Source organism: Myotis daubentonii, chromosome 5, assembly GCF_963259705.1.
Source record: "Myotis daubentonii chromosome 5, mMyoDau2.1, whole genome shotgun sequence".
Lineage (NCBI taxonomy): Eukaryota > Metazoa > Chordata > Mammalia > Chiroptera > Vespertilionidae > Myotis > Myotis daubentonii.
Window position 1 is genome coordinate 51234679 of NC_081844.1, and position 144179 is coordinate 51378857.

Here is a 144179-nt window from a genome sequence, read left to right on the forward strand (position 1 = left end):
CCAAGTCTCAGGACCCTGAAGCCTGGACCTGGTGATAATGGGTCCTTATCTCTCTGGGAAACTTTTCTTCCTTTGCTCTCCACCTCGCAGCTCATTTCACTCTCTGAAGGCCTCTTGCCCTCTGGCATCCACACTCCCCCTGCCCGCCCACACCACCTGTGGCTGATCTGCTCTCCCCTGCATTGCCCAGGGTGCCTAGTGTTCCCCGGAAACACGACCCTAGTCTACTTCTCTGCTATTGGGTGGCGAAAGCTCCGTGTACCCAGGACCTCTGCACTCTTCCAGATGTGTCCTTCCTTGGGTATTCTCCCCTCAGCCCTAGGTGCCTGATGGAGTTCCTTCATATCCTATAGTCACTTTTTTATTAGAGTTAAGATTCTTATATTAAACTCCTCTGTTTAACCTACTATGTGTTTTCTCTTTCAATGAGACCCAGACTACCACAGACTCTTCAATGTGGTTTGGAAGACCAAACGCCACTCCTAATATCACATTCTTGAAGGCAATGCGTAACTGGCTCACTACTTGGAAACACCCACTTTATGAATGCTGAAAAATGGGTTGATAGAATGACTTACACAAAACAACAGGGGCTGCAATAGATCCAAAACCAGCTCTCAAAATTCTAAAAAAATTCCCTTTGTTCCACTTCTGAGTGCACAGTAAAAAATGAGTTGGATTTCAGCGGGGAGGGGGGTGGGGGAAGGGCAGAGATCAACCAAAGAATCTGTATGCATATATGCATAGTCCATAGACACAGACAATAGTGTGGTGAATGCCTCGGGTGGGGCAGGGGCTGGGTGGAAGGGGACAGGAGGGGTGAGGGGGGGAATAAGGGACAGCTGTAATACTGTCAACAATAAAAAAAAAATGAGTTACAGATACATAGCAAACCATGTTCTGTGAAAGGCAAAACACAGGGATGAAACGACATATCCAAAACTGTAATTGAGCTTTGAGTCCAAGTCACTATATCCCTTTCACTATATCCAAAATCTCAATGACACACCTTCACGCTGTGTAAGCATGTTTATTAATATGTCATACAATCCTAGGGAGCACTCGGGGCCTGGTTCTTTTCTAGGCATCCTGTCACCATTATTTCAGAGATTTGATGTTTCACTCTGAAAAGTTAATAGCTGTAGGTTAAAACAACCTTTCTCACCCACACCACACACACACACACACACACACACACACACACACACACACACACACACAAAACTTTTGGTGCATCTGAGTTCTGAGTTGCATTTATTCCTACATCCTATGATTTCTCTTTTTTCTTCTCTTATTTGCAAGTGCTACTATTGCTTTTGAAATTCAGGTTATAATTTACTGAATTCAAAATGTCTTAATTATTGGTCCTACAACCTCCTTAATCTATATCTCTTGAGCAATTACCTGTGCGGTTTTTTTTCCCCATATTTGTCATGCCACATGCCTTACAAGTCATTTGCATATTTTTAATATCATTCGCGGGCCATACAAAATTATCAACTTAAAAATTAGCCTGCTATATTTGGTCAAACATTTAATTAACTCACCCCTAATGCCTTGGCAGGGCCAGACCAAATAATTTCTCGGGGCTTATTCAGCCCACTGGCCAGACATTCCCCACCCCTGGATTAAAATTTACAACCCCAAGCCCATAAATCCCAAGCTTAGAGGAGAGAACCTAAGGTTAAATTAGCTTTTGATCAATGAAATAACATTCTGTTGCAAATACCTTTAAATCAAACTTGTCATGCTCGAGAGGGCTCATTTTTTTCAAAAGTGCAAAGTTCAAAAGGCCAAGAAATGGACATTGAATGTGTGATCTTGAGTGTGAAATATCTAACTGTGCACTTCCTGCATTAAACATTTGTACATTCAAAGCAAATGAAATTTCCCTAATAATCCACTGATGGTCACAAACTAATAGATATCTTAGTAATCTCTTAACAGGAATGGGATCAAATATAAATTTGAATCATGCTAGTCCAATTATTGTCTGATTTTCTTATATGTTAAAGAACACACCAGAAAACAAATTTTCAGTAGAGGAGGAAAAATAAGAGAGGTCATTAGAAAACACAGGTTGAGTCAAGTCCTGGAAGATACTATCAATTGAAAAACATTTGAATGCATTTTCAGTGAGACTTGTGATGTTACAAAGTGAAATCAAGTAGCCTGAAAGGCACCAGATGTAGAAATTGAAAAACCAATGCTACGAATGTCAAAAACTGAAAAATAATATTAAACAAAGTGGAGCATGTTGCTTGTTAATATATTCACCATCAATCACTGGTTTCATATCAGCTGCAAGTCTCCTGTTCTTTCAAAGTTCTCTACAATTCTGATTGTTTTTTCAACTTTCTGAAACTTTACTGTTGTAGAGGTTTCCACATAGCCTGTGGGTACTGTTTTCAGGAAGTTTCTACCAATTCACTATAGTCTCTTTGGTATACTCATGTCATCTTTCTCCCCCAAGGCCTGTTTCCTTACAACATTTTGAAGCAATGGCTTGGCATTCTTTCCAACTATCTTCTAAACTGCTCTTAGACCAGCCCCTGCCTCCTTTGCTATTCCCATGATCCTAATACAGGTTCTCTTCATCTTTCACCTGAACGACTCCAGGAGATTCCAAACTTGTCTTACTGCTTCCCTTCTCATCTATTTTTCAACATGACCCCTACAGGTACCTTTAGAAAACACATCTGATGGTGTCAACTCCCTGTCAAAATGTGTAAACTCAATATATGAAAATGAACGTGTTAATATTTCCATATACCAACAACAAATAATTTATATGCCGAAGCAGAGCTTCACAGGCTCATTCTAAGATTTTCATGGGAATGGGAAAGACCAGGAATAACTAAAACGTTTTTCTGGGGATGAACAAGTTATTAAGACTTGCTCTACCAGTTATTGTGACTTATTATAAAGCCATGGTAATTCCGAGAATGTGGCATTAATGCACAGATAGACAAGGAAACCAGTGAAACAGAATGAGGAGGCAATGCCATGCCATCTTAATTACAAGTGAGAGTATGCTCACTTCAGTTAATGTTCTGGAATAAGTACATATTCATATGGAAAATGATGAAAGTGCCCCTTTACCATCTACAAATAAAAGAATCAATATGCTCTGAAATTAATTAAATATATATATATATTAGAGGCCTGGTGCCCGTGATTTGTGCACTGGTGGAGGGGCATGACCTGCGGGGATCGGCCCGCTGTGGGAGTGCCACTCATCCCGGTCAGCCGAGCAGCACTCCCACTGTGGGAGCACACTGACCACCAGGGGGCAGCTCCTGCATTGAGCATCTGTCCCCTGGTGGTCAGTGTGCATCATAGTGACTGGTCAACTGGTCGTTCTGGTCATTCAGTCACTGGGCTTTTATTATATGGGATATATATAATCAATACGTTTAATGTGGAAAACAAAGCTGTAAACATTTGAGGGGATGATATAGGAGAGTATCTTTCTGGCTTCAGGAGAGGAAAAGTTTTCTTAAATAAGACATAAAAATCAACCAGAAAAGGAGAAATTATATATATATATATATATATATCAGTGCATTAAAATTAAGAACTTATAATTCTCAAAAGACACATTAATAAAGTAAAAAAAAAAAAACCCAGGCCCTAGCCGGTTTGGCTCAGGGGATAGAGCATTGGCCTGCAGACTGAAGGGTCCCTGGTTCAATTCCAGTCAAGGGCACATGCTTCGGTTGCAGGCTCAATCCCCAGTAGGGGGCATGTGGGGGGCAGCCAATCAATGATTCTCTCTCATCATTGATGTTTCTATCTCTCTCTCCCTCTCCCTTCCTCTCTGAAATCAATAAAAAATATATTTTTTAAAAAAACAACAATAGTAGGGAAAGCTATGGCAACATGTAAAACCAGACAAACATCTATATCCAAAACATGTTTACAAAAAAAACAAACTAAAAAGAATTTAAAAGCAATTCTACTACACACCCACCAGATTGGCAAAAATTAGAAGTCTGACAATATCAAGTGCTGACAAGGATATGGCGCATTGGGAACACTCACACCGCTTGTAGCAGTTAAAATGGTCATGCTGCTTTAGAAAATAGTCTGGCCTCTTCTATTCAATTTGAAGATATGGTTCCCTTATGACCCAGAAAGGACACTCTCTTAAGAAACTTGTGTGCATACGCATGAGAAGACAGTGCAAGTACAGTCACAGCAACATGGCTTGTATGACCTAAAAAGTGGAAACTACAGATGTGTCTATCAACAGAAAGTTGTCTAGGGCAGTGGTAGGCAAACTCATTAGTCAACAGAGCCAAATATCAACAGTGCTTCTTCAAAATAGACTCACCCAGGCCTAAAACCGACTTCTGCGCATGGGCCACGAAGTTTCAATCGCACTGTATGTGCGCCCGCATGTGGTATTTTGTGGAAGAGCCAGACTCAAGGGGCCAAAGAGCCGCATGTGGCTCGCGAGCTGCAGTTTGCTGACCACGGGTGTAGGGTATTCAGACAATGGAAAACTACCTGTCAAAGAAAATGAACACCTACATAAAGCAGGTAATGGCATTAAGCAAAAGAATATATATAGAGACTGACTTAATGTATATAAAATTCAAAGCAAGTAAAACTAAATTGCAGTGTTTAGGGATTTAGGTGGTTAAGCTCTGCGAGATGGTAAAATTATAAAGGTAAGCAAGGTCTGGATTGTGGTTGACATTAGAGGGGAAGGTGTAACTAGGAAGGATTTCTGGTGTGCCCGCAAGGCATCACCTGTGACCTGGGTGGTGGCTGTTACATGAGTGTTTGCTTTATAATTTTTCAGTAAACAGTATGTTTAGGCTTTGTGCACTTTCCTCTATATGGGATATATTTCACAATATAACCAGATTGAAAACAATATTTTTACTAGACAAATGTACATCAAAATACACAGACGTATTCCTTATAGACCCAGTTCGGTCAATTATTGTTTTTGGGTGAGGAAATATTTGCCCCATTTTGAATAATTATTTATTGATCTTGCAAACCTTTCATTGTCACAGACTAGAAATCTTTTTCCATCTCTCTAAACTTGGCTTTCAAATTTTTTTCATTATGTACTCTGACTACTCCCATGGGAATGATATGCAGGTAGAATCCAGATATATTGAGTGTGTGTGTATATATAACTGGGAAAAGTTTACTTGCAAAGGGAAAGCAAGCAATTGGCAATATCCCTGTGACCATCGTGTGAAGACCCCTGGAAAGTGCAGGCTGCTCTCTGCCTGGGACCAGAGCTTCAGACAGAGCATAGGGCTGTCACCCCAGCCACCGCTAGCCCTGGGGTCTCAGACTGCCGTTCCTGTTTCGTCTTGTTCTTTTCAATTCTCTCCACACAGCTTATATCACAGCTTTTTTAATTAAACAAGAAAATGAAATGTCTTACTTGGCAGGTTTTTAATATCTGACTAGTCTATTGCTGCTGCTGTTGCTACCTTATAATTGTATAGTTTATTACCTGCTCATTTGTTCTGTGAACAATGCTGCTTCTGATCAGACACAGGAACTGTGCTGGACACTGCTCTTCAGAAGCCCTGCCCGCCACAAGCGCAGTCACTTCCTTAGCTCAGGTACCCTTTCCAACAATGCTAGGGCGGTAGGCTGTGGATATGTTGTAATTTATTGCTTTTTTCAATTGGATTTTGTATTGGTTATATTTTGCTAAGAACAACAGACCCTAAAACTTAGTGGCTTAAAGAAACAACCATTTACTTAGCTCCAATTCTGTGAATTAGTTAGGCATGTTTCGACCCGCCCACCTACTTTCAGCTGGACTCACTGGTGAGTCAGCTAGGAGCCTCACTCATACATCTGGCCACAATGACAGGAGACTGGGCCACCCATATCTCATCATCCTGTAGGGTACCCAGGGTTCTCTACAAGGCAGGCACAGAGTTCAGAAGCAGCGTGAGGGCAAGCCCAATGAGCAGGCAGGTGGCAAGTCTGCATACGTCACATTGGCTAATTAATGTCCATCAGTTCAAAGAAAATCACATGGTCAGTCAAACCCAGAAGCAGCGTGGGAAGGTATGACAATACTGCGTGAATGCAAACGAGGCCACACAGCGAGGATGTAGCATGGCAGCCACAGCTCCTGGCTCCTCACGTCCAGTTCAGTCAGTATTCTCTGTCCCAGGGCAAATAACCAGGGAAGAGAAGCTCAGGGAGGCGGCCAGTAGGGAGGGTGTTCGGGAGAAGCTGATTAGGGAGTCACGCAGGACTCAAAGTGGTTATCGAGGCGAAATTAACTGAAAAATTGCCATATGTTTGCTTTGTTTTATGCGGTGCTAATCAATCTATACTAATAAAAGGGTAATATGCTAATTAGACCAGAAGACCTTCCGGACGTCCTTCCAGACAAAGCCATGGTGGTGGGGCCGAGGCAGAGGTGGTTAGGGGTGATCAGACCAGGAGGGGGCCAGTTGGGGGCGAGCAGGCCAGCAGTGGGGGGAAGTTGGGGCCGATCAGGTTGGCGGGGGGGGGGGGCAGTTGGGGGCAATCAGGTCGGCAAGGAGGGGCAGTTGGGGGCGAGAAGGCCAGCGGGGGGTGGGGGGCAGTTGGGGGCGAGCAGGCCAGCAGGTGAGTGGTTAGGAGCCAGTGGTTCTGGATTGTGCAAAAGATGTCTGACTACCGGCAGTCGGACATCCCCCAAGGGGTCCCAGATTGGAGGGGGTGCAGGCTGGGCTGAGGGACACCCCGCCCCCGCATGCACAAATTTCGTGCACTGGGCCACTAGTTTAGAATATAAGAATCATCCACAACAAAAATGTGAAGATGAACATTGATTCATTCCTCCCGTCCTTTCATGTCCTTCCACCTTCCCTCCATCTCCCCAGGGTCACCATCTCAATCCAGCTTTCTAAGAGGAGTCCTTCATCTCCCTTGCAAGTACTCACAACATTAAACTGGGTTTCACAGAGTGAAGTCCACTAAATTTGTTTGCATAAATTGAAAGGAGTTTTAGGAGTAAAATAGGCAGGTGTAGGAAGTTCTAGGAATAAAAGAGGGTCCATGGGGGGGGGGGACTGCAAGGGTGGCAGCTTGGAGCTGCCAAAGGGCATACATTCACAGAAAGAAGAAAAAAAAAGAGGTGCCACAGGATAAGGGGAGAGGAAGACATCCATTCACAGAAGATAGGGAAGAGCCGCAGGGTATGGGGAGGAAGAGGAAACAAACTTTCACAGGGGATAGAGAAATGCTGACAAATGGGAGAAAGAGGAAAACAGATTTTCATAGGATTCTGCCACTGAAGGGGGAGAACAAAGGGGGCACCATGTGGGTTTTGAGCTTTGAAGCTGATATTCTACTAAATGGAAGGCAGCATCAAGAGTCAAAGAACTGCAGCCTTTATAAACCTTCGGAAAAAGGAGTTTAGTGGGCTACCCCCTTTGGCACCCCCTCCCTATGTGGGAGTCGGTACTTGTTTCCAATAAATGTCCAACCTTTTCATCTACCACCATTGGTCCGTGTCTCCCTTCTTCAAATCCACCTGGACAAGAACCCGGGAAAGAAATCACCCTTGCATCCTGCTCAGGAAAAACTTCTACATTTTTTATTAAAGAAGCCTTTTTGTCAGCGAGTTTATTCTTCAAACTTCGTGAGGACAAGAACCCACGGAAAGAAGAGTCTGCACCCCAAACCTCACGTTTCAGTAGCATAAAAAAAAAAAAAGCTACATTAAAATATCAAACTATTTCCCCTGGGAATATTTATTTTCTTAGCAGCACTGTTAATGCTGCAGCGAGTGCTCGGTCTTGGCATGCCAGGGAGGGCTCCTCCGTGAGAAGCTCAGTTTTCCCTGCCTCCCATTTCGTATTCGGAACATTGCAGCTCAGCCCCCACGTCTGGGAAAGCCAATGGACATAAACCCTGGAGGGGACCATGGCGCCAGACCTGCCTGTTTTGGCTCAGACTCCAGCGCTGACTGCCTCTTCCTCCGTGAGCAGGCTGTTAGCACTGAGACTCAGCATCCTCTTCTGTGAAATGAGGATCACAGAGCCCATCTCAAAGGACATGCCAGGGACTGAATCGGACCAGTGTGTACAGAGCATGCTGAGCACCGAGCGTGGCTCACTGTGGATACTCTTTAACTGGCCATCTCTACTATGGTTGATAATATTATCATTAAAAGCCAAATAAGGAATGATTAGTTCACAAGCGGAGGTTACAGGGGAAACTAGACCTATCTCTAGGTAATTCCCAGGCTCTCTCTCTTTTTGTTTGTTTCCTTAAGTCCATTAAATCTCATTCACAGCAAACCAGATAAGCCACTTCCTGATGTCCTCTTGAGTCGCGTGGCTTTTCCTGAGCAGGATGCAAGGGTGATTTCTTTCCCGGGTTCTTGTCCAGATGGATTTGAAGAAGGAAGCCACGGACAAAAGGTGGTAGGTGAGAAGGGTGGACACTCATTGGAAACAAGTGCAGACTCCCACGTACGGAGGGGGTCCCAAAGGGAGTAGCCCACTAAGCCCCTTTTTCTAAGTTTTATAAAGGCTGCGGTTTTTTTGTTTCTTGATAGTCCCTTCTGATTGGTCACTATAGCAGCTTCAAAACTCAAACCCCACACAGGCCCTCCCACTTTCTCTCCCCCTTCAGTGGGAGAATTCCCCATCTCCTGTGCAAATGTGTTTTCCTCTTTCTCCCATTGGTCAGCCTTTCTCTGTCCTCTGTGAAAGTTTGTTTCCTCTTCCTCCCCATACCCTGCGGCTCTTCCCTATCTTCTGTGAATGGATGTCTTCCTCTCCTCTTATCCTGTGGCCCCTTTGTTCTCTGTGAATGTATGCCTTTGGCAGCTCCAAGCCTTCCTCCCCCATGGACCCTCTCAAACTCCCTAAACCTGCCTTTTTACCCCGCCTGCCAGGCCCGTGTCCACATTACCTGCAGCTCCCTTTCCCTATTCAGAGGACAGATGTTATTGACCTTCCATCGCTCCATCAGGAAACTGCACTGTCTTCTTCGAGCAGTGGTTCTCAACCTTCTGGCCCTTTAAATACAGTTCCTCATGTTGTGACCCAACCATAAAATTATTCTCGTTGCTACTTCATAACTGTACTGTTGCTACTGTTATGAATCGTAATGTAAATATCTGATATGCAGGATGGTCTTAGGCAACCCCTGTGAAAGTGTCGTTTGATCGCTAAAGGGGTCGCGATCCATAGGTTGAGAACCGCTGTCTGAGAGTCACTGGCCAGTCTTTCTGCATGCGGTGAAAAGCCCCGCAGGGATGAAAACATCAGGCTGATAACGATGCAGCCTAGTTCTTTTTATTTTTATTTTTTTTTAAGTCATGTTTCTGAATAAAGATTCGAGATTTCAGTGCTAATATCCTTCTTATTTTTATGCTGATATAAAGAAGAGAAGGCAAACTCTTTGTAAGGGACAGGTTTTGGGCCCCCATTGTTTCATAAACAAGGGCATGCCTGTGCCAGGGGGATAATATCATGTTGAAACAATAAATGGCCCCTAAAGACCTCCAAGTGCTTTGAGGAAATTGCTATTCGTTTTCCCAATCACCCTTTAGCAATAAAAACCTCAAATTCACAGAATTGAAGGGAGTTCTCTAGAGTCAGGTGGCAATTGTATAGTTAAGAGATCCCAGTGGTCTACTTTCTAAAAATATTTGGTTTTTTTCATCAAGCGTTATTTTGAAAAATGAATATCAACAGTTCTAAAACTTTATTCATTATTCTGAAGAAAAGTTGTCAAAGAGTCTAGGCAACTCTGAATTTCCTTCCCAGGTTATTTGAAAAATTGACTGGAATGGATCATATGGAGGAAGGAAATGTGGGGAAAAAAAGGGAAGGGAAGGGAAGGGAAGGGAAGGGAAGGGAAGGGAAGGGAAGGGAAGGGAAGGGAAGGGAAGGGAAGGGAAGGGAAGGGAAGGGAAGAGAAAAGGTCTGGCCCTAGCCAGTTTGACCCAGTGAATAGAGCATCAGCCCCCGGACTGAAGGGTCCCGGGTTCGATTCTGGTCAAGGGCACATAACTTGGTTGCAGGTTCCCCAGCCCTGGTTGGGGTGCATGCATGAGGCAACCAATCCATGTGTCTCTCTCACATCAATGTTTTTCTCTGCCTCTCCCTCTCCCTTTCACTATCTCTAAAAATCAATGGAAAAATATCCTCAGGCAAGGATTAACCAAAAAAAAAAAAGAAAAAGAAAAGGTCTGGTGGAGCTTTCTGTGTCCTCTTAACACATCAGCAATAGGTAATAGGTATGACTTCATTTACTGATATGGATTCAAAGGACCTTCTATGTAAAATTGTTCTAGGTACACCAAAACGTCTATTTAAGCATTAAAATTATTGGCCCAACAATTTCTACTTTGATTCTCCTTCATTTAGATTAATTCACCAACTCCTCTGGGAAGAGTAACACAATAAGCCACTGTTAGTGCAAATATATTAGTGTAAATTAATTCATCCAAAGAAAACTGAACAGACTAGATTTTGTGTGTGTCAAAGGGTGAGGATGCAGGGATTTAGGGCATATCTGATGGGATGTCACAATGGTGAGTCATGAGCAAGCAAGCGGCAGTCAGAGGACATGGACACAGTCGAGGTTAAACGACAGAAAACAGTTTGTAGTTAAGTAACCTTCTCTAAGTCTCAACTTTCTCCTTGTAAAATAGAAATAATTCTGTCTTACTATCTCACAGAGTCACTATGAAAATTAAATTCAACAATATCCTTGAAACCACCTAAGGTTTCATTCAAATATAAAAAATTAGGAAACAGGTCTTTGAGATAAGTAACAGAGGGTCACAAGGATCAAAAAAAAAATGTGCATTAAGATGGAATAGGAGTGATGCTATCAATAAACGAATACACAGATAGATTATACAACAAGTGTCAGCTACTAAGTTTTGCTTGAAATTACTCCTGGAAAACAGTGTAGATATTTTATTCAAGGACATAAAATAAGAATAAAAATAAGACAAGCTGTTGCATTAAACAAAGATTTTCTAACTTATTTCTAAAGAACCCTGGAGACACGAAAAGCAGTCTCATATATAAGAAGTGTCAGTTACTTAAGTTTTGCTTGAAATTACTCCTAGAAAAACAGTATAGATATTTTATTCAAGGACATAAAGCAAGAATAAAAATAAGACAAGCTGCCACATTAAACAAAGATTTTCTAACTTATTTCTTGAGGACCCTGGAGACATGAAAGAAGTCAGTCCCTTTCCTTGATCTCTCCTTAAAGAAGAGGCAATTGCTACAGAGAGTGTGCTAGATTTTCAAGTGCTGACATGCACAGATGCCCATGAGAGAGGAAATGAAAAAAAAAACAAAAAACAAAGCAAGCTGCTGCACCGTATTCCTAGATAGATTCCATTATTTATATGCATGTTTGTAAATGCAGATAAAATGTTCTGGAAAACACACTAAACTATTAATAGTGTTACCTCAAGGGGGAACAGTGAGGCTGGGGAAAGTTGGGAAGCAGGACTTTCTTCACATGTTTATAATATTTGAGAAACTTCCAATTGTGCGTTTTATGATTTCACACATTTACCATAAAAAATAGCATGATACCTATTATGATGGACATTTTCACAGTTTCTCACCGTGGGGGATGGGGTCAGCGGAGCCCTGAAGACTCAGCAGCCGTCAGTCAGATGGAATAACAGAGGAAAGGCATTAACGGCAGACAGTCTGTGCAAAGGCCCAGGGGCCCAGAAGCAGGGAAGGTATCTAATACATGCAGTGGTTTGGACAAAGCAAATCTTGGGTAGATATGGGAGAAGAGTGGAAGGTGATGGTAGAAAGCTGATCCATGTCTCAATATTTCCCAATCTAATCATCGAAATGGCATTCCCCCATGATGCTGTGATTAGCAGGAGGCAGGGATCACTGGCAGTCATTGTAGAGACTCCCTAAACCCTAGGAGTCCTACTCACCCAAAAACAGTGGGGCCTTGACTTACGAGTGTCCCGACTAACGAGTTTTTGGAGATATGAGCCAGCTCTAGGCTGATTTTTTGCTTTGAGTTGCGAGCTAAAATTCGGGTTACAAGCCAGCTTCAGATACCCCACCCCTAGTTGGCGCAGCGAACGTCACAGTGAATGCCACAACATCAGCCCAGCATCACGTGTCTCACTCGTTCACTTTATGATTTGACATACGAGTAATTTGAGTTACGAGCTCCGTCATGGAACGAATTAAACTCATAAGTTAAGGCCCCACTGTAATCACATTCAGATCTAGACCGACACTAACACTATGTTCAAGCTTTTCATTTACAGATAAGGAAGCTGAGACACAGGGTGGTTCTGTGACTCACTCAGGTCTAGCCTAGAGTGAGAATCGCGGTCTCGGAGCCCCATTTTAATATTTTTTACCCCACCCTGCAGCTGCTTCTATACCCAGCCCAAGTCCCACCTCCCAGCAGCTCCAGTCCCTCAGACGGTTCACCAGGAACACAAGCCTCTAGGTTGCTTACCTGCTATTGAACCAAACAGTGCCTGCATGATGGCTGCGTGTTCTAGAGTGACTGCCTTACCTCCCCCCGAACCTCATCTAAGCAAGAACCATGTCTCAGACATTGTTCTTTCCCTCCTAAAGAAAATCCCAGAGCTTCCTGCACACGGAAGGAACTTAGTGAACAGTTTGCTGACTAATGAAACTTAAAAACTGCAAGGAAGCATAAATGTCAGAGGAGGAAAAGTGATATCCTTTGCTTCTGAGAGTCATATAACAGCCTCAGATTGTCAAGTGAACATTTCCTTAAGTCATTTTTTATGGGATTACGTGGGGTCTGTGAGTTATAGGAGCAAGCGTCAGCACCGTCCATCCGGGAAAGTTCAACGTGAGGAAACACGGAGACGGAAGCGAATTCCCACCTCTCCGCCTCTGGCCTGGGCTGGTTAGCATTATCCTCCTCCGGTTCTGCAGCTGCACGAGGAAAGTCTAGGCTACGTTACAAGAGTGTATAAGATGCATAAAGGACAGAGAAATACTTGAAATATGCAAGCCAACTACAGTAAACTTTCAACATTTGAGAGGAGGAAACTCCGTTTTTTTCATTCCTATTCCAGTGCCCTCATCCACTCGCCTGTCCCCTAATGAAATGATGCAGATTCCCACATAAATTGGAGGTTAAAACCAGTCCTTGCAAACTCTTCAGTGAAAGCCAATAGCTGTATACTTTGTCCAAGGCAATATGAATTGTTTCATACTATAAACTTGCCTCTAAGAGGAAACAAGAAGCTATGTTTTAGGGAGAAGACTTGTTTCGTTTTGAGATATTCTGGATAAAATAAAATAAAATAAAATCATTTATAGCTTCCTCAAAATTCAAAGACGAAGGAAATATTCTCACGGGTGTAGGAGATGAGTTTTCCTAAGCACTGGTATAGCAGGCAATACAAAAACAATTGCTTCGTCCTGCAAGACGGGAGTTTAACATGTGGGCAAGTGAACCGAGGGGATGGCAGAGTAGCGGTCTATGAGCACTGGTGATGCTGCTGACAAAAAGAAAAAAACGTTTTACAATGTTTCTATAGCTCACTTTCATTTGTCACTTGTCTCCACAATAATGGGGATTTTATTTTTCTCAAAGGGGTGGACTACTTCTCCCATGCCCTGTAAGATATGAACAGATAAAGCTCTTATTCTGACATAAGTACATTCTTTTTTTATTATTTTTTTAATCTTCACCTGAGGATATTTTTCCTTTTTTTTTTTTTTAAGAGAGAGTGAGCGGAAGAGAGAGGGAAAGACAGAGAGAAATATCGATGTGAGAGAAACACATCGATACACAAGCCCCTACCAGAGGAGAAGCCTGCAACCGAGGTACGTGCCCTTTAGCAAAATCGAACCCAGGACCCTACCCTTTGGTCTGCAGGCCGATGCTCTATCGATTGAGTCAAACCAGCTAGGGCAGTACGTTCTTGATATGCTAGTCTTTGATTAGCTACTGACGGGACGGGGGTCAGACACACCCTTCCTCACCTTGGATGGACACCATGCTTCTAAACATCCCTTAAACATTGAATTATTTATTTCAGGAAGGGCTTCAGCCAGAAGACTAGGAAAATACCATCAAGGCCAAGGCCCTTTCTTTTCCCCTAGAAGGTTTGTCTCTTCCCATCTTAATGGAGTGAAGAAGATTCCTGCTTCCCTTACCAACATCTTTTTAGGTGCCTGAAGCAGGGTGGATGAAAAGTGGAAAAGAGATTGCAAACTCTGAGAATTTCTTCACAGGAAGGAAATAAACATTCTATCAAGATTTCGATACCCCTGCCTCAAGAAACACAGACAATCAAGCAAAATGTAGCTTTACAAAAATTCAAATCGATGCCTTGGGGAGAAGTAGCTCACACTAACAGATGCTCAGTCATTTTAGTGATCTTCCAGAACATTGGGATTTAACAGCAGTGTATTACCTTCACAACAACAAAAATGACGGGACCACAGGTTTAGGCATTAAAACAAAATTATTCCTACTGCCTTAACCATAATATGACAGTTGTGAAGAACTCAGCAAGACTAAATAAGAAATGTGTTCTAATGAGTGTAGCTGTTGTGTTTAATAAGATTGACACGGGCCTTGCATTGTAGAAATGTTGAATGAAGCAGCAGGTAATGAAAAGTGATTATCCTCAATAAGAGGAAAGAAAAACAAAAATACACACAATGGTCCCCTGAGATGCCCTAATGGAGAGTATCAGACTTCCTCCTTTGTGAAGTCTCTGCTACCCTCCAGAAAGAGTAAGAGCTTTCCTTAATTCCCTCTTTAATGTTGAATAATGTTTTTTTCCCCTGTTAGTCACCTCAATTCTGAAAACCAAAGACAACATGAGAACAAAAGTCCCTAATGATAATGCCGGGGACTCTTAAACAGAAAGATGGTATAAAGGCACATGATTTTTTTTCAATTACAGTTTACATTCCATTTTACTTTGTATTAGCTTCGGGTGTACAGTACAGTGGTCAGACGAGCATATACTTTACAAAGTGTTCCTCCTGATAATTCAGTCCCCCCTGGCACCGTACACAGTTATTGCAGTATCATTGACTACAGTCCCTAAGCCAGCGGTTCTCAACCTGTGGGTCGCCAACCTGTGGGTCGAGACCCCTTTGGGGGTCGAACGACCCTTTCACAGGGGTCGCCTAAGACCATCGGAAAACACATATATAATTACATATTGTTTTTGTGATTAATCACTATGCTTTAATTATGTTCAATTTGTAACAATGAAAATACATCCTGCATATCAGATATTTACATTACGATTCATAACAGTAGCAACATTACAGTTATGCAGTAGCAACAAAAATAATTTTATGGTTGGGGGTCACCACAACATGAGGAACTGTATTAAAGGGTCTCGGCATTAGGAAGGTTGAGAACCACTGCCCTAAACTATAATTTACATCCCAGTGACTATTCTATGACTACCAAATTTGTGCTTAATCCCTTCACCTTTTTCACTCAGTCCCCATCCCCCTTCCCCTCTGGCAACAATCAGTCTGAAAGCACATTAATCTTTAAGGAATCACATATGTGGGTTTGGGAGTGGGTCTCTAACTCAGAGTACAATCTCCTCAAAGACAGGCACTGGTCTGCATGGGGCCTGGTGGCTCTGGCATCTTGGACACAGACTCAGACTGCAGGTGGGGCTTGGTGGCAGGCACAGGCTCTGGCTCATCTGGTGTGAGGTTCATGAAGGGTCAGCAGATGGGCTCCCCTGCCTCCTATTTCACCCCATCTGTGCAATCATCGAAACCCCCTGCTCAGGACCTCAACAGAAGCAAAATATCAGAAAAAAAAAAAGTGTCTTTGGATAAATCCCCAAGGCAAATGAAGAGGTATGGCCATTAAATAGAAATGAGATACATTTTGTTCTGGTACCTGACCTTTTTCACATGGTTAATACATGAAAATACCCTTGAAATATTTTCACTCTTTTTTTTTTTTTCCTGAGAAGATAACTAACATTTTCTGGGTCTGGAATGTGTCAGCCTCTGTGCCAAGTGCTTTGACATTTGACATGTTATCTAATGTAATCCTCGTAACCCTGTAAGGTAGGTTTCATTCTAATTTTACAAATGAAAAATGAGCCTCAGAGAAGAGCAAAGGATAGAAAGCAGATGATAATTTCCAGACTTAGAGTATGAATAAGGCATGAGTTTATTATCACCAGCATCTATAGAAACAGCTATTCCAAATACAAATAAAATAAAGATTGGGGGCGGGGTGTAGAAGGGTGTGGGGTGAGGGATAAATAGTGATGGACAGAGTTTTGACTAGAGGAGGTGAAGACTCAGTACAGTATACAGATGATGTGCTGTAGAATTGTGCACCTGAAACCTGTATGATTTTGTTAACCAGTGTCACCCCAATACATTCAATAAAAAGGAAAAAAAATGAATATAAATGAATAAATAAATAAGGACTTTTTTTTCATGTTTTATACGATCATGACTAAGAGAAAGCGTCTCTTCTCAGCAGCTGGCAGCCGGTTCGGAGGTAAGCATGTTTCAGTTAGGCCACACTGATGACAGCTCCTAGAACTTCGGTTCCTGGATCTCTCTATACTTCATGTCAGCGTTAGACTCCCTGGGTTTGGATCCTAGCTGTATATTCAGAGTGAACCCTAGCAATAAACTTGCTGGCAGTGTTCCCTTAGACAAATTACTCACCTTTGGAGTTTGTAGTAGGCTATTGAAAGAACAGGATGGTGTCCACATGGGACAGGCCTCAATGTCATATCCCTCCTTCCACTCCCCTTAGCACATACACCACCACCACTGCGCCTTGTTTATTCTTAACATTTCTGCCAGTGTTTCTCCCATCCCTCATCCCTGTATCAAATGACAATGGGAACTCCGTTTTACAAACCAAATTCAAGTAAGATCTAAATTCCAATGCAAGAAATTGCCTTGATGAAAATAAGAGCATCCATTTATAATGGAGTGCTGTTATATGTCATAATGCATAACATACTATTCTGTTATTGCTATTGGGGATTACTGTACTGAATATGAGGCACCTTCCCATGAGCTGTTTGGATAAACAAAATAGCTCAGTATCTTATTCAAAAGAAGTGTTCCAGTGAAAGGAGGTGTTAATGGTTTGCATGTGTTAAGGGGAGCTGGCCTTCTCTGCTGCTGAATGCCCACAGAGCAGGCACAGCTGGCCTTCCACCTGGTAAATGAGCTGCATACCCAGTTCGGAGAAGGCAGGCTGCAGATTTGTAGAATGGGATGGCCAATCCTTTAAATGCAATAATTTCTCTAGGCACCATTTTTTTTTTTACCTGGCCTAAATGACCTCATTATTTCTGTGATGCAGTTCAACAACTGCATCTTAATTTTTTTTCAACAATTTTTCTTTTTGAATTTTCACCACTGAAGCTGCCAAAGTCATCTGTTCCTGCTATTGTGGCATCTTGAACATCACTACCCATCCTTCCCATTTGCCAACAATGGCAGAAATGTCCATGCTCCCTGTGAAGACTAAGTAATTGCCAAGTGATTAGGGAGGGCAAGTAGTAATTTAGGTAGCGCCCCCTTCAGTAGGTCTCCAGAAAGCAAGATGTGAAATATTCATGGCGTCTTAAAAGTCAGAACTACTTGAGTAAGTAACGTTAAGATAGAACTACCGACACTTCAAGTGAGAAACCAAGATGGCGGCATAGGTAAACACCGGAGTTTGCTGCCTTGAACAACCACTTAAAAAATACAACTAAAAGATGGAACGGACATCATCCAGAACCACAGGAAGGCTGGCTGGGTGGAAATTCTACAACTAGAAGGAAAGAGAAAAGCATACCGAGACTCAGAGGAGGTACAGTGCGGAAGTCAAATACTAAGGTACAGAGGCACACACTGAGCGGGATGGCGGCTGAGGGCGCGGTTGTCGTTTTCAATCAGGAGGGAGTCTCAGGCTCTGAGCTCCAATTCCAGGTGAGTCTCTGGGGACCCAGACTCATATGGGAGAAGTGGGACTGTCTGGCATCGGTCGGAACTCGAGAGCAGCTTTCTCTCAGAGGGGCTTGCAGCGACTGCCAAGACACTGAGAAGCAAAGCCTCTAAGAGCAGCCATAACTGCTAGCCCTGCCCTGTTGATCCCGTGGGACCCGCCTTGCCCAAGCCCTGCAGAGAGGCTTTTGCTGGATAGCCTAAGGCAGAGACTAGATTAGCACCTCCCTAGAGATCCAGGAGCCAGTGTACCCAGAGGTCAGAGTGGGACCATCCAGTTTGCAGCTCCGTGGAACCATAAAGGACACACTCAGGGGGCAGACTCAGTGAGCACCAAAGCCCCATTGAAGCCAGTTTTTCCCCGAAGGGGTGTCTCCAGCACAGAAGTTCTCCCACTGCAGACACAGCTAATTCTCATAGCCAATTGGCCTGGAGGTCAATTCCTCCCAGTGATACCAACAACAATCAAGGCTTAACTACAACAAGACTGTGCACAAAGCCCACAAGGGGGTGCACCAAGAGTGTCCTCCTCAGGTAATTGGGGAGGCTGAACCACTGGGCCCTAGAGGACACTTAGCACAGAAAACTACTTAATCAACACAGGGAAGCATAAAAAATGCGGAGACAAAGAAAAAGGACACAAATGACAGAAATGGAGGAAAGCAAACTACTGGATATAGAGTTCAAAACTACACTTTTAAGGTTTTTCAAGAATTTTCTAGAAACTGCCGATAAACTTAATGAGACCTACAAGAAATCTAATGAGACCCTAGGTTATGATAAAGGACCAAGTAGAAATTAAGCATACACTGACTGAAATAGAGGATATTATACAGAATCCCAACAGCAGACTAGAGGATCGCAAGAATCAAGTCAACGATTTGAAATATGAAGAAGCAAAAAACACCCAACCGGAAAAGCAAAATGAAAAAAGAATCCAAAAATATGAAGATAGTGTAAGGAGCCTCTGGGACAGCTTCTAGCGTACCAACATCCGAATTATAGGGGTGCCAGAAGAAGAGAGAGAACAAGATATTGAAAACCTATTTGAAGAAATAATGACAGAAAACTTCCCCTACCTGGTGAAAGAAATAGACTTACAAGTCCAGGAAGCACAGAGAACCCCAAACAAAAGGAATCCAAAGAGGACCACACCAAGACACATCATAATTAAAATGCCAAGAGCAAAAGACAAAGAGAGAATCTTAAAAGCAGCAAGAGAAAGAAACTCAGTTACCTACAAGGGAGTACCCATATGACTGTCAGCTGATTTCTCAACAGAAACTTTGCAGGCCAGAAGGGAATGGCAAGAAATATTCAAAGTGATGAATGCCAAGAACCTACAACCAAGATTACTTTATCCAGCAAAGCTATCATTCAGAATGGAAGGTCAGATAAAGAGCTTCACAGATAAGAACAAGCTAAAGGAGTTAATCACCACCAAACCAGTATTATATGAAATGCTGAAAGGTATCCTTTAAAAGAGGAAGAAGAAGAAAAAGGTAAAGATACAAATTATGAACAACAAATACACATCTATCAACATGTGAATCTGAAAATCAAGTGAATAATCTGATGAACAGAATGAACTGGTGATTATAATAGAATCAGGGGCATAGAAAGGGAGTGGACTGACTATTCTTGGGGGGGAAAGGGGTGAGGGGGATTCGAGAAGAGACTGGACAAAAATCGTGCATCTATGGATGAGGACAGTGGGTGGGGAGTGAGGGAGGAGGGTGGGGTGGGAACTGGGTGGAGGGGAGTTATGGGGGGGGGGGAAGAGGAACAACTGTAATAATCTGAACAATAAAGATTTAATTAATCAAAAAAAAAAAAGAACTACCTAAGAGTCTTTTTGCCACAAGAATATGGTGTCAACCTGGCATTAAAGTTGAGGTCAAGCTAATGACTCATGAAACAGTAATTTACATCAGAATGGTCATGTGGTGGATATACTACAACTTGCTAGAACAAAAATATCTCCTTCACTTCCTCTTTGTTATTTATGCCCCCAACATTGAAGAAGAAAATAACATCTCCCATGAGATCCTGGAGTTCAGAACCTCTACAGATATAATATTACTGAACTATGGAAGCCCTGTTAACCCTAGTAGATGAGTAAAAGTCAACAGACAGCACCATCCATGGAAACCTCTTTGATAATGAAATAGTGATAGGAATGGTGACTTGATGATGCTGATAAAGATAAAGGTCATATAAAGTAAGATGGCAGCAAAGTAAAAAAGCATGCCATTCCCCTGCACTAAGCTCTGTCCACCACTTCTTTTCAATCTCAGCTCAAATGCTATTCCTAAACCCAGGCAGCTTAGGTTAGGCTCTAACTGTTCATTGCGTCAGCATTCGTGTATTCCATTTCTATTCCACCATTTTTACCAGCTATTTTATTTTATAAATTTTCTAAAATTGTTTCAGTTCTGCATATGTTGCTTTCCTATCTCCTAGCAAACAGAAACTGTGACTAATATTTTTTTAAATCCTATCAATTAAACCTAGTTATTCAGAGCTCTATACATCATGGGTGCTGCTGAGTAATTAAGTTCAAGTTTGCAATATACAATATACATATTGAGCACCTATTTGATGTGAATAACAACAGACTGTGGAAAATGTAAAGATGAATAAGACAGAGTCTTACCTTACAGCCATGAAACATAACACTTAGGAGACAGGAGAGACTTGTGAACAATAAAACAAGGTAGAATGCCATAATTGCTTATGTAATTAGCTAATATATGCACAGATGCTATAAAAAAAAAGTAAGACATTTGCTATAGTGATTACAGAAGAAAGCAATTCCTTTACACTTGAAAGACCAGGAAAAACTACATGAATGACATGAAGTGTCTCGGGAGGATAAACTGAGAGCAGGGCATACTAGACGGAGCCTGAGCAAGTGCATGGGAGTTGAGAGTGAAAAATATGTTTAAAAAATAAAGAAAAGTGCCTGGCCAGCATGGCTCAGCAGTTGAGCGTCCACCCAGGAACCAAGAGGTTGCTGGTTCAATTCCCAGTCAAGGCACATGCCTGGGTTGCGGGCTTGATCTCCAGTAGCAAATGTGCAGCGGGCAGCCAGTCAATGATGTTCTTCTTTCATTGATGTTTCTATCTCTCTATCCTTCTCCTTTCCTCTCTTTCAAAAAAAAACAAAACACAAAAACAATAAAAACATATTTTTAAAATCACTTTGGAAAATAAAGACAAATATAATATGGCTGTATATTATGTCAGTGAGAAAAAATGTGAGACGGAGTTGAAAGTTTAGTTGAAGCCATCATGGGAGATGTTGAAAGTCATACTAAATAGTTGTATTTTATTGTGTAGGCCTCTACAGGCATACCTCATTTATTGCATTTCACTTTATTGTGCTTTGCAGATAATGCATTTTTCACAATTTGAAGTTAAGAGCCCACCAGCAGAAATATTACAACCAGTTGAAGGCTCAGATGATGGTTAGTATATTTTAGCAATAACGTATTTTTAAATTAAGGTATATACATTTTTAAGACATTTCTATTCCACCATTTTTACCAGCTATTTTATTTTATAACTTTTCTAAAATTATTTCAGTTCTGCATATGTTGCCTTCCTATCTCCTAGCAAGCAGAAACTGTGACTAGTATTTTTTTAATGCTATTGCACACTTAATAGACTACAGCATAGTGTAAACATAGCTTTTAGGAAACCAAAAAAGGCATGTGACTTGCTCTATTGTGGTATTCACATTATTGAATAATAATATTGGTCTAGAGCTGAGCCTGAAATATTTCCAAGGTATCCTGTGTCCCCCAAACTGTTTTCCAAGAAATCCTAGTCCTTAGAGGCTTTCTGTTATTAAATAGCTGCATGGTCAGAAATTTGGGGGAAATATGCATGCTGTGTTCCCCTATTGAGTATTCTTCATGCACTCTAGTACACTAAAATTTCTGTAAAGTCTGACAGTAAAGAACATTTTAGTATTTTTTTAAAATATATTTTTATTGATTTCAGAGAGGAAGGGAGAGAGATGGAAATAACAATGATGAGAGAGAATCATTGATTGGCTGCCTCCTGCACACCCCCTACTGGGGATCAAGACCGCAACCCGGGCATGTGCCCTTGACCAGAATCAAACCTGGGACCCTTCAGCCCACAGGCTGATGCTCTACCCACTAAGCCAAACCAGCTAGGGCCATTTTAGTATTTTTAACTCGCAGTCTCTCAAGTTCTATAATTCTCTCAATTATTTATTTTTCCCATGATATTTATTAACACCCTTTAGATCTAATTTTTAGGAGAATATGTTTTGTACATGCTGCTCTAGGAAAAGAGAACCAATTATTTACCTGGATGGAAGGGAGTGATGGGGGTCTGATCCATGTTTAAGATTTCCCCTTTAAAAAATAATTTCAAGCAATCCAGAATTATTAGTAGGATCCCCGAAACTAATCCATCAACAAATCAGGCCCAAAGGAGGGGTAGTAGGGTAAGTTAGGATGACTCTTCTTTTTTTGTTGTTATAAAATATACATAACCTAAAAGTTAACATTTTTAAATGTACAGTTCAGTGGCATAAAGTAAATTGACATTACTGTGTGATCATCACCACCATCCATCTCCAGAACTTTTCCAGCTTTCCAATCTGAGACTTTATGTCCATTACACAATAATCCCCATTCCCCCTTGACCTCCCTCAGCCCCTGGTAACCACTGCGCTGCCTTCTGCCTCTATGAATTTGTTTATTCTAGGATCTATACAAGTGGAATCATACAATATTTGTTCTTTTGTGTCTGATGTTTCACTTAGTATAGTGTTTTCAGGACAACTCATTTTTAAAAGAGGTGACCCAAAGTCCACTAAAAAAAAAAAAGAAAAGAAAAAAATCTCACACGACAAGAATTACAAGCAAGAAGACAAGCAATACAAATCTCAATGTGAAACACAGACAGATATAAGGGCATCAAAGCCCTCCTCGAGAGGGTAATCCTCTAATATAAAGGCAGAGCGTATACCGCTTCCTGTTATGCAAAACTAATCAACATCACCCAAAGCTTCCAAAGGCATTGCTTATGTTTAATTATCCAGAGTACGTCAAACATCACAAAAGCCACTGAAGCTGCTGTCCAAGATCTCCCATCAAAGAGAGTACAGGCTGAGGATCCTGCTTTCATTTGTCCCATATGGTTTACCTTTCAGGCCGTGAATAGCAGAGCAGAACCTGATGAGCACTCAGATATCAAAGACAAAAGAAGACTGTGTTGTTGCCCCGGGAAACTCTCACAGGGAAAAAAACAGAAAAAGTAAGTGTGCTTGTGGTACAGCAGGAAGCTGAGAAACAGGGAAAGTATTAAGGTGTATCTTTGTTATCTTCTCCCTGTCTCCTGAAATCATATTGTTTTAAACCCAAATCACTGTACAACTAGGCAACTGTGAAGCTGGTGCTAGTCTCACCTTGTTCCTAACACTCTAACTCCCACCTCCTATGTCTCCCCCACTAAACCATCGCTCACATGGCTGCCAAATAATTTCCGTATAAAGCATCGTCATGGTAGTTTTCCTTTGCTGCAAAATTTCTACTCCTCTAGTAGGCCCCCATTGTCTGACAATTAAGTTCGACATTCATGATCCTCCATCCCAGAGCTAATTGTTTAATTTCTCTGAGCCTGAGAAGGGAAAATAATGATGTGTATGTGCCTAGATGTGTTGTATAGATTACATGCGATAATACGGATGAAACAGAATAGTTCTGGACACTGTCAACAGCACCTAGTCTGTGGTGACTAGTTCAGAGTATCACACACAACGTGACATGGATCACTCAACAATGTCTTCTGGATGAAAGAATCAGTTGAAATTAAAGAATAATATGGCAAAATGAAAGAGTCTTGTGTTCAACACACGATACCCTATTAAAATTGAAAAATGTCAAACTATTTAGGGATGTCTAGCATGTTTATGAATTACGAAAGGGTATAAAATGTTAAAGTGGTCACTTTTTGCTTTTAATAATAAATTGAGAGATTTGAAGATGGCAGCATAGGTAAACACCTGTACTCGCCACCTCCCACAGCACATCAAAATTACAACTAAAATACAAAACAACCATCATCCAGAACCACTGGAAAGCTGGCTGAATGGATGTCCTACAACCAGAGAAGAAGAAAGCACACTGAGACTGTAGGAGGTACAGAGGTGTGGAACGGGCTGGTCCGGCACCCACATGTGCGGCTTTTTTAATCAGGAGGGAGATTGTCTCTGTGGAGGCCTCCTGGAGGAGCAAGAGGTCCCAGCCCCACACCAGATCCCCAGCCCAGGGTCCCAGAGCTTGGAAAAGAAGCCCCTAGGGCAGTAAGAGCTACAGGCTGTGAAAACCAGTGCAGATTGGGGCTGAGTGAGACAGAGGCAGCTGGAGACCCAGCTGTTTCTCTTAAAAGGCCAGCACCATGAACTGAACTTACAAGGTCTGCTTCCTCTGAGCTCTAGCACCAGGGCAAGGCTCTGGGGAACACAGACACATATGTAGAGGAACTGGATTCTCTGGCATCGGCAGGAACTTGGGGGCGGCTCTCTCCCAGATGGAGGTGCTCTCAGGGATCATTCTCCCTGTGCTAGGACCTCCCCAGTCGCAGGGCTGACTGGCAGCCATTTCTGTTTACTCCACCCTGGTGATTCCCTAAGAACCCTCCTCATCCAATTTACAGCCCCACCCAACCTGCATGCAGAAGCTTTTGCATATGAATGGCCTTTCCTTGCTCAGGGTAAAATTTCTCAAACAAGCTGCAGCTGGGTCAGGGAGTCCCAAACCTATCAATAAAAAAAGCCCAACACCTGGCACCAGCACCAGCCTGCCTTGCTTCATAGCTGGACCTCATCTGGGCACTTTCAAACCTGATACAAAGAGGAAGAATCTGCAGATCTCTCTATAGCTCCTGTTGGGTGGCTCTGGGCAGTGGCTAACTTTGCACCTCCCTGGAGACCCAAGAGCCAGTGTACCCAGTGGTCAGTGTCAGACCATACCAGATTACAACTCTACACATCCATAAGCAACACACTCAAGGGGAAGACTCAGTGAGCACCAAAGCCCCACTGAAGCAAGTCCTGCTCCATAAGGGTGTCTCCTGCACAGCAGCTTTCCCACTATAGTGGCAGCTGGTCCTCACAGCCAATTGGCCTGGAGGTCAATTCCTCCAAGTGACACCAACAGCAATCAAGTCTCAACTACAGTAGGACTGTGCTCACAGCTCACAAAGGGGTGTACCTAGAGCTCCCAGCTCAGGTGACTGGGGAGGCTGAGCCACTGGGCCCTATAGAACACCTACTACATAAGGCCACTCTACCAACTCAAGGAGACATAGCAGCTCTACCCAATACATAGAAACAAACACAGGGAAGCAGCCAAAATGCAGAGACAATGAAACATGTCACAAAGGAAAGAAATGGAAGAAAGCAAACTACTGGATATAGAATTCAAAACCACACTTATAAGGTTACTCAAGAAGCTTCTGGAAACCTCCAAAAAAATGGAGAAGGACCAGTCAGAAATTAAGCATACATTGACTGAAATAAAGAATAATATACAGGGATTCAACAGTAACGTGGAGGATTCTGAGAATCAAATCAACAATTTGACATATGAGGAAGCAAAAAACACCCAACCAGAAGAGCAAAAGAAAAAATAATCTAAAAATATGAAGATAGTATAAGAAGCCTCTGGGCAAACTTCAAGCATACTAACATTTGCATTATGGGGGTGCCAGAAGAAGAGAGCAAGAGCAAGATATTGAAAATCTATTTGATGAAATAATGACAGAAAACTTCCCCTACCTGGTGAAAGAAACAGACTTACAAGTCCAGGAAGCACAGAGAGTCCCAAACAAGAGGAACTCACCGAGGGCCACACCAAGACACATCATAATTAAAATGCCAAGGGCTAAAGACAAAGAGAGAATCTTAAAAGCAGCAAGAGAAAAGCAGAGAGTTACCTACAAGGGAATGCCCATATGACTGTCAGCTGATTTCTCAACAGAAACTATGCAGGCCAGAAGGGAGTGGCAAGAAATATTCAAACTTATAAATAGCAAGGACCTACAACTAAGATTACTCTACCCAGAAGAGCTATCATTTAGAATTGAAGATCAGATAAAGAGCTTCACAGACAAGAAAAAGCTGCTTCCCTGTGTTTGTTCATCACCACCAAACCAGTATTATATGAAATGTTGAACAGTATTCTTTAAGAAGAGGAAGGAGAAGAAAAAGAAAACGATCAAAAATATGAACGATAAAATGGCAATAAATACATACCTATCAACAATTTGATCTAAAAATCAAAATAAACGAATAAAAAATCTAATGAACAGAATAAACTTGTGAATACAACAGAATCAGAGGCATGGAAACGGAACAAACTGACAATTCTCAGAGGGAAGAGGGATGGGGGGCGGGAAGAGATTAAGCAAAGATCTTATGTGCAAATATGCATTATCTATGGACCCAGAAAATAGGGTGGTGAAGGCCTGGGGCAGGGTGGGAACGGGGTGCAGGGGGGCAATAAGGGGAAAAAAGAGGTTCATCTTTATTTGTATGCTTATGCAAGCCCTACACCACATCTCTGCAAATTGCTCTATCACAGAATTATGAACACTACCCAGCCAGAGCTCAGCCACTCTGCACCCTCACCAGAGAGGAAGCCTGGTTTTCCCCTGGGACACAAAATCCTTCTTAAAGGCTTCCAGTGAAAGTGAACAGACCCCTAAGACATTAACAAAGAAAAAGGATTCACATACATTTCAGTGTCCAAATTTGCCAAGCAATCACCTCCCTTACCCATCTCTTACTTTCATAATTTTTTGTTTGTTTAGTTTTGTTGTTTTAAGTTCTTTTTATAAATTTGCATCAACCTCCTCCATCATGGTTACTCTTGTCCATCGGCCTACAGGCTCCTCTCTCATATTCCTGGATTTTTGTAGGCATATCTCCTTGCCTTGGGTCTTTGTGAATAGATTTTAAACCACCATTTGGACTAGAAAATAGAAAAAAAGTAATGTATAACAGCAAAAGAAGAGTAAAAACAGATACACCAAGGATGCCTCCTGGTCTCTGTAGAGCTATAGAGCATGGCCGCCCTCCAAAGACCACGCAGATAGATTTCCTGTTGTTAGAGTCACAAGAGACCCTGGCATCCTTCTCTTTTAACTCCAGTTGGTTCAAATTGAGTTTCTATTCTAACAGAACAACCCTTTTCATGTGTTATTCACCTAAAGTCAGAAAAAGTTACACCTTCCATGTGAATGTGGCCTTCATTTAAGGCATGAAATCAATATCTTATGCTGTCTTTGCCTCATTTTTTATTTTAGCAAAATGAGAAGTTGTACTGACCTGCTTCCCGGAACTATCGGAAAGAACCACTAATCAATCAGCACATTGTGTCTTAAAGAAATGTAGTGAACATCCCCCACACTGTGTGGCTCAGTGGTCTTTCATGAACACCAGTAAGTACTCTAATGAGAACATCTCTCATTAGCTATTTGATTTAGGGCAGGGGGAAATCCCACTAGTATTGGATTCACATTTGACTGACTCTCCTAACTCTGTGGCAAGTATAAAAGGATCAGTGATTATCTGCAGCTCAAGCTCAAGACTTGGGTGATTGAACCTAGATTGGGATGTTGAATATCAGAGACCCAAGTAATTACATATCCATAGGCTCATCTAACTTAGCTATTCTGGTCCCAGCTAGAGTAAATATCTTATTTTAAGTGCTCTCTATAATTAGTTGCTACTCTCATATCTTTGATGCATCTGTTTTCTTTCTAATTTTGAACCATCAGCCTTAATTCCCTGATGTGTATGTATTTATTTTTAAACTATTCAAATAAACACTTTACAGATGGCCTGATTCTTGAAACCCTTCACTTTCTCTTAAATAGTAAAACTTTGTTATCGTTCCACCCTGACTATCTGAAAATGTAACTAAGGTATATGACAACTGATCGTCTTTGCATGGTCTCTCTTCAAATTTGACTCGTGATAATCTGACCCCTGATAAAAATACAGAGCAACACGAAAAATAAAAAAATAAAATGAAGCTCCGTTTGATTTCATAGCCAACCAATCAAATTAAAGCCTCTATGTTCCCTTTCTCTGATTTATCTTCCAAGGAGGATTCGGCTATCTTGGTGAAACAGCCACTAATTTGGATTTTATCTGATTTAAGAGTCTCCATGTAGCTCCCAGGTGACAAAGATGTATGATCTTTGGATATTCATTCTAAAAGAAAAAAAAATACAATGTAAAAGAATTTTGATTGAGCTTGCGGTGGATCATGCTGCTCCTAACTGATGGAGGATGTATCCCATCAGCAACCACCCTCCCCTCCCCCATCCCTTCTCTTAGTGATGTATGGCTCCAACAATCTGCTCCCTCCACTTTCTCTCATGGATTGTGTCCCCCTGGAAGCAGCCATGTTTGCTGAAGCTGAAATGTCATAATGATGGATCACAACCAGACTCTCCATTTGGGGCTAGATGCCTGCGATCTGTCATTACGTGCAAATTTGCTTCTCAACGGATCTGGGAGAGAGCGAGACAAATAAGGAAGATGAAATTGCACATTGTTTTATATCCTGGTTTAAGTAAATGAGCACGCGGCCCTACGAGAATCGGGGTCAGATATCCGGGGGCTCAGTGCAGCCTGTGAGTTAGGGAAGTAGGCAGCTAAGGCCCCTCTGAGCCCTCCTTCTTTCCTCCAGATTTTCAGATGCACTATGGCTTAATAAAAAAATAAAAAAAATAAAAAAAAGTAAGGCCACCTGACTCAAACTCTATTTTATATTTGTTTACTTCATGTTTGGACCCTTGACCTGCTCCTTATCTCCTCCAACCCACCCAGATCCTAATCCAAAGATGATGCGCGACTTCATTTCAGACGACACCATTTCAGGCTCCGAAAGGAGCCCTGGAGACACGCTCACTATAGCGACTTTATCTCCAGTGAATATCAAATCATCTTTCAACAAATAAGAGTGAGAAAGACTTTATCAGTTTTATTAAAGCTGTAAATTTTGTTTTTAAAACCTGCCAAAGCCTGTGCTCCCAGAACCCTTGAAGAGCAAATTCACTTTTTTCTCGTTCTTTCTCTGCTGAGTTCTCCAACCAGTCAGACCAATAGAACACCACCCAGCACAGAGCATGCGCGGGAACTGTCCTGTGCGTCATGTGAGAGGCTTCTGTCGGGAGGAATATTTGAGTGGGTGCTGTGCTACAGCTCAGAAAGAACAGCTGCATGTCTATAAACGGGCAGGCGTGGCTCAGTGGTTGAGTATCAACCTATGAACCAGAAAGTCATGATTCGATTCCCGGTCAGATTGTGGGCTCAATCCTCAGTGGGGGGCATGCAGGAGGCAGCCAATCAATGATTCTCTTTCATCATTGATGTTTCTATCTCTCTCTCCCTCTCCCTTCCTCTCTGATATCAATAAAAATTTATTTATTTAAAAAAGAGAGAGAGAACTGCAGGCCAGGAGGACAGTTGGTGGCTCTGGTCTCACAGACATGTGACAGCTACTTTGAATGGCTTGACGTTATCTACCAGGGAACCCCAAAATGTGCGTTATCTCCCCAGTCCTTGTTGTGACCTCCTTCTCCACCTTCTGTACCATGACCCTTCCTCAGCCTGGCCTGGATCCCCCACCACAAACCAGCTCTCCGAGTCACTTGCAGAAAGTAACACTAAAGGCAGAGACGTTGGCCTGTTTGCTGCATATTAGAGCTTACAATGTGTCTGGTAGGCACTCAATAAATATAGGGTGTTCCGAAAAAAGTATATACGCACATTTTGAATAATTATAAAGGCACTGTTTATTAAAATTAATTTCATTTTCAAAATTGAGCTATTAGCTGTTAAAGTGTATATACATTTTCTTGGGACACCCTGTATTTGTCAAGTGAATGATTGAATGGGGGTCAGATCTCCCATTCAATCATTCAAACCAGGTTACATTTTTTACAGTATCAATCGAAGTCACTACTAGGTATTACGCTAGAAAATTACATGATCAGCCCGGCAGGCAAGGCTCAGTGGTTGAACGTCAGCCTATGAACCAGGCGGTCACAATTCAATTCCAGGTCAGGGCACGTTTTCCTGATTGTGGGCTCAATCCTCAGTGTGGGGCAGGTAGGAGGCAGTTGAGCAATGATTCTCTCTCATCATTGATGTTTCTACCTCTCTCCCTCTCCCTTCCTCTCTGAAATCAATATATATAGATTATATGATCAGATTCCATTTGAAAAAATGACACAGGTGGCAGAGTACAGAAAGGCAGAGTGGAATGCTGGAAGAACATTAGGAAGCGATTGACCCTAGTCTAGGTCAGAGCTGAAAGCACAGCTTGGGGGGTAACGATATGGAAGTAATTTGACAGAGTTTTAGGAGGAAGAATTAAGATGTGGCTAAGGCTCAGGTGTGGGTGGCAGAGTAGAAGGGTCTAAAGCTGGAGCAACTAGTGTTAGATGGCGGTGCTATTGATCAGATGCAGTAACAGCAGAAGAGTGGGTTTTACAGGGAAGTCTGTGGTGGTGGTGGTGGTGGTGGTGGGTGTAAAATTATGAAAACTGTGGATATCCCAATAGAGAAATCTGGTAGATAATTGATTACTCAGGCCAGGAGCTAGGAGAGAAGCCTCTCCTAGCAATGCAAGCACAGTTGGGTATTTACAACTTGTGGCCCACAGGCCAAAACCTGCCCACACACTTGTTGAAACAGCTCAATATTTTAAAATTTTTTGTTAGCTGAAAACTTTTTAAAATGCACAGAAAATCCAAATTTTTCAACTTTTAAACAAAAAGTTGAAAATCTAGTGAGGTTAAATCCACATTCCCTGACTTTCCCCTTGGATGGGAATGTTCTTTCCGGTTCACCATGGAAGCTTATTCTATGTGGTCTCCCTGCTAAGATTTTCAGGTACTACCATCATGAAGTGTGTTTGTTCTTCTTAGTGAAGAGCTAAGTGAAATGTGAAATCTCTCTTATGCCACCATCTCTGTTGGAAAATGAAAGCTACTAAGAGGACTGAGTATTTCATGGGGGAAAAAATCTTACACTTCTCTCATATTGTATCATCTGTCTAGCACCTAAAGACACTTGAAGTTGTGACCTCCTGACATAGTTTCAAGAGATCATTTGAGTTACTGTCATGAGATCTGGCTTGGAGATTCATTGCCCAGAAATTCAGCAGCAGATGGTCCACTCTTATGAGGCTGCAGTGGTGTGGGGTTCCGATTCTATTCTTCATTCGTCTTTATAGCTTGGGTGCCATAGCAAACTGTTTTTACATTTTCGTTAAACTGGTGGTAAGTAATTTACTATAATAAAATTATGTGTATTGATATTCTTTACTGATGATATTGATGAGTGCAGAATAGACTGTTACTTGAGAAAGACGCAGGAAAGCACTAATAGTGAGCTAATATTAGGTCATGCTGCTTTTAGCAATTCCAGGCCTTGTGAACTTCCAAGAAATGTCATTATCAAGAAATGTGGCAAAGACCGTTTATGAAACTCTAAGGCAGTGGTTCTCGACCTTCCTAACGCTGCGACCCTTTAATATAGTTCCTCATGTTGTGGTGACCCCCAACCATAAAATTATTTTCGTTGCTACTTCATAACTGTAATGTTGCTACTGTTATGAATTGTAATGTAAATATCTGATATGCAGGATGTATTTTCATTGTTACAAATTGAACATAATTAAAGCATAGTGATTAATCACAAAAAATATGTAATTATATGTGTGTTTTCTGATGGACTTAGGCGACCCCTGTGAAAAGGTCGTTCGACCCCCAAAGGGGTCGCAACCCACAGGTTGAGCACCGCTGCTCTAAGGCCTCCTTCGATTGAGCACACCTTATGTGAGGATAAATAATAAAATAGCTTTATTAAAAAAACAACAACACAGAATCTTATTCTGCTTGGGCTCGGGTGCTCATTCAGCCACAAATTTGCTGTCAGTCTTTGGATAAGTTAATTAACTTTTCTAAAAACGAGGGCTGAATAATATACTTCATAGGACTGTGGAAATTAATATGTAATCTTACCTAATAATAGACAAACATGTAAATTAAGCATCCCTCTGCTACGCTCACCAGCCAATCAGGAGAGTATGCAAATTAACCCAACAAAGATGGTGGTTAATTTGCATACGTGGGGTGAAGCGGCAGAGCGAAGACTGAAGTCTCCATCCGGAGCCGCAAAGACGGAAGGCTCTGTACAGAGCCGCGAAGATGGAAGGCTCCGTCCGGAGTGAAGGCCTGGGTCCCGGGTGCCAGAGGAAAACTGGTGCCGGCAGCCAGGGGAAGCGAAGGCCTATTGCACGAATCTCTTCATGCAATGGGCCTCTAGTATGTTTTATAAAGTTATATATAACACTTTACAAACTTTATAGTTATGTTTTCTGAAGAAAACAAAAAAAATATCCTATGTTGAATTTGTCTCATGTTCAAACCAAACTTTCATCAGCTTTCTTCTGGTTTATTAATATTGCAATGATAGTTGAACTCACTGGCAAAACAGAGGCTTTTCATTCGTGTTTGATTTTTAAAAAAACATGTTGGAAAAAGAAGTGTTTTCATATTGAACTGTCTTTTCAGAGACATAATTTTTTGGCTTCCTTTCGGTATCCCTTGATGCTGAATTGATAGCTAATCATTTGATATATTTTTCTGAAAAGCTTGTTCCTCAAAGACTGGAAGTTTGTACAACTTACTAAGAGATGAACAACTAACATTGCAAAGAAAGAACGACTGTCGCTGAAGTGATTTGAGTTGCTAGGGTGCCCTCTTGCGGGGATGTTCTGCCAATGCACCTCACAAATGGATGATGTAATTAATGTGACTATAGGAGGAGGATATTCGCAGGATGAATTCTGCTGCTCTTTATTTAATATATTGAAGAAATTCTTATACGTGGAAGTCATTAACCATGATCCTCTTAACTGATCCAGCAATACAACCAGATTTTGACCTTTATCATAGTTTTGTTTTGTTTTTTCATTTGTGACTATTGGAAATTTGTTGTTAGGAAATAGAGGTTTTTAAAATTATATTTTGATTTGTGTTTCATTTGAGTTTTATAAATACACATATATAAATTATCATTCTGTTACTTTTGAGAGAAGAGGATAGGAACTAATAATTATTACATGGCCACTAAATGCAAGGCAATGGGCTTTATATACGCATATTATTATTTGCTGTGTCAATTAAAATTTTAAGCATTATATTTAATATTTAAGCATTATAAAGTAACTATAAATCTAAGTAACTATAAAGCAACTATGAATCGATACTACTTCTGTCCTCAAAAAGTTGCATCATCCATAGTCAGTAAACAAAGAATCCCGGCACATCTGCTGACCGGTGTGTAGAAGCTGCCTTGGAACCATTGGACCCAGGTGAGGAAACCAGAAACACTGGAGCTCAGATATGAAGGATGGGGACAAGTTCGGCAGTTGGAGGAGGAGGAGGGCAGGACTTTCCTTTCCCAACTAGATCCTGGTTCTTTGTTGTGATCATTAAGATTAGGTGCATGTGCACCTAATAAACCAAAATAGTCTTTTAAAGAAAATAAAAGTTTGCTTCTCGCTCACGTAAGAGAAATCGGATGATGGATAGAGGCTGTTACGGCAGATCTGTGGTATTAGCAGGGACCGGGTTCCTATCTTTCTGGCTCACCATCCAGCCTCCTGCCTTCATGTCCAAGATGGCCCTGGAAGTTTGGGAGCGCCAGCTGTCACAACCCTGCAGCTGTAAGGAGGAAAGGGGAAGAGGCGCAAAAAGGACACCTCCCAACCGAGTCTGCACCCTTTCGGGTGTCTTCTCATGACTCCTAAGCATAGCTCTCATCTTATTGGCTACAGCATAGACACATGGCCACACAGAGCTGCAGGGGCAGCTAAAAATGTCTTTTATTCCGTACTGCAATGTGTACAATTTAAAAGCACCATTCTGTTACTAAGGAAAAGGAGAATAAATGAATGGGCTTCCAGCAGACTCCAAGTTCCAAACTTCCACACACTAGAACTGTCCAGGGAAAATGCTTTAGGAAATTAACAAAAGAATCAATGGAAAGGCAGATGTGGGGTGGAGGGCATCAATGAGGGAAAGGGGGGACGTTTGTAATACTTTCAACAATAAAGCTAAATTTTAAAAAACGAAATCAGTGGATTTGCATTTAGATTAAATAAAAGCAACAGAAATAGGAATGTTTTTAATGACCAAATGAAATACTACAACAAAGAATATTTAGAATATTTTTACATTTGTGTCTCTTACAACCAACACTGAGTATGTTAGTATATTGAGTATGCTCCCTGTGTGTCTGAATTACTTTGTAGCAAATCAATCAAACATATTAGAGAATCTAGAAATGGAATCAAAGAATAAAACCAATTGATATATAGGAAAAAATTGATAAAAACGAAATGTCATGAAATAATGACCACATAGACATACAAAATCCATAACTGAACTTTCTGAGCAAAATCTTTACAGCACAAATCCCAGAAAGCTCATTTTCTTAATATACAAAGGAAATCACCACCAAACAGCAAAAGAAGAGCAACATTAAGGAAAATTGAGAAAAAATGTATAAGCAAGCACTTCACAAAGAAATAAAAACAAACAGCCAAAATATGTAAATACATGCCTTAGGACTTCTGCTTAAATTTCATGAACTGAACACATCATATGATTTTCTCCATTCTTTCCCAAACTCACATTACAATTACAGTAGAGGAATTTTTTAAGGCATACATTTGTAAAGACGAAGAGAATGTGAAATGAGATAGCAGACAAGCGATCACGAAGTTTTAGAATCTTAGAAGCAGTCCGGAGAATGATACCTGAGTTAGAACTGAAACATAAAGCACTTAAGTGCCAATGAGAAGGGACAGGAGAGGTTGGGCAACTGAGAAGAATCGGGACTATTTGTTCTGCCCTGAAAAGACCCAAGAGCTGAAGTACCAAATGCTACCAAAAGTGAAAATACAGGGCAGGTAAGAAATGCAAATCATTCCATTTGCCAAGCATTCCTGTTCACTGGAGAAATAGTGCAAAATAAGGAGGCAAACATGCCTACCCTAATGCAGCTTTATCTTCTAATAATGTCATCTCACTATTAGAATATATACTAATAATATATACTAATCCCATACGGGGTTAAGGGCTGTAGAAAAAATTCAGAACAGAGGTAGGTAATACTGAGGGTGTGAGTGCACTGTAGGATTTGGTGATCTGGAAAAGCCTAGCTGGAAGGTGTTATCTGAGTACACACTGAAGGACTTGAGGGAGCTGATCATTTGGGTATCTGGTGGATGATGGGACCTCAAATGTAAATGTGCTGAATTGGGACTGGAGCTATTGTGTTGGGGACTAGTGTGGTCAGGGGGTTAAGGATAGGCATTAAGAGATAAAGTCAGGAAGTAACTATGACACCTTGCAAGACATTCTAAGGACTTTGGAAAAAGACTGGAAACTCTTAAGTATTTGAAACTAAAATTTGATAAATTAATAGAAAGTCACTAAAATAAGATAGAAGAAAAAAATCACTAATAAAGAGCAGTTTGACTCTCAGAAATGGTTCTTCTTTCAACACAGCTAAGAAAGGACCTGTCCCAGCAACAGCAGAAAACTGGAGGTTCACATTCTTGAAACGTTGGAACCATGGAGCATCCAGTCCCAGAGACATCAAGCCTCGTTCTGAAAACAGGGAGTGAGAGGAAGCCCGCTTACACATCACCACTCAGTCCTTTTCTCCACTTATCCCTGCTCCCTCAGAATGATGACTGCCAAGCAAGAACATGGAGGGTTTCTGTTTTGAGGAAACTGGCCAGCCCAAGAAGAAAGAGCTGTAGGCTGACATTCTGTAATCTCACGACGCGATACCTAGGTCCCTGCCCAACCCTCCTGCAGCAAAGCCCAGCAGCTGCTGAACCTCACCACTCTGCTAAAACTCCCCCAATACTCTTCACTATGTTCAACCAGATACAAATCACAAGCCATGTGTGGAAAATCTCCAACATAAAGGAGAGACTAAAATAAATCAACCAAAGGAACTCAAAGAAAGTAGAAACCACACATGATCCTGTGAAAAGCAAAGACCTTTTTTTTAAATATATATATTTCTTTATTGATTTCAGAGAGGAAGGGAGGAGAGAGAGATAGAAACATCAATGATGAGAGAGAATCATCCATCAGCTGACTCCTGTACACCCCTTACTGGGGATGGAGCCTGCAACCCAGGCATATGCCCTTGGCTGGGATCGAACCTGGGACCCCTCAGTCCGCAGGCTGACGCTGTATCCACTGAGCCAAGCCTGCTAGGGCAAAACAAAGACCTTTTAAAAATCAATAATTAACATTCTCAGGGGTTTGGGTGAACAACATTGCAGCTGAGAAAAAAAGGAAAAGCTATTACCAAAACAGAGCATCCACAGTTATGGTGACCAGCCATCCTGGTTAGTCCAGGACTGCCCCAGCTTTAGCAGTGAGGGTCCCTTTTCCCGGGAACCCCCTCAGTCCCAGACTAACCAGACAGTTGGTGACCCTAGTAACAGGGGGAAACCTTTAGTAGATTAAAAATTTGACGTTTCCAATAGAAACGGAAAATAAAGTTGAGCAGGAGTAGAACAAAGACACAAACATAAAAAATAGAGGATAAAATTTTTTTTTTCAAAAATGGAGAATCAGATTGTCTGAATAATAGGAATTCTTGAAAGAGAAAATAGAGGGGAAGACATTATCAAAAAAACTAATACAAGAACATATTCAAGAATGAATAAGCATAAGTTTCCAGACTGATAGGGCTCACTGAGGGCTCAAAAGAATGTTTGCAAAAAGAGAATTGTCATATGGAACAGACTGACAGCTGTCAGAGGGAGGGGAGGGGAGTGTGTGTTGGGGGAGGAGGGGTACTGAATGAAGGAAGATGAAGAGATTAGCCAAAGAACATATATGCATACCCCGTGGACACAGACAACATGTGGTGAAGGCCAGAGGGATGGGGGCTGAGAGGATACTAGGTAGAGGTGAGCAAAGGGGGGTGGGGAGGGTAAGTGGAGGACATCTTAATAGTGTCAACAATTAGAAAAAGTGTACAGAAGAGCCCTAGCCGGTTTGGCTCACTGGATAGAGCATCGGCCTGGGGACTGAAGGGTCCCAGGTTCGATTCCGGTCAAGGGCATGTACCTTGGTTGCAGGCACATCCCCAGTAGGGGGTGTGCAGGAGGCAGCTAATCGATGCTTCTCTCTCATCGATGTTTCTAACTCTCTATCCCTCTCCCTTCCTCTCTGTAAAAAAATCAATAAAATATATATTTTTAAAAAGTGTACAGAAGAAATACTCTTTCAAGAAAGGGTGGTAGGGAGATAGGCACAGAGAGAACAGATCAGATTCAAAGGGTTTAAATGGAATCAGGAATAAGAATGGCATTGCTAGAAGCTTTCATTCATAGGAGACTATGCCTTTAAAATTCTGAGAGAAAATGTCAATATAGACTTTTACAGCCATTGCACCAGGGTAAATGTCCAAGGCGAGTTTGTGCAGCATTCCTTGTATAAACAACATTCAGATACAAGCTAAGTGTCTGTTGTTAGAGGTGGAATTAAATGCAACAAATAAATGTATCATTAAATAATTACATATTTACACAAAGATAATAAAATATAAATAATTATAATATTTTATAATGTTCTGATCATTTAAAACCACCCTACAAATTTTGTTGAAGAACAAAATTAATCTATATGTACTGACGTGTAAGAACTCCATTACATATTATTAGGTTTTTAAAAAGCAACTTCCAAAACAGCAATGTGCAGTATGAGATTTTTTTATAAAAGAATATATATAGCCGTAGCCAGTTTTTCTCAGTGGATAGAGCGTCGGCCTGTGGAGTGAAAGGTCCCGGGTTCAATTCCGGTCAAGGGCACGTACCTTGGTTGCAGGCACATCCCCGGTAGGGGGTGTGCAGGAGGCAGCTGATCGATGTTTCTCTCTCATCGATGATTCTGACTCTCTATCCTTCTCCCTTCCTCTCTGTAAAAAATCAATAAAATATATTTTTTTAAAAAGAAGAAGACAAATCACAGTTTAGATATACAGTGTGGTCCAGTGTACATGACTAATGTTTAAAAAAAGAAAGACTATATATACACATAGATATAGATATATATGTAGATGTAGAAATAGATATAGATAAAATAATTGGAAATAGAGAAAAATCTCTGTTATCTGTGACTGTCTTTGGGGAACAGTACCTAGAAGCTTAGTTTATACTTTTTTAAAATTTCTTTATTGCTGAAAGTATTACAGATGTTCCACCCCTTTTTTCCCCATTGACCCCCCATACCCTCACTCACCCCTCCCAGGCCTTCACCACACTACTGTCTGTGTCCATGAGCTATGCATATAAGCATATAAATTTCCCAGTTAATCTTTTTTACTGTATATAGTTCTGTAATAGTTCAGTTTGTTCCTTATGGTGTGGAAATTATTTTTAAAATACGTTTATACTGTATTTCATTTCTCTGTGATGACAGCACCATCTAGTGGTCTATGTTAACTTTTAAATATTTTAACTTTAAAATAATGTAATATTTAATAATATTTAATATTACAATAAAAACAAGCAACTATAGCATGGAAAGAACTTATTTTTAACATGACATTTAAAAGAATATGCCCTCATAATTTATTTAAAGATTTCATATTCTTAGAATAACTTTCAAGATATATTAAATAGAAAAATCAAAATACAGAAAAATATGTAATGTACCATTTGTACTAAAAATAAAGCAAAGTCTTTTTAAATATCTGAATGCATATGCATAAAATATCTCTGAAATCACACACACACACACGGTGAAGTTGGTTGTCTTTAGTGAGGACCAGTAAATAGCTGCAAATAGGAATGACAGCAAGAACTTTCTCTATGAAACCTTTTGGACCTTTTGAATTTTAAGCCTTAATATGAAATGTAAATTAAAAACAAAGTTCATATCTAAGGAAAATGTGCTCTCTGTCACTTACAAATCCTAAGGGTATAAGCCCTCTTCTGTTTTTTACCTCTTATCTGTACCATATGTTGAAGTAGAATCTTCCTTGAAACTCAGAGGGACCCAGAACCAACTAATCTCTATAGGGTCTAAGTCCAGAATCTGACTTAAGCACACTGAGAAAAACCAAACTACAGAAATAATACTCCAAAAATAAGCATAATTTTTCTCCCCATGGTACATCCCCACCACAGTTTAATAGGCACGAGATTTCCAAGTTCCCTCATCAGGGGCAAGAAGTATCTTATCCAGAAGCGAGCTCACAATTAAAAAGAAATGTATAGCCAAAACCGGTTTGGCTCAGTGGATAGAGCGTCGGCCTGCGGACTGAAAGGTCCCGGGTTCGATTCCGGTCAAGGGCATGTACCTGGGTTGTGGGCACATCCCCAGTGAGAGATGTGCAGGAGGCAGCTGATCGATGTTTCTCTCTCATCGATGTTTCTAACTCTCTATCTCTCTCCCTTCCTCTCTGTAAAAAATCAATAAAATATATTTTTTAAAAAAATAAATAAATAAATAAATAAAAAGAAATGTATAAACCCCTAGAATGGAAAGCTGGAATCACTAAGACCACAGCGCATTAAGGAAGAACAACTGGTCTTGAACCAACCTTACTTCCTAAAGTTAACCTAGACCAGTGGTTCTCAACCTTCCTAATGCCATGACCCTTTAATACAGTTCCTCATGTTGTGGTGATCCCCAATCATAAAATTATTTTCATTGCTACTTCATAACTGTAATTTTGCTATTGTTATGAATCATAATGTAAATATCTGATATGCAGGATGTATTTTCATTGTTACAAATTGAACATAATTAAAGCATAGTGATTACTCACAAAAACAATATGTAATTATATATGTGTTTTCCGATGGTCTTAGGCGACCCCTGTGAAAGGGTCGTTCGACCCCCAAAGGGTCACAACCCACAGGTTGAGAACCGCTGATTAGACTAACCAACAAAATAGCTTAACTAGCCATCTGCAAGTCCTTGACAGTGTCTCATAATGCTCTGTAATTCAGGAGAGAAGTTTAACTGGATGGTAATGTCCATATGAGGACTATTAGTTGGTCAAACAACACAACCAAAGAATACTGATCACTAGATTTAAATCATATCGCAGATTTCAAGTGCCATTTTCAGCCCATGCTTTTCAACAGTTTGACCCATAACTTGGATAGAGAAAACAATATGCTTATCAAATTTGTGAAAGACACAAAGCTGTGAGAGACAGTATATACATTATATGACAGAATTACATTGTATGAGAACTAACAACATGGAATTTAGCGAAAAGAAATGTAAGGACCTACACTTATTTTAAAAAACAAAACAAAACATCTTTACTAGTTAGGTATAGAAAGGTCTGGTTTATCTGCAGCAGGTTTAAAATAGAATGAACATATGGGTTCATAGTAAGAACAAAACTTTTGTTTAACGGGAGGAATTATTTAGAATAAAGAGACAATATTCCTGGCCTATTGTGTCCAGAGCAGAACCCCTGTAGATGTTGTATACACTCTGGACACCAAATTTCCTAGATGAACACTTGACAAACTACAAATGATTTAAATAAAAACAACCAGGATTTTCAGAGGATTTATGTTCCTAATATAAAGCAAAAGCCTATAAAAGAGCTGCCAAACTGAAGTCTCAGATGGAATGGTGTAACCGTCCTCAAATATCCCAATTGCAAATGATCTATGTACATAAAAGCATGAAAATAAGTTCTGTTGGTAGAAGTTTCAAGGAAACACAATTTGATTTCATATAAGTTGACCTTTTCTAACAGAACTCTACAGTGATGGAACGCGTCAGAAGTAGTGTATCCCTCAAGCAAAAGAAGAAAAGAAACATCTATTTGAAAGTGTTATGAAGGGCATACCTATCAGACTGGCTACAACCTCAGCATAAGGTTGAAAAGATTTGGCTGAATTGCCTTAGGAGAAAAGCATTCAACATTTCACCTTTCAGTGTAATGTTAGCTCTGGGCTTTTATACGTGCCCGTTATCAGATTGAAGAAGATCCCTTCTGCTCCCAGTTTGCTGGGGATTTCTGTCACTGAGGTACTATCGAGGTTGGCATTCGAATCCTGTGGAACATGGGCAATGAGGCTTCAAGTATTCCTATCTCAACCTCTCTTGCTTTTTCAGACAGTGTCGTATTTCTGATGTTTGGGGAGAGCTCATACACTTTCTACATTCTAAATTTTAAAATCTGCATAAACTAGGGCACTTTTTAAAATCTACATAATAATATGCTGTCTGTGTGTGTGTGTGTGTGTGTGCATTTTTTAAAATATATTGTTATTGATTTCAGAGAGGAAGGGAGAGGGAGAAAGAGATAGAAACATCAATGATGAGAGAGAATCATTGATCAGCTGCCTCCTGTATGCCCCACACTGGGGATCAAGCCCACAACCCAGGCATGTGCCCATGACTGGAATCAAACCTGAGATCCTTCAGGCCGCAGGCCAATGCTCTATCCACCAAACCAAATCAGCTAGGGCTGTGCGTGCATTTTTTAAACTTCAACTTTTTAACTTAAGGCTAAATGAGATGGGACATGATTTTTCACTTAATATCCTGACTAGCCCACACATGCCAGTCTTTTAAAACCCTACCTCCAAGTCAACCAACACCATAACTAAAATGATGTGCCACCTTCCTTCAGTTTGGGATGAAAGCCACCAGTAACACAGGAGCAGCAGTGATGCGTGTTACCAAATATGAGCCCTTGTATGGGCAGAGAGGTAAAAGGGGGAAGAAGATAGGAAAGAGGAATGAAGAAAAAGAAGTAAACAGGCATCAGATGGAAGAGGAAATTTTTAATGAAAAATCTATTGCCCCATTAAATAATAATATATATAAAAATGTGACTCCACCCAGCTGGTGTGGCTCCAGTGGTTGAGCATCGTCCAATGCTCCCAGGGGTCATGGGTTCAATTCCCGGTCAGGGCACATGCCCTGGCATGCAGAGGGGATGCAGGAGGCAGCCCATTGATGATTGTCTCTCATTGATGTTTCTCTCTCTCTCTCTCTCTCTCTCTCTCTCTCATCAATAAATAAAAATAGAAAATAAGCATTTTGAGCACTTGATGTTCTGTAAACACGCTTTGGAATACGGTGCTTGGCACTTACTTGCATTTTTTTTTCTACTCTCCAAAATTAGCTTCATAGTTTCACATAGATGCCCTGTTGATTCCTTAAACTATTTTTTAAATATGCTATTATCTCTTAAATTCAGTCTATGTTGTCCAGTACAATAGCTACCAGCCACGTGTGACTATTGAGCATTTGAAACATGGCTAGTCCGAGTTCACTGTGAAATACACAATGGATTTATAGATTGAAATGATATTTTGCATATAATGGATTAAGTAACACATAATATTAAATTTATTTTTTACCATTCTATTTTGCTTTCTTATATGTGGCTATTAGAAAATTTAAATTACATATGCGCCTCTCATATTTTTACTGAATAGCACTGCTGTAGACTTCCCTGTATCTCTCACCCAGGATCAAAATTTGATGCTCTCTTGGTTTCCTCTCTTCAAATCTAAAATATTTCTCTTAATATTTTTTTTTCAGAGACAATATACCCTTTACACAGCCAGCACTTAGCACTGTAATCAACACATCTGGGGGGGGGGGGGAGAGCTCGAGCACGAGAGGGAGGGAGGGAGGGAGAGAGAGAGAGAGAGAGAGAGAGAGAGAGAGAGAGAGAGCGCAATTTGTTGTTGTTTTACTTATTTATGCATTCATTGGTTGCTTCATGTATGCGCCCTGACTGGAGATCGAACCTGCAACCTTGGCGCTCTAACTGAGCTACCTGTCCAGGACCCAAATGCTTATTTTTCAATAATTTACCACAGCATCTTTGTGCACTTCCTGGAGAGCACATATGAGCAAGATTTTTCAACTTGTAAATTCTGTGTGGTAGACGTGAATTTAGTGACCCCTTATAACTCCTTCCATTCAAAAGCCTCGGTTTAGAAACATGTATATATTGCTAAAGTCTTTCCCAGAAGTGTTGCTCTTACTCCTTAATTCTTCAATTAATTAATGCTTTTAAGATAAAAAATATAATGGAAAAGAGAAAGCAAAGGAATGAGATCTCCTGGTGAAATAAAAACCAAAAGGGCTAACTTAAAATACAGCAATTAAAACTGAGACAACCTGACAACTAGCTATAAAGTTCCAAGATAAACAATGGTTGGAAAGTTAATTGTTTACCAAACTCCCCTTAGTTCAACCTGGCTCACTGTTAAAAGAATGCTATAGAAATTGACCTGTGTTCAGATACGTCACTCCTATAAACCAACCACCTGTTGGATCTCAAGTGTGTACTAGCCCTGGGACAGTCTTTGCTTGCTCAGAGCTGTATATATTAGAGGTATTTACAAAAGGGTGTGTGATAGAAAAAGTAAATAACTGAACTTCACTCATACTGCTTCCTGTTTCCTTCTTGATTCTTCAGGGTACACACTCTTCTTGGATAAACCCTGACTAATGAAGTGGCATCAGGAAGTGCCTACGCTTCCATAGCCCGGGAGAGCGCAGTGAAAATGCTCATTAACCAAGGCGGGCTGTCCTGTCCTGACCCCGAGACACTAAAGGCTCTGTTTGCATCGGGCTCATGGGTTTCTTCCTAGCCACTCTCAGGGACAGAAATGCTCGGTAAGTTTTTATGAAATCTTCACATCTTCTTTGCCTCTAAGTTAAACTTGTTTTTATTAATTCAGATGGACTGATAGTGTGTATTTCATTGCCATAGATATGAAATTTCACTTACAAAAAATTTCCCGAGATATTTTTTAATGCAAGAGAAATATGGCGAGAAGAGGGGGAAGGCCAGGAAATCTCTACTTTGTAAATCACTCCCTCAGATTTTTCTTCTCCTTTCTGTGACTCCTTTCTTTGTGCTTTTATTTTTCCAAGTGAGAAGATATATTTTCATTTAATTCCAAGGTAGCATTAAGCAAATTAAATTAAATCACAAGACCTTACTCATACCCTCTTATTGTTGAAAATATGGCACCAAATTTGGTAAAAGCAAGAAATAAATTCAAGGGAAATATTTCTGAGGGACATAGTTAAATAATTTATTTTTAACTTAAGACTAACAACAGATAAATGATAACATTTCCTCCTGAATATTTCTAAAGCCCTTTTTAACATCCCTCTGGTGATATAAATCTGTGACCAACATTATTTTGTTCTAGATATTCAACTAGGCAATCTGAGGTACAATGTTATGGGATATGCCTCAAAAATTCAAATTGGAGCAAACTGATGCATGCTACTGGGTGGCCTATTGTGTACAGAAAATTCACACATGGGGTACCGTTCTGTTGAGACAGAGCAGAAATTACATTATCAACAATTAAAAATAAAAATTCTCTGGGGTGCAATATTACAATTAATCTTTATAAGCACATACACAAAATGCTGGGGTTTTTTATATATAGAAGCCCAACCAAGAGTCATTTTACCTAGAACTGTAGCAACGAAGACTTACGTTCCCAACACTTTATTATGAAAATTTTCAAACATAATAAAAATTAAAATAATTATACCATGAACACTCAGATACCGCCCATGTGATTCTACAATTATCATTTTGCTACATTGACTTCTTCACATGCTATCCAATATTCATTCATCTACCCATCCACCTATTCATCTTCTTTACTTTTCGGCTGTGTTTTTAAGTTGCAGACCTCAGTCTACTTTACCTAACATTCACGGATGCATGTCACTAACTAGAGTTTAATACTTGTTTAACATTTCCTTGAGGTAAATTTCATGTTCAACGAAATGCACAATTTTTACTGTACCATTTGATGAGTTTTGATAAATATATACATCTGTGTAATCCAAGCCCCTGTCATGATATACAACATCATTATTCCAGATCTGGAATGTTTCCTCATTCCCCTGCCCAGTCAGTCCCTGCTCCCACTCCCAGAGGCAAACACCCTTCTCTTTCATACCTGCACGATGGCCATTCATGTTTTTGTGTGTATCAATAACTCATTCTTTTTTTATTGGTGAGTAGTATTTCAATACTATTACATTGTATGAATACACCACAGTTTATCCATTCTTTTATTGATGGATACCTGAGCTTTATTAGGTTTTTGGCTAATATGAATAAGCCTGCTATGAACATTTTTTAAAAATATATTTTATTGATTTTTTACAGAGAGGAAGGGGAGAGGGATAGAGAGTTAGAAACATTGATGAGATAGAAACATCGATCAGCTGCCTCCTGCACACCCCCCACTGGGGATGTGCCCGCAACCAAGGTACATGCCCTTGACCACATGCCCTTTAGTCCACAGGCTGACGCTCTATCCACTGAGCCAAACCAGTTAGGGCCTGCTATGAACATTCTTATAAAAATCTTTCTCTGAACATGTTTCCAGCCTCTTGTATAAATACCTAGGAGTAGAATAATTGCTGGGTCATAATGCAGTATAGTTCTATTTAGACGCTGACAGAGCCTTTTCAAAAGTGATTATATCATTTCATCACCCTCACCAACACTATGAGAATTTCAGTTCCTACACATCTTTGCCAATTTTGTGGTTGTAAGCCCTTTAAATTTTTGCCTTTCTGGTGATTGAGTAATGCTATCTCACTGCGGTTTTATATGCATTCATCTGATGACTAATATTGCTGAACACTTTCCCACATGCTTATTGGTCATTTGTATGTTGTTCTTTGTTAAATGTCTATTCAAATATTTGGCCGACTTTTTCTAAAATTGGATTGTTTATCTTTTTATTATTGACTTGAAGGAGTTCTTATAAGTATACTAGAGGCCTGGTGCACGAATTCGTGCACCAGTGGGGTCCCTCGGCCTGGCCTGCGGGATGGGGCCGAAATCAGGTCCCGTATTGCGAGATGGTGCAGGCCAGGCCAAGGGACCCAACTGATGCATGATCGGGGCCAGGGAGGGACATAGGAGGTTGGCCAGCTGGGAGGGACTGTGGGAGGACTCCAGGATGTGTCTGGCCCATCTTACTCAGTCCCAATTGGCTGGACCCCAGCAGCAAGCTAACCTAATGGTCGGAGCATCTGCCCCCTGGTGGTCGGTGCACATCATAGCGAGTGTTGAGCAGCCTTCGCATATCATTGGCATATTACACTTTGATTGGTTGAACGGCCAACCTGACAACCAGACACTTAGCATATTAGGCTTTTATTATATAGGATATTACAGCTACAAGTCCTTTGTCAAAGGAAAATGTTTCACAAATATTTTCTCCCACTTTGTTGCTTGCGCATTTTTTTTAAAAAGTATAGTTTGAGCCCTGTCCAGGTAGCTCAGTTGGTTAGAACATGGTCCCCATATGCCAAGGTTGCAGGTTCAATCTCTGGTCAGGGCATATGTAAGAATTAACCAATAATATATAAATAAGTGTAACAACAAATCGATGTTTCTCTCTCTAAAATCAATAAAAAAATTTATTTTCATTTTTTAAATGTATAGTTTGATGAGCACTAGTTTTCAATTTTGATGAATCTAATTGCCTATTTTTATGGTTATTAATTTGTGTGCTATCTAAAATATATATTTTTTATCCCTAAGGTACAAAGATACCCTCCTATGGTTTTTTTCCAAAAGCCTTATCATTTTAGTTTTCACCTTCAGTTCTAAGACCATGTTGAATTTATTTTTTCTTATGGTGTGAAGTAGAGGTTTTTCCTCCCCCCCTCCCCCCCGCCCTTTCTTTGCATATTGCTATCTAGAACAACCAGCATTAAATTTTTTTCTTTCTCCACTGAATTTCTTTGAATATTTTATAGAAAATTAAATGACCATAAAGGAAGGATCTTAATTTTGGACTCTTTATTCAGTTCCATTAATCTATTTGTCTCTTCTTATGTAAATGTCACTCTATTTTGATTACTGTAGGTTTATAGTAAGTTTTAAAGTCAAGTACTATGAACCATATGATTTCACTCATATGTGGTATTTAATAAGCAAACTGAACTAATAAGCAAAATACAGACAGACTCATAGACAGAGAGCAGGCAGACAGCTCTGGTGGGGAAGAAGAGATTGAAGGGAGTGGAACATCTGAGAAAAAAAGAGAGAGAAAGAGCTCATAGACATGGACAACAGTGTGGTGATTGTGGGTGGGGTTGGGGGTGGAAGTGGAAGAGGGTATAGGGAGGATAAATAGTGATGAAGAAAAATAAAATAAAGAAAAAATTAAAAAATAATAATTTAAAAATAAATAAATAAAGTCAGATACTGTGAGTCCTCCTACTTTACTCTTCTTCTTCGAAAGGGTTTGGTTGTGCTACCTCCTTTGCATTTCCATAGACAATTTAGAATTAGCTTTTCAACTTCTAAAAAAGAGCATAGTAAGCATTATTTTCCTTAAAGGTTTGATAAAATAGCCCAGCCAGCATGGCTCAGTGGTTGAGCTTCAACCTATGAACCAGGAGGTCATGGTTCAATTCCTGGTCAGGGCACATGCCTAGGTTGCAGGCTCGATCCCTGGTATGGGTTGTGCAGGAGGCAGCTGATCAATGATTCTCTCTCATCATTGATGTTTCTCTCTCTCTCTCTCTCTCTCTCTCTCTCTCTCTCTCTCTCTCTCTTTTCCCCCCTCTCTCTCTCCCTTCCTCTCTGAAATCAATAAAAATACATTTTTTTAAAAAGGTTTGATGGAATACACTCATCTTGAGAGAGGCTATCACAATCTTTCCATGGTTAAAAAGATCGATAATAATAGCTACCATTTTATGAGATCCTACAATGGGCCAATTTCTATATTACATGTATTGTATATATTAATTCATTTAATCATCACAACAACCCTGAGAGGCAAATATTATTCTTACATAAAAATGCAGAAACTATATAAGTGGCAGGGACTAGAATCAACTATGACTCTAAAGGTAAAGCTCTTCCCATTCTACAATACTGTCTATCAAGTGCATTTTATAAGCATTTAATCAAAGATATCCCACTGATGAGGAATCATTTCAACAGCCAAATCTATATCAAACCCATCAGACTCCCTGCATTCATTCATCAATTTGATATTGACAAATATTAATTAAGCAACTACCATGTGTCAGGTACTGCTTCAGGCACTGTTCTAGGCTCAGTAAATGAAACAAGCAAATATCCTTGCCCTTGTGATGTTTAAATTCTATTATTATACTAAACCAAAAATAAATAAATAAATAAATAAATAAATAAATAAATAAATAAATAAATAAATAGAAGGTGATAAATGCTTTGCAAAAGGAGATTTGGTGAGGTTCAAATATAAATAGGGTGGTAGGAGTCTACCATATTGAGAAGGCAACACACTTTAGCAAAGACTTGAAGGAGGGAAGCATTCAGCTATGTAAAGGAAGAGCTTTTCAGGCAAAGAGAACAGTCAGTACAAAGGCCCAAGATGGAAGCATGCCTGGAATGACAGAGCAATAGCCAGGCGGGCAGCGCACCTGGCACCTGGAATGGAGTGAGAGGGAAACAGGAGGAGAGAGGTTTTGCAATGAAACGGGAAGCAGATCATTTAAAGATGGTAGCTTTTACTCAGAGTGGAATGGGGAGTTATGATAGAATTTTGGGCAGATAGGTGATAGAGTATAACAATTGTTTACATACTTTTGCAAGATTAGACTTAAGAAAATCAAGGAAGAAGCTGAGAGATCATTTAGGAGGCTATTTCATTAAGTCTTGTAAGAGCTAAGAGTACCTCAAATCAGGGTAGCTGCAATCTCAGGGTGGGATTCTGAATATATACTGAAGATAAAGCCAACAGGATTTCTTGATGACAGAGCATATAAAGTGAGAAAGAAAGAGAAGGGTTGAGTATGACCAAGGATTTTGTACTAAGCAGCCAGAAGGAAAGAGATGAAATAAAGCAAGGATTCACTTTTGAACATAAATTTGAGAAAAGGTATAAAAAATCTAAAGATGCATGAGATCATTGTCCAATGGAAAAAAAAAATCTCTAAAGTTCCTTGCAGCTCAGAAATACTGTCACATTTTTTCAAAACACATTTGCCCATCTATGATGAGTTTTTATTACTATTCTAAGCCAAAGCATGAAAGTGCCCTGGTTATTTTTCTGCCCATTTTGAGACCTTTCATATTTTCATTTATAATGTTTGAGCACCAACTCTCATTTTATTTTGTTTAATATATTTTTATTGATTTCAGAGAGGAAGGGAGAGGGAGAGAGAGATTGAAACATCAATGATAAGAGAGAATCATTGATCAGCTGCCTCCTGCACGCCCCCTACTGGGGATCACACCCGCAATCCAGGCATGTGCCCTTGACCAGAATTGAACCCGGGACCCTTCAGTCCACAGGCCAACGTTCTATCCACTGAGCCAAGCTAGACAAGGCACAACTCTTCATTAAAAAAAGTCATAGGATTTACTAGTAATTAAGCTCCAGGTCAGGGTATAACTTCATCAGAGAAATATTCCTGTGATTATTATGAACACAAAAAAGTAAACTAAAAATTTCATTTTAAGAATTCCATATAACAAATGGAATAGTTTTCTTGAATTGACTTCTATTCTTCACATAACCATTTTGTGTCTATTATTAAGCCACCATTGTTACCACAAAAAAAATGTGTTTGTAAACTGTTCTTGAACCTTAGCAGGGCTTTTCTTGTAATTTTTAAAATGTAGTTGCACAGATAGGTACAATTTCTGCCTTTGGGAATCTAGCAATCTAGAAATCACAGTATTAACTCACAATAAAGAAGCCAATGTCAATTATTCAAGCATACAATAGAGTCTGTAGTTGCAAAGAATGGGGTCAGTAAGACTCTTTGTTCAGCAGTCCTGTGGCCCGTCATCACAGCTATGCCTGACAAGCAACAGGTAACCTCCACCCTGGACAAAAGACTCAGTTTAATGAAGTATCTAATGCTTGCATTGCTTCCCACTTCCAGGGGTCTGGCAAGCTCGGCCAAGCTCAACAAGAAGGAGGGGAACATGTGGAGAGCCGCCCCATCTCTCCCACCCCCAACAGTCACAAAGCACACTTTCTGAACAGCCTAGTGGTCACAAAATGGGAAACCATACTTCACTTTCAGTAGAAACTTTGTCATGTGAAGCTTATGTTTGGGAGGTGACTATACATATGTCTGTCTTAAAATAACAAGAAGCATGGGCAAAACCAGGATCGCCCCTGCAAAGTTTTAGGGAGCCCAAAGCCTGAAGATATACCAAACATCAATCTGGAATTCAAGGGGGTGGATGCAGTATAGGTATAATAAAAGTTTCTTAAATAGAAGTTTCTTCTATTTTAACAAAATTTAATGCAACTAAAATGACTAAATTAATGTCTAATGTAACCAAAATATTTAACAGCACCTAATCAGAGCCCACAATACTGCCATAAAACAAGATATGGAACATTTGCTTATATGTAGTACGCAACTTATCTAAATTCTATCAGTTGAAAAGCAGGGAGCCACTCAGTTGTGAGTGGATTTACATGATTCTGTATTGCCTACAAGAGTGAAACACTTTGAAGAACAAGCAAAGAGGAATCTCTAAAGATACCTGTATTCATGCTCGACTTGGGCAAAAATAGAGCTCAGATGGCCCTGAGTTAAAAAGACGAGATCTATTCTTTTGCCGTCACATAGGGATTCTAATTGTTTTGCTTAGAGGATGAATATTTATCTAGAGGCATGAATGTTTAGCAAGTGCAACCAAGAAAACCAAGTTTCTGCCTCCACGACTGTTTTAGTCCCTTTGGGCTGTTACAATAAAAATACCACGGACTGGGTGGCTTAAAAAAATGTTCATCACTCACAGTTCTAGAGACTGGGGAGTCCAAGATCAAGACGCTGGCAGATTCGATGTCCAGTGAGGTCCTGCTTCCTGTTTCTTAGATAGCCATCCTCTCACCCTGTTCTCACCCGGCAGAAGGGCTAAGAGAGCTCTGCAGGGTCTCCACCCTCATGACCTAATCACCTCTCAAAGGCTCCACCTGCAAATACATTGCGGGTTAGGATTTCAATACATGAATTCTGGCGGGACACAAGCATACAATCCATAACAAGTCTACAAAGTGAAAAGATAATTCAGGAACACATTTAGACAGAACGTTGTTTTAAAATATGTGAAGGATTACAGTTCAAGGCCTTGTTTTGTCGGTGATAATTACACCGTGACAGGAACATATGTATAACCCTCTACACTCCTTCAAACACAAGAGAAAAAGGTGAGACTGGTTTCAAACTACTCAGATGAGGTTATCATTTCATTCAGCTGCTAAGTCCTGTTCAGATTTTTTTTAAAGGAGACAGAGATACGTTGTCTCAGAAAAGAGCAGGCAGACACATCCAGCAGGCCAGAGGAATGGCATGTGTATTGGCCTAGTGGCCAGCCCTGTGCTTTCAAGTGAGACCATGCAAACACAGTGGGGCCTTGACTTACGAGTGTCCCGACTAACGAGTTTTTTGAGATACCAGCTGTCTCTTGGCAGATTTTTTGCATTGAGTTGACAGAGTAATTTGAGTTAACGAGCTCCTTAACGAGTTCCTTAAGGAGCTCGGTCTCAGAATGAATTAAACTTGTAAGTCAAGGCCCCACTGTATCTGTAAATGATATAGCTTCTAGACTTTCTCCTAAGGCCTCCGAAAACAAGCGGCGGAACTCCGGGGTCTCATAGAATTATTTTCAGTCTCTAGCTTTCTGATCAACTTGGCTGTAAGAATTCAAAATACTAAAAAGCCCAGCTGGCGTGGATCAGTGGTTGAGTATCAACCTATGAACCAGGGGGTCACAGTTTGATTCCCGGTCAGGGCACATGCCCGGGTTGCCAGCTCGATCCCAGTAAGGGGCGTGCAGGAGGCAGCCAATCAGTGATGCTCTCTCATCATTGATGTTTCTATCTCTCTCTCCTTCTCCCTTCCTTTCTGAAATAAAAAAATATGTATATATAATTTTTTTAAAAAAACACAATACTAAAAAATTCCTTGGTTCCCAAAAAAATTTACTTAGTGTTAATGAGCCCTCTGTATTAATTCGGGCAGATTTTTCTTTGGATTAAGGCAATCATTTAACCCGGTCCTTTCCACCCTCCCCTCGGTGCATACTCACAGCATTTGCACTGGGAAGGAGATTTAAAACCAAGGCACATATCCCACACAGTCCCCAAGCAATCATAACAGCACTCAAGGGTTTATTCCAGCATCCATGAAATAAATGGATGGGACACAGTAAGAGCTGTGAGCATGGCAAGCAGCCACCAGAGAGAAAAATAAAGCAACAAATGAGGAGAAACACATCTCCCCCATTTGGGCAATAAGAGCAGCAAACAAAACCATCAATCCCCAGCAGGCTGCCTAGTTTATTGAAGCCTTAAGACAATTTTCAAAGTATACTTCATGTCCTCTGGGTAGGATTTGCTCAAGTAATAGAGTGCTTGATATTACTAAGATTTCTGAATATACCTTCCACCCAGATTTTCTGTCCACAGCTATGAAATTTGGATCTCTGTGTCAACTTGCTTGTTTATGCGCTGCTTTCGTCTGCTCATTCATTCACTTACCCTCGTTCCATGAGTATCTATGGAAAAATGACTGCCTACCAGTCATTTCTTATAACTCTGCAGATCCAGAGGTAAACAATAGAGGGGCCTTCTTTCACAGAGCTTTATTTCATGGGAAGAGAAAAATCAACAACAATAAACAATGCAATGGATAAGAACAGCGATGAAAATAAAACAGGGTAATGAAGAGTGCTCAAAACCTAGACTGGAGCTCAAGAAAAGGCCTCTATAAGGTCCTCTTGTATGATCCTCTGCCTGGACCATGAATCCTCTGAAAGCTTTATATTTACAGCAGAGGCTGGGAGATGAAACTGAGCTTCACTCCACTCCCAGTGCAGATGACCAAGAATGCAAACCAAACCTCAGTGAAATTGACCAGAGTTTCAACAAAGTAGCTGAATGTGCCTTGATGAGACTGAAGGAGAAACTAAAAGGAGTGGAGGAAGGAACTGCGCTCAGAGTGGGTGGACAAGTGAATTTGCTCATACAACAGGCCATGGACCCCAAAAACCTCAGCCGTTTCCCAGGATGGAAAGCTTAGGTGTGATATTTGTCATATGAATTACCCTTGAATTCAACCTTCAGAAATTATATGTTGGCCTTTATTTTTAACCCACTTACATGCAATATATAAAATTTGAAGAAAAAAGAAAGAAAGAAAGAAAGAAAGAAAGAAAGAAAGAAAGAAAGAAAGAAAGAAAGAAAGAAAGAAAGAAAGAGATATAAAGAAAGAAAGACCTCTACAAAAAAGTGGTTGTTGAACAGAAGAGGGAAGGATGCACAGAGACTAGATAAGGGAAAATGCGGAGGGAGATCCAGGCCCAGCCCGCATGAGCTAGGTAGGTAGGACCAGGGACACAAACAAGGTCATTGTGCTGGAGCCTAGAGAGCATCACAGGAGCATCACCAGAGAGGATGTGGAGCAGGTGGGAGTTAGGGATTTATTGCAAGGGAAGCCATTTTTGAGGTAAGCAGATGAGTAACATGATCTGACTTATATTTATTGCCGGGGTCCAGCCCCAGTGGTCCAGGGGTTCCCAAAGGTGTGGGCGGAGTCGGCGAAGAATGTTTTACACAGAGACAGCTTCAGAACTCTCTAGCTTTCCTTAGTCTCCGTGGATCTTCCCTGTGCCTGGCTGAGGCCACAGAGAAAGATCCAAAGGCAAGCTGAGCTTTTATTTTATAGTGAGAGGTAAACAAGGTAGTGGTTTCCATAGTTACACAGTCCTTGTGAGTTTCACTTGTTTTGGCCACTTCCTGCACTTCCCTCAGCCCATTAGCTTCCCAGGTAAGATCTAGAGAGCCTCATAAGGTCAAGCCTAATTATGCTAAGAGGACTGTGCCCTCTAAGCTGGGAATTGTTTGTGACTTTGCCAACAGGTCAGTCTGAGGCTTAACCCTATATCAGCTCCCCACAATTTATAAAGATCATTTTGAAGGAGTGCAGGATGGTTGGGTAAGATTAGTCTAATGACTCATTTTACTCTCCAAATGGAGAAGATAATAAGAGTTTAATTGGTTTCTGGGGACTGTCTAAATAATAATGACAAATCAAGTTGGCCATGCCTTCAGTTATCAGTAAATGACTGCAACTTAAATAAGTTTAGATAAGCTTAGATGTGATATACAATATAATAAAAGGGGTAAGATTTATTTTTATTATGTAAAAATGAATATGAGTTATCTACAGTCTGCTACTAAATAATAATTATGGGTAGTCCTACCCTGGGCTAAACTACAGGAACATGTGATTCCTTTAAATGTCTAGTAAACTGAGATGGGCAAAAGTGTCCAGAGATCAGGAAACTGAACAACCAAGGGGTCCAGGCTGCTGGTCACTAGTTGAGCCAATTAAACGGAGACAGGGTTGAATCACATATGAGCATTGATTCCAATGCCAACAGTATGGGAGAGCAGCAGGTCATCCACAAAACTCTGCTCTCCCCTCCCTATAAGCTAGCTGCTTATACTGGGCAGAAAGACAAAGATTACACAGGAAAGTAAGGATTACAGGCATGGGAAAGTAGGCAAGGTATAATGGTTACAAGCAATGCAGGCTGGGGGAATCAAATCGTGACCTCTTGGTTCAGAGGTTGATGCTCAACCACTGAGCCATGCTGGCCAGGCTAGGATTTTTTTTTAAATCTGTTTTGCCCTAGGCAGTTTAGCCCAGTGGGAAGAGTGCTGGCCTGCAGGCTGAAGGGTCCTGGGTTCGATTCATTCAAGGGCACATGCCTGGATTGTGGGCTCAATCCCCAGTAGGAGGTGTGCAGGAGGCAGCTGATCAATGATTGTCTCTCATCATGGTGTTTCAATCTCTCTCTCCCTCTCCCTTCCTCTCTGAAATCAATAAAAATATATAAATATTTTAAGTCTGCTTTGCTATAATCCCATGATTGGGCTTTAATTAGCCCCTCAGAGAAAAGAAGCTGAGTCATGTGGCTGCCATCAAATCTGCCTGTAGTGCCTGGTCATTTCAAATTCCTGGGGTTCCCAAGATGTCTTGAGGCTCCTTCCTTGCCATTTCTCGGGAAAGCAACCTTTGTCCCTTACCTGGAAAGACCGCCATGAGCCGCTGACCAAGCAAGGTCCCAGGCAGGCTATTTCTCCAAGGTGCTCGTATTGCCTTCAAAGTCAGTTTTTATTCCTTAAAGCTTTTTGGTGATATCCAGGGTCCAGGCATGTCTCTCTCGAACATGACATTCCAGCCAAAGTCTTGGTTAATAAAACCATGATTGGAAACTGTTCTTATGGAATTCATACAAAGAAACATATTGCCATGTCTTGCTCATTAAGTATTACTAAGTTCTGGAGGGATGAGTCAGGGAGAAAAGTATATAATTTGCAAATTACTTTAAGAAAAGAAACAAGCCTGGCTGTCATGGCTCAGTGGTTGAGCATTGACCTATGAACCAGGAGGTCATGGTTCAATTCCCAGTCAGGGCACATGCCCGGGTTGTGGGCTCAATCCTCAGGGTGGGGCGTGCAGGAGGCAGCCAATCAATGATTCTCAGCATTGAAGTTTCTATCTGTCTCTACCTCCCCCTTCCTCTCTGTAATCAATAAAAATATATTTTAAAAAAGGAAAAGAAACAAGTTTCATTATGTCTGAAAAACAAAAAAGATTAAAAATCAGCAATACTTTCAAAAAAAGTTACAAAAACTATATAATTATTTTCAGTTCATTCAGTCCTATAACTATTTTTTCTTTCTCCTGATTTTCCTTGCCGGTATTTCTATAAATCCAGATATAGAGTTCTTTTTTAAAAATATATTTTATTGATTTTTAGAGAGAGAAGAAAGGAGAGGGATAGAGAGATAGAAACATCAATGAAAGAGGAAGTCATCATTAATTTTTATGTGACAAGTAATTTACATTCCTCAGATTAGCAATGCATTCATATTTTTATGATAGATTTCAAATAAAATTAAAGACATATTCATTCAAAGATTCAAGTCCACCTCTAGATTCTCTGTAATAAGAAACCAAAAGTAAGCAAAATCAGATTTCAGTATTCTGTTATTTCAAAATATCTAGATATTAAATAATTTGTATTTTTTAACTCAGAAAGATACCAAAGTTTTAAGTTACCTACGTTACCAAAGACTTTGGGACTATGTTTAGGTATACATAAGTATTACTGGAAAGGTTTATCAAAAATCCTTCATTTTAGATCTATCTATCTATTAAATCTTAACAGCTCTATGAGATTTTAAAGCCAATTCTTATTTCCCAATGCATTTTCTTGGCAAATTTGGAACAGGGATAACATGGTCCTGACCACTTTTAGGGGCCGGAGGAAAGGCGTGGGGGGCAGGGGGAAGGGCAATATCAGGCCTCACCCCACAGCTTATTCCTAGGAATGCACCAACTCCCAGGCCTTGGAGGAGGGGGGTAGGTTTATTTCCCATATTTTTCTTTCTGAATAGCTGTAACAACATGAAATCTTGCATTAAGAAGAGATCTTACCGCCCTGACCAGTTTGGCTCAGTGGCTAGAGTGTTGACCTTCGGACTGAAGGGTCCCGGGTTCGATTCCAGTCAAGGGCATGTACCTTGGTTGCAGGCACATCCCCAGTGGGGGGTGTGCAGGAGGCAGCTGATCGATGTTTCTCTCTCATCGATGTTTCTAACTGTCTATCCCTCTCCCTTCCTTTCTATAAAAAAATCAATAAAATATATTTTTACAAAAAGAGAGATATCTTATCCTATTTCAAAACAGAAACAAAAACAACCCCTAAAGTAAATAGATGAGTACTCCCAAAATGAGTACTCTGGGACATTAGCCTTAGAACCTTATCTCACACTAACCCAGCACAACAAATGACCTTGGGTCTGAATGGCACAAAGCCCTCAGAGACAGAGGATTCCCTGTTTTCATAAAACGGCAAAGAGCCAACTAAGTCCCCAAAAGATAAGAAAGCAAGCAAAGAACATCTGTAACCAAAGTTACATTACAGACAGGCAAGAACTCTCACTTCCTAAGCGTTTCGGTCAGCTGATGCCTTGAGAGGCAGAGCAGGGAGCATCCCCAATATTAAGAGCTCTCAGCAGCTGCTGGGAAGTTCCAGAAATCCCTGCCACGGGCTCAGCCTGACACAAGTATATGCCCCATCTGTAAAGTGGTACATGCCCCCCATCTGTAAACAAATTAATCCAAACAACAAAGAGACACAAAACAGCCATCAAGAGAGACTCTCTCATATACAATATTTACAAGTGTGCACAACAGACAGACAACTATTTGTGGCTTACCGTGCACAGCCAGACAGAATGCCAGACGGAAGTCCTGCACCATGCGGGGCCCTGTCTCAACCCTAAACTGATCAGGCTTGAGTGTGGAGACCAGGCAAGGATTGTGAGAGGCCTCTTGCAACCAGGAGCTGATCAGGTGCACACCAGATTGGGGGTTGGGAGGGCAACAGACAACAGATGCCCCTCGTTACATAGTTACAGAACACAAGATTCAACTTAGGTCTTGGGTGAGACAATGGAATTGCTGGGGCTGCGGCTGGGACTCAAAACAGGAAAGGACTGACAGCGCTGCAAATAAAAGAGTCCAGGCCTCAGCCCCAGGAACCTCCAGTCCAGGCAGCAAGCGTGATCCCCAGTATGGACCTCAGAGGACTAACCTGCATGTGGTCCCATCCGGGTCACCAGACTATGAACCTGGACAACCGATGGGTCCAGGCTGCCTGCCACTACTTGAGCCAATTAATCAGATGGTGTTGAATTACACACGAGCATTTATTCCAATAATGCCGGCAGTATGGCAGAGCAGCAGGTCATCCATAAAACTCTGCTCTTCCCTGCCCATGAGCCAGCTGCTTATATTGGGTAGAAGAACGGTTATGCCCAGATTTCAAGATTCCCAAGAGCCCACCAGGGAGCTAGCGAGTCCGATGCAAAAGCTAAGAGTCTTTTATTCAAACCCGGGTCTGGCTCCCCTACCCTCCTTACTGACACAGCAGCAGGTGGCAGAGCGAGTCCTAGCCCGGTGTGAAGAGGAGTTTTATAGGGGGTGGAGTAAGGGGAGGAGAGGGGACTGTGGGCCCTGCCGATTGGCCAGGCTCAAGTCGGTGTCTCGTTACACAGGATGTGGTCATATCGATGGCGTGCACTTCCCTTGATTGTCATTGGTTAGTTTAGAGAAATCCTGGGTGTGGCTAGCAGAGGCTTGGGCTTCCGGGAAGAAGCCTTGCCGAGCACATGGCTCTGCTCAAAAATGGAGGACCCAGGGTAAGATGGAGGGCATAGTCCTCACCCTTTCAGAACAAAGATTCATGGGAAAGTAAGAATTACAGGCATGGCAAAGTAGGCAAGGTGTAGTGGTTACAGGTTACAGGCAATGTGGAATTGGGGGTTTGCAGAGGTTGGGTGCCTCCTGAACCAGATTACAGGAAATAGGGGTTGGGGGTCACTAAGGGTGGGCAAAGGGTCAGTGCCTCTGGGACTAGATTGTGTCAGCAAGGAGGTTGTTAATCTTTCTGTGATTATAGACCAGGGGTGAGCAAACTTTTTGACTCGAGGGCCACAATGGGTTCTTAAACTGGACCGGAGGGCCGGAACAAAAGCAAGGATGGAGTGTTTGTGTGAACTAATATAAATTCAAAGTAAACATCATTACATAAAAGGGTACGGTCTTTTTTTTTTTTTTTTTTTTTTTTTTTTAGTTTTATTCATTTCAAACGGGCCGGATCCAGCCCGCGAGCCATAGTTTGCCCACGGCTGTTATAGACAGTTCTTGGAAAAGGAGCGTGGACTGACTGCATTCCTAGATTAACTCCTAAGTCCCGGGCATACAGCTCTCAGCCAGGTTAGAATGTGCTTTCTCTAATCAGAACAAAACAATCACAGGTAACAAAACATGATTAATATTTCTATTTAAAAAAAAAATAGAAAGGAAGGGAGAGGGATAGAGAGTCAGAAACATCGATGAGAGAGAAACATCAATCAGCTGCTTCCTGCACACTCCCCACTGGGAATGTGCCTGAAACCAAGGTACATGCCCTTGACCGGAATCAAACCTGGGACTCTTCAGTCCGCAGGCTGATGCTCTATCCACTGAGCCAAACTGGTTAGGGTCATGATTAATATTTCGTATACTTATAGCTAGTCCTCACTATTCTATTTCTGCCCCCTAACAATCAGAGTATAGATACGCAATCCATGAAGAAATGCAGGGTGTACAACCAGTTATTTTCCAGATGCTCCCATAGAATACTCAAGAGTAAAGGGAGTGCAGGTAAGATCATCTAAAGGTAACAATAAACTCTTGACTGGTTTTAAGACCCAGAAGATGACCATGGAACTGCCTTTTCTTGAATTAAGGGCAGGATGGTAGAGAGTTCCTGGTTAAGGGCTCTGAACCCTGAGCACTAAACAAGGAAATAATTAGATTTCACAATGAATAGCTATAGATATCTGGCAAATGTATATTATTGTACTACATCTTTTTACCTAGCTTTCAGTTTCTGTCTTTTTTATGCATAGCATAATAGCATAAAGATGTTAAGATAGAAATGGCTCACTGCATATGATCTATATGTATAGAAAACATTACTGAATGCTTTCTTCTAGAAACAGTTACCTTAAAGTCATTGAATATTCTTGAATGGAACAAAACTGAAGAATACGGGAAACTATTTGGCATAGGTGTGTGATACCATACAAGATACCATCTATATATATAAAAGCCTAAGTGACCGTCCGATGTTTGACCGTTCGACCAGTACCTATGACATGCACTGACCACCAGGGGGGCAGATGCTCAATGCACAGGCATGGAAACATGGACCAGACTAATGAATCTCAGAGGGAAGGGGGGAGTGGGGAGGGCGGGAAGAGAGTAACCAAAGATCTTATATGCACACTAGAGGCCCGGTGCATGGATTTGTGCACAGGTGGGGTCCTTCAGCCTGGCCTGAGGGGATAGGGCTGAAACTCGCCCTCCAACATGCCCCAAGGGGTCCCGGATTGCGAGAGGGCGCAGGCCAGGCCGAGGGACCCCATTGGTGCACGAATCCATGCACCAGGCCTCTAATCCTATATAATAAAAGCCTAATATGTAAATCGTCCCCTCAGATGGTCGTTTGACCAGGAGACCGGGAGTTTGACCACTCGCTATGATGTGCACTGACCACCAGGGGGCGGCACGGAACATGGCAGGTGTTGGCAACGCGCTGCGACCTCTTACTGGCTACCTGGGGGCGGGAGTGACAGGGACGGAGGTGTGGTGAAAATGCAGGGTGTCCGCCAAGCTTGCTCTCACTCCCCCTGCTACCCTCCCCAGGGATGCCAGGGCTCGCATTCCAGGGAAGCCCCCTACACTCAGGTGCTGGGAGCCCGCCCTGCACCCCCATGGCCTCTGCTGGGTGAGCCAGGCTGCAGCAGCCAGGACCACAGGGGCGGTCAGGCTCCCCATGGGTTGGCACAGGAGCCAGTCTGCAAGGCTGGTCAGGAGAGAGTGTGTTGCCCACCTGGCTTCCGTGGGCAGCTGGGCAGCCCAGAGGCCCACACTGCACCACTCTGGCCACGTTCACCATATCTCCATGTGGGGACTCGGACACCGTGACTCAGGCGGAGGGAGGCACATGGGGGGCCCAGGGGCCCAGGTGCTGCCCAGGGCCCAGAGGTCAGCTGGGACCTGCCCTTCCACATCAGACACTTGTGCTTCAGTCACCAACCAGGTCTAGAGACCGCACCATGCATGAATTTCATGCACCGGGCCTCTAATATACATATAATGAAACATCATTAAAAAGCTTGAGTAAATAATTTTTCTCCCACCCATAGCACTGAGTCACCACTAGATGGCACCATTTCTTTTCTGTTTTTATTTTGCTTTGCTGTATTTTTTCATGAGAAAAAAGAATATTAACAATGAGAATTATTTTTGTTGTTGTTGTTCTCTGAGCTGTTTTAACTGACTTAGTAGTCTTCATATTCTCTGGAAAAGCAAAAGCATGATCAATCGAATTGCAAATATTGGAGGAGTGCAGAATGTATGAGTGTATGCATCCCTACTAACCATGAGAAAGTTTGAGGAATTAATATTCTCTACTGCCAATTCACACAAGATTCTGTGGATTTTTCTAGTGACCTTCATCTCCCTTCTTCCTCCTTGTACTGCATTTTTACTAGTGTTGGGTTGACATCTGAACCCCATATAACCAGCAAACTCCCAAGATCCTCCTGCCCTTCCTTCAAGGTGGCTCTTAGCTTCATCCTTCCCACTCTATTACTATTGTGGAACCTAATACAGAGCTGAAAATCTCATTTTGAGTTTTTTCTGATTATCATTCTTTTTTTAATTACATAGAAATGCAATTCATATTCTCAGAATACTGCTACATCATGTCATTGTTCTATCAAAGACCTTACAGTCACCTTTGAATACCATTTGAAAAAAGTCTAAGCTCTCACCTTGGCACTGAAATCTGTCAATTGTGTTTGCTTAGCTGATATTATCTTATCACGGTACCTACCATAAAAACTCCTTTCCAGTTAATCCACAAAATGCTTTGCCAAACCGGATTCTAACTATGAAGGTGAGTTTTTGGTTTGCTTGCTTAAGTTACTTTATATTTCTGTGCTCAGTGCCCTCATTTATGAAATGGAGATAATAATACTATCTTCCATACAGAGTGATTAGGAGGATTCAAGGAGATGAAGCTGTGCAGCTCCTGAAATAGTGCCTGGTCCGTTTTAAGTGCTCATTACATGTCACCTATGTCCTGCTCCTGCTTCCCTCTCCTCCCATCACCTCACTTCACCACAAACAATTTAGCATAATGCCACACTCAAAGAGCATGTGTTGAATCAATTCATCTTTTCTCTTTAGATTTACTTTGCCTCTCTTGTCTAACAAAATCTGGGGTTTCTTTAGTGCCAAACTGAAGGTTTGTATTTCCCCCTGAAGCCTTCTTTCCTTCCTAAACTAGCATCACTATTTGGCTCAGTACTGAACTGGGGGCGGGGAGCGGGGTGGGGGGGTGGGAGGGTGGGAGGAGCTGAGGGCTGCTTTTACCCATCATGGCAGAGGACATGCACAGAGGCTCTCCAGGGTGAAGACTGATAACACAAGAGTAAGAGCTGTCTTCAGTTTGTTGAGATAGCTCGTCTCTTGTCTTAAAATAATTAATATATAAGCAGATTTGAGAACAACAGGACAGTGCTTAAATTGTCATAAAACAGTCTCCACAAAATAAGTTTCTAGAAATATCAGAATAGAGAGCCCAGAGATAGACACACCGAGATAGTCATTAATCTTTAGCAAGGGAGCAAAGAGGTTACAATAGAGAAAGGATAATCTTTTCAACAAATGGTACTTGAGCAACTGGATATCCATATTTGAAGAAGAAGGGGGAGGAGGAGCAAGAGGAAGGAAGAGGAGGAGGGGGAAAGGGAGGAAGAGAAGGGAGAGAAGAGGAGAAACTAAACAGACTTATACCTTTGACAAAAATTAACTCAAAATGAATTGTAGATCTATAAAATGCAAAACTTAAAAGGCAACAGAAGAAAGCCTACATGATCTTGGGTTAAGCAATGAGGTTTTTTTTAATACAATTAAGCATGATCTAAAAAGAGTTGGGCTTTATTAGAATTAAAAACTACTCTGCAAAAGACACTGTTAAGAACTGTTTGGGAAACATTTATATGGCACGGCACTTGAATCAAAATATACAAAGAACTCTTAAAATTCAGCAATAAGAAAACAAACAACCCAATTTTAAAATGGGCAAAAGATCTGCATCAAAGACGAAGAAGATATGTAGTGTCAAATAAGTATATGAAAAGATGTTCAGCATCATATATTATTAAGGAATTGCAAATGGAAACATACTACACACTTATTAGAATGACTAACATCCAAAAATTGACAATACCAAGTTGATGCAATGATACAGAGCAATAGGAATGCTCATTCATTGCTGGTAGAAATGCAAAATAGTACAACCACTTTGAAAGACAGGTTGGCAGTTTCCTATAAAGCCAAACACAGTCTTACCATATGATCCATCAAACATGATCCTAGATTGAAAAATCATGTGCACACAGCCTGGCCAGTGTGGCTCAGTGGTTGAGCGCTGACCTATGAACCAGGAGGTCATGGTTCGATCCCTAGTATGGGGTGTGCAGGAGGCAGCCAATCAATGGTTCTCTCTCATTATTGATGTTCCTATCTCTACTCCCCCTCTATTCCTCCCTAGAATCAATAAAAATATATATTTTTTAAAAATCATGTACACACAAAACCTGCACTAGAATGTTTATAGCAGCTTTATTCATAATCACCAAATGCTGGTAGCAACCAAGCTGTCTTTCAATGGGTGAATGGATAAACAAACTGTAGTACATCCATATGATGGAATGTTATTCTGTGGTAAAATAAATAAATAAATAAATAAATAAATAAATAAATAAATAAATAAAAATAAAGGAAATGAGTTATCAAGCCATAAAAAGAAATTGAGTGCCTTAAATGCTTATTGTTAAGTGAAAGAAAACAATCTGAAAAGTCTATATTCTGTGTGATTTCAACTATATGACAATTGGAAAAGGCAAAACTAGAGACAGTAAAGAGATTTCCAGGGGCTGAGGAAGAGAGAGGAGAGGGATGAATAATACATGAAGCACAAGATAAACTATTCTGTATGATACTGTAATGGTGGTCAACATGCATTTGTCAAAACCCATAGAACTATATAACAAAGAGTGAACCTTAATGTAAATTATAGATTTCAGTTAATAATAATAATGTATCAATATTGGTTCATTAATTGTAACTAACGTACCACACTAATGCAAGCTGTTAATAATAGGTGAAATGGGGGGGGATGGAGAGATGGTATACGGAATTTTTTGTACTATATGCTCACTATTTCTGAACCTGAACCCTTACGTGAAAGACCCCAATAAATTACTTCCCTAAAATAAGAAGAATTTGGGATGAGTTGCAATGAAAGGATGTGAAATCTCTTTCTCTAGGAATTCTTAAAATGATAACATCCCCACAGATGTCTGCAGTGGCTTAAATATTTGGCATTTGTGTAGTAAACACTGAAAGACAGAAAGAGGGGTTACTTCCAACTGGATGATGCTATAATTTCCTCTAATGGAGCTACTATTTTCTTTCCAAAATACATGAGTTCCACTTTCTCAGTCTGAAATTGGAAGTTTTCATGGTTAAATTGTGAACACATTTATTTTTATTTGGGTTAGGTTTAATACAGCTGCTTTGAGGCCTATGGTTTTTACACTAAAAAACAAACAAAAAAAATTGCTTCAATTGCACACATCTCACTTGACTAGCAGATGCCAGGTAACGTCAGGCATATGAACCGAAGAGATTTTACTCTGAACGTGAGTATAGACATGTCAGATATCAACATCACTACTTCTTCCTTCATAAAGTGAAATATACCCTATCTTTACTCCCAGTGTTGTGTCCAAAAAAACTCACAGATGCGTGTAAACATGAAGAATTCCATGCTCTCTTCCAATCTACACAGTAAAGGTGAAAGTTCAGTTATACCAATAGCTGTGCCAAATTTCAAGAAATGAGAGCACAACCCATTTTTACCAGTCCCGGGTGACTTGTTCCAGGTGCACAGAAGTATTTTAACACGTTTTAGTAAATTTTATATGTGTCTGATTCTAAAATAAATAATTGCTGAACAAGCTCTCTCTGGATAGAGTGTGCTAAACCAGTGTTTGGTTTCTATTGAAGGTGAAGAAGTATGTGGTGGTCCATGGAGCTTCCATTCACCAACCTGGAAATGGCATTCATTTTATTGGCCTTTGTTATCTTTTCATTATTTACTGCGGCTTCCATCTACACTAATCCGGACGAGAGGAATGAAGGTAAAAAGAGAGAGCTCTTCATGGTTAGTCTCTATTTCCTTTCTCCTCCCAATCATCTTTTTGTGTCGTTTGCATGGATTGAATTCGTTCTGTATGTGAGAATGAGTTTGTTTTAGGGTGATATGTGTGTACATGTGGAGAGAGAAAATGTTTGCTTATTAAATAGCCTGAAACATCTACTATGGCACTTATTTTACCACAACTTATTTAGAAAGGTTTGGAAATGAAAAAAAAATCATTCACATGACTTCTAATCCCAGAATTTGGCAGATCTTTTTAACCTGAATCTAATTCTTATATGTATAATGTATCTTATGCATATGTAATAAATACATGCATATGTTTATATATGCATAACTACATATCCACACATGTGTGTGTTTATCTAATTTTATTTCCCCCCATCCTCCCATCCCTGTTCCTAATTAGAAACATAATATGTGCCAAAAGCCCAATGCCTTAAAAAATCTTTAAAGGATATTTTTTATAGGCTAAATGCAAATTAACAAGAAACAAATTCCATTATAGTACATATGGAGGCAGGGTGGTGTTTTCATTAAACTATACATGGAGAGGAAAATAATTAAAAGTTTTTTTCTAAAGATTTCTTGTCAAACCCAAACATTTAAAAAATATATAGAAGTATTTTAAAAACTTAACACCATGTTTGCTCATTGCCAATAATAACAATTGTTAGCAAAAGAGTATATAATTTAAATGGTAGTTCTTGGTATTTCACTGTAGTTTAGGGCCTACTAAGCTACATACAAAATTGATGATAACTGGTCATTTTTGAGGCCAAATTATTTATATGTGTGTACAGTATGGTATATGCCAAGGAAATTACACATATTTGTAGAAAATCATAAAAATAAAATTGTGTTTTCTACAATTGTGATACCCCTCCATCAATTTTTGGCTCTAATAGCAGTGCTCTCTGTGAGATAAAATTTTATTCTCTGTCTTATAGATATACAACACTTACAGAAAAAGCAATAGTAATTTTTACATGAGAATACAAAAGGTGTACACTTTCCCAAATGTGATAAGACATGAGTAAAATCTACCTTCATTAAAATAGCAGACTTACTTTAATTTACTTTCTCAGCACAAGCAGAGAATTGCAGGAGCCACTAAAATAAACTTAAGCCCTGGACAGATGGCTCAGTTGGTTGGAGCATTGCCCCAGACAACAGAAGGTGGCGGGTTCCATTCCCCGTCAGGGCACGTACAGGAGGCAACTGATTGATGCTTCTCTCTCTCTCTTCTTTCCTCTCTCTCTCTCTAAAATCCATAAACATATCCTCAGGAGAGGATAAAAAATAAATTAAAATAAACTTAAAAGATGCAGATTTAATTTCAGACATGTTCATTATAAATGCAATGGGCTGAAGCTACACGTAATGGAAGATCAAAAGGTGAACAGGGATCAGTTTCTACCTCAGGAAATCAGTTTCTACCCACAGTCTAGTGGGAGATTCAGTTGTATAACCAGAATTCAATAAATGGTCTACCAGAGGTTTTTAATAAGAACAATGGAGTCACAATGGGAAGACTGAGAAGGTCTTCCCAGGAGATATGGCCATCTTGTGCAATTGGATATTGACAGAGTAGGGTAGGTGGGGTGGGCGGGGCTCCAAATAAGAAAACAGCTTAGAGAAAATATTATATATATATCAGCTATCATTTGAAATGTGCAAGAAGTTGAACAGAACTGTTTATTGGCCAGTGTCTTCTCAATATCTTCAGAGGTCAAGAGATATGAGGAGGCCTCTGTCTGCAACCGCTCACTTTAGGGCAGAGGTTCTCCAACTCTAATGTGCATACGAATCGCCTAGAGATTTTATGAAACTCTAATTTGCATATAAATTGCCCAGAGACTATTATTCAGAAGGTCGGGATGGGACTTGAGTTCTGCATTTCTCACAAGCGTGCAGGTGATGACAATGCTGACCATGCTCCAGAAGATGAGTCAAGTCACAAGGGTGGCCAAGGTCATCTGTGTGCAGCAAGTGAGGAGGGGCCTGGATACATGGCTGCGTGTCCTTGTGCTTGTAAACAGGCTCTACTTGGAGCAGGACAGACAGAGGCAGGAAGAAAAGGGGCCATGGGCCTCCCTCCACTTTACCCTTGCCTCGAGTCCGACAAATGTCAGGAGTGGGTGAGCTTACATTCAAGAAAATATTGTAGATATTTAGAAAAGTTGATAGTCATTTTTCAAAAGTCAGAATATTTTAGTGTTGCAAGATTTCTGCAATCTTAATAGTTTATAAATCTACTTTCTAATTTGTTATTGACATTTCAATTCTCTTACTCTATGCCTTTTTACAAGGGAATAGTTAAGACAACTTTCTTCATTAAAAGAGGCTGTAGACCGACAGGCATGGCTCAGTGGTTGAGCACTGACCTGCAAACCAGGAGGTCATGGTTCAATGCCCAGTCAGAGCACAAGCCTGGAGTGTGGGCTCGATCCCCAGTAGGGGTCATGCAGGAGGCAGCCAACCAATGATTCTTATCATTGATGTTTCGATCTCTATCTCTATTTCCCTCTTCCTTCCTTTCTGAAATCAATAAAATATATATATATATATATATATATATATATATATATATATATATATATATATATATATATATATATATATTTTAAAGGCTGTACATTCCCTGGACAGCATGCTCAATGGTTAGGGCTGAATTGCTAGAGCATTAGCCTGAATACTGAAGGGTCCCAGACCAAGGGCACATACCTCGGTTGCAAGTTCGGGAGGCAACCAATCAATGTTTCTCTCACATTGATGTTTCCCGCCCCCCCCCCCCCCGCTACCCCCCACCCCCCCGCCCTTTCCACTCTCTCTCTGAAAATCAATGGAAAAAATATCCTCAGGTGAAAATTAACAACAACAACAAAAAAAGAGGCTGTAAATTATGACAAAACCCTGAGATATTTCAGGAAAATTTATCTGTTGAGAAATTGACCAAAAACCACATTTTATTCCTGTTACCATAAGGAGTTTCCAGAGAAGACTTTCAAAGACTGTCAAAGACTCAATTTGCCCTAGCTGGTTTGGCTCAGTGGATAGAGCATTGGCCTGCAGACTAAAGGGTCCCCGGTTTGATTCCAGTCAAGGGCACATACCTTGGTTGCAACCAATCGATGTGTCTCTCTCACATCAGTGTTATTCTGTCTCTGTCTCTCCCCTCCTCCCTTCCACTCTCTCTAAAATAAAAGGAAAAATATCCTTGAGTGAGGATTAACAAAAAACACCAACAACAAAAAGACTGTCAACTTAACAATTTTCCCACTAGAAGGAGATGTCTGTCTATATGACCTCTAAATGAATTTAGAGGTCTACCTTTGACCTTTCAGACATACTTAACAATATTGCTTTTGTTCAGGACCTTAAAATATGTTTTAAAACTTAAAGTTGAAACTTAAAATATAGTTATTAGTAAGTGTGTTTCTAAATAAGAATTTAGTCATTGTAGAATCATGTAGCCCAAAAGAAATTCTTGACTGTTCAAGGAAGCTTCCCCTAACACCATGATCAAAAGCATCCCTGTGGATTTTCTAGTCACCCTAACATGTCCTACCATCACACAAGCACCCAATAATCATCCCAGAATCATTATTGTTTTCTTTTGACATTCATAAGTACCTACTTCAATGCTGCCTTGTCTGTCTTCAAAATAATAAAATATTTGTACTTGATAAAATTAATGTAGATGATGCCTTTCCAAAGAAGTTTTAAGAATGAACTCAACCTGAAAAAAAAGATAGCCCTAGCCGGTTTGGCTCAGTGGCTAGAGCGTTAGCCTGCAGACTGAAGGGTCCCGGGTTCGATTCCGGTCAAGGGCACATGCCCAGGTTGTGGGCTCAATCCCCAGTGGGGGACTTACAGGAGGCAGCTAATCCATGATTCTCTCTCATCATGGATGTTTCTACCTCTCTCTCCCTCTTCCTTCCTCTCTGAAATCAATAAAAATAAATTAAATTAAATTAAATTAAATTAAATTAAATTAAATTAAATTAATGGTTGTCTCATCTTGATGACTTAAAAATTGAGAAAAAAATGAAAGTTACATAACAGCTGTGGAACTTAGAATGAAGCTGCTTTTTCTCAGTCCAGATAACTGTTTACTGGATTACCTGTCTCATCTCCTACCAGCACAAAAACGATTGGAAATGTTTATAAGGAGCCTTCCAATTAAAAGGCAAGATGCTGAGCATTTTAAATGTATTACTATGTTTAATCTTAAAATAACCCTCTGAGATCAGTAATAATAACCTCACTATTTTACAAGTGAGGACATTGAAGCTTTAAACCTTAACCTCAGATGATCATTCAGGAAATTGAACTCTAGTTTATAGGACTCCAGGATCTGTTTATGTTACAAATTACATGTTACTAAATAATCACTACAGTCAATTTATTTTCATCATTTTAAGCACACTTTCTCTCTACATTATCTTGAAAAAGATACTTGCTTTGAAAAAAATAGCATATATACCTCTTTATTTTTAGAAAGCACTTAAATTGCTTAAAAACTTATAACAAGATATAACAATTTCCAAACAGGAACAGACTCATAGATACAGAGAACAGACTGATAGTTTCCATAGGGGAGGGTGGTTGGGGGACTAGGTGAAAAAGGTGAAGGGACTAAGAAGTACAGATTGGTAGTTACAAAATAGTCCCAGGATGTAAAGTAGAGCATAAGGAATATCTTACCTAATAATATACAAACATGATAATTGACCATACCTTCGCTACCGTATGGCTAATCAGCATGATATGCAAATTAACTGCCAACAAAGATGGCAGCCGGCAGCCATGGAGCTGGAACGAGCAGGAGGCTTGCTTGTTCTAGTGATGGAGGAAGCCAAGGTTCCCCGCCTGCCATGGCCTGCTCTAAGCTACACTCAAAGCAACAAAGTTTCAATTATAGAAGGTAAATAAACCCCAGATACCTGCTTTCAGCCAGCCGTGGCCAAGGAGCTGAAGCCTTGGGTTGCCCCTGGCTATGGAGGAAGCCAAGCCCTGGCTGGCTCTGAGCTCCACTCCAGGCTACAAAGTTTCAATTATAGAAGGTAAATAAATCCCAGAAAAAAAAAAGAAAAAAGGATAGACTGGGAGCTTCTGTCACTGGGGAGGCTTGGCCAGCCTGAAAACGGCCCTCAGCCCTTCACCCAGATTGGCCAGGCACCCCAATGGGGACCCCCCACCCTAAAGGTGGTGTGGCCAGCCTGAAAACAGCCATCAGCCCCTCACCCAGGCTGGCCAGGCACCCCAGTAGCATCCCAGTGGGGACCCCCACCCTGAAGGGCAAACCAGCCAGCCCCCACCCATGCACCAGACCTCTATCCTATATAATAAAAGGGTAATATGCAAACTGACCCTAACAGCAGAATGACTGGGAATGACTGGTCACTATGACACACACTGACCACCAGGGGGCAGACGCTCAATGCAGGAGCTTCCCCCTGGTAGTCAGTGCGCTCCCACAGGGGGAGCTCTGCTCAGCCACAAGCCAGGCTGATGGCTGCCACTACAGCAGTGGTGGTGGGAGCCACTCCTGCCACCTCAGCCCCGCTAAGGATGTCCGACTGCAGCTTAGGCCTGCTCTCCACTGGCAAATAGACATCCCCCAAGGGCTCCTGGGCTGCCAGAGGGATGTCGGATTGCCAGCTTAGGCCCAATCTCCTGGGGAGCAGGCCCAAACCAGCAGGTGGTCATCCCCCGAGGGGTCCCAGACTGCGAGAGGGCACAGGCCGGGCTGAGGAACCCCCCTCCCCCCCCCCCCCCGCCCCCGTGTGCACAGGTTTTTGTGCACTGGGCCTCTAGTCGTCAATAATATTGTACTAACTATGTATGGTGCAAGGGGATACTGGAAATATCAGGGGGAACACTTTGTTAAGTATAAGGTTATCTAACCCTTCTGCTGTATACCTGAAACAAATACAAAATAATATTGAATGTAAACTGTAATTTTAAAATATTTTTATATTAAAAAAACAACAGTAAATTTCTAGTAAATAGATATGGAAATCCAGGCAAAGAAAAAAAATTAAGGTAGGAAAATTTAAAAATGGGTGGGCTTGGTGAGGAGAAGGCTGGCATACCATTGAGTACAGACTATGTAATTAAACATTCCTGTGTTCCCATCCTGGCTGTGCCATTTAATAACTGACTTAGGGCAAACTGCACAAATTCTCAAAGCTTCCTGTTTTTCACTTGTGTACAAGGGATAATAATAGCCCCTGCCTCATAGAGTTGAAGTGATTATTACATGAAATAAAACATTTAAAATGCAGAGGGATGGCTGTTATTGGAGTTTTCTCTTTTGAAGTTTTCATAATTAGAAATTTAGATAGAACAATAAGGGTCATCATAAAGTAAAGGAAAATATGGATGACAGAACCAAGGAAATTTGCACTCAAGTAATCCACACACTGGGCCAATGTCTTTGTTTTAAATATTCAGCAATACAATACATTCAATACAAATCAACTACCAGGTGACATCACATACAACAGATGTAAGGGAAGGGAAGGACTGCTGAAATCACTCAGGCAAGGTCACTGACAAATAAACATTGAATAGAACTAGACCCCCCTATCAAATGAAGAAGAGAAGGAAACACAGGCACTTCAAAAAATAAGGTGAATATCAAAGGATTACAAGACATTTCAGATAATTGATAAAGTCTTGAATACTTTTGCAAAGGATATCCTATATAAAATTGTGCTATGAAAATCACAAATAAAGAGAAAAATATTTTATGGAGCTATGATACAAGTGTGTCAGAAAAATCATCATCTCATCCATTCATCATTCTAAAATTAGCTTATATTTACAAATTGCATGTTGCTAAATAATCACTACATTTTAAGTTTTATTTTTCAAGATAAAGGTCCATTCAAACTTTTCCCCCCGCTGTCTTCTATTAAATTTTGCTCTGAAAGTAGATTCACTTTAAATGATCTTTTCCAGTACCAACTATTCTCAGATTAAAAAGAAGTTACCTGTTACAGAATTATATGCTCAACAATGTTAGTCACCAGGGAACTCACACAACTTAACAAAAGGAAGACAAACAACCCAATAAAAAAATGGGCAAAGGACCTCAATAGATACTTTTCGAAAGAGGACATTCAGAAAGCCAAAAGACTTATGAAAACATGCTCAAAGTCACTAATCATCCAAGAGATGCAAATCAAAACGACAATGAGGTACCATCTCACACCTGTCAGAATGGCTATCATCAGCAAATCAACAAATGACAAGTGCTGGAGAGGATGTGGAGAAAAAGGAACACTCGTGCACTGCTGGTGGGAATGCAGACTGGTGCAGCCACTATGGAAGACAGTATGGAGTTTCCTCAAAAAACTAAAAATGGAACTGCCATCAGTTATTATCCAAGAAATTAGCTGGAGGCAAACTCTTAGTATAACCACTTGTAACATGTGGGTCAGAAATTCGGTTTTATGCTTTCTTTAAAGCCAACCCAGAAGAGAAAACTGACAACATTGAAGTTGACCTGAGCTTTCTACTTCTGAAAAACAGCTAGATTATTTTTTAAATCCCCTCACTCATGTGTCCTGGGAAATGCCTTAGCGAAAGAATCACCTTTCCCCATTTGGCATAGATAAGATTCGAGCCCACTCTTTCTCCTGACTCCTTAAGTCTCTCGGTGACTCCTTTGTTTACCTGTGACAGGGACACTTCTTGAACCTGCTGACAAGAATAGACACAGACCCTCCAACTCCCTGTTCTTTGTCTCACAAGTGATTTAGCTGAGATTAGAACTATTTGTCCTCCTGAAACTAGCTAGACACAGAGATAAACTTTTCCTGCACAGATAACTGAGATTTCCCTTGATCACAAAATAATTCCAACGGTACAGCACCCCACCTGTAACTTTTCTACTTCTCCCTACAGAAGTCTCGGGTAAAACCACCCCACTGAGATTCACCTCTGATCTGCAGTGCTCTCCCCACTGTAGAAACCTGAACATAATGAACATTATTACTTTTTTTGGGGGGGGTGTCTTTCACGAAACACAGTCTAGTCCCTATATATAATAATCTGATATGTATATAATAAAAAGCATATAGTTGCTAGTTGAATACAACTATTTCTGCTATGGAAAAAAGAAAGACATGTCACTTCTAAAGAATCTCATCAAAAACTCTTAACTCGGTGGTTCTATACATTTTTTTGGCTGCAATTCATTTCCAGATCCCCCCACACACACTTACCTACATGTGCACAACTGAAATGGAAGTTTCTTAAAATAATACTTAGCCTCACTACTGGCGATATACTTTAATACTTTATATTCTGCTTTAATGTTCTTTATTTAATGCTGATGACAATCCACCTAATAGATTACTTGGCATTACATTGTATTAAATTCCGTTAAATTCTGATCATTTCTAAATTTCAAATTTAGGCATTAGCAGCAAGTATAGCTGGGAAGATCATTTCCATAGACTACATGTCAATCTCCCAAGCAGAAACCTCCTCTAGTTGCCTAGAGCTGTGGTCGCAAACTGCGGCTCGCGAGCCACATGCGGCTCTTTGGCCCCTTGAATGTGGCTCTTCCTAAGCTTTAGGAGTATCCTAATTAAGTTAATAACAGTGTACCTACCTATATAGTTTAAGTTTAAAAAATTTGGCTCTCAAAAGAAATTTCAATCGTTGTACTGTTGATATTTGGCTCTGTTGACTAATGAGTTTGCCGACCACTGGCCTAGAGAATAAAGTAAAAATTCCCAAGGCTCTTGGTATGCTTCCAAGCGGGGAATTTCCACTTACCTACCAATAATTACTCCACCCCTTCTCTTTTACCTGAATTTTATTATTCAAGGTTAAATTCATTTCCTCTCTTCTGTAATCACTCCAACTCAAAATGAGCTCCCTCCCTGTGGAACTTTTATAGCACACCTTTTAGATATCATTAATTTGGCACTTATCTTCATCAACTTGTATCATTAGTTTTTTTTGCATGAACAGAAAATACAACTACAAAATAATGAGACAGAGTTCCATAATTTGTTACTAGAACTGGTTGGCCATTCAGCAAATGTATTTTTATTTCACTCTATTTACAAAAAGACACTGTGCTGGCATGGAGTGAGAATGAAAACTTAACCAATTGCCAGTATTGCCCTCAAACTTTAGACAAGCTCAACATATGAGTTCCAAATGTTATTAGCATAAAACATTGTCTTTCTCTTTTATCCCACACCTCTTTCTACTAATAATAATAGCTCATATTGTTTTATGTGTATTCATCATTTAATCCTCATATTAAACACATGAGATAGATATTTCTACTATACTGTGTCTAAAATCCCAAAAGAATACCAGTTAGAATCCTGCCTATAAACTTGTGAATGAACAGAACTGCCATGGTGAGGCTGGTTTGCGTGCAAAGATAATATCTGAACTATTTATAAACCCCCTTCTCACAAACTCAGTGATATTCAGCACAAATTACTTCAGAAAAACACAACTCAATGTAAAGAGGCTCTTTGTACTCATGTACATTTGGCCACCCTTCTATAACGTTCAGGTTTAATATGCCCCTGAGCTAAAAATACATTTTAACCTTGGTCGAATAAAATATAACTAGGATAGGTATGCCTGCTGGACAAAATAAATTATGTAGTGCACGCCAAAGTCAAATATAAATGGTTTTGTGGATTTCCATTTTTTTAAATTATCCAGGCCACTGCTTCCTTTTATTTCCTTGATGATGAAGAATCATTCTCCATCCACTTCGTTGTTCTTTAGTTTTTAGGTTGAACACTATGAAGCTGCAGTATCAGTTTAGAAGAGATCGGGGTGACACCTCCTTATGTCTTTAGAGAACAGCACATTGTGGTGCAGCCGTTTCCTGCCTGAATTGTATTGTTGTCCACCTGCACACCAGGCCCTGTCTTTGAAAGCTGTCTGGACTAATGACCCACAGGAAGTGGTAAAATGTCAGTGACCCGTCAGGGAATTATAAGGACATTCTGGGTAGGTAATGATCAAAGGTGTGTGAAGCCTCTTGACAAACAGCAGCCTCCCAACATCCCTGTGCCAGACGCTGCCTGCCAGGATGGCTGTGGGAACCGCCAGGTGAGCCGCCCTGGTGCCCTCGTCCAGGTCACGCAGAGCTTTAGAGAGAAATGAAGCCCAGGCCTAGGGAACCCCTTCTCGATTAAGATAAGTTTTAAATCAGCTTGGAATTCTCTCGTTAGTTCCCAAACTTGGTGTCTGTTAAGAATTTATTTAGATGTTTTAGCACCTATGATCTGACTTTGTCAATGTGACTAAGACCCCCTACAAACCTTTCTACCCTTCCTATCTTAAGAGACTAGATACAGGGTCAGTGGGAAATGCTAGCTAGAATATACATGTTAGAGTCAGGTAGGAAAGCACTGGAATCCTGTCCCTACTACTTACTTGCAATGTGACGTGAGCAAATTGTATAAATACCCTGAGGCTCACTTCTTCTATGTGATAATAAATACACAAGACTGTGGTAAAAATTAAAATAAGATAATATATTTAAAACGAACATTACCTATGATAAGAATTAAATCATAGCTGCTGCTTTTATTGTTAGGTTTGTTGTTGTTGCTCAGACTGTTCTTTGATTTGTGTCTATAACCTGCTATTTGTAAGGTGATATCTGTGGCTCTATAATTCTAACAGCCTGCTGTGGGTAGGGTGACTACTGTCTCGGGGTTCATCTGTTGGCTGTTGATCACAGAACCCTCTTTTGCCATTTCTCCTATATATGCTGTTTATTCACTCTAAACAGAGTTATGACGAATTAAGTCTCACTTCTACAGTGGCTTATAAACTAATTCTAATTTTAGTTTTGTTGTTCTGGTTTGGTTTTCTTGGTGACACTGGGTGTCAGTTGATATTAAGAAGGACTTGTTGAGTACCTGCTACTCAACTTTGGAGCAGACATTACAGTTTTCAAAAGAAGAAAAATACCTCTTTTGTTCTGGAAAGGCATGTTGACTGGCCCCCCCAAAAATGTCCCAGGTACATTTTTTTAATCCTGGAAGTTGTGTGACTCTGTCCTTAAAGAAACATTGAACAAATACAAAATAGCATTAACAAATAGTAATTATTACAACACAGTCATGGCTCTAACCCAGTCATCTCTTACAAGGCCTCCATAGTCACTTCACTGAACACTTGGTCCCTGTGTATGTCACTGTTGACCAGATGGGTTCACTGCCCTGACCACAATCGTTTAAACATTTATGAGGCAAAATTCTTGCACATGCCAGTGGACACATAATCTTTCAGGAATTCCTCTTCCCTCTTACAAGGAAAGGTGTTATCCTATTTTAACCACATCACACCACCCCACAGACAACACTATATTCACTCAGCTGTCGCCAAAGTAAATTCAGATAGAGTGATCAAAATTTGGCAATAGATCTCTGAAGGGTAGGCTACGGCATACTTGTCATTTATTGTCAACTTAGATTGTGGCAATTTATAAACAAGGACTAACTAAAGAAACCTCACAAAATACATCCATATGCATTTCTAGTGTAGTGAGATGGACACCACAACAATTCAACAAATGTTTAAAAGAAAAACAACACAGAATATTGAAAGCATGAAAAATTGTAATGTAATTAGCCTACACTGAATTTTGAGAAGAGGTGGACTTTTGTCTGTGTTTTGAAGAAAGGGGGAAAAAAGGAAATGTATAAAGAGAGAATTAAGGTAACGTGTAAACAGGGGATTTACATGGCAAAGGCAAAAAGGTAGAATTAGAAAGTCACATGCAGTGAATAGGCCAATTGCCAGAGCAGGGAGGCCACACTAGAGGTAATTCTGACATTGCCCAGGAGCTAAATATTATCAGGACAACTTTGCTGCTCTATAAGCACCAGGCTTCTGCCACGTGGTATGAGATATAAATATAGAGTGTAAAAAAAAGAAACTATTTAATAATTTTAAGCGGGAAAGAAGTCAAATTGGACAAGGATGTTTATTGAAGCCCTATTTGTAGTAGAGAAAAATGGAAACAACCTAGATGGCCATCAATATGGAAATGATAAATCATAGCAAATACACACAACGAAATACTATGCAGTAGCTAAAAGAACTCTATATGCACTGTCATTAAAATGTCAACGATACAGTACGTGGAGCAGTACACTGATGAACAGCATTAGGTCTGATTTGTATTTTTAGGTTTACATGTATATAATTGTGTATGTTTATAAACATATGCATATGCATATATATGTATATGTATATATAAATAACTAATCTACTGATTATATTTAGAAGGACAGGGACACATAGAAACTGGTAAGAGTGGGTAACTCTGGAGAGAATTAGGAAAGGGGCTTTTACCCTTTTGAACTGATTGACTGGTAAGCATTTTAGCATAAACATGTTATAAATCTTTCCACAACTAAATAATCATACATCTATAGCTGTTTAGCATTTACAAATTACTTTCACATTTTCCATGGGACGCATAACCCTGTGATGTTGGTTGGAGATGTATGGTTTTCTGAAGTTACACGGCCAGCGTATCCTGAGACAAGTGCAATTACCTCTATGCTTCCTAAATAGGCAAAACCCAAGGAAGTATCCTCTCAAAAACCTCAGGTGAGCTGATAATCACTTAAATCGTCCATTACATTTTCTCTCTGGGTCTTATAGACCTTGTGTGTCCTTTCACTGCAATTCACTACACCCACTCCACACTACTTTAGCTCTCATTTTCTTTCTGAATAGAGAAAATTTTTTAGTCATTGAACAAATATTTATTGAGCATCTGCCATATTAAACACTGGCAATATGGCACCGAACATATCATTTCAGTCATATATTTGAAAAATATTGATTGAAAGCTTAGTATACATTTACTATGGCACATGTTGGATGTGGCAGGAGAAGATGCAAGGAAATGAGATGGAAGCCATCCAGCCAAGAAAGAAGTAGCTTAAATGAGAGGACAATGAATGTGTTTCCACTCAGCACCCCTAAGAGTTCTGAAAAACAACTTTGTTAAAAAATAAAAAAGAGCCCTAGCTAGTTTGGCTCAGTGGATAGAGTTTCAGCCTTCAGACTGAAGAGTCCTGGATTCGATTCTGGTCAAGGGCACATGCCCAGGTTGTGGGCTCAGTCCCCACTGGGGATGTGCAGAAGGCAGCTGATCAGTGATTCTCATCACTGATGTTTCTATCTCTCTCTCCCTCTCCCTTCCTCTCTGAAATCAATAAAAATATATTAAAAAAATAAAATGAAATTTAAAAAAATAGAAAATATCAAAAACCATGAAATCAGAGTTGCATAAATACACTGCTGATCTTCGAACAATTTTTCTGCTTTACAAGTTTTATGGGTTTGCCAATCATAAAGGCTATCCTATATAATAAAAGGCTAATATGCAAATCGACCGAATGCAGAACGACCAGTTGCTATGATGTGCACTGACCACCAGGAGGCTGACACTCACTGCAGGAGCTGCCCCCTGGTGGTCAGTGCACTCCCACAGGGGGAGCGCCACTCAGCCAGAAGCCGGGCTCATGGCTGGCGAGCGCAGCAGCAGTGGCGAGCCTTTCCTGCCTCCGCGGCAGTGCTAAGCCATCACCCGGACATCCCCCGAGGGCTCCTGGACTGCGAAAGGACACAGGCCAGGCTGAGGGACCCCTCCTTGAGTGCACAAATCTTGTGCACCAAGCCTCTAGTCTGTTCATAAAAGAAAATAATCACTGTAGTGATTCCATGTCGAACAGCACTAAGCACATTTGTCATTTAAGAAAACTGGTATTTTTTCAAGACCTGGCTCACAAATCAGTCAACAAGTAGTCAGAAGATATAAACCTTACAGCAGTGAGGAGAAATGAGGCAAAACCAAAGTAAGGAGGATACATATTAACTCATGTAAATAGGGGACTTTTTTCCCCCACAACACCACTACACCCTTTTCCAAATAATCCCTAAATAATAACAGCATATATATATATATATATATATATATATATATATATATATATACACATATCTACATATATATACGTTTATATATAACCTCTAATAATACTAAATTAATTTGATAGTACCAATATACTTAGGGAGCTAAACTTGATGACTTGATACAAGCTTATTTCCTTTTGTATACAAGTTGACTTGTCTGCAAAATTATACATTTTTAAGAATTGATGACATCTATAGAGTAAATAATAATAGTTTTATTGGAGGTAAGAACAGCCCCAGGTGTCATATCAATGGAGTCAGACCAGACCTTGGTTCAGCAACCACGGTACTTGAGTTGTGGCTGAGAAAGAATTCAGTGCCAAAACTCAAACTATAAGCAAAAGTTTATTTAGAAAATCACATAAGTGGAAGTGTAACCAGACAATCAATGGGTCCATGTTTCCTGTCACTACTTGAGCTGATTAAGCAGAGACAGGGTTGAATCATATATGAGTGTTTATTCCAATACTGCCGGCAGTATGGGAGAGCAGCAGGTCAGCCACAAAAATTTTCTCTTCAGCCCCCCATAAACCATCAGTTTATATAGGGTAAGACAAGGATTACATGGGGAAGTAGGGATTACAGGAATGGGGAAGTTCGAGGCTGGGATGGGACTCCATTGTTTGGGCAACAAGGTTGTTAATCTTTCCATGATAATAGGCAGTTCTTGAATGAGAAGGGTTCAAAGGTTGATTCCCAGGCCTAAAGTTGACTCCCAGTTCCTGAGGGCATACAACTCCCAGCCAAGTCAGAATGCCCTTTCGTTAACCAACACAAGGCAATCATGGTTAACAGATCATAATTAATATTTCCCATAACCATAGCTAGTCTCCAATCTTCTATTTTTTGCCCCTAACAGAAGAAGTGAGCCGTAGAAGAAATGGGTTCAGGAAACAAGTTACAGAGACAAAAGAAGGGTCCCTCAGGAGCTTAGGAGAAAGAGAAAGGGGTAAAGGTAATGTGCTTGGGGTGAAGAAGAGGTTGAGGGAAAATTCACTGGCATGCTCCTGGGAGGGAGAGCTGCTGGGTCCTCCATCTTAAGGACTTTTAAGTGTAGGTATTTTAGCAGAGATCCCACGGGAGGACCTCAATAGAATATTCATCAGTTTTCCAGATGTGTTTTTTTTTTCAGGGTCCTGTTCTCTACTGACTAGTTAACATCGGGGGCAAGGGGTCATTAGTCAATGCATCAGGTCCTGATGTCAGCCATGGCATTGCTTGTCAGGTTTTGCTGCTTTTCTAGGCCTGGAGCAGAAACACAACTGGGGCCTAAATGTTATCTCTAGTACTTAATGCTTAAAGGAGTGGGCATGCAAGGGCTTGTATGGGCTCATATGAGGCTGTTCTCCTGCCCTTTGTTCCTCCTCTAAGGTAGTCTACCACATGATTAGCAACATGCCAGGGGAGGAAAGGTCAGAAGAGGGCATGACAATGGATATGAAAGGTCACAGGAGGGTTTAAGCCACATGACCAGCAATTTGCTAGGGGATGAAAGGTCGTCCTGGGGGTGGGGTCCTTGTTTTCCCAGTATTACCCATTCATTGCTAGGCACTCAGGTCTTTCCGCCCTGGTGACGTTCCCTATCTGAACTATATTATCCTGCTCTGCTCATACCTATCTGACTGCCTACCACAGTTTGTTTATTATATTCCAATAACAGCATAGTTGATTCCTATGACCATATTATAAAGCAGGGATGTATTTTTATCTTTACTTAAGAGATGAGGAAAATGAAACTCGAAGAAGCAATGTGCCCATGGCCCCAGCTAAGAAGAGGCAGGGTCTTAGTCTGAGTGCATGATCATAGTCCATGTTCATCACCTGCTTAGGTGAGTCAGGAGTATGGAAAGCAGGATTTATTCAGAAGTAGTTGAGTGATTGAGGAAGAGTTGCCAAATTAGCCTCCCCATCTAAATTTAGATATCCTTGAACAAAGGCAATCCACCATTGTTTACTACAGCAGTGAACATTTCATGAATAAAAAGTGACCTCCCACCCAGAGAAAATGTAACATAATATTGAGAATGGAAGGCACAAATGGAAATTCAGAACATCGACTACATTATTTTATACTGAGGATTTCCTTAACTCCCTGAAAATTGTGTTTGCAATTACCTAAGTTTGGACATAAATTACCTAAATTGGAACATAAATTAAATGTCTCTTAGTCCCACAGAAGTTTGGCATTTGGATATGTACTATAACTAAAACAGTGTGGTCTTAAAGAATGTAGGTAAAGACTGTGTGTTCTTTTCCAATTCTCTAGTAATTAGAATTGTGTTTGCATTTTGGTCACCCTGGGCTATTTCCATACTGTGTGGGTGAACTACTGAGCATGTTGAACTAATACCTCAGAACATAGTCCTGTGGGTGCCAAAGACCACAAGCACCAGGATTTCCAGTTAAATTGTTGGGAGTAAAATGCCAAAGTGTCTCAATCCCAAATTGGATGCCTCTGTCCTCACTTTACTAGTATAAAAGTGAGGAAAACCCCTATCAGCAAAAGACCAAATTGAGATTACTGACCAATCTGTAGGTTCATTATTATTACACATAATGTCAAGACTAACTTTCTGCAATTTTTCTGGTCTTATTAGACACCATCAGCCTTTCGTTATTATGAATCAAACTGTCCAAAATTAAGAAGGCATGGCTATTAGTAGAACTGTGGTCCTCCTATCCATCTGTCTTTCCTAGAAATCATGTACTTGACTGGAATGATAAGGGACTATATGGTTGGTTAATTTTGAGAGTAAATTTCCACCTTTTGTCAATAAAATCATAACATCCTCTCTGCATCAATATTCCTAACACACCTAAGTTAGGGAAATAGGTAGATAAGAAGAAAAAAATGCAAGGAAGAATTTAATAATGGGCTGCTAGAAGTGGGAAAGCAGCAAGTTTTGAAAGCAGGTAACTGGTTCCTCTATATGATTTTTTAGAAGTAGTTTTAGCAGCCAGCCAGTAGAGGGAAATGTTTTACAAACACTTGAATCCAATAAAAATAATTTCATTGTGTTTAAAGGCTACTTCTGTGGAATTCACTTCAGGCCAGAAATTATGCTAGACAATGAGAACATCGAGGTTTTATCCCTTTTCCTTAGAAACTATGAGAAATGAATGCAACTCTCACAGATAATTCCTTAATTTAAAATGGAGATGGCTTCTGCTTTTCTCAAAGTCCTGGGCCAGACAGGTCCTGAAGACCTTTGATCAATGAACTAGGGACCCAGTGCATGAATTCCTGCACCTTGAATGGAACTATGGGCCACGAGGCTGTGGTGGGCACAGGGGCAGGTCTCAGCCCGTCCTCCGTGCCCCTGCCCAGCCCTCCAACAACAGCGCCTCCCCGCCCCCGCCCCCCCCTCCCGTCCCCTGTTTGCCAGCAGCCCTGCTCCCGCTGCCGCCACGGCTCCCATGCGCTGATGGTGCCAGCCCCACTCACACCCCCTGATAGCGCAAAGCGATTGGGGCCAGCAACAGCAGCAGGTGCGAGCAGCAACTGCTGCCCCAATTGCCCCTGAGGAGCAGGGGGCAGTAGAGAAGCCCTGAGGGGCGATTGGGGCCAGCAGCCACTGCTCGCACCCGCTGACAGCAGGTATGAGCACCAGGCGGGACTGTGGTGCGCAGGAGCAAAGAATTTTCAGTAACTACCAGAGGCTCGCCCCAATGACAGCAATCAGCACCCCGCCTTGGTCTGGCGCCCTCATTCACCTGCTCCCCATCCTGCCGCGGCTGACACCTGCCATGTTCCGTGCTCTGCCGCCTGCTGCCTATGTCTGTCATGTTCTGCATGCACCCCTGGTGGTCAGCACACGTCATTGCAACCGGTTGTTCCGCTGTTCGGTCTATTTGCATATTAGCCTTTTATTATATAGGATTCTAACATTGGTAAACTGGTTAAAAAAGAGACTATAAAAGGATCACTAGTTCTACAATGAGAAAGAATAGAATGAGCGTCTACAAAGATATTGATAATTTTGTCACAGTTATTCAACTTCTATAATACTATTTTGTAATCTTAGAAAATGTGTTTTTATTGAAGTATAATTGACATTTAGCATTATATTAATTTCAATCATACAACATAATGATTTGATATTTACATACATTGCAAAATGATTGCCACAAAAAGTCTAGTTAACACCCATCACCATATATAGTTACAAAAACTTTCCTTTTTTTTAATTAATAAATCTTTATTGTTGAGATTATTATAGATGTTTCCCTTCTTTCCCCCATAGCTCCCCTCCACCCGGTTCCCATCCCACCCCATGCCCTTACCCCCTGCCACTGTCCTCATCCATAGGTGTAAAATTTTTGTCCAATCTCTTCTTGCCCCCCCACACCCCCTTCCCCTCAATAATTGTCAGTCCACCCCCTTTCTATGCCCCTGCTTCTATTATATTCACCAGTTTATTCTGACTTAATTTTTAGGTTCACTTGTTGATAGGTATTTATTTGTTGTCACTTTGTTGTTCATAATTTTTATCTTTACCTTTTTCTTCTTCTTCCTCTTCTTAAAGAATATCCTTTAGCATTTCATATATTCCTGGTTTGGTGGTGATGAACTCCTTAAGCTTTTTCTTGTCTGTGAAGCTCTTTATCTGACCTTCAATTCTATATAATAGCTTTGCTGGGTAAAGTAGTCTTGGTTGTAGGTTCTTGGTATTCATCACTTTGAATATTTCTTGCCACTCCCTTCTGGCCTGCATGGTTTCTGTTGAGAAATCAGCTAACAGTCGTATGGGTACTCCCTTGTAGGTAACTAACTGTTTTTCTCTTGCTGCTTTTAAGATTCTCTCTTTGTCTTTTGCTCTTGGCATTTTAATTATGATGTGTCTTGGTGTGGTCCTCTTTGGATTCCTCTTGTTTGGGGTTCTCTTTGCTTCCTGGACTTACAAGTCTATTTCTTTCATCAGGTAGGGGAAGTTTTCTGTCATGATTTCTTCTAATATGCTTTCAGTATCTTGTTCTCTCTCTTCTTCTGGCACCCCGATAATTCAGATGTTGGTACGTTTGAAATTGTCAGAGGCGCCTTACACTATCTTCATATTTTTGGATTCTTTTTTCATTTTGCTTTTCTGGATGGGTGTTTTTTGCTTCTTCATATTTCAAATCTTTGACTTGATTCTTGGGATCCTCTAGTCTTCTGTTGGATCTCTGTATATTATTTTTAATTTCAGTCAGTGTATGTTTAATTTCTGACTGGTCCTTTTCCATTTTTTTGGCATTCTCCTTAAGATCCTTGAAGGTCTCACTAAGTTCCTCGGAGATTCATAGAAGATTCTTGAGTAACCTTATAACTGTGGTTTTGAACTCTATGTCCTCCATTAGTTTGCTTTCCTCTGTTTCTTTCATTTGTGACATGTTTCCTTGTCTCTGCATTTTTGGCTGACTGTGAGGACCCATTGTGTCTATAGTGGAAGAACTACTGTGCTGGAGACATCGTTATGGAGCAGGACTTGCTTCAGTGGGGCTTGATGCTCACTGAGTCTACTTCTTGAGTGTGTCCCTTATGGATGTGAGGAGTTGAAATCTGGTATCTGACCAGGGGTACCTGGATCCTGGATCTCCAAGTCAACCACTGTGTGGGTCCACCCAGCAGGAGATACAGCAATATTAGCAGATTTTTCCTCTTTGTTTAGGGTTTGGAAGTTTTGGAGCTCTCTGACCCAGCTGCAGTTTGTTGGGTTAGGCTGCAAAAGCGCACGTGATTCCTTTGCGCCACTGGCACAGCTTGGGTGGGGATGTAAATTGAGTGGGGTGGGGTCTCAGAGAATCATCAGGGCGGAGCAAACAGCAATGGTTGTCATCAGCATCTCCACGACTCCTCGCATCTCCGTGACTCCGACTCTGCTCTCCATGACTCTGACTCCACGTCTCTGCATCCCCAAGTGCTGCGCCTCCACAGCAACAATGATCCCTGCAAGCAGCTCTGCGAGAAAGCCACTCTCAATTTCCGACCTGCTACAACACAGTCCAGTTTCTCCCCGTAGGAGTCTGGGACCTCAGAATCTCACCTTAAACGAGCTCAGTGCATTCGAGAGCTTGAATACTGGAAGCCGGTCCATCCTTACTGTTTGACACAGTCGCTGTATGGAAGAAACATCTGCACAGCATATGTTCCAAGGGACCTGACGTATATGGCATACTGTTCTTAATATGTTTGCTCCCCTTCTTGGCACTATGTGTTTTAACCAAGGTCACCTCTGAGAAAGGTTGTTTCCCCAGGTAGGGATTTTTCCCTGAAGTTAGGGAGGGAATAAAACCCCTTAACTAAGTGCCATGGGGGTAGTTAATCACTTTAACTATGAACAATCACGCTTAAACTACTTAATCTTTACTCCCTGGAATGGAGATAAGAATCGCCCTAACCTTTGGAATAGAAATTGATAGGATTAAAATCACCTGGTGTAAATACAGATGTAACAAGACAATAAAAAACAGAACCTGGCTGGAGATCCTGGCTAGAACCTGGCTAGGCTGCTGATCAACTGAACGCTGTCTCCATGTCATTCCTTCTTCGCAGACTCCATCCACACCTTTGGGAACCCCTGGACCTGCTGGGGTTGGACCCCAACACTTGTATCACCTTCTGATTGAAAAAAACCGCACACCCAGGTGCAGCCGCCTCGCGCTCACCTCCGTACCTCTGTTCTTGGCACCTCTGCACCTCCTACTCAGTCTCAATGTGCTTCTTTCTTTCCTTCTAGTTGTAGAACTTCCACTCGGCCAGCTTTCCCGTGGTTCTGGATGATAGCTGTTTTGTCTTATATTTGTAGTTTCAGTGTTGTTGTGGGAGGCAGCATGCACAGGTTTATACCTTACGCCACCATCTTGGTTCTCCGGAACTCCTACAAAAACTTTCTTGAGTGTGACAGGAACTTTTAAGATCTATTATCTTAGCAATAGAAAAAAATTTTAATTAACTATTAGAATACTGCTTTAGTAACTTGAAAATGGCAGGAATTCCAGAAATGATTTCCCTTTCCTGGAGTATAATAAATTTCCCAACTCACACACCATTTGCTGAAAAGTAAAGTAAAAATGATGGTCCTAAAAATAAAAATTAGAAGTAGAGGTAACTATGAAGAAAGAAAGTTGAGGACAGAGACCCAGTTGGGAGATGAGACTAGTGGTGTGGCAGTAGTAAGGGAACATAAAGACTTTCTCACCACTCCCTAGGGAGGTGTAAAATGTTTGATTAGAGGACAAAAGACATTCCAAGCTTGACTCCCAAGATTTTGAGTTATAGATAATGATGGAAGCCTGGCTACCTCTCTGTTTAAACTCTGAAACAAACAACAGTGCAATTTGTGGTTGGTAAATGTAACTGTTATATCCCATTGGTTCTTTTTTTTTTCCCCCTTGCATCCTCACCCAAGGATATGTTTAGAGAGGAATGGGAAGAGAGAGAGAGAAACATTGATCTTCTGCCTCCCATTACATGCCCTGACCAGGGATCCAACCCAACCCACAACCTAGGTATGTGCCCTGACTGAGAATCAAACCCTCAACCCTTTGGTGCCCGGGATGACACTGCAATGAAGCCACCCAGTTGGGACCCCACTGGTTCTTGATATTAGAAAAATCCAGATAGTTTTCTAATGCAGACAAAGACACTGATGGGTATAAGAAAACTTTTAAAAGCTGACAAAATAACTGCAAATAGATGGAATTGGCTACAACATAGTAAATTTCATAAGAACGGAAATTCAGCACTAAATCAGTAAATTGAAGAATATGGTTTGTTGATTCCTGTTTAAAAGAGGATAAATTGTGATAAATAAGATCCACAAACTTTCTCATGGGTTGAGATTTAAATAAGGAAAGCCTAGTTTGGGAATCCTAGATTCTATTTTTACACCTGGGAATCATAACAAGAATCAATATGGGACCATGAGACCATATCAAAGGGATATGCCATAGCTGGGCTCATTCAGCTGATTAAATAGAGTGCCATGGGTACCTTTGGAATACTGCATCTTTGGACAAAAATATCTTTGCTAATATCAATTGTTCCTGAGGGTTTTGCGGGGAAGGAAGAGGGTACCTACCCCTCAGCCCCCAAATGAGCAGTCTTGTAACATTAAATGAAAAAATAAAGTTTTCTTCAGGACAGAAGCATTTAAAAATCACTCCAAAATCGGTTGGTTTACTCTGCTTTCTTTCTCAAAAACTTCATTAACTCTGAAATACAACGTCAGTCATCTCACATTTATAAACCTCAATCTCCTACTTTGCACACTGGAAATAACACCATGTACCCTGTCTGGTGGAAGAATCCAATGAAATGGTGTATTCAAGTGAACCTTGGGAACTATAATGCTAATCATGTTCAAGAAGTTATTTATATAGGCACTAAATAATGTTAGTTCATTAATGAAATACATTCTTAAGATACAAATCCAACTTTCAGCTATGCAATATATATTTTATGTAAGCTTGTTAGATATGTCCTTTTGACAAATGGAAACCAAAGCATTGAGAATTATAATGGTAGAAGAATCTTACAATGGTAAAGCAGAATATCATTTGGAATATGTTATTAAATGTCATGGCAACAGATAACATGGATCTTCAGCTTCCTAAATCCCATCCCAAACTTCAATTTGTAAATAGTGAAAATTATGTAGTATGAGGGGTAGTGGTTGTCCCTAAAGACCACATTAACCATGGTTTCCCATCTGAGATGTCAAAAGACCACACATTTTTAAGAAAGTATGTATGTACAATAAGTTTGTACCTAAAAATTATAACCCTAAGGAAAAATCAACTTTACAGATTTGAGGAAAGTATAATTTATTTTTATGACACAATTTCCCAGAAACTTAATCCTAGTTGAAAGACATTTACTAAGTTATTTGCCCAGTAAACCAACTTCTTCCCACCAGCTTTTGTGCTCCAGTTTTAAGCAAGATTATCCTAAGAGATACTGAAAGTTCCATTCAAGAGCTAACAGGAAGTTGTTCCCAGGGCCAGTCTATGTTACAGGTGAAAGGATGCATCAATGACATCTTCCTGGAAACTTAGATAATTATATTTCCTCTTGGGTAGTTAAAATTCTGACATTCAGCAATTGGATTATTGCCAGAAAACCTAGGATTTAGGAATGAGAGAGACAGAGAGAGAGATTTGCTCACTTTTGAAAATGTATTTTAGCTTATATGCATATTTTCTTCTAGAATTCTAGGGCTTTATTCTGGCATTCTTGGGCCAAAGACTATATAGAAAATGTATTTATAGTTTTGGCACTGAAGTTTCCCTTCTTTTGTGTCTAAAGTCTAGTGGCAAAGTTTTCTGGTAGGAAATCTAAACTTGTAAGGCTGGATTGAATTTTGCCCAAAGGGCTCTGTCACTGCCAGGTGGAACACTCAGACACTTTAGGTTGCGTTAAGAGGCTTAGAGCCTGCTTGCCTTCACCATTCCTTCCTCTCTTGTTTTCCTTTCTTTCTCTATATCTTCCTTTTGGGTCCAAATTAAAAATAGGCATTTTTTAAAGCTAAAATTGTGGATAAAGTCAGGGTAGGCCCAGTGTTCTCTGTGCCCTTTCATCCTTGACAGTTGAATCTCAAATGTCATGAACTAGAACTCACTTTGCTTGGATAACGGAAATTCTTGATCTCTTAATCCTGACCTCAAAATCCCTACCTCTTTAGAAAATCCATGTCATGTAAACACATGCGCACTGTCAGCTGCTCAAGGATATAGGTCTGTTTTTTATCCTGTTTTGTCCTCATCTCTTTAGTGCTTTAAGAAGTCAACTATTTAAGAGAAAGTATTTGAAGATAGCATCCAGTTCTCATTTAGAGACATATTTGTTCTTTAACCTCTTTAGCAATGTACTTTTGTACATATGTACTACCTTTGAGCATGGTTATTATCAATTTCTCAGGGCTATAATACCATTTCCACGCTAGGCTCCATGCTCAGCTCTTTGGTTCAATTCTTTTCAATGACTGTCCCTACCATCCTCACTCTTGTAATGTTAGGAAGACTTAGGATTGCATGAATATTTTCAGGAATCTTTTCAAATCCTCGCTTTTCTTGGGAAGTAATACAAATATCAGCAGTGGTCATTGAACTTAGTTGTTTAGATTTGGAAGAACTTTTTCAATACTGTGCAATACTTATGTATCAGAAAAGTAGTTGAATATAGAAAATGATATATTGTATATTTGAAAGTTGCTAACAATACAATATTGTATATTTGAAAGTTTAAGTAGATCTTAAAAGTTCTCATCACAAGAAAAAAACTACAGTTATGTGTGGTGATGGATGTTAACTAGACCTATTGTGATCATTTCACAATATATATAATGTGAAAGCATCTCCCTTACCTTCACTGTCCTTTCCTCATTTCTCCTGTGTCCTTTGTAGATTCCTAACATCGGAGGAACCAGGACTCAATCCTTGGACATCGTCTCTTCTCTATCTACACACACTCCCTTGGTGATCCTGTCTTAGCTTTAAACACCATCTCTAAATTGATGATTCACTGATTTATATCCCCAGCTTAGGCCTATTTTCTGCTCAGCATCTCTACTTCAAAGTCTAATACCAGTCCAAGGTATAGGTGAATGTTGTCCCATGGACCAAGAGGTTGAAGGTCACCAGTTCCATTCTTGGTCAAGGCACCTGGGTTGCAGGCTCCAAACCCAGCAGGGGGCGTGCAAGAGGCAACTGATCTATTCTTCTCTCATCATGTTTCTCTCTCCTTCTCCCTTCCTCTCTCTCTTAAAAAGAAAAATCAATTAAAACATTTTTTTAAAGTCCAACACCAAAAATTAATCCCTAGTATTGCTCCCCAAACCTCCTCCACCTACAATCTTTCTTTCAAAGTTGCTGGCAACTCCATCTTTCCAGAACATCAAGACACATCTCTCTCAGACTTTATATCCAAATTGGCAGTAAATCCTATCTCCTCTAGCTTAAAAAATACAGAAGCAGACAAAAGTAGGTTTACAGTGTGAGTATGTGAAACACAGTTTATTCTTTTTTAAATATATTTTTATTGATTTCAGAGAGGAAGGAGAAGGGAGAGAGGGATAGAAATACCAATGATGAGAGAGAATCATTGATCAGCTGCCTCCTGCATGTTTCCCACTGGGAATTGAGCCAGCAACCCGGGCCCTAACCAGGAATTGAACTATGACCTCCTGATTCATAGGTCAACGCTCAACCACTGAGCCACACTGGCTGGGCAAGAGTTTAGTCTTATATTATTATTTATTTCTTATCTTATATAATAAAGAGCTAATATGCTAATTAGACTAAACAGCAGAATGACTGTCCAGATGACCTTCCAGACGAAGCCGGGGCTGCGAGGGCCAAGCCCCTTGCATGAATTTTTATTTGTATTATTTGTCATTAGTACTATTATTGTAATTATTTCGTATCCTTAACTTTTAGGTAATGATAGCTAGTAATTTAACCTACTTTTGCCCACCCCTGTATAACCAGAATTTGATTATATCTTATTAAACTTACACCACCCCGCTGGTTGGAGCCACCATCATTACTCACCGGGAGCACTGCAAATATTGATCATATTATTTCTTGGCTCCAACCTTGTCGTGGTTTCCTATTTCACTCACAGTAAATCCCAAAATTCCTACAATAGCTCACACAGCCAAATGTCTTTCCCTCAGTCTTGACCTCCTCACCCATCTCTCTCCCCCAGATCCCCTGCCCATACTGCCACACCCTTGCTGTTTCTGGTGCACAGACATGTCCCTGCCTGAGTGCCTGTCCACTGATCATTATCTCTACTTGGGTCACTCTTATAGCTACTATCCACATAGCTCATTCCTTCACCTTCTTCAAGTCTTTACTCAATGCCAATAAAGTTTGCCCTAAATACCTCATGTAAATTTTAATCTCCTCCTTACCTCAGTCTCCTCATCCTCCTTATCAAGTTCTACTGTTTTATATAGCACTTACTAATATACTATACATTTTCTAGGGAAGCCCTAGCTAGTTTATCTCTCTCTGCAAGAATGTGAGCTTGGGGGTATGGAGAGAAGGAGGCAGGATCTCTTGTCAGTTTTAGTCAATGATGTATCCAAGCACCTAGCCCAGAGCCTGATACATGGTGGGTGCTCAATAAACACTGCTGAATGAATAAAGATTAATGATGCTAATTGACATCAGCACTAAATAATATAAATCAATAGTATGAATAATCAAAGTTGAATTTCAAAGCTGTAGGTGCTTTAAAACTTACCCAGTACAACCCATTTAAAAATTTAGATAGCAGAACCAGAGAAATAAGATTTATCAGAGATCATACTGCTAGTTCATGGCAAAGAAGAAAGAAAATCTGGTTCTTTTAGCTTAGTGGTTTTCCCCAATCTTCACTGATTCTCTTACCTATTCCCTAAGGTTAACCTAGACTTTTTAAAAATATATATTTTTATTGATTTCAGAGAGGAAGGGAGAGGGAGAGAGAGAGAGAGAAACATCAATGATGAGAGAGAACCATCGATTAACTGCCTCCTGCATGCCCTTACAGGGGATCGAGACCACAACCTGGGCATGTGCTTTTGACTGAATCAAACCTGGGACCCTCAGTGCACAGGCCGAAGCTCTATCCACTAAGCCAAGCTGGGTAGGGCTAGCCTAGACTTCTTGAGGGTCTGGAGGATCATCATAATTATATCTAAATGGTGTTTAATGTATTTCTCTCAAGAAACGTTAGCTATTGCCTAAATAAATGGTATCTTGATAGTTCATATACAAGGACCTCACAACAGCCACCAGACAAAATGATAATGACCTCCAACTTATGGATCTGAGCACAGGGCTCCCAGAATCTATCACCAATTGTCTTAGGCACCCAGCTCTCTGTAGCCTCCTCTGTCTTTAAGGATGATATTGCTCACAGATAGTTACTTTTAACATCAAGATATACACTTTGTATAGTTCAGAGGCAGTTCACATGTTACAAAGGATATGATTAGCCTTTGTGGCATTGAGAAAAAACATTACCCGGGAAACCCTAGCCGGTTTTGCTCAGTGGGTAGAGCGTCGGCCTGTGGACTGAAAGGTCCCAGGTTCGATTCCTGTCAAGGGCATGTACCTTGTTTGCAGGCACATCCCCAGTAGGAGGTGTGCAGGAGGCAGCTGATCAATGTTTCTCTCTCATCGATGTTTCTAACTCTCTATCTCTCTCCCTTCCTCTCTGTAAAAAATCAATAAAATATATTTTTTAAAAAATGTCCTGACTGGTTTGGCTCAGTGGATAAAGCGTCGGCCTGTGGACTGAAGGGTCCCGGCTTCGATCTGGCCAAGGGCATGTACCTTGGTTGCGGGCACATCACCAGTCGGGGTATGCAAGAGGCAGCTGATCGGTGTTTCTCTCTCATCGATGTTTCTAACTCTCTATCCCCTTCCCTTCCTCTCTGTGAAAAATCAATAAAATATATTTTAAAAAAAAGAAAGAAAGAAAATTATCTGGGAAGAAATAAATGTTCAGGATCTTTTCTCAGGTCAGATTTCTGCTTTCTCCTCTTTTCCCTAGGTGCAATTACTTTCCTTAGCCAACAGGAAAAGCTACGTTAGTGAGTACCCAAGTGTTTTTGTAACCAAAGTTAATTTATACTTTTCCAAATGACTAATCCCCAATCCTTTTTTCTAATTTCTTTTTATTATAGGGGAAGAACAGCAGATAAAGAAAAAGAAAATTAGAAAGTCTGGAAAGAAGAAAAGTTGTTCAGAGGAAGAGCACAAAATTGAACCTATTTAGGTTCTGAGCTGCCACCCTGATGCCACAGCCACAGTTATTTTCCACTAACGAGACGGAGGAAGTGATTCATGGGAGCTACTTTGCCACAGATGCGATGTGATCAAGAAAGTTAAAACATGCACTTCCTGACCAGACAAGATGATAATAACCATTAATGAACTGAGCACTGGGGAAAGGGTTTTATAACATTTTTGTGACTCAGCTTTATCCAAAAGTATTCATTATGCTTAGTAAGAGCAATATACTGTGCTAGGGGCAATGTATTACACAAAGGAATATGGCCAAAGTGGGACCAATAATAAGATAGTACAAAGAGCAAGAAGAGTCCAAACTACACATGTTACAATTTGCTAAGAGAAAAAAAAGCCACACACAAAAAAACATTTCAATCATGTTTTTTAAAACTTGAGACTCCTATGGTAATATATAGGCCTTAATTCTCCTAATACATGATCATAAAAACTGCAATTAACTGTATTCCTGTTTCTGTATTTGAAATGAACATGAAAAAGAAAGAACACAATATATTTTTACAGACTTAAGGCAGAAATTTTGACATATTTACATTAAATGGAACTTTTTGAAATGTACCCATCACTTACGCCTCCTGTATTGGTGTGTGCAATGAATACAGGTTTAAAATATACTTGCCCTCTGACTTCTATTATAAATACCGGGTGGGGGCAAAAGTAGGTTTATAGTTGTTCGTATGGAAAATAATACAATAATTACTAAATAGTAATACAAGAAAAAAAACTTTCATATACTCAGAACTGTAAACCTACTTTTGCCCCACTCTCTGTATAGCCATAGACCCCTTATGTTTTTTCCCTAGTGAGAATGTTAGAAGTAGACTTTGTTTCAACTCTAATCACACTTACCAAAAACATTTTCTTAGCTTAATACAAACTTTCAAGCAGCCACATACTAAAGAAAGAAACCCTGCTTCTCTTCATAGCTTTTCCTGGTGCATCTCCAAAAGAATTAGCTGTTTTTATTCAAACAGGTTTTCTATTTTGTAAAGTGTGTAAATGATGGTAAAGGGGTGCTGAGAATTGGAGAAATATGATGGGTAAGACTTGTATTTCAAACTTGTATTCCGGAAACAGAGCCCACCCTGGAGTTAATGGGCTGCTCTCATGTCCACTCAGAGAATGAGAACCAAACAAAGAAAAATGTTTGCTCAGATAAGAGAAGGATTCCATCAGGAAAATAAGAAGAAAAGATAGGAGAGAGAGAGAGAGACTTAAAGAAGATATAGTGTTCCCAATAAGTAAACATTTTATTTTGCTTTACAACAGGCAGGAAACAATCTACTATTTGTTATTTTCCAAATTATCAGTATTTTAACTGATTAAAGACTAAAGTATTTTATTTCTCTTTGGTCTTACTTGGAAGAAAGGCCAAGGACAGGAATTCCGGGTCACTCTATTCCTAAGAAAACCTTTGTATTTCAGGCACTCATGACAGTGATAAAATACACAGATGGGTTCAAAATACTACCTCTGCATTATCCACCCAAACAAAATAATCATTGTCTAATTCCTTGAAGACTGAAGTAATTTTTTCTAAGAGTAAAATCAATAATCCACTAATAGTGCTACCCAAAAATAGAGAAAGTATAGTTTCTAAGTAATACAAAAGCCAACTTTTCTCAATGGCTTTGAGCTTCTCTCAAACTTATTGTTTGAAAAACTAACCGAAACTAGACCAACTCACTAAAGTTTTAACTTTCTCCTCTTTCAAACTTAGGTCTTCTGGAAAAGATATAAAAGTATAATGGGAAAAGAGTCCACAGCCTTTCTCATTTATAGTTGGCATAATAATTAGCCACACAGGAAATTATTTGATTGACTATTTCCTCAAATTTTCCTTAGGAAAGAAGTCATGTGGCATGGGTATAGACTATTTAACACATTATGTAGTTGAAGGTATGGAGACAGACACTCGTACTAGTACACAATTGATGAGATTATATGTAGATATGAATTCTATGGAAGGCAATCTGACCTAGCCCCTTTGACTTAGCATTTCTACTTTTAGGCAATTACCCCCAAAATATATATTACTCAAATATTTAGAATATGATATATTTTAAAAAATGATTCTTTGTGGTATTATCTTTTTACCAAAAGACTGAAAACAACCTAAATACTCCTGAATTGAGGACTAGTGAAATATACTAAGGTACATCTGTATCTTCCATACATCAATGGGATACTGTGCAACCATTAAAAAAAAATGAGATAGATGTTTATGTACTAATATGGCAACTCATTTGTTTATTTATTCAACAAAAACTTATTGAGTACCTACTATACGGGAAGCATTGTTCTAGGCAAAGAGAAAACAACATTAGACAAAATAAAATTCCTCTCACACCAGATACCAACAATCTATTATAATAAAAGCATAATATGCTAATTAGACTAGACAGCCAAATGACCTTCCGGACATCATTCTGGACACCCTTCCTGACGAAGTTGTGGCAGCGGGGGCTGAGGCAGAGGTGGTTAGGGGTGATCAGGCAGGCAGGCGAGTGGTTAGGGGCAATCAGTCAGCAGGCAGAGGCAGTTAGGGGCGATCAGGCAGGCATGCAGAGTGGTTAGGGGCGATCAGGCAGGCAGTGAGCAGTTAGGGGCATTAATCAGGCAGGTGAGTGGTTAGGGGCAATGAGGCAGGTAGGCAGAGGGGCTAGGGCTGATCAGGCAAGCAGGCAAGCAGTTAGGAGCCAGCAGTCCTGCATTGTGAGAGGGTGCAGGCCAGGCTGAGGGACCCCCCTCCCCCTCCCATGCACAAATTTTATGCACCGGGCCTCTACTCTATAATAATAAAATGGTAATATGCTAATTAGACAGGATGTCTTTCTTGACAAAGCCGGGACTAGAGGGAAGCCAGCCAGGTCTGGGGTGCCTGCGAGCAGCTGGAGGAGGGAAGCAGCCCGGGTCCCAGGTGCTGGAGGGAAGCCGGTGCCAGCTGCCGGGGGAAGGAAGGCCTATTCTTGCACAAATTTTTGTGCATCGGACCTCTAGTAAACCAGTAAGAATAAGTATAGTGTCAAATGGGGTAAAACCACACTATGTAAAAGAAAGTAGCCCAGGATCATTGCTATTTTATTTAGGATTGTCAGAGAAGTTTTCTATGTTAACGTGGCATTTGAGTAGAGACTGGAAAGAAGTGAGGAAATTAGCCATGCAGATAATGGGGGAAAACCATCCAGAAATAAAGGACAGGTATAAAGTCCCCGAGGTGGCATGTTCAAGGTACAGCAAGGAGGACGGTGTGGCAGCCATACCAACGATGAGGTGCAGTGGGTGTGAGATCTGAGAGGTAATGGAAGGACAATGAGCACATTGTGTATCCCAAGGTAAAGAATGTGACTTCCACTCAGTGTGATGAAAAGCCACCACAGGGTGCAGAACAGATGAGTGACATGACCTGAATTTAAAAAATTTTTTTTAAAGGATTGCCCTATTTGATCTGTTCGTTACTTAGAAGGCTATTGCTTTAAAATAATCAAGAGATAGCACTGGCTTGAACCAGGGCAGTAATAGGTGAAGTGGCAACCTGTATTTGCATTTTGGATATATTTTAAATGCTATCCAAAAATTATTGCCAATTAAGTCGTAAGGGGAACGTGACATGTGCTATCAAATAGATATACTATTGTCTGTACAGATATAAAACTTCTAGAAAATAAATAAGAAATTGGTAGCTTTACTTGCTCCTGAAGAAGAAAACTAACGGTCTAGGGGAAACATGGAAAAGAGGCTTTTCAATGTACAGCCTTTTGTGTCTTTTGAACTTTGAATCAAGTGATATAGAAATGATTCAAAAATATAATATTTAAATTAATTTTTTTTATTTAGAAGAAAAAATTATGACCTCTGGTTTCTATGGATTACTACTCCATTTATTAGCATTGCAACAATAATTAAAGAAAAAAACATAAAATTAACCCTTCCCAAAGTGTCCTTTGATACTTGTCCCTTCAAGTTCACACTCTTCTACTAATATATGTTTGTTTGTTTGGTTGGTTGGTTAATCCTCACTCGAGGATATTTTTCCATTGATTTTTAGAAAGAATGGAAGGGACGGGGGAAACAGGGCAGAGAGAGAAAGAGAGAGAAGGAGACATTGATGTGAGAGAGACATATCAATTGGTTGCCTCCCACATGCACCCCTAACCAGGCCGAGAATAAAACCTGCAACCCAATTTGAGTTAGCAAATATAACCTTTTATTCCCTTAGAATTTTCTGCTTACTCCCTGTTGTAATCCACTTCAAACCTGTTTCTTTGAACCTACCTACAATTATCAACCTAGCATTCGGTAATTCTTCACAGCACATGGAAAATAAAGTATACCGCCTAATTTGATACGGATTAATGAAGACTTCAACATTTGGGAAAATATTTCAACATAAGAGTTGATTCAGAGTATGTAACAAATGCTGAGTGATTGAAGGACAACATCTGTTTACCCTCAGAGTGCAGACCGGATTTGTCAGGATAAGGTACGCTATGCTATTGCAACAAAAGCACAAAAGGAACAAAGAGGAATCTCAGCACCTTAAAACAATGTATTATTTCTCCTGTAACAGTCTAATATGATTAGCAGTTTGGTTCATGAGTGGGTGGGTTACTAAAGTCCAAGTGGGGACTCAGAGGCAAAGGCTACTTCCATCTTGTGGATGCCACTTCAACACATGTCATCCATGAGAAGAAAGGAGTAGGATCACGAGAGATTTTTAGGGATCAAATCTGAAAATGCATACATTACCCTCAACAATTTTCTATTGGCCAGAACTGGTGATATGATATACTATCTAGTTGCAAGGGAGATGAGAAATATTGTCTTACACATGCACACACACACACACACACACACACACACACAAAACACTTAAATAAATTTCAATAATGATTTCACTCAACACTGCCAAGTTCAAAATTATTTTCCATTGACTATTACTATTATCAGAATATCTCCATGTAGCTCATGTGGGTATTCTAGAATTCTATGTGGAGAAGTCATTTTAGCTTATGTCTTTTCCCAAGAATTTACTTTTCTTTTTTTCCTTTTCTTTTTAATATATTTTATTGATTTTTTACAGAGAGGAAGGGAGAGGGATAGAGAGTTAGAAACATCGATGAGAGAGAAACATCGATTAGCTGCCTCCTGCACACCTCCTACTGGGGATGTGCCCACAACCAAGGTACATACCCTTGACCAGAATCGAACCTGGGACCTTTCAGTTCACAGGCTGACGCTCTATCCACTGAGCCAAACCTATTAGAGCAAGAATTTACTTTTCTAAAGAAACATTCTTCTTCTGCCCTAGCTGGTTTGGCTCAGTGGATAGAGCATCGGCCTGCAGACCAAAGAGTCCTTGGTTCGATTCCAGTCAAGGGCACGTACCTCAGTTGTAGGCTCCTATGCTATGGTCAGGGCCTGTGCAGGAGGCAACCAATCAACGTGTTTCTCTCAAATCAATATTTTTCTCTGTCTTTCCCTCTCTTCCACTCTCTCTAAAAATCAATGGAATAATATCCTTGGGTGAGGGTTAAAAAGAGGGAGAGAAACATTCTTCTGAGCTTACTTAGGGAGATTCTCAAAACCTCTCAGATTCCTGGGATCCTACACTAAAGGAATATGACATCTATATTAGTTTGCTAGGGCTTCCATAACAAAATATCATAGACTAGGTGTGTTTAAACAACAGAAATTTATTTTCTCTCTGTTCTGGAGGTTAGAAGTCCAAGATCAAGGTGTTGGCAGGTTCGGTTTTTCCTGAGGGTCGTGGGAGAGGGATCTGTTCCAGGCCTCTCTCCTTGGCTTGCAGATGGCTGTCCTCTTGCTGCCTCTTCACATGGCAGTCTCTCCATATACCCACAATCCTGGTGTCTCTTCTTCTTGAAAAAAATACTGCTCAAATTGAATTAGAGCTTCTCTACTGGCCTCATTTTAACTTAATCACTTCACTAAAGATTTTATCTCCAAATATGACTACATTCTGAGGTACTGGACATTGGGACCTCAATACATGAATTTCCTGGGGACACAGCACAATCCATAGCAACATTCTAAAATGGTTTTTACTTCCAAAGATAAAAGATTTCTAAGGAAATTAATTCTGACCCCCCAAAAAAGGCTTACAGGGCTCCCAAAAGCAATCTGAAATGAGTAGATGGTTACAACAGAATCACTTGGGAAACATTTAAAAATGCAAACTAGAGCCTTGACACCCCTCCAGCATCGCCATCCAAGTAGTTTAATTTTTTTTTTAATTTTTGTATTGATTTCAGAGAGGAAGAGAGAGATAGAAACATCAATGATGAGAGAGAATCATTGATTGGCTGCTTTCTGCATGCCCCACACTGGGGACCAAGCCTGCAACCCAGGCATGTGCCCCAACCAGGAATCAAACCGTGACCTCCTGATTTATAGGTCAATGCTCAACCACTGAGCCACTCCAGCCAGGTTCAAGTACCTTACTTGGTCCACAGTGTAATCTGGGAATTTGTAATTTCTGAAAGTCCAGAATACCGTCATGCTGCCAAATTTAAAAAGCCTTGCTTTATAATACTTCTCCCTCCTTGAAACATCAACACAAAGACATTTCTAGGAACATGTCATTACTCATGTAAGACTTTCAAAAAAAGAAGCAAATTAGGGAACAAATTTCATAAAATTTTAATAATTAAATTAAAATTTTTTAATATTTATTAGTAATCAAAGCATTTAAAAAATAGGAAGAAACTTTCTATCCACATCTAAGATTTCAAATTGCTTTTCAGTATGGAAAATGGCATTCTCAATGAGTCTGGCTAACGGTTTATCAATTTTGTTTATCCTTTCAAAAAACCAGCTCCTGGTTTCATTAATTTTTTTTTTGTCTCTATGTTATTTACTTCTGCTCTAATCTTTATTATTTCCTTCCTTCTATTTACTCTGGGCTTTTCTTGTTGTTCTCTTCCTAGTTCTTTAAGTTGTGGGGTTCAACAGTTTATTGCTGATTTTTCTGGTTTGTTGAGGTAGGCCTGTAGTGCTATGAACTTTCCTCTCAGGACTGCTTTTGCTGTGTCCCAGAGATTTGGGTATTTGTGTGTTCATTTTCATTTGTTTCCAGGAAGTTTTTGATTTCTTTCTTGATCTTGTTGGTAACCCATTCATTGTTTAAAATAATATGCTATTTAGCCTCCATGTGTTTAAATGTTTTTACTGTAATTGATTTCTAATTTTATTCCACTGTGATCTGAGAAAGATGTTTGATATAATTTCAATCCTCTTGAACTTGTAGAGACTTGTTTTGTGTCCTAATATGTGTTCTATCTTTGCAAATGATTCATGTGCACTTGAGAAGAATGTATATTCTGCTGCATTGGGGTGAAATGTTCTATAAATGTCAATTAAATCCATCTGATCTAGTTTTTGTCTGGAAGATCTATCCAGTGAAGTCAGAGGGATGTTAAAATCCTCTACTATGACTGTATTATTGTCGATCTCTCTGTTAAAGTCCTCTAGAAGTTTTTTTTATATATTTAGGTGCCCCTATATTGGGTGCATATATGTTTACCAGGGTTATATCCTCTTGTTGGAGCAATCCCTTTAGTATTATGTAGTGACCTTTGTTGTCTCTTGTGATGGCCTTCATTTTAAAGTCTATTTTTTCAGATATGAGTATTGCTACTCCAGCTTTTTCTTTTTCTTTTCCATTTGCATGGGAAATTTTTTTCCATCCCTTCATTCTCATTCTGTGTGTCTTTTTTTTTTTTTAGGTGGGTCTTTTGTAGACAGCATATGGTTGGATCATATTTTTGTATCCATTCAGCTACCCTACGCCTTTTGTCTGGAACATTTAGGGTTATTATTGATAGATATTTATTGCCATTTTAATTCTGTATGGCTAGGTTTCTCTCTCTGTTTCTTCTTCTCATTACAGCAGTCCCTTTAGCATTTCTTATAATGCTAGCTTGGTGGTAATGTACTCCTTTAGCCTTTAGCCTTTTTTTTGATCTGGGAAGCTCTTTATTTGTCTGTCTCTTTTGAATGATAGCTTGCTGGATATAGTAATCTTGGTCTCAGATCCTTGCTTTCCATTGCCTTGTCTACATCATGCCATTCCCTTCTGGCCTGTAGAGTTTCTGATGAGAAATCAGGTGTCAGCTTTATGGGAACTCCTTTATAGGTAACAGCTTTCTTTTCTCTAGCTGCCTTTAAGATTCTTTCTTTGTCTTTAATTGTTGGTATTTTAATTATGATGTGCCTGGGCGTGGGCCTGTTTCGGTTCTTCTTGCTTGGAGTTCTCTATGCCTCCTGAACTTTGTGTGACATTTTCCTTTATCAGATTAGGGAAGTTTTCTGCCATTATTTCTTCAAACACATTCTCTATTCCTTTCTCCCTTTCTGCCTCTTCTGGCACACCTGCTATTCTAATATTGTTACGTTTCATGTTGTCCCACAGCTCCCTTAAGCTGTCCTCCTGTTTTTTAATTGTTTTCTTCTTTTTGGTTCTCTGAGTGATATTTTCAACTCTGTCTTCTAATTCAATCCTCAGCTTCTCCTAATCAGCTGTGTATTCATTCCAATGTGTCCCTTATTTGTGTTATGTCATTCTTTATCTCAGACTGTTCTTTTTCCATAGTTACTATAACTTTTTTTCATGCTGTTGAGCATCTTTACCATCATTACTCTGAACTCTGTTTCAGATAAATTTCTTTTTTTTTTTTCTGTTCATCAGATTATTTATTCACTTGATTCTTAGATTCACTTGTTGATAGATGCATATTTGTTGTTCATAATTTGTATCTTTACCTTTTTCTTCCTCTTCCTCTTCTTAAAGGATACCTTTCAGCATTTCATATAATCCTGGTTTGGTGGTGATGAACTCCTTTAGCTTTTCCTTATCTGTGAAGCTCTTTATCTGACCTTCAATTCTGAATGATAGCTTTGCTGGATAAAGTAATCTTGGTTGTAGGTTCTTGGTATTCATCACTTTGAATATTTCTTGCCACTCCCTTCTGGCCTGCAAAGTTTCTGTTGAGAAATCAGCTGACAGTCGTATGGGTATTCCCTTGTAGGTAACTGAGTTTCTTTCTCTTGCTGTTTTTAAGATTCTCTCTTTGTCTTTTGCTCTTGGCATTTTAATTATGATGTGTGTTGGTGTGGTCCTCTTTGGATTCCTTTTGTTTGGGGTTCTCCACGCTTCTTGGACCTGTAAGTCCATTTCTTTCACCAGGTGGGGGAAGTTTTCTGTCATTATTTCTTCAAATAGGTTTTCAATATCTTGCTCTCTCTCATCTTCTGGCACCCCTATAATTCTGATGTTGGTACGCTTGAAGCTGTCCCAGAGGCTCCTTACACTATCCTCGCATTTTTGGATTCTTTTTTCATTTTGCTTTTCCGGTTGGATGTTTTTTGCTTCCTCGCATTTCAAATCATTGACTTGATTCTTGCGCTCCTCTGGTCTGCTGTCGGGAGTCTGTATAATATTTGTTATTTCAGTCCGTGTATGCTTAATTTCTAGTTGGTTCCCCAATATAAGATCGAGGGTCTCATTAGTTTTCTTGTAGATCTCATTAAGTTTATCGGCGGCTTCTAAACAGTTCTTGAGAGACCTTAAAAGTGTGGTTCTGAACTCTATATCTTCCATTGACAATTTTGTCCTGTTTCTTTGTCTCCGCATTTTGTTATGCTTCCTTGGTGCACCCCCTAGTGGTCTTTGTTCGCAGTCTTATAGTTAAATCTTGATTGTTGTAGCTAATTCCAGGGAGGGTTTGACCTCCAGGCCAAGTCCAAATAAATTTCTTATCTCTGCTTCACTTATCTCTTCTTCTGGAGAATTCTCTAATTCTCTCATTTGGTGGTTTGTCTCTTCATTATGGCTGTCTGGGTTTGTGACTATGTATTAAGTACATTCTCTAAACCTCTCAATCTCTAGTACAGGATAGTGTTAAAAACTGTTTCTGACTAATTAGCTCAGGCAATGACTCAAAGCTTCCAGAGACTGCCTCTGCCTACAGACTGATAGGATTCGGACTTGAATTTCCTGCCATGCAATCATCCTCAGGTGCGGTAAGACCCTTTTTCAACAGGGTGGGGCAATTGCTTCTGCCTAGAGCAGTGGTCAGCAAACTGCGGCTCGAGAGCCACATTCAGCTCTTTGGCCTCTTGAGTGTGGCTCTTCCACAAAATACCGACTTCTGTGCATGGGCCACGAAGTTTCAATCGCACTGTACATGCGCACCCGCACGTGGTATTTTGTGGAAGAGCCACACTCAAGAGGCCAAAGAGCCGCATGTGACTCGTGAGCCGAAGTTTGCCGACCACTGGCCTAGAGGCTAACTGTTATTTTTAATCTTTTATGTGGCCTCAGGGCAAGGTGTTTTCCAATAGGATATGTCAACTGTCTTCCCCCCAGGCAAGGCAAATGTCTGTGTCGGAAAGATGTCCTCAGCTGCATGAGGGAATGACTCAGCCCAGGAAACTTGGGGTGTCTCCCTTCTGAGCTCTATTTCCCAATTCCCCAGTCCTGGCTTCTGCTCGCACAGCTCCAGTTCACATCACCCTTCTTCTACAGGGGCACAAGGTGGGTGGCTCCACAGGGAATTTTGTGCATTGGCCCTTTAAGAGGGTGCCTGAATATTCAGCTGTCACTCCCTGGCAGGCAGTACCCTGCTGCTTTTCACAGCCATGTGTTATGTTATTACCCTTCTCAGTTTTGGTGCTCTCTGCTGGGGGGCCCAGCTTGGGGATTAGATCCCAGAGTTCTCAGTGGCAACCCCCTACAGCTGAGATATCTCTCTGGGACTTCAGTTCTGTCTGTGGGCACCCGGCAGCCCTTTTGCACCTCCACCCCTTCCACCAGTCTCTATGAGGTCTCCACTTTCGATCCTTGGGTATCAAGGTTCTCTCCTGCAGGTTTTCTGTTGATTATTCAGGAAGTTTTTCTGTATATTTAGTTGTAATTCCAGTTTTTTCCTGGAAGCATGTCCATGCAGCATTCACTTACTCTGTTGCCATTTTTAATCTCAAAGGCATTCTCAAAAGAGTGGTAGAAATTGGATCAGAAAATCATAAATAAGATAAATTTGTAGTTATAGATTTGTCCATATCTCAGACCACAAATTTATGTTTACAAGAGAAGTGACAAAAATTTAAACCAAAAAGATTTTTTAAAATATATTTTTATTGATTTCAGAGAGGAAGGGAGAGGGAGGGAGAGATAGAAACATCAATGATGAAAGAGAATCATTGATCAGCTGCCTCCTTCATGTTCCATACTGGGGAATGGACCCACAACCTGGGCATGTGCCCTGACCAGGAATTGAATCATGACCTCCTGGTTCATAAGTCAATGATCAGCCACTGAGCCATGCCAGCTGGGCTTAATAAAAGAGATTTAATCTCGAGGATTCTGTGCCCCTTCATCCAGTTTCTTGGAAATGTTCCATGCATGATTTCAGGATCTTATGCAGTTTCAAGTTTGTGTGTGTGTTTTTGTTTTTGTTGTAGGGGTGGGGGGGTTGGGGTGGAGGGTAATACTTGAATGAATATCTCATAATATTATCCAGGCTCTGAAACAATAACTCTCCTAATATATGGCAGAGGAGATTCAAATTACTCTTCGGGATCCTTGTGAAGCAGGGGACCTCTGGCTATAGAGGCCCCTAAGGCAGCTGTGGAGAATCAACCATCTTTTGAACAAAGGACTCAAGATTGCCCCTGCCCTTGTCTTACAGGTCCTGTGACTTGAAGCATGGGTGTGATTTTCTGCAACAAATGGGGAGGGGAGGAGAGTATAAAATTGTGTACATTTCTAAAAACAAAGCCAAAAAAAGGGGAAATTTAAAAAAAGGGGGGGAGGGGCTATATTTCCAACAGATTGATTTTAAATAAAAGTCTGGAAAAGACAGGATGACCTTGGAGTTTTCTGGGAAGAACTAGAACATATTCCCTTGTCCCCCTGATGGCCTAAGTCCTGGAAACTCAGTTCTTCCTAGAGGCACAGTGCCTGAATGAGTAATGAGTGAAAACTGTTTAAGACTTGTCCGCCACAGCAAATGCTTTTTATCAAGAAAAGGAGAAATTCCTTTGCACTTAGCAAAAATCACAAAACGTACAAGAACTTTTTGTTGCTGCTATTTTTGCTGTGGTTTAAATAACATAATTCGAAACAACTAAGACCATATGGAGAACACATGTCAGTACCTTATAGACCAATTATACAGGGTTTTCTACTTTGAATTTTCATTAATGCTATAAGTCAAATAAGAGTAATTTCACCAATTATCATAGCATCATGCTGTAAGGAAAGAATTTTTTAAAAAAAGATCTGTAAGTTTGATTAAGTATTCCAATTAAACCTATTGCTATAATACCAAAATATATCTTCCTTGGCCTAATAATATAAGGAATTTAAATTAACTGTCTAATAATAAAGCCTCCATTAATCTTAATTTCTCAGTATAATGTGTTGTTGGATATAAACTTGTCTGAGTTGGATAATTCTTTTTTTTCCAGGTTTTCTAAAGTGAATTATACCATTTTATCCCTTGTGCATTAGAGATTAGAAATTTCATATTAAAACCCAGTCTTCATTCCACATACCAAAAAAATATACTTTTGAAATTACAAAGAGCCCTAAAGATCTAATCCATTCACTTCTCTTCCTTCTAGCACCACCATCTGAGTCCCCACTACAATCTTTTCTCCCAACTGCGCTGGCTCTTTCCTTTGTTCTCTAGCATATAACCAGAGTGATTTGCTCAAAAATGTGTTGGGCACTCAACCCATGTCCAGTCATCCCATCCATCTGCCAACATCCTCCATCTCACAAAAGACTCATCTTAAAATTCTCCAGTGTTTTTCCACCATGTTTATGACAAACCTAAAACTACTTAACTCAGCCCGCAAGGCCCCAAAAAAATTGGTCTCCAACTTCATCTCAGACCACACTCGCCTTGACTCCCAGGCTTGGCCTCATTGACCATCTTTAAGTTCCTGGCACTCCCTTTGCTGCATCAAACTTCAGCTTACACTTCCTTCCGCCCAAAATATTCTTTCCATCTTTGCCCAGCTGACTGATCGTTCAAGGTACTTTTTCAGAGATGGCAATGCCCTATGTTTTGAACAAATCCCCAGTAGCTTCTATTTCAATTTTTTGCTGATAGGCTTGTCTTAATGAAACCCTTACTCCAGCCCCACTGACTAAAACAGTACTTTCCACAAATTGGTATGAGACATGATTGTGTTCAAAATACTATTTTAGTTCTGTTATTGGAGGCATGAGAGGAAACCATTTTGAATAAATGTAAAGCTAATGTTCACATATACCAGGTTTTCAGCTTGTAATATACCTGGACCTCTTTATCCTATGAAGGAGCAGAAGCATGAATGCAAAGTGAGATGCAGATGGGGAAATGTGCTACACTCATGTGTGTGTGTTTTGGGGGGGGGGGGGGGGGAGCAGAGATGTAGATAACCAGCTAGTGTGGAAGGCTTACTGAGCCTAGTCTTGAGAAATCTGTCATTACCCTGTGCCACAGTTAAATGGGCCCCCATTAGGAAATGGACCTCATATTGTTTGATGTCCTGAATTGGAAGTACATCTAAAGAAGCCAGGCCTACCATCAACCTAAACCTTGAAAATCAGGTGTACTCATGGGTAACAAGGAGAAGGTGAAGGAGGAGGAGAAGGAGGAGGAGGAGACGAAGTTTTCCTTTTCTTCTACTGAATCTGAGGAATGAGGTCCTGAAGCTTTTCTAAGAGCTAAGACGTTTGTAAAAGGCCCTCTGATGTCTTATCAATGTTTACTTATCTTTCTTAGTTAATGTTGGTGGCAAGAGAGGGTAGATAGATAAACCTCGTATCATTGTTCCAGTGTCTCTTACATGAGTTGGCAAAAGGTCTGGGAATGTAGGTCAATAGACTACATTTTTTCTCAGTAATTTAATCAAGACTGTTTAAAGTGTCTATAGAGACTAGCAGTAAATTGACTTGTAAATTTATTGAGTGCTTCTGAGTGCTGCTTTAGAGTCATGTCTTAAAGGAATATGTCAAATAATGAACTTGGTGGTGAAATATTCATATTCATTTATTTAAGTTGTACAGAAAAACTGAGATAATTTACTTCTTCTTTGAAAGCATATGGTAAATGTTATTTGAATAAAAGATTATTGAAAACCAGGTTTATCCGAACCCAAGAACACATTCTATTTTAACTTTAGTATAAAATGAGTGCCTGTCAGGAGCAGAGGATGCACAATAAATGCTACTAGACTATGCTGACATACACAAAGTTTACTAACGGAAATTTGAATTTTTAAAAATTTTAACATTTTTAATTTCCAGTCTTTCATAATTTAGCTAATAAACTTTTCTGCTTGTTTTAGAATTTGCAAAATGTTTATTGTAAAATGAGACTTGTACAGATCATTAGCAAAAATAAAAATCTCCAATGTCAAGTTTGATAACTAAAATCAGTAACTTTTGGAATAAAAATGTCAATAGCTAATAAAAATAAAAGCATTCAGTTGTAATAAATGATACTACACATGCACTTAGGCCTTTAACCTGAGCTACAGCTCAGCTTGTCATTTTTTAAATCATCCTTAAGAATAGCATAAAACTGAAAATTAAATGAGTTTTCAATCATACCAAGGAAAGATCTATTAAAACACAGTTATTATTTTTATACACCAATAATGAACTCTCAGAAAAGGAAACAAACAAACAAAAAAACCCATTAACAATTGCTTCAAAAAGAATAAAATGCCTGGAAATAAATTTAAGCAAGGATGTAAAAGACTTGTACACAGAAAATTATAAGACACTGAAAAAAAATGAAGAAGATACAAATAAGTGAAAGCATATACTGTGTTCATGGACAGGAAGGATTAACATCATTAAAATGTCCATACTACCTATGGACACAATTCCCATCAAAATACCAATGGCATATTTCACAGAACTAGAACAAATATTCCTAAAATTTATATGGAACCACAAAAGACCCTGAATAGCAACAGTGATCTCTTTTAAAATATATTTTTATTGACTTCGGAGAGGAAGGAAGAAGGAGAGAGAGATGGAAACATCAATGATGAGAGAGAACCATTGATTGGCTGCCTCCTGCATGCCCTCCACAGGGGATCGAGTCTGCAACCCAGTCATGTGCCCTTGACCAGAATCGAACTGGGGACCCTTCAATCTGCAGGCTGATGCTCTATCCAATGAGCCAAACCAGCTAGGGCGCAATAATGATCTTAAGAAAAAACAAAGTTGGAGGAATCACAGTACCTGATACCAAACAATACTACAAGACCATAGTTATCAAAACAAAATAGTACTAGCTTAACAATGGACATATAAATCAATGAAACAGAATAGAGAGCCCAGAAATAAACCCACACCTTTATAGTCAATTTCTATTTGACAAAGTAAGCAAAAACATATAATGGGCTAAAGACAGTCTATTCAATAAATGATGTTGGGGAAAATTGGACAGATATGTGCAAAAAAATGAAACTAGATCACTTTCTTACACTGCACACAAGAATAAATTCAAAATGGGTTACAGATGTAAACGTTAGACTTAAACCATAAAAATTCTAGAAGAGTCCAGCCTGCGTGGCTCAGTGGTTGAGCATAGACCTATGAACTAGGAGGTCATGGTTTGATTCCAGGTCAGGGCACATGCCCATGTTGCCAACTTGATATCCAGTGTTGGGTGTGCAGGAGGCAGCTGATCAATGATTCTCTCTCATCATTGATGTTTCTATCTCTCTCTCTCTCCCTCTCCCTTCCTCTGAAGTCAATAAAAAATATATTTTTTAAAAAATCCTAGAAGAAAACATAGGCAGCAAAATCTCAGACATTTCTTGTAGCAATATATTTTACTGATACATCTCCCCAGGCAAGGGAAACAAAAGAAAAAATAAACAAATAGGACTATATCAAACTAAAAAGGTTTTGCAGAGCAAAGGAAATCATGGACAAGATGAAAAGACAACCCACTGAATGGTAGAACATATTCGCCAATGATACATCAGATAGGAATATCTAAAATTTATAAAGAATTTATAAGACTCAACACCGAAAAACCAAACTATCCAATTAAAAGGGTAGCAAAGGACCTGAAAAGACACTTTTCCAAAGAGGACATACAGATGGCCAATAGACATATGAAAAGATTCTCAATGTCACTAACCATCAGAGAAATGCAAATTAAAACCACAACGAGATATCACCTCACACCTGTCAGAATGGCTACCATCAATAAATCATCAAACAAGTGTTATTGAGGATATGGAGAAAAGGGAACTCTTATATACTGTTGGTGGGGATGCAGATTCTCCATTGTGGAAAGCAGTATGGAGTTACCTCAAAAAATTAAAAATGGTACTGCCTCATGACCCAACAATTCCATTTCTAGGAATTTATCTGAAGAAACACTAATTTGAAAGAATATATGCATCCCTATGTTCATTGCAGTGCTGTTTACAATAGCCAAGATTTGAAAGAAGCCCAACTGCCCACTAGTAGATGAATAGATAAAACAGCTATGGTTCACTTATACAATAGAATACCCCTTGGCCATAAAAAGGAAGAATATTCTACCCTTTGGGACATCATGGATGCACCTGGAGAACATTATACTAAGTGAAATAAGCCAGTCAGAGAAAGACAAATACCATATGATTTCACTCATATGTGGAATTTAATGAACAAAATGAACTAACAAGTAAAATAGAGACAGACTCATAGATAGAGAGCAGGTAGACAGCTCTGGTGTGTGTGTGTGGAGGTGGGGAAGGGTATTGGAGGAGGTGGAGCAATTGAGCAAAAATGAAAATAAAAGAGAATGAACTCATGGACACAGATAACAGTGTAGTGATTGTTAGGGGTGTGGGTGAAAGAGAGTGTTAGAGGGACATATGGTAATGAAAAAAATATAAATTAAAATAAAAAATTATGTTATTTCAAAAAAATGTGGCTATTACCATCACATATGGTATCCACAGAGTAATTTCAAAGATATGTTTTTTTTTAGAGAGGAAGTGAGAAGGAGAGAGAAATAGAAACATCAATTAAGAATCATCGATCAGCTGCCTCCTTCATGTCCTCCACTGGAGATCAAGCCCGCAACCCTGACCAGAAATCAAACCATGACCTCCTGGTCCATAGGTCCATGCTCAAACACTGAGCCACACCCACAAGGGCCAAGGACAGTTTTTGATGATGTGGAGATACAGAGCAGTTAAAATTTTTTCTAATAGCAACAAATTAATAATTTCTACAAAGACCAAAATTATCTATTTTATCTATAATTTCAGACTACTACAAGCAGATTTCAGATTTATTAATATAATATAAATTTTAGGAGAAGGAAACATTAAAACATTATGCTCCATATTTTATTTGGCCATTCAGCAGATTTTCCTATATAATAAAGATGTAATATGCAAACTGACCCTCACACCCTTGCATCACAAGATAGCCACCCCCATGTTATCACAAGATGGCCGGCAGGGGAGGGCAGTTGGGGGGGGGGGGCCCAGGCCTGCAGGGGAGGGCAATTGGGGAAGACCAGGTCAGCATGGGAGGGCAATTGGGAACCAACAGGGGAGGGCAGTTGGGGGCAATCAGGCCTGCAGGGGAGGACAGTTGGGGGCTCTATCCCCAGCGGGGAGCATGCAGGAGGCAGCCCAATGATGTTAATATTTCTCTCTCATGGATGTTTCTATCTCCCTTTCCCTTCCTCTCTCTCTTAAATCAATAAAAACATTTTAAAAACAAGAACTAGAAGTCCTGAAATTTGAATATTCTTCCCAAAATGGCAGTTGGACATTTAAAAATAACCCAATATAATAAAAGGTTAATATGCAAATTAACCAAATGGCAGAATGATCGGTCACTATGACACACACTGACCACCAGGGGGTAGATGCTCAATGCAGGAGCTGCTTCCTGGTGGTCAGTGCACTCCCACAGGGGGAGTACTGCTCAACCAGAAGCCAGGCTTACGGCTGGTGAGCTCAGTGGCAGTGGTGGCAGCGCTGGGGATGTCTGACTGATGTGGGGAGTAGGCCTAAGCCGGCAGTCGGACATCCCCCCAAGGGCTCCCAAACTGCGAAAGGACCCCCCTCCCTGAGTGCACAAATTTTGTGCACCAGGCCTCTACTAATTAATATTATTATTATTATTATTATTATTATTATTATTATTAATAATAATAATAATGTATAGCCTGGCCAGTGTGGCTCAGTAGTTAAGCGTCGACCCATGAACCAGGAGGTACCAGTTCAATTCCTGGGCAAGGTGCATGCCCAGGTTGTGGGCTCATTCCCCAGTGTAGGACGTGCAGGAGGCAGCTGATCAATGACTGACTGTCTTATCGTTGATGTTTCTATTGCTTTCTCCTTCTCCTTTCCTCTCTGAAATCAATAAAAAGAAATTAAAAAAATAAATTTAAATTAGTTTAATATTTTCAAAAGAGGAAATGCTGCTTTTAAAAAGAACTGGCTCCAGGGTAGAGTTAAAATTGTTTCCAGAAGATTATTCCCAGATTAATGGTATATGAAACCTCAAAGTGTCCTCTCAAAACCAAAGAAAACAGGAAAGAACCTGATTTAAAGACCTAATTTCTGACAGAGAAAGGTATTATGTGACTATGAACTAAAGATATAAAAATACTTCTTATATAAAAGTGTCTATTTCCTTAAATATGAGCCTACACAGGAGGCCTCAGAAACTGCTTTTCCCTTCACACTTTCAAAACCATCTATTCAAGAGTATTTCATTATTTTTATAATTTTATATTTATACTTTATAAATAAGTAAAATTTTAAGTACTCTCTTTGTGATCATGGACAAGTTATGGAATCTATCCCAGCCTATCTTTGTTTTATCACAGGGAAGATGGAGATCATAATTTATAGCTGGCCCCTACAACTATTAGGAAACTTAAAAGCTGTGATGCAAATAAAATGCAGTGGATGGCCCATAGGAAAAGATCAGTATCCTATAAAATATCCTGATAGTTTTTCTGTGCCCTTATGTTTTCAGTCTCCATGGCAGTTTTGATTGCGTTATTTAAAGTCTTTATTACTTCCGTACAACAACAACAACAACAAAGAAAAAGAAAATTTTTTTCTTTAGAAGCATTTCTTCATTACACTATTATCCCCCCCCCTCAAAAAAAATGCCTTTTGTCATTTTTATGCATAATGGACATACAAAAGGATCTTTAGGATCACTCGAATGCCAGAGAATTTAAACTCTTTTTCCCATTCCCATGCCTTATGAACAGAGAGAAAAGCTTTTATTTTATTTTCTGTGAAGTGATATTACTTCTAAGACCTGGGAAATATGAAAGCAGCTAAAAAGCACATGAAATAAATTATGCAGGCAACTGTCTTGACAACCAATACCAATATCAACTACATTTGATTTTGTCTAGTCAGTATATGAACCAGGCAGAACAGCGGATAGGAAGTTCCACTTTGTTGGAAACAAGGGAGTACTGTTCAAAGGACCAAGGTGTTCGGGAATATACAGGATGTCCCCCCAAAATGTATACACACTTTGAATAATTATTAATTCCAATGGGTTAAATGTGAAAAGAAACATCAATTGAGCTATCAGCTGTTAAGTGTGTATACATTTTGGGGGGACACCCTATATACAACAGAGAGCTATATCACAGAGTATATGACAGGAAGAGAAGGGAGCAATGTGCCTTTTCAACTAGCTTGCAAACTTCCTGGCCTAAATTATAGGACTGCAATTTTATTAGAGCTGTGATCGTTCTACTGGAGAAGACCACAGCCCTGTTTACTTTGGCCGTTTTCATGCCTTCCCTGCAGTATTTTTCTGAATACTAACTGCTATTCACATTAAAAAAAACGAGCACACCTCAAAGTCTAAGAAAATAATGCCAAAGGGGTTTGGAATAAAACTCTTTAAAGTTCTTATAATACACATGAACCAGAAAACAGATGAAGCAGTTCCCACTTAAAAGAATCATGCTAATTACATGATGTAACCATTCTATTTCTGTAACCATACAGGACCTTGTATGCATTCTATGTATACAGGACAATCATTCAGGAATTGTCACTGTAACAAGCAAATGAAGAAAACAGTGATATGCTACAACAATTTTGGCATCAGCCTTTGTTTTTATAGGCTGTGAATTGGTAAGACTTGTCCTGATCCCAACATATGCCTGGGAAGTTATAGTATGTTTTGACTAATCAAGCTATGGCCAATGGTTGCACTGATAGGCCAAAGCACCCTTTTATATTTATTTACACAAGAATTAGATACTGATAATATAGCTTCAGCCAAAAAAACTGCAGCCCTATAAATGTTCTCTGTGTATCCCCCCTGCTTAATTAAATATCACCATGACTGAGTTTTCTTGGAAATCACTCAACTTGCTAAAGGCTAATGGAGATGAGACTTCATGGACTGGAATCAAAAGAAAAGTCTAAAAAGGTACAAGTTCAAATGAAAAAATGCTTTCATTATATTTAAGGGTGTTGTTTTTTTTTTCAAGTTATAACTAGCATTTCAGGTCCACATCCCTCCCCTGTGCCCCAAATCTATATACAGCCAAGTCCTAATTAGCATTGCCTGGAGGGGAACACAATTTAAGGTTCACAGCTTTCCCAATTTCTCCAACTTTTCTAGAAGTTCCCTTTTACCCGTATTCACCTCAGCCCAGAGTAAGCACACTTTTTTTGCTCTCCAAACAATTAGAAGCACTGATCATCAATTTTTAGCAAAGTCTGTTGTTTTCGCTTTATAAGAACAAAAATCACATCAACTTCAATATAAAAATAGGAGACAAATACAGAGGCCTTAACTTCTCATTTAAACATTTAGGATAGTCTTGTAGCAATATTCAATGAGGTTAAGAAATATTCATTGAAATTACTCTCTTCTTTTTTCTTTCTATTTCTTCTCTCTAGCTGCTTTAATATTAACTTAAAACTTTGTATAATTACAGCCATGTTCTTATTTTGTTATCTAAAATGTGGAGCTTTTATTTAGAACTTTGCTATCAGCTAAACATATAACCATGATCTTATTAAAAGTGTCATAACTAAATTGGCTGTACTATGCAGCTCTCATATGCAAATGAGGTTTGAATGTATTCTATTCTGTCCTGGCCCACTTTCCTTTCAGGCTACTCAGCCAGGCTTACCCCAGATCCAGGATTCTGGCTCTTCTTCTTCTTCCTTCTTTTTATTCCTAAGTGACAGCCCTAACTAAAACTGTCAAATAAATTATTTGAGTTTTTCAAAATAAGGAGGGCAAGTATGAATAGCACACAGCCATTCAGCACAAACTGGCCATTAGTTTCTCGTTCAGTTCTGTACTGCTTTCACAGAACCTTCCTGGAAGGGGGTGAAAGGATGGGAGATGCGACAACAATGAACTCAGGGGGATTAGTTTACTTTCTTCTTTGTTCACCTTTTATTAGCCCTCCTGATGTTTCCTTGATAGATCTTCTCTATTGTACATCTCTATGTACCTTTAGGAACTAATCTGTGTTTTACAAGCCTACTTTGTGTTCAGAGAATAACTTAAAAGAAGTTTGTTTTTGTGATGCGGTTAGCAACTTTCATTATAATAACAATAGGAATGGAATTTAGTAAGGGTTCAAATTTACATCTCCTTTCACCTTCCCCTCTGTGATCCATTCACTAGGAAAGAACTGAAGGGAGATGTCTGGAAAAGCATTCCTCACCCCCTCCTCCACCCCAATGAATATCTAATGCTCTACCCACTGAGCCAAACCAGTTAGGGCTAATAGTTACTTTTTAAAATTTTATCTTTATTGAAAGTATTACAGGTGTCTCCCCCTTTTTCCCTCATTGACCCTCCCCCTACCCAGCTCCCGCCCTACCCCAGGCTTTCACCAGTCTATTGTCTATGCTAATAGTTACTTCTAAAGCCATAAGATTTCAATCAAGCCTTTCTGTGCACTTTCCATTTACATTAATTAAAAGTAATGACAATATTAGTGCCAAGTTACCATAATTTTTTGAAGCAAGGACCAGCATTGGTGGGATCCAGCAGGGGAAGGAAAGGATGCACTGTAAGAACTCAAACTATTTTCCCTCCGTTTCCCATCTATTACCTGGTTGGAGGAAGGAAGTAAGGAACAAACAAAAATGTTTTGTGTGGCTTTTTTGTTGTTTCGTTTTTTAGTGTGTTCTTTTTCTTTCAATGATTTTTTAAAAATCTGTATATGCCCTAGCTGGTTTGGCTCAGTGGATAGAGTGTCAGCCTGCAGACGGAAAGGTGCTGGGTTTGATTCCAGTGATGGACATGTACCTCCTTGCAAACTCAATCCCCAGCCCTGGTCAGGGTGCATGTGGGAAGCAACCAAGTGATGTGTCTCTCTCCCATAGATGTTTCTCTATCTCTGTTTCTACCTCTCCCTTCCACTCTCTCTGGAAATCAATGGAAAAATATCCTCGGGTCAGGATTAACAAAAAGTAAAAAATAAAAACATGTAAAAAGAAATGGATAATCTCTACAATTGGATAATCCTTCCATATGCCCATCACAGATGGAAAATACTGTTTTTGAACCATGGTTGGTTGAATCCATGGATGCAATACTAGGGGATATGGAGAGATGACTGTATTTTTCTAATCTGTGCATAAGTGGACCCACAGAGTTCAAACCCAAGCTGTTCAAGAGTCAGCTGTATATGTGTGTATTTTACTCCACAAAGTAAATGAGATAAAAGGTCATTGTTTACTCTGATAATATCAGTTTGGTGGGATGATGGGTCTAAAAGGAAGTTTAAAATATGTTCCTTTACCTGCAATTGGCTCTGAAAAACTCAGGTGCAAGGTAGATAATGGATACACAGGTATTCATTTCACAATTCTTTTTCTTTATGTTTAAATTTTTCCATAATAAAAAATTTAAAAATAAAAGAATGGATTCAAGAGAAAATAAGAGGAGGGAAAATGGAGACAGATCAGAAAAAAAAACAACAACAAAAAACATAGGCAACTCTTTCAAAAGTTTGGTCTAAAGAAAAGGAGAGAAATAGGATGGTAGCTGGAGGGTATCTGAGATCCAGAGATAATATTTTGTTTTTTAAGATGGGAGAATGACCCAGAAAAGAGGGGGGGAAACATTACAGATGGAGCAGAGATTGGGGGCCAACTACTGGGGAGAGAAGTTTAAGTGGGTGAGGGAAGGGGAGGATTATGGAGATAGAATGGCAGGAAATAGGCAAAATAGTCCAGGCCAAAATGACAAAGCCTTAAATCCCCCTGAGTGAGCCTGGATTTTACTCAGATGACAATATTGGGAAACATCAAAGGATTTTAAGCAGGGGAATGGCATGTTAGGTTTGTGCTTTAGATAACAACAGCTATCTAAGACAGGATTTAATTTAGAATGGGAACTGACCCCTATTGCTCAAATTTGGTATGTCTTATAGGACACCAAGACCTGCAGTGGATGGCATTTTACTTCTTTTTGAAAATCCTTTGAGTGTCAACAAATAAAGTTTGCCTCACACAATAATATCAACATTCGTTATGTCACTACACAAAGTATAATGGTTTCTGTAATCTAATATAGGAAAATTGGTATTTCATCACTTTTAAGTTGTATGTATTTAACTTCTAATGAGAACAAACATTTCCATATGTATATTTATTTGTGTATTTCTTTTTCACTGCACACCTTCTATTTGGTGGGCTGTAGAAAAGTGTGTAAACTTTACTTGTAAGCTTTAATTTTTTTTTTGAGGAAAGAAATATACATACATTAACATAGTATTAAGAAAGAAGAGAAAGTGAGAAAAAATCTGGACCCATTTTGGGTTACTTGCAATTTGGGGATAAAGCTTTGGTGTAGTCCTCAAAAAAACACCCTACATATATATTACTCAAAAATATTAAAATCATTGTTCCTATTAAACAGCTATCTAAATGAGGGAAATACAATATATTTGTTGCTGTAATGCAGGAGTAAGTAAACTTTTTCCATAAAGGGCCAGATAGTAAATATTTTAATCTTAACAGTCCATATGGTTTCTGTTGCAACTATTCAATTCTGCTTTTGTATTGAGAAAGCAAGCATAGACATTACTTAAACAAGCATGGCTGTACTCTGATAAAATTATATTAATGGACACTAAAACTTGAATTTCATATAATTTTCACGTCATGAAATAATATTCTTCTTTTATTTTGTCCATTATTTAAAAATGTAAAAATCATTCTTTGCTCATGGATTATACAAAAAATAGGCCCATCGTCTTAAGTTTGCTTACCTTTCCTATAATGACTTAATCATTTCTTTTTTAAGAATAAGCATTTCAGAAGGACTCAACAGCCCTTCTATTCCCCAAATGAAGATAGCATCATAAATATTACATACTAAATGACAAATTAAAAAGAGCACATGAACATGTATGCCTGAAAGTTGAAGGTAGCATTGAATTTGATCATGCAAGTAATTCATAAGAATTCATTTTTTAAAATAAAAAAGCTTGTCTAATATTCAAATGCTTCTCTTTAGTTACATTAATGTATTTACTTGGCAGCTAAACAATGGTAATGGACAAAGCCCTGGAAATAGAGTTCACAGCTTTGATATGAGCTTGCTGTGTAATTTGGGGCAAGCATTTAAACTCACTTGACTTTCATCTCATCTATAAAATAATGCCATTAAACCATATTATACCTAAACATCCTTCCAGCTATGACTTCTTTCAAGTCATATTGATTTACAGCATAAAATATTTAATATAGCCTATATTTTTTAAATGTATGGGTCCTGAGTAGGTAGAACATTACTAAATCATATTTGTCTTTGGTCACCGCTGATTCTGACTCCAAGTACCTAGAACATAGTAGGGACTTAATAAATGTGTTAAATAAATAAAAATACATAAATTATCTCACTTTACAAAACAGTGTATAAAAAGCAAGTTAGATAAATTAATTTATTCATTTAGCAAATATTTTCTGGACAACAACTATGTGTTAGACACTGAAACTAGACAGACACCAAAAGTAATAAGACAACATATCTTTCCCAGAAATTTCACAGTCTGGTGAACTTAAGGGCAGAATGAAATTGGGGCACAAGGTGGTGGTAAAATTATTTATGCCAATTTTGCCTTTTATTTTCCCTTTATTATTCCAACATAAACACTTTATTTTTTAAAATATATTTTCACTGATTTCAGAGAGGAAGGGAAAGAGAGAGACAGATAGAAATGTCAATGATGAGAAAGAATCATTGATCAGCTGCCTCCTGCACACTCCCTACAGGGGATCAAGCCCGCAACCTGGGCATGTGCCCTTGACTGGAATCGAACTTGGGACCCTTCAATCTGCAGGTGGATGCTCTATCCACTAAGCCAAACCAGCTAGGGCAACACTTTATAAAAAGATGGAAATCTGAAATAAAAGACTGTTTCTGTGTCTCTAGTACCTGTCTTTAGGAATGAATAAATATTATTTGCTATCATTTTTTCTCTCCCTAGCACAGTGTCTTTTTCATATGTACAAACACAAACACGTGCACACTCTCATGGATCTTCCAATTCATGACCTTTTATTTGTCATGTCTAAAAATGTTAATTAGCTTATTAATACATGAGGATTATTACATAATGAGAATCCCAGGTACTGAAAAAGGTATAATAGACAAACACAAAAAGTGTTTGCTCTAGATTATGAAGCCTACTATCATTATGTGAGCATAATAACAAAGAACAGACTAACCTGGCCAGAGCATAGCAATGGCATTGGAGGATCTGGAAGGCTGAGTATACAAGGACTGCTGATGGGGGATAAATAGATAGAGTCAAAATTCCTTCTGATGGCCCTAGCTGGTTTGGCTCAGTGGATAGAGCATCAGCCTGAGGACGGAAGGATCCTGGGTTTAATTCTGGTCAAGGGCACATGCCTGGGTTGTGGCTCAATTCCCAGTAGGGGGGCGTGCAGGAGGTAGCCAATCAATGATTCTCTCTCATCACTGATGTTGCTCTCTCTCCCTCTCCCTTCCTCTCTGAAATCAATAAAACCATATTTTTTAAAAAATCCTTCTGATGCTTCTTTACTCGGTGAAATAGTATATAAGCAGGGTCAAAACTGAGAATGAGTAGCAAGAAGGGGGAAAGGTGTTGAAAGTTGGAGAGGGAAAAGAATAATGAAATAATCACCTTGGATTTTTTTTTCTCAAATAACCTCTGAAATAATTCTTTAAAACCATGTCCTCACACATTTTTTAAGTTGACATTCAAAATTCTTCATTATGGCTTTTAAAAAGTTGCTACACATATCATGTTTGGTACATTGTAAATGTAGATATCTTAAATAAAACCTTTATATTGTTTTTCTTAATGTAGACACTGGAATCACTAAGTATAATTTACAAAAATTAAAAATATGACTCATACAAATATAAAGCGAGCGTATGCCAAAGATTTATTTAAATAATTAATGAGGGAACCAGCAGAATGGTAAACTGGGTTCAAAGGATTATTGGAGAGAATGTTCTAAGATGAAGAATGATGACATAAGGTTGCTAAATTATATATAAAATCATTATTGTCATACAGGGCAATAAAAATGTAACTTTTGAGCTATCTTTTCTCATTCACATCTCTACTAGACAAAAATTATTCACATTTCTACCAGACAAAATTCATTTGCAATGCTATTGAACAAAGAATCTTTGCAACACCATTAGTTTTTCTGCAATTTAGCATTTGCCCTTAAATAATTATAAATTATTTTGATTAATAGTAAATAGTAGGTCAAAAAAGGTACATATCCTTAGAAAATTATGTAACTCATGTTTAAGCCTGCTAGACAATGCTTGAATATGACAGTGAAAAGCCATTGTTTATTCTTTTGCCTGTTTGCCTGTGTCAGATGTCTTATTTCTTATCAAAATTATGTAATAATCTGATATCCAAAATTATTTATTTTAAAAATACATTTACTCTTCTTTAACAGAATAATTTACATTTTTCTTTTTTTCCTTGGCATAGTGTGTTTATTTATCTTGCCCATATTCTAGTTTAATATGTATTTTTTTGTCTGACTATTCTTCAGTTAGTATTTCTACAATATGAATGAGAAAACAAATAAGTAACTGAGTTGAAAGAATGAAACATCAAATATAATAACTCATACTGTAGTAAATAACCTCTGAACCACACAGTCTTTAGTCTACAGGATTATAATTTTAGATGCTTTCCTGAAAAAAATTATCGTGAAGAGATATGAGCATTCCCTTGTTCATTACAGCATTATACACAACAGCCGAAATGAGGAAGGAACCTAAATGTCCATTGACAGATGAATGAATAAAGAAAGTGTAGGACACCTCTGACCGGTTTGGCTCAGTGGATAGAGCGTCAGCCTGCGGACTGAAGGGTCCCAGGTTCGATTCCAGTCAAGTACCTTGGTTGTGGGCACATCCCCAATGGGGGGTGTGCAGGAGGCAGCTGATGGATGTCCCTCTCTCATCGATGTTTCTAACTCTTTATGCCTCTCCCTTCCTCGCTGTAAAAAAATCAATAAAATATTTTTTTTAAAAGAAAGTGTAGGACATACATACAATAAAAGATATTCAGCTTTTAAAAAGAAAGAAAATCTTTCATATGTCATAACAATATGGATGAACATTGAGGACATTACGCTGAGGGAAATAATTCAGTCATAGAAGGATAATAGCCTCATGACTTCACATATATGAGGTATCTAAAATAGTCAAAGAGTCAAAAAATAAAAAGAAATAAATAAAATAAAATAGTCAAATAGTCATTGCTCATGGAAGCAAAAAATAGAATTGTGGTTGCCTAGTGCTGGAGGGATGGTATAAAATTTCAGTTATTTGTCCTGGCTGGTGTGGCTCAGTTGGTTGAACCATGCACCAAAAGACACCAGTTCAATTCCAGGTCAGGGGACATGCCTGTGCTGTGGGCTCAATCCCCAGTGGGGGTGGGGGGAGCATGCAGGAGGCAGCCCATTGGATCAATTAAAAAAAAAAACATTAAATTTTTTTCAGCTACGCAAGATAAATAAGTTCTAGAGATCTGCTATACAATACTGTGCCTGTAGATCTCAATACTATATTGTTCACTTACAAATCTGTTAAGAGGGTAAATCTCATGTTAAGTGTTTTTACTGCAATAAATTTTTTATAAATTCATCATGAGAAATATCCACTATGTTTTACTCTGGGTGGTCTTGGGCACAATACTTAACTCAGTGGGTTCAGTTTCCTTTTCTGCAAAATTGAGATAAAATTTCCATATCATAGGATTTCTGCCAGAGTTAAATGTGAAGAGAGGGAAAATACTCAAATACAGCCTGACACAGAGTAACCACCTGATAGTTATTATTCTTCTTATCTGCTTTAAATTATAGTGTTATTGATAGTAAGATCAATATACAGCTGGTCTTCAAACCAAAGGAGATTTTTCAGTGACTAAGTTTTTCATTCCTATAAATTTCTAGTGAGCCTAAGAGTCCACAAAAATTGTAAGTAAAAATCAGTTTTTACTTTTGCCCACAGTGATCTTGGCCCCACAGCTGCAGTGAAGAACAGTAGAACCTGAGTGTTCTCCTGAGGCTGCAAGAAGCCCAAGTCACTCTTGCTTATCCCTGCGTCTCTCTAGTCTAAGTATTCCTCATAAAGTAATTCAGATGAGAATGACAGCTAAACAGAAGACACCTGGGAGCAGTTGTGGAAGTTGTTAGCCTCATATAAGCACAAGTAAACAGAGCAAATAACAGCTTGAAATATTTAGTTTAACCCTCCATGAATCTACCGGATGTGTGAGTCATTTGTCTTGTAATTACCTCCCAGCTCCTAGGCACAAATTTATCCTGCTTCAAACATTCCCCAGCAGAGCAGCTTTTTTTTTTTTTTTTTTCCAAAACATCTCGTGCATTCAAAAGGAGGAGAAGGAAGAGGAGGAGGAGGAGGAGGAGGAGGAGGAGGAGGAGGAGGAGGAGGAGGAGGAGGAGGAGGAGGAGGAGGAGGAAGAAGAAGAAGAAGAAGAAGAAGAAGAAGAAGAAGAAGAAGAAGAAGAAGAAGAAGAAGAAGAAGAAGAAGAAGAAGAAGAAGAAGAAGAAGGAAAGAAGAAGAAGAAGGAGAAGAAGAAGAAGAAGAAGAAGAAGACATAATGTTCCCAAAACTTTTGTGCAACCACATATGTAATAAAGACAAATTTGTAATTTTTCCAACCATTTATCTCTACTCAGTATTCCACAAGAGAGAATATTGTCATTGAAATCAAATGATGCAAAATAGAGATTATAAAATGTGTGCTTATTCGAGCTCTCTTACTAATGTGAATATTAAAACCTGGGAGGAATCCAAATACTTTACGTTCACATTTGACTTAGCTGGAAGGCATTAAAGACTGCAGAGCTCGGCACCTGTTTGGTGACTTTTAATGAAAAGCAGGATCATCTATCTCTCTTTAGCCATGAATTCAAACAATTTTAAATTATTACCAGCCATGGGCCTAAAACACGTTATGAAAAGTGTGGGTTTTGTGTTCTGGAATTTATATCATCAGCAGTTCCTGGGAACCAGGGACTTTGGCTATATCAGCAGAGAGGGAAGCCATGACCTTGCATCCACCGGGACACTCATGAGAGCCCAATACAGCCAGCCCACGTGCTGTCTAATATGAGAGGCACAGGCGGGCATTTCCTCCTCTGCTCAGCCACACACCCCTTTCTTGCATTTAAGACTCAAATTCTAGTGCAACACACAGATGTTATTTCTCCACATCTTACTGATTGATCACACACACGCACAAAGCACACAATAATAAAAGTACTAGGTAATGTTTATGGTTCTTTGGAGTTTATGGCATCCCTTTGTGTAAACTGTCTTAATGCATGGCATATATTAGCTAGGCAACAGAGTTCTATTAAACCCATTTCCTCATTTTTCAGTATTTCACAGTGATCCTTCAAAAGAACATGGATAAGTAATGTACACATTTAATAGGTAATAAAAGTGGGGCTTCAATAGATTCCATGACTTTCTCGAGGTCATGCAAGAAAATGATGTTAGGTCTGTCTCAGCAGGTAAATACCAAATAAGACGGTTATGGAAATGTTCTGTTAATATGCCTCATTAGGTCTGAGCACTTTAGTTCTTACCTTTCATAAGTGGGAAGTATTCCTAACCTGGGCACAGTCCACCTCTAGGGAGGACAATCTGAAAGGAGAGACTGAAGGAAAATGTAGGAATTGATATACCATGTGCCGTGGTTGAGTCAAATCCCTACTAAACAGAGAAGGCAGGCATCAACATCACCTTTAGGAGACAGTGGGGAGGGGCCTGGGTGTTTCAGGGAGCAGAGGATTGAGGAAATGGGAGTCACACTGCTGAGTTTCAGAGACACCACTATGCTCCAACATTTCTGGTGGACAACTGAAGTCAAAGGTGTGGAAACACAATCATCAGGTATTTGCAGTCAGAGTATCAGCCTATTAAGGAGCTTAGGAATCATGAAAAACCTAACGTTACTCAATTCAGAGTGAGGTGCTATGGCCCCCTCGCTTCTGCCCAACGGTGAAAATACCTCCGTTTTATTCCTTCCTCTGATTGTCAAATCTTCTGTTCCTCCTCATTCATCCCACACCAGGACAGGAAGAGGAAATAAGATTAATGGGTTGTGTTATCAAGAATTAAAGAACCTTAGTAGTGCCCTTGACGGTCCGGATCTGTCTCTTGCTTCAACAGTGTTTGGATGGAACAACCCAGGGACGCCCCTTCTTCCAGCCTCCGAACACCCTCCTGCATCTTATCCAGTCACCACCTTCAGAACCCCCTCAGGGACCAGCCAACACACCATTTTTTTTTCTACCTTAATTCCTTATTGCCATGAGCTCCCAAATTCGTCAGAATTATTCCACCGAGGTAGAGGCTGCGGTCAACCGCCTGGCCAGCCTGCATCTGCGGGCCTCCCACACCTACCTCTCTGGGCTTCTATTTCGTCCAGGACCATGTGGCTCTCCAGGGCGTGGGCCACTTTTTCCGAGAGTTGTCAGAGAAGAAGGCTAAAGGGGGCTGAGCATCCCTTAAGGTTGCAAAACAAGCGCGGTGGCCACATTCTCTTCCAGGACGTGCCCACTCATCATTCCCAAGACGAGTGGGCAAAACTCAGGACCCCATGGAAAGCGCCCTGGCCTGGGAGAGAAACCTGAACCAGGCCCTTTTGGAGCTGCAGGCCCTGGGTTCTACCCGCGCAGACCCTCATCTCTGTGACTTCCTGGAGAACCACTTCCTAGATGAGGAGGTGAAACCAATCAAGAAGATAGGCGACCATCCTGGCTGGTTCAGCTCAGTGGATAGAGCACTGGCCTGCAGACTGAAGGGTCCCAGGTTTGATTCCGGTCAAGGACGCATGCCCAGGTTGCGGGCTCGATCCCCTTTCGGGGGGGCGTGCAGGAGGCAGCCAATCAATGATTTTCTGTCATCATTGATGTTTCTCTCTCTCTCTCCCCCTCTCCCTTCCTCTCTAAAATCAATAAAAATATATTTTAGAAAAAGAAGAAGAAAATGGGCGACCACCTGACTAACATCCACAGGCTGACCAGCCCCAGGCTGGGCTGGGTAAGTATCTCTTCGAAAGGCTCGCCTTCAAGCCTTTGGAGCCTAGAGGCCTTTGAGAGGCCCCTCTTCATCCCCCTGGTGTCTGGCTTTTACCTGCGCCTCTCCCTGAAACTACTAGCCATTCTTTCAACCACCCGGAAGCCCTCTCCCATGCATTGGACCAAATAAAACAATAAAGCTTTCTGCAGGGGGAAAACAAAGAATTAAAGAAACTGGACATCTTATACGATTATGTTCACACACTGTCATTCATCAGTCACTGCTGCCTCAACCTGAATGTAATTTAAAATATAGTAGGACTGCCATTAATAGTAAAAGCCAGAATTTTGCTCACTAGGTCCTGCACTGAGTGCTTTACCTGCATGCTAATTTATTCCTCACATCTTTCCTGTTACTTTATCCCTACTTACAGAAAATAAATTTAAGAGCAACACAGTTAACATGTGTTAGAATTAAATTTTGCATCCAATCTTTCTGAAACCAGATTTTATAGGGCTCTTAACTACTATATTATACTGTCTTTATTGAAATGAATGGGGTGTCTAAAAAATAAAATAAGTGAAAAGAGAGAAGGAGAATAGAAAAGAAAGAAATGCAAGAAGAGATCTTATGCACATTCTTTTAAAAAGGCGAATTCCATTCCCATGTGAAATATGTAGATTATGTTTCCTGCCATACACACAAGATGTCACTATAAATGATGTCGCTAAAACATTTTCTACACTGCATGCATGTCTGCCCCAGCAGTTGGGTGAACTTGGTATCCAACTGGGACAACTGCCACTGATGGTTTGGAGGAGATGAAGACTCTCTAGTGCCCTCCTCTACTTAATTTCCACTGGAAAATAATATCTTATTTCTCACTGCAAGTTGCAGTTTTTAATACTTACTGTTTTAGTTTCAAGAACCAAAATATGTAATGCACAGAGAATAAATAGAAAGGCATAAACATCGTCAGTCTTTGGGGGGAAATCATCCTATATAATAAAAGGCTAATATGCAAATCGACTGAATGGCAGAATGACCAGTCGCTATGATGCACACTGACCACCAGGGGGCAAACGCTCAATGCAGGAGCTGCCCCCTGGTGGTCAGTATGTTCCCATGGGGGGAGCACCGCTCAGCCAGAAGCCCTGAGCCCTGGCAAGCACAGCAGAGGTGGCGGGAGCCTCTCCTGTCTTCACGGTAGCGCTAAGGATGTCCGACTGCCATGAGGAGCAGACCTAAGCTGTCAGTTGGACATCACCCAGGGGCTCCCAAACTTCGAGAGGGCACAGGCTGGGCTGAAGGACCCCCTACCTCCTGAGTGCATGAATTTCGTGCACTGGACCTCTAATACTATATATTACTATCTACATTCCAAAACTGAAAAGTGTTGCTTTAAAAAAAATTATTTTGCCCTAGCCAGTTTGGCTCAGTGGATAGAGTGTCGGCCTCCAAACTGAAAGGTCCCAGGTTTGATTCCGGTCAAGGGCACATGCCTGGGTTGTGGGCTCGATCCCCAGTAGTGGGACTACAGGAAGCAGCCGATCAATGATTCTCTCATTTCTCCCTCCTTCTCCCTCTCCCTTCTTCTCTGAAATCAATAAAAAAATATTTTTTAAAAAATTATTTTTATTGATTTCAGAGAAGAAGGGAGAGGGAAAGAGAGACAGAAACATCCATGATGAGAGAGAATCATGGATTGGCTGCCTCCTGCAAGTCCCCCACTGGAGATGGAGCCCACAACCCAGGCATGTGCCTGACCAGAAATTGAAAATGAGAAAAATGGGGAAAATTTTAAGGGAAAAGATACTCCAAAATATTAATAGTAGCTGCCTTTAAGTATGTAGGATTATGAGTCATCTTTTTCTCTTCTTCTTTCTCATACTTCTATACTCTATGAGACTTAATAAGTTTGAAGTAGGTGCAGAAAGACCTATGTTTTAAAATTCCAAAATCAAAAAGAAGGGAGCTCAGATGTTATTGGCTGGGGGCAAACCAGGAAACTAAACTACTATCATACATTCTCTTCTGTCTGTCAGGCAACCTTCATGGAGAATAATACAGGCAGTTTTCACAACATGATAAAATAATAATTGAATTAAAATACTTTCTTGTGTTTGAACCCTAAGACTTCAGAGTAATAGAAATAATATGTAAGGGCCTTTTCAATACCCTTTTGTAGTTTATCATCTGAAAATCTGAACACGGTTTTCAAACCAAAGTAATTGATTCCTTGACACCAAGGTGTTTTAGTTTCTCAGGGTTTAACAAACTCCCTGAAATGGGTACTATTGGTCTAATGTATAAAGCACATAGATTGAAGCTTTATACATTTGCATAAATTAAACCTACCAGTCATTAATCCAGAGGTGACCTTTGTCAGTTGGTGGGTGTTCTCTGATTCTCTGAACACAAGAGAGTAGGCCTATATTTGAATGGCTCCCTCAGTCTGGTATTTTGTGATCCACCTGACAGGTCTTCAGCACACAATGAGCCAGGCCTGGGCTGTATTCTCTGTTGTGTGTGGGCAGAGACAGAGTACCCTTGGGGGATTTAACCCTTGCCTTTGTTTATCGGGAGGTCAGGCAAATTAAATGCTTTCACAAAATAAGAAAAATAATTTCCCAACTACATTACAAAATAAACCGTTTCTCCTAAATTCAATATAGTTGAGTCATAAAACTGCTTTGTAGCATGGGTGGTCAGAATATAAAAGTATACATAAAGAAGATGTAATCTCTTTTGGAATACAGTGGGCCCTTGACTTACGAGTTTCCGACTAACGAGTTTTTTGAGATACCAGCTGTCTCTCCACCGATTTTTTGCATTAAGCAGACAGAGTAATTTGAGTTAATGAGCTCCTTAACGAGCTCGGTCTCAGGAACAAATTAAACTTGTAAGTCAAGGCCCCACTGTATGTCATTTCCCAATCTGGTAAAGGCCCTCAAAAGTTAGCTGTTTAGCCCTAACTGGTTTGGCTCAGTGGATAGAGCTTCAGCCTGTGGACTGAATGGTCCCAGGTTTGATTCCAGCCAAGGCCATATACCTTGGTTGCGGGCACATGACCAGTAGGGGGTGTGCAGGAGGCAGCCGATCGATGTTTCTCATCAATATTTCCAATATTTCTAACTCTCTCTCCCTTCCTCTCTGTAAAAAATCAATAAAATACATTTTTTAAAAAAGTTAGGTGTTTATTGCAGAAATGATTAATTATATTGGGTTGTGTTTTTTAATCCTATAACTTTATTTTCCCCCTATTAAACATAAATGAGTTCCCTCGTGTGCATGTTAACTTTTTTATATTTTGTTACTCAGAGTTAAGTTTTTGGGACTTAAAATGGTTAGCATTTATGAACACAGGTTATTATCATGCAATGTTATTTATAAGCATATACAGCAAAAGTCAAAGGGTTTGCTGCAGTGATAACAACGTCTTTAAATTCCCCTTCTCCCCACTCCGGAGTTCTTGCAGTGAAGCTTGGGTGCTCAAGTCTGATTGAACGGGTAAATCCAGAACAGCGGATGGTAGAGTTCATGCAGATACTGTCTTGCCATTCATTCAATTATTGATCAAGGATTTATTGAATGCCTACTATATACCAGGCACTATTCCAAGGTCTATGCATAGAATGAGGAGCATAAGAGACAACACCCCCACTTTCAAAGAGTTTATAATCTAGTGAGGAGAGACTCTCTAGACCAGTGGTTCTCAACCTGTGTCGCGACCCCTTTGGCAGTGGAACTACCCTTTCACAGGGGTCGCCTAAGACCATCCTGCATATCAGATATTTACATTACGATTCATAACAGTAGCAACATTACAGTTATGAAGTAGCAACGAAAATAATTTTATGGTTGGGTCACAACATGAGGAACTGTATTTAAAGGGCCAGAAGGTTGAGAACCGCTGCTCTAGACACATATATTAAATAATTTAAGACTGCATTAAATAAAGGAAACAGAACAATATGAGAGAATCTAAGTAGAGGGGTAGTTGAAACATTTTCTGACCTTATAGGGTCAGAAAATTAATCTCAGAGTTAACAGGAGAAAAGCATAGGTACACATTAATTTAACAAGTTTTATCTGACAGGGGAGCCTTCCCAAGAAAATAAAGACCCAAAGAAACAGTTAAACCTGAGTACTTTTAAGCTAGGTTTAATGAAGAGTGGGCAATTGTATAGAAATAAAATTTAAAAAGTCAGAGGGAAAAAAAGGCACTTAAAATTCCACTACACAGAGATAGCCACCAATAACCGCAGCATAATGCTACATTTCCTTCCAGGATTTTTTCATATATACATTTACATATTATGTGGTCTTTCTTTTGTTTGTTTCTTGTTGTCAAGATGAGTTTGTGATGAACATGTTATTTTGGAAGCTTAGGCAACCTTTAAGCCATTTGTTCTACTCTTCTCTCCCCCTTCCTATGGAATTCTCTGTTTCACCTGAGCTCATGACACATTTATTTTGACATTCCTAATGTTTACCCATCCTTTCTACATGTCCAACATAGCAGAACTATGTTGTGTTAAGAGTAATTTCCATATTGATAAATCATCTACATAGTTGGAAATTGCAGTTAGCACAGTGGTTAGGAATGCGGACTCTGAGTGAGATGAGCAAATGATTAACCTCTCTGTGGCTCAATTTTATTGCTCGTAAAATGGAGAAATGATAGTTTCTACCTTTTAGTGTCATTGTGGATAATGTAGAACAATGTATGCACTCATGGTGCTTGTCACTGTTAAAAAAACACACACACACACACACAAAAATTCAACCTAGTAAATTTGAAGATCTAATTGGCTTTATTAAGAGATTCATGAATGTGGCAGCAATCCCATCTAACAACTAGAAGCGTTCTCCAAAGAGTTGTACAAAATGGAAGGCTTTTATGGGATGAAGGGTGGGGCAAGAAAATATTATTTTGAGACCAGGACATCTTTTCGGGGAGGGAATGGCAAGAATTTTTATCATGGAAATTACCTCTACTTCCTATGGGGGATGAGAGGACCCATGTATCAGCGCTGCTCAGAAAATTCCAGACTGGTTGATTAATTAAGATTATGTTTCTGGGAGAGGTTGAAACATCAATAAGATTAGGTATTAAATTTAGGTTTGGTATCATGGGCTTTGCATAAGTGACACCATTTGGGGCATATGGTCTTCTCTTTAATATCACATACCATGAGCTCAGTAAATAGTTGCTATTCTTATTATTAACATATTTGTTATTGGTGAACTAAAGTTTTCTGCCAAATAATAAAATATAAAGAATATTGATTTAACTTCCCATAAAGCAATATGCAGCACCTGTGGAAAGTTACTGTCTTATAAATATACTAGAGGCCCGGTGCACGAAATTCTTGCACTGGGGGATGGGGGTGTCCCTCAGCCCAGTCTGTGCCCTCTTGCAGTCTGGGACCCCTCGCTCCTTACTGCCCACCTGCTCACTGCTCCTTAGCGCTGCCACAGAAGAGGGAGAGGCTCTAGCCACCGCTTCTGCGCTCACCCGCCATGAGCCCGGCTTCTGGCTGAGTGGCGCTCCCCCTGTGGGAGCATACTGACCACCAGAGGACAGCTCCTGCATTGAGCGTCTTCCCCCTGGTGGTCAGTGAACATCATAGCAACCGGTTGTTCCGCCATAATGGTCACTTAGGCTTTTATTATATAGATAACTCAAAAAGCACATTTGCTTCTTAAGTTACTAGTTGAAGTTAAACCATAATGCCATGTTGGCATTCTTATTTATCATTTTGGGTATCATATATAATATGTTACTTAAATAGGTCTTAGTCTGTGTTTAAGAGAGGATGGCTACTATCTGATTAATTTTCACTCCCAGGTTGGGGAAGGAAACAACCATTGGTGTGGGAATAAAAACTTATCTTTCACCCTAGCCAGGTTTGCTCTGTGGATAGAGCGTTGGCCCAGGTTCAATTCTGGTCAAGGGCACCTACCTTGGTTGTTGGCCCAGTCCCTGGCCCTGGTCAGGGTCCAGGTGTGTGCGTGCGGGAGGCAACCAATCAATGTGTCGCATTGATGTTTCTCTATCTCTCAGCCTCCCTTCACTCTCTCTAAAAATCAATGGAAAAATATCCTCGAGTGAGGATTAACAAACAACAACAACAAAAAACAACAATCTTATTACCTTTCATTAATCAACAGTGGTGGGCAAATGAGAGCAGGAGAAATCTTGCTAATACAAACCTTCATGACAAAACCTGAGCGATAGTTTATCTGGGCTACACACAGCGATGATCTGTGCTTCACTTCTAACCCGTAGATAGCATTGAAAAATCACTAAAGGTAAAAGAATATGGTCTCCAAAAGGGTAGAGAGGAAAAAACCATATCCTTAAAATTCTGCCTTAAAATTTTTCTTCCACCCTATTTTGCTGATAAAAATCCTCCTGCATTAGATGAAACACACACACACACACACACACACACACACACACACACACTAAAAAATCAGAAATAGAGCAGAGATTCGGCAGAAAACAAAGTGAAAAGGTTGATTACTTTTCCCAATTTTATTTTTAAGGTGAGATTTTAAGGAAAGTAACACTCCATTGTTCTTTACTACAATCAGGAAGAAACATTGATATGTTAACTACCCTCTTTGCCTCTCATGCTGAGGTGTGATTAGCAAAGTATTTTCAAATTTTCAAATTGTTTCCATGAGATAATAATTCCAGCTCTATGATTTCCTTAAATGCATTTAACTCGGCATGGATTTAATGTTGTTTTTTACCAGGAGCAATCACATTGTGTGGTCATTAAATTTACAAAACAGATTTTCCTAAAAGTAAACAAATAAAGACTCTATTGAAATTCCTTGACACTCAAGCTCTCTTTTCAGTTTACTTTTGTCTTACTCCCTCTACTTCTTTCTCTCTTTACATCTTCCCATTTTTCCCTTTCACTTTCTACTTTATTCTTTTCCTTTTCAAATGGCTAGATTACCATAAATCTTTTCCTTCACACACACACACACACACACACACACACACACACACACATACACACACACACCATTCACCCAACTGCATCTGCTACTGATTGGTTTCTTTCAAAAGGACAAAGGGTCAGTTAGAGGAGCCATCCTTCAGTTTGCATGTAGAGATCTGCCAGACTAGCTGAAATGGGTAGAAGCAACTGTCATTACAATTCTGCAGACAATTAAATAATTGGATCCATATGTGCTAGCTTACAGGCTTTTAAAAAGAAATGAACTTCAACGCGGAATTCTGATTTCTGTAAGAAAGGACACACCTACAATTATTAGTCTAGTTTACTTCCTCGAAAGCAGTATACCAATCTCTTATAGAGACGTGTGCTTATGTTATAGCATAGAGTTTTGTGCCTGTGTTATAGAGTCATTGGATGTTTTAAAGCTATTCACAAGAAAATAGTAACCTCACTTAAAAATTAAATTCCTATAAGTACATACATACATAAAAACAAATTCTCTACATGTACATATTTCTATAACCATTATATTTCTATAATGGTCTATAGCATTTAACTGGGAATTTAGTGGAGTCAGAAATCCAATGACTTGTTCATTTGAAGGCAAGAGCATAAAGAAAACTTAAAATTAAAATAGATTTCATTGTAAATATTAAGGAAGGCTCCACAAAGTTTCACATATGATAAGGATTGTTTTATTCTGAAGCTGTGGAGAGGTAGCTAGCAACTCAGGACAGGAACTCTGGGGCCTCACTGTCTGGGTTCAAGCCCTACATCTGTTTACCAGCTATGCAATCTTGGAAAACTATCACATTTCTCTATATATATGTTACCTAATTTATAAAACAGGCATAAGAGGGTTATTATAAAGATTAAATTACCGGGGAGGGGGGGGGGAGAAGGACACATATGTAATACCCTTTGTAATACTTTAAGCAAAAAAAAAAAAAGATTAAATTAGTAAGTAAAATTCTTACACTAACTTTTGAAATATAGTAGGTGATACAAAGAGGATCTTCCACATTAAATTTGCTTCTAACAAGAACCATTACTGGTGCACAGTTGTTCTATTACTAACTTGCTTTGGCCTTCAGCAAGCGATTTAATGCCAGTTTTCTCATTTGTATAAAGGAAACAGATTAGACTTCATTTCTAACTTTATAAATGTGTATTTCTTAGACCTTTTATTGGACTTCAATAGCACATAAACTAGTTTAAATATTGTGTGTGTGCCTGACTAGTGTGGCTCAGTGGTTGAGCTTCGACCTATGTACCAGGAGGTCATAATTTGATTCCTGGTCAGGGCACATGCCTGGGTTTCAGGCTTGGTCCCCAGCTGGGGGCAGGTGTGTGTGTGTAAGAGACAGCTGATCAATGATGTTTCTCATCAATGTTTCTATCTCTCTATCCCTCTCCTTTCCTCTCTCTCTAAAAATCAATAAAAACATGTATTTTAAATAAATAAATATTGTGTGTGATATGGACTTAACAGTCACAGTAATTAATTGATCACAAACATTTCTAGTTCAGGTGCCAAATTTGAGGATTGCAGAGGTAACAACATAATAATAAATAATAATAAAATACCCCTTCCAGCTAGGTCAAGACGCTGACAGAGAACTGTATCCAACATTCTTATTAAATATCCCATGTGGGCGCTCACTGTGGAAAGGACGGCTTTGAAAATTGCTCTTGACTAGTTATCAGAAAAAAAGTCGAGCAAAGTAGAGCAATGCTAGACAACTGGGCTGAGCATCCTTGGATAACACTAATTGGACTGGATTCTCTGGGAAAGAGAAATGATATTTTGCAGGATGTTACCAGGGAGTGAAATAAGGGTCAGGGTTGAAAGGATGAAATGCTGGGAAATCGATCAACAAGGTTTTCTGTACTTTGTCAACCATATGTCAATTAGCATGCTACCAATCTAGTGTTCTATTTGAGACGTGGATGCTTTGAGCTTATATTTTTCTTTCTCATAACATGCAACAAAATCCCTGCATATACTAAGTGTTTTCATTTCATGTTTATTAAGTGAGTTAAGGAAACCTCTTAAATTTTCAGCCAAAGGAAATTTAAATAGAGTCAAAAATTAGGTTTTCAGAGAACTTAAGAATCTGTAAAGTTAAAAACTAAATATCTCATTTTTAAAATGAAGGATCTGGTAAAATAACCTGACCAAATCCATATGACTTAGTGACAGGAGCCAAACCTAAAAACTCAAGTTGCCTGACTCCTAAGATCATGTTATTTCCATTAGACCAGGGGTCGGCAAACAGCGGCTTGTAAGCCACATGCGGCTCTTTGGCCCCTTGACTGTGGCTCTTCCACAAAATATGACGTGTGGGCGCACACGTACAGTGCTATTGAAACTTCGTGGCCCATGCACAGAAGTCGGTTTTCAGCCTGGGCAAGTCGATTTTGAAGAAGTGGCGCTAGAAGAAGTGGGGGGTGTCGGTCGGTCGGGCGACAGGAGACGAGGTGCAGGCGGGCCTGGGGATACACAGCGCGGGGGAGGCGCACGCCATTCATGCAGGAGTTGAGTGAGCCAGTCAGTGAGCAGTCTCATGTGCAGTGGTTAGTGCTAGTCGCGTCCGCAAATTGCGCGCGGGTGACAAAAGTACCTACTCGATGCATAAAGTTACCTGTATTTTTCCAACCAGCTGCAAATCCTACAGGTATTTTTGTCATCAATTTAAGAATTGTAATTCTTTTGTGTTGGTGGCTTTATTATTATAAAATGAAACATTTTTGTAGGTGCCCTGTTTGAGATGGCTACAAAAAAAGAAGCAAAGAAAAATGGAAGACAAAAGCCATGAATTTAAAGTTGAATGTACCTACCTACATAGTTTAAGTTTAAAAAATTTGGCTCTCAAAAGAAATTTCAATCGTTGTACTGTTGATATTTGGCTCTGTTGACTAATGAGTTTGCCAACCACTGCATTAGACCAAACTACCTTCACTTTTGATGACAAAAAAAATTATCACAAGCCAAAATTCAAATAGCAAATTTCTATTCTTTTAGTTTAATGTTAAACTCCAGACCATTCCAGCTTTGTAGTTGAAAAATGATTCAAAATTGCATGAATCTCAAAGTCTTAAATATGACCTTAAAGAATTCCTACACAAGGTTTACTAGCAGTTTTTATGTCATATATAATTCATCCAGTAAACAATAATTATTGCCCAGCAGCCACTCACATTTATTATGAAAATTCCTGAGATTGTTTTTTATTTTAAAATAATGATAGTAATAATAATAATAATAATAATAAGGAGAAGAAGAAGAAGAAGAAGAAGAAGAAGAAGAAGAAGAAGAAGAAGAAGAAGAAGAAGAAGAAGAAGAAGAAGAAGAAGAAGAAGAAAAATAAGGTTAAAAATAGGGGTAGAGAAGATGAACTCAAAATCTTTCACTTGTGTCCTGGCCAGTGTGGCTCAGTGTTAGAGCATCAGCCCAAGAACTGAAGGGCACATACCTGGATTGCAGTGCCTGGGTTGCAGGTTCAATCCCCAGCCCTGGTCAGGGCGTATACAGGAGGCAACCAATCAATGTGTCTCTCTCACATCAATTTTTCTCTCTCTCTTCTCTCTCTCTCTCTCTCTCTCTCTCTCTCTCTCTCTCTCTCTCTCTGAAGATTTTTTAAAAAATCTTTCACTTGTATGTGGTATTCCTTTTTTTCTAAGAGTGATATTACTAAGTGGGATCTCTCCTTTGTCAATTGAATAATTTTTACCTAATTTGATCTTCATTAGAAAACTATGTAAAGATCACCAATATTGCTTTTAATCAATAACAAAAAAGTCTTCTTGATATCATTTGATTAATCACTTTAACCCAGAGTGTAAGAATTACCACAATATACAGGGGTACCTAAATGCTCCACATATGTAGTGACCTTTATTATTTTTGTACTTCATATAAATGAGAGTCTACTACTCCCATGACCATGTTATTTTTTTCAAGTTTGCCAGGCATATGAGGGTTAGGAAGATATTCATACTCTCAAAAAGTGTGCGCCTTTTTTGGAGTTATGGCTTCTTGTGAAAATATATGTTTTGGCTCAGATATTAGCTTGATGCATCATTTATGATCACTAATGTTTTTTCAACCAGCACATGTGCCCAAGAAGATCCTGGGAAAGTTTTTGAGTGGGCATTGTACTGAATAAATGCTTTACCACACTCAATATTCTAATTTTATACATTTGATATCTCCAACATGTCTAATTCACCATTTCCTCTAAGTAGAAAGAATGCTAATTGTGGTCACACATTTTCAAAACCAATAATTTTTTATTTACTACAATTCAATTCTCTATAATTTTGGTTGTTAGTTTTCTCTTTGGTATCAATTTGGACCCAAGAATGGCAGTAGATAATTAAGGGAGCCCTAGGAGAACTAGAGTAGGGAATGAAAACTAAAAAAAAGCATAGGATTGATCTAGACCTAGAAGAGGTTAAAACTGAAACCAAGGATCAAAAGAAAAATGACAATGAATGTACCAAAACCAAAGGTCAATAAATGCTTTGGTTTGAAATTCAGAGTCAGAAAGCAAAGAGAAGCCAGAAGGTAATAAGGCCTCAGGTAGATAATTGAGGTCCAAAGCAAGGTGATGGGAAGGGGTAGTCAACAACATCCAAGCAATCAGGAATCAAATAGGAAATATTCTTGGGAAGATAAACTTTAAATTATTCCATAATCTGTCTCCACCAGATTGGTTTTAAGTGTTTCCACTTAAATAATTCCACCACAAAGAGATCTACTTCCTATACTAGGATACTTAGAGTGGAATTATACTAATTCATTTATCCTATCTAATAATAGAGAAACATGGTAATTAACCGTAACTTCGCTACCCTTCCCATTGACTAATCAGCGAGATATGCAAATTAAATGCCAACCAAGATGGCGGCCGGAAGCCAGGCAGCTGAAACGAACAGGAGGCTTGCTTGCTCCAGTGATGGAGGAAGCCAAGGTTCCCCGCCTGCTGCTGCTGGCCTCTGAGCTGCACTCTAAGAAACAATGTTGCAAATATAGAAGCTAAACAAACTCCAGAAACCTGCTTTCAGCCAGCCAGGCCTCAGAGCTGGAGTTGCAACAGTGTTTCAATTATAGAACCCAAACAAACCCAGATACCTGCTTTCAGCAGCCAAGGTCTCAGGGCAGGAGCCGAGCCTCAGAGCTAAAGCCAGATCTCAGTTCCAGTGACAGCCATAGAAGGTAAATAAATCCCAGAATTAAAAAAAGAAAATAAAAAAAGGAGAGGTTGGGAGCTTCAGTCACCCGCCAGCCTGAAAACGGCCCTCAGCCCCTTACCCAGACAGCCAGGCACCCCAGTGGGGACCCCCACCCTGAAGGGGGTGTGACCAGCTGCAAAAAGCCATCATCCTCTCATCCAGGCTGGCCAGGCACCCAAGCGGGACCCCCACCCTGATCCGGGACACCCTTCAGGGCAAACCAGCGGGCCTCCACCCGTGCACCAGGCCTCTATTCTATATAGTAAAAGGGTAATATGCAAACTGACCCTAACAGCAGAAAGACTGGGAATGACTGGTCACTATGACACACACTGACCACCAGGGGGCAGACGCTCAATGCAGGAGCTGCCCTCTGGTGGTCAGGGCACTCTCACATGGTCACACATGAGCCACAAGCCAGGCTGACGGCTGCCAGTACAGCAGTGGTGGTGGGAGCCTCTCCTGCCTCCTCAGCAGCACTAAGGATGTCCAACTGCAGTGTAGGCCTGCTCCCCGCTGGCAAGTGGACATCCCCCAAGGGCTGCCGAGCTGCCAGAGGGATGTCTGATTGCCAGTTTAGGGGAGCAGGCCTAAGCCAGCAGGTGGTCATCCCCTGAGGGGTCCCAGACTGTGATAGGGCACAGGCCGGGCTGAGGGACCCCCCCTCTCCCCCGGGTGCACAAATTTTTGTGCACCAGGCCTCTAGTTCTATAATAAATTAGATAATGAAGACATGGAAAGGAAGAAAACATAAAATTTCCTACCTTCATGGTAGATAAATCACAGGTTATGAAACTTAGTTACATAACCAGCTTTTCAAACTTGAAAGGTAACCTAATTTCTATCCTTACCTAGGTTAAGTTTCATAAACCGCTATCCTTATATTTGCTCTAATTAATTCCTGAATTTATTTCTCTTTTTTTTTCACCTTTCCAGATACATATTTTTTACATATTCCTTCTCTTTATTCAATATTCACTTCTGAAGCCATCCTGGTTTTAAGTTCTCACCCATTCATTTTTTAATATCTCATGATTTCCATATTCAATTCACTTCAATATGAATTTAATATTTCTAGGCCCTGGAGAACACATCAGAATGAGAAAGGGCAAGTCTCTCCATTCAAGGAGTCCATATGTTCTCAAGAAACTGTCAGACCAGGATAAATGTATTATGGCCCACAAGGGAGGAATTAAGTGCTATGGTGATGAAAAGGCTATGATAATAGAGGGAATTTTCCAGATCTCCAGAACAGAACAGAAATCACTTTCAGCCCTGGGTGGGTAGCCCAGTTCGTTAGAGCATCGTCTAGATACGTCAAGGTTTTGGGTTCAATCCCCAGTCAGGGCATATGTAAGAATCAACTAATCAATGAATGTATAACTAAGTGGGACAGCAAATCAATTTTGCTCTCTCCTTTCTTCTCTTTAAAGTCAATAAATGAAATTGTTTTGTTGTGTTTTTTTTTAAAAAGAAATCACTTTCAGTTTGCAGGAATGAGAAAAAGCTTATAGAGGAAATCTAGAGAATTTAAGAGTTAAATTAGATAAAATTTAATAAATAAACATTAAACTCAATAGTTGGGCCCATTTCTGATTCCTCATTTTATCCTATATCTATCACCGAGCCTGGAATATTGCAATAATTTAAGTACCCAACAGATATCTGTTGAACTGATTTAAATGACTGGATTAAATCCTAAATAACTAGTAGGACTTCAATTAAGTAAAATTGGCACAAACAGAGCAGATGTTTCCAAAGAAAAGAAACACATGGCATGAGCAAAAACAAGAAAAGAGGAAAATGTAAGCAGAGTTACCTAATTTGAGTGGATTGAAGTTTTCACAAAAAGGCCCTCTTTGACAGTTTAATGATTTAGTTTTATTATTTTTTTATTTTTTATACGAGGCATACCAGTGTCAGTAGTGTGGTGAAAGTTGGAGTCCCAGATCAAGGAGATGTATCCTGAGAAGGTGGTGAGGGAGCAGAACAATCTTGATTTCAGTCAGCTGAGTGAGTAGTGGCTGAAAGAAAATGGGCAAAAGGAGAGAATTTTTAGATTGGGAAGAGCATGTTTGTAGGGAAGGAAAGATTAAGACGCAAGTGAGAAGAGAGAGAAAAAAGATGCAAGTGAGATGGGGCAAGCTTTCTTTAGAAAAATGAGGGCATAGGATCAAATTCAAAGGGGTAAAAGGCACAGGACTGGATAAATACAGGCCTCATCTTTGCTTTGCTATTAGCTATTTCATTTAATTTGGGACAAGTCACTTTATTCTCTGTAAGTCACTTAGTTTGTTCTCTCATCTGTAAAATAGAGATGAAACTTACATGATAAGATTATGATGTCTAAATAAAATAACTTCTGTTAATACCTGGCATATACTACTATGGTATGCCAACATAAAATATATCTACATATATAAAAAACCCTAATATGCAAATAGACCAAACGGGGGAACAACCAAACAACTGAACAACCGGTCTCTATGACGTGTGCTACCACCAGGGGGTGTGCGCAGAACATGGCGGGCATTGGCCGCGGCAGGATGGTGGAGCAGGTGAGTGGGGGCGCCAGACCAAGGCAGGGTGCCAGTCGCTGTCATCAGGGCAAGCCTCTGGTGTCTACTGAAAATTCTTTGCTCCCACACACCGTGGTCCTGCCCAGCAGTTGCATCCACTGCCGGCACCGGAGCTGCCGTTCACACCTACTGCCAGTGCTGGAGCTGCTGCTTACACCCACTGCTGGCGCTGGAGCCAGAGCCGGAGCCACCACTCACACCCACTGCCAGCACCCAGTGCTAGTCCCAATTGCTCAGCTGCCGGGAGTCGGTCCATCCTTGCTGTTTCAAGGGACCTGGCATATATGGCATACGGTTCTTAATATGTTTGCTCACCTTCTTGGCGCTGTGTTTTAACCAAGGTCACCTCTCCGAGAAAGGTTGTTTCCCCAGGTAGGGATTTTCCCCTGAAGTTAGGGAGGGAATAAAACCCCTTAACTAAGTGCCAGGCGGGTAATTAATCACTTTAACTACAAACAATCATGCTTAAGATGCATAATCTTTACTCCCTGGAATGGAGATAAGAAACGCCCTAACCTTTGTAATAGAGATTGATAGGATTGAATCAACTGGTATAAATACAGATGTAACAAGACAGCAAGAGACAGAATTTAGAACACAGAACTTAGAACACAGGGCTTGGAAGACAGGACCAAGAGAGACAGAGCCTAGGCACAGAACCTACACAGAACGTTCTCTAGAGACAGAAGAACTTCGCTGGAGAGAGCATGCTGGAGAATCCTGGACAGGGACTGGCCTCGGAGCCTGGAGGCGGAGCCTGGCGAGAGAGCATGGCAGGGGATCCTGGACTGAACCTGACTGCAGAGATTGGCAGGAGAGCCTGACTAGAACCTGGTGACTGAACCTGACTGGAGAACCTGGACAGAACCTCTCTGGAGATCCGGGCTGGAGATCCGGGCTAGAGATCCTGGCAAGGCTGCTGATCAACTGAACGCTGTCTCCGTGTCATTCCTTCTTTGCCGACTCCGTCTACACCTTTGGGAACCCCTGGACCTGCTGGGGTTGGACCCCGGCACTCAGCGCTGTCAGCAGGTGCGAGCAGCAGCTGCTGACCCTGACCACCCCTGAGGGCTTCTCCACCTACCCCTGCTCCTGAGGAGTGATCAGGGCAGCAGCTGCTGCTTGCATCCACTGACAGCGTGGAGTGATTGGGGCCGGCACCAGAAGCAGCTGCGAGAGGGGCCGGCGCTGTCAGTGTGTGCGAGCGGGGCTGCCAGCAGACAGGGAACCAGGGGGCCATGGTGGGAGGGGCCGGGCGCAGCGTGGATGATGGGCCGAGACCCGCCCCGCTGCCCACCTCAGCCTCATGGCCCACAGTTCCTTTCAAGGTGCATGAATTCGTGCACTAGGCCCCTAGTATTTTTTATAAAATTACATAGAGAATAATCTAATTATGGAATATATGCATCTGTACTGGTTTCCTAGGTCAATTATAACAAAGAAACACAAACCAGGTAGATTAAAACAACAGAAATTTATTCTCTCACTATTCAGGAGGCGAATAGTCCAAAATCAAAGTGTCAGAAGGTTTAATTCCTTCTTGGAGATTCAGAGGGAGAATATGTCCTATGCTTCTCTCCTAACTCTGGTGGTTGCTGGCAATCCTTGTCTCGTAGCAGCATAACTCCAATCTCTAGCTCTGCTGTCACATGGCATTCTCCCTGTATGTCTCTGTGCCTCTTCTTTTGTTATAAGGACACCAGTCATATTAGATTTAGAGCCCAACCTACTCCAGTGTGACCTCAATATTAACTAATTACATTTGTAAAGACCCTATTTCCAAATAAGGTGACATTCTGAGGTTCTAGGTTGGCATGAATTTGGAGAAAACACTGTTCAACCCAGTATAAGCATTTCCCTAACTTATGTTTCTAACTAGAGGCCTGGTGTACAGGTGGGGTCCCTTGGCCTGGCCAGTGATCGGGGCCAATCGGGGTCATCTCACCCAGTCCCGGATCAGGGCTGATGGGGATCAGCTGGCCGGGGAGGGGCCGCAGGAAGTTGGCCGGCCAGGGAGGAACCATGGGAGGGCTCCAGGGTGTGTCCGGTCCTTCTCGCCCAGTCCCTATTGGCCGGACCCCAGCAACAAGCTAACCTACAGGTCAGAGCATCTGCCCCCTAGTGGTCAGTGCACATCACAGCGACTGGTGGAATGGTTGAACGAACAGTCGAATGAACGATCAGACACTTAGCATATTACGCTTTTATTATATAGGCTAGCTTCAATAGGCCATTATTACAAAAATTAGAATTTTGACCTTAGACAGGAGGATAGGAAAATGGATGAAAGCTCAGGTCATGGTATTTGAATTCCATCTATTCCTCTTCCCAGTTGTGTTGCCTTGGCGGTTACACCCTCTTTAGCTGATAGTTTTCTCATTTAGTAAACAGGAAATAATGTTTCAGAGTGTTTTGAGGAATATTAAGTGCTGTAATATATGTGATGCATTTTTGCATGGCACCTGGCCCAGAGGGACAGTGCGTTACTCTCACAGAGGCTGACCTTTACTGTAGCTGGGGTGGAAGTTAAGGCTTCTGTTCACATAAACAAAGATGATTTATCATTTTCATCTGGTTGCAGGCCAAACATCCTGTTTGCAGAGCCACTTGCATCGTTTTGACTTACCACTTTGCTACCAAGATTCTGCCATGCCCGGTTGTTCAATACTAACATGAATGATTTACCGCAGTTGTTGACTTGCATTCCATAGAAATGCTGGATCATTTGTTATTGTCCTTCAATGTTTAGAATTTCAGTTTACCCCTCTATTTGATAACACTTTACTACTATACTCCAGCAATCAACTGCTTAAACATCATCACCATCATCTTCCTTTAGTTGTTTTTTGAAAGAATAATTTTAAAATGTATACATAAATAATCTATTAACTTTCATAAACTTAATCCATTATCTTGCTAAACCTTTACAACTCTTGTAAGAGGGAAACCAGGTATTTTATCTCATTTTTTTAATGAGAAAATTGATCTTCAAAGTGGTTACATGACAAATCCAACACTTTGCTGCACCCTCTGGAGATGTCTTACACAGTGTTTGCTTATATTCGGCACATTTTAGTTCATCGTTGATCTTCTGATAATAAAATATAAACATTGTAATCTATGTGTGCAGTCTGTGGTGGTCACTGTTTTATCCATAGATAAACTAACCTTTGAGTAGATTTAAAACTTGACTTGAAATTATATTGTCAAAATCTATACTGGTCTTCGTTAGTTTGCTTGATTTATCACTCAACCTTGTTAGCTTACTGTTTTCCATTGTGACTGTACAGAGAACCTTGCAGGGGAAGTAATGATCTGAGGCACTGTTTGCCATTCATAAAACATTTTTATGAGTCCAAAGTGTTATATTCAACTGTATGTAGTGATGCACAAATACAGCATGGTAATATAGTACCCTTTAACATTATGCTTCCAGTCTCCAAACAGGCAAATATTCTTTGGATTTTAAGAATTTCTGAATGCTATTGCCTTTTATGAGGCGCATGCATAGCTAGTGACAAGGTGTTGTGGGTGGCAAAAACAGCACCAGGTGTTAGACACATGGGATCAGACCGGGACCTGGGTTCAGCAACCTTGGTACTGGAGTTCTGGCTAGGAAAAGAATTCAAAGCCAAGATTCAAACTGTAAGAGAACATTCATTTGGAAAATCACAGAGGAAGAAGAAGTAATTCCTAGAAGAAATAGGCTTAGGAAATTAGTTATAGAGGTAAGGAGCTTAGCGGTAAGGAAGGTAAAGGTGATATGTCTGTGGAGGCAGGTTAGGGAGGGGGAGGAAAAGGCGTCTGTGTACTCCTGGAGGGAGAGTGCACTGGGTCCTCCCTCTGTCCTAAGGGTATTTTGTTTTTTGGTGGTAGTGGTGGTGGTTTTTTTGTTAATCCTCACCTGAGGATATTTTTCCATTGATGCTTAGAGAGAGTGGAAGGGAGGGAGGGAGGGAGAGAGAGAGAGAGAGAGAGAGAGAGATGATGAGAGAAACACATCCATTGTTTGCCTCCCGTGTGCACCCCGGCCAGATTGAGCTGCAATCAAGATGTGTGTCCTTGACAGGAATCTAACTCAGGACCCTTCAGTCCCCTGGCAGATGCTCTAGCCACTGAGCCAAATCGGCTAGGGCTGTCTTAAGGGTTTTAAAGGTAGAGATTTTAGGGGAGGTCCTAGGGGAAGATCTCAATAGAATATTCAGCAGCTTTCCAGGTGTGTCCTTTCAGGGTTGTGATTTATTGGTCAGCGCCTGGGCAGGGGCTCATTATTCAATTAGTCTGGTTCTGAGGTCAGCTGGGGCGGGGGGGGGGGGGGGGGGGGGTGTGTTGGGAGAGGAGGGGGGGTCTGGTTTTGCTGCTTATCTGGGCCTGAAGCTGAAATACAACTGAGGCCTAGATGTTATCTCTATTGTAGAAAAGATCAGGGGGTCGAAACCGAATGACCAGTGATATACTAGGGGAGGAAAGGTCACCCTGGGGATGAGGTCCCACCTACAATTGTCCTTTGCTAGGCACCCAGGAATTTCCTCCCTGGTAACCTTCTGGACCTGGCCCATCATCCTTGCACTGTTCATGTCTGTCTAACTGCCTACCACAAATATAAGAAACATCCAAATCTATAAGAATTTTTTATGAGTTTATTTGAGACAAACTGACAATTGCCAGGAAGCAGAATCTCAATGGATTGAGAAAATGCTCTAGGAAATGGCAGTATTACCACTTACTTTATACATCAGAATCAAAGGGGAAGACGGAAGGGGGTTTACATGAAGTGCATTAGTGATAGATAAGGGAGGGGAGAGAAAGCAAAGCTGGGAAATCTCTGGGAAAGGATAAAAAGGAAGAGGGGAGACACATGCTTCTTTTACTTAGGTGGGTATAGAGTAGTTAACAGTTAACAACTGACATGATAATAATAACAATGAGAGGATTTGTGGTCTCTCCTCTGGTGCAGCAGTTGTGCTTTGAGGGGTC

At 40.1% G+C, this 144179-nt stretch overlaps 1 long non-coding RNA gene across 1 annotated transcript; it reads left to right on the forward strand.

Moving 5' to 3' along the window:
- Nucleotides 1-43475: 43475 nt before the first annotated feature.
- Nucleotides 43476-92801, forward strand: LOC132235428 (uncharacterized). The gene is made up of 3 exons (XR_009453017.1): nucleotides 43476-43742; nucleotides 64860-64993; nucleotides 92676-92801. It is a non-coding gene; the product is annotated as an uncharacterized LOC132235428 (long non-coding RNA).
- The last annotated feature ends 51378 nt before the right edge of the window (nucleotides 92802-144179 follow it).